At 37.5% G+C, this 112,815-nt stretch overlaps 5 protein-coding genes and 1 pseudogene across 10 annotated transcripts; 5 read left to right on the top strand and 1 right to left on the bottom strand.

Annotated features, from left to right (window-relative positions):
* The first annotated feature begins 25,858 nt into the window (after positions 1–25,858).
* LOC311293763 (baculoviral IAP repeat-containing protein 2-like) lies at positions 25,859–27,145 on the top strand (annotated as a pseudogene). The gene has a single exon. The product of its transcript is annotated as a baculoviral IAP repeat-containing protein 2-like (transcript).
* A 3,737-nt stretch (positions 27,146–30,882) lies between these two features.
* Positions 30,883–35,637, top strand: LOC311293366 (chemerin-like receptor 1). Its single transcript, XM_084413589.1, has 4 exons — positions 30,883–30,930; positions 31,807–31,864; positions 32,316–32,375; positions 33,080–35,637. Exon 4 carries the CDS (start codon positions 33,090–33,092, stop codon positions 34,071–34,073), a length of 984 nt encoding a protein of 327 aa, XP_084269715.1. The 5' UTR covers positions 30,883–30,930; positions 31,807–31,864; positions 32,316–32,375; positions 33,080–33,089; the 3' UTR covers positions 34,074–35,637.
* A 6,393-nt stretch (positions 35,638–42,030) lies between these two features.
* cmklr1 (chemokine-like receptor 1) lies at positions 42,031–44,350 on the top strand. The gene is made up of 2 exons (XM_084413585.1): positions 42,031–42,161; positions 42,575–44,350. The coding sequence occupies exon 2, from the start codon at positions 42,594–42,596 to the stop codon at positions 43,647–43,649; it is 1,056 nt and encodes a 351-aa protein (XP_084269711.1). The 5' UTR covers positions 42,031–42,161; positions 42,575–42,593; the 3' UTR covers positions 43,650–44,350.
* A 1,686-nt stretch (positions 44,351–46,036) lies between these two features.
* LOC311293364 (chemerin-like receptor 1) lies at positions 46,037–48,340 on the top strand. Its single transcript, XM_084413587.1, has 2 exons — positions 46,037–46,318; positions 46,985–48,340. The coding sequence occupies exon 2, from the start codon at positions 47,019–47,021 to the stop codon at positions 48,051–48,053; it is 1,035 nt and encodes a 344-aa protein (XP_084269713.1). The 5' UTR covers positions 46,037–46,318; positions 46,985–47,018; the 3' UTR covers positions 48,054–48,340.
* Positions 48,341–59,618: 11,278 nt separating this feature from the next.
* On the top strand, positions 59,619–62,026 carry LOC311293365 (chemerin-like receptor 1). The gene is made up of 2 exons (XM_084413588.1): positions 59,619–59,782; positions 60,528–62,026. Exon 2 carries the CDS (start codon positions 60,561–60,563, stop codon positions 61,551–61,553), a length of 993 nt encoding a protein of 330 aa, XP_084269714.1. The 5' UTR covers positions 59,619–59,782; positions 60,528–60,560; the 3' UTR covers positions 61,554–62,026.
* Positions 62,027–63,100: 1,074 nt separating this feature from the next.
* On the bottom strand, positions 63,101–111,716 carry wscd2 (WSC domain containing 2). 5 transcript variants are annotated; one of them, XM_084413571.1, is made up of 12 exons: positions 111,138–111,583; positions 102,685–102,777; positions 99,301–99,433; positions 86,700–86,814; positions 84,412–85,292; positions 76,292–76,406; positions 72,160–72,344; positions 70,124–70,245; positions 69,855–70,029; positions 68,198–68,362; positions 67,904–68,104; positions 63,708–65,312 (listed from the first exon to the last, which is right to left on the bottom strand). In XM_084413571.1, exons 5-12 carry the CDS (start codon positions 84,836–84,838, stop codon positions 64,960–64,962), a joined length of 1,743 nt encoding a protein of 580 aa, XP_084269697.1. In that variant the 5' UTR covers positions 84,839–85,292; positions 86,700–86,814; positions 99,301–99,433; positions 102,685–102,777; positions 111,138–111,583; the 3' UTR covers positions 63,708–64,959. The 5 variants fall into 5 exon arrangements, with proteins under 5 accessions (XP_084269695.1, XP_084269697.1, XP_084269698.1 ...); XM_084413569.1 differs by lacking the exon at positions 99,301–99,433 and having other exon boundaries at positions 63,101–65,312; positions 111,138–111,716; XM_084413572.1 differs by lacking the exon at positions 99,301–99,433 and having other exon boundaries at positions 86,719–86,814; positions 111,138–111,686.
* Between the last annotated feature and the right edge of the window lie 1,099 nt (positions 111,717–112,815).

Here is a 112,815-nt window from a genome sequence, read left to right as displayed (position 1 = left end):
CCTCCATAGGCTTCTAAGGGACTGAAACTTGCAGGCCCAGAAAAGTTATTAAAGAGATCGTTAATATAGTCCAAGTGACTACAGTGGCTCAATCTTAAGTTTATCAAGTGACGAGAATACTTTTTGTGCGCAAAAAAACAACAAAAATAACGACTTTATTCCACTATTCATTTCCTTCTCTCTGGGCCTCGAGTTAGTTCACGTAGTGTTTTAGCGCAGCGCTTCTGTGTTGTACGTCACACGCATCACACACGACCAGCATCGGCCAATAGTGAGCCTACGTGGTGACGTGCAACGCTTAGACACTACGTGAACTAACTCGAAGCCCAGAGAGAAGGAAATGAATAGTGGAATAAAGTCGTTATTTTTGTTGTTTTTTGCGCACAAAAAGTATTCTCGTCGCTTGATAAACTTAAGATTGAGCCACTGTTGTCACTTGGACTATATTAACGATGTCTGTAATAACTTTTCTGGGCCAGCAAGTTTCAGTCCCTTAGAAGCCTATAGAGGAGTGATCCAGCTTTCAGATTTAATAAAAAAAAAAATATCTTAATTTGTGTTCCGAAGATGAACGAAGGTCTTACAGGGTTGGAACAACATGAGGGTGAGTAATTACTGACAGAATTTTCATTTTTGGGTAAACTAACCCTTTAAAGCTATTGTTATCCAATTTTGTTGGCCTTCAAACACCTTAAACTGCACATATGTACGCCTGAGAAATCCAAATTTTAGAACCCCCCCTAATACCTCACATTTCAATGTGCGTGTTTGTGTGGTAATGTGGGCTGGTGTGGCTACAGTGCCAGGGCTGAATTTTCTAACCAGTCTGCGTCCTGCATATAGGCCTACAATATTATTCTCTGTATCAAATCATCTTATCTTATAACCCCAGCCCCTGACGTTTCAGGCCCAGCCCCTGATGTTTTTAAAACCTAGAAACACCCCTGCTTTTGATATGAAACTTAGTCTCAGCGTTCAAATTATGTCAATCGTTTTGGCGCTCTTTAATATGACGTGACAGATCGCTGTAGCACCTCGGTTCAAGCGGCACGTGAACTGATCTAAAGCTCTTTAGTTAGTAAATAAATTCGAATGAACTATGTTGGAAGATACAGTATCCTACAACTTGCTGAAATGTATCATGTCTCATGTAATCACTCAATCAGTGCTTCAACCACGGAAATAGGTGAATAAAACAACTGGAGAACAATATGTCACATAACGTAACATTTACCTCAGAAAAGCCATGACCTCAGCATATAGCTAGAAAAATTTACTTGGCCTATAGAGAGGAGTATTTTTGCTAAATATATGCACTATATTACATATCATAATTTTACTCATATCATTAAAAATATTAAAATGTTATTATTATAAAAACCATGTTATATTTGAGTTGTTAAATTCAACCTTTAATAATAATAATAATAATAATAATAATAACAACAACAACTCCCTGTATGTTTACAGCATTAGTGAGAGATTTTTCCTTGAGAAAAATTAACATGTAGCTATATACGGTACCTGATATTTATCCAAATTAATTGATGTTGCCATGAAACTGCTCCGAGACTCGAAGGTGAGATCCAATTGCAGCTTTATTAAGGGGCAATCCAGACACGTAATCCAATAAACAGGCAATGGGTCAAAACACCGGTAGACAGTCCAAACAAACAAAACAAAAACAAGACAGGCAGGGGTCAGAGGCAAGAGAGTAATCCAAGGAACAGGCAGGAAAACCAGGAAAACACTCAGAGTTGCAGTGTGACACTAAACAAAACTTCACAGTGAGTGAAGGGGTGAACCAGACTTATATGGGGTGAACTAAACAAGAAGATGAGATACAGGTGAATGTGATAATGAGTGCTGATGAGTCCAGGCAGAGAATGATGGGAGATGTAGTCTGTGAGTGAACGTGAGAGTCTGGTGTGGAGTGCCCTCTGGTGGCTCTCAAGTGCACTCCAGCTGGTGACTGTTACAGATGTAAACATTGTTACATGTTGTTACTAAACTTAATGAAATTCTGTTTGGTCAGCAAATGGTTTGAGAATAACAATAGCCTACACTTGTGATGCAAGTTTGATTTATATTCATAGGCTGCCTGCTGAACATGGGTTTGAACTCTTATATTTCTGAACTCTCAAAGTTCAGATTAATGCATTAAAATGTAGAAAATATCTTGCCCCCAAATCTAGAAGAACTGAGTTCCACGACTCATAGTCTCACAAAATCCTGTGGATTGTTTTGACGTCATTAGTCTAGTTGTGATAGGTATTACAATCTGATTGGACCAGTCGTTTCGAGTGCTGTGGCTACAAAAATTTGGTTTGACCAGTAAAAAAAGCTGTAATTTCCAATATACACTCTGCTTAATTGCATGCAGATGCATGCCGGTTAGAAATGTGTCTTAGTGTGGTCCGACTTGCTCTAATGTTATGCTGACGTATGTCAAAAAACTCTCGCGATAGCAAGGCGGATGTGTCGAATTCTGCAGTCGAGCGCAGTTGCTCTCCACCGACTGCGCCGATCAAAAGCATGATGGGAAACGACTTGCTGACGACACAGCTTAATGCTCATTGGTTTAAACAACCGTGATGTATTGTTCTCTTTTAAAATGTTTGAATTTAAAACTCTGATATCGTGTTTTTATGTGGATAAATTATGTGTGAGTATTCCCAAACTCTCTGACAGTGTGATCTTTATATGGGTTATTTGATTGTTGTCATATTTATAAAAAAATATTTAACATGTCTGTAATTAAAGTAAAAATGATTGATAAACACGTCTTTGGTATGTAATTAAATAACAAGTAGCCTACTTTGTTGTCTTGTTCATTATATTTATTTTCATATAAAAGCAACAGAACTTAAATTACATCCAGTTTATTAGCAACACCGTGCACGAGCATGAATATCGTGAATCCCGCGATGTCCACCTTTGATCTCACAGGTGTCAGATCCACTGCGAGAAGCAGTGGTGGCGGCAGAGATGTTTTGATGCAGGTGTTGAGGGTGTGTTAGCTCATTGACAGGGGGAGCTGTGCAATTATATATATAGGAGTTATATATTATATATAAATATTATTAATAAATGAGCAAAACTTGGCCACTCAATGTTTAATATTCAATTATTTTAATTATCACAATTAAAGTCTTAATTTTATTAAATTGAACAAGCACAACATTTAGCATTCAATCAAATATTCTTAAAGATTTATTATTATTAATAATGTTATTTCAACATAATATCTCATTATTTCGACATAATATGTGTGCGTGCAACAAGCAAGATGTGCATTTGTAAATCCGGTGACACGCATGCATTGATTTTTATTAATAAACTTGTGACGTGTTTTTGGTGTCAGTGTCGGCTGCAAAGATGAAGTTGACGATCGCCATCTCCGTAGTGAACTGCGATGGATTAGCGCCTATAGAGAGAAATGCACATAATGGATTACATAATCAGAGAGTAGCCTATTTCTTTTCGTTTTGAATTGTTTCGTTTAAAGACATTTCAAGCTTTCTATAGATATATTTCTCATGTTGTGCTGCGGAGTCACGAGGCTCCACCTGAGAGCGACATTTCATTCACTTCACCTACACCTCAAACTCGACAATAAGAAGCCTGTAACTAATAATGCTGCAGATGTGCTTTCTGGTTTACTAAAACATATGACTGTCTAAAAATATTGTTTGAATAAAGAGTTTTCTGTCCATTGCTGCTTCTCTCAAGTCACATGAGAGAGCAGTGACAAGGGTCTGTGTCCACACATACAAAGGAGCTATTGTATCTTCGGAGGGACAGCCACTGACTGGACAGTCAGGCGGGTACAGAAATAGACTACACTAGCTGGGAGCAGCAGTTGTACATGTGATGTTGAAATCATGTGTGCCTTACAGTAAATATGATGAAGACACCTCAATTCGGACTATAAAAGAAGAGACCTGGACATGACTCAGTGCTCTTCCTTGCAATCTCCAGTCCGGAACGCCAGCAGTTTCTGGACGCAAGAAGCTTTAAGCCTAGCTAATATTACTCTGTTAGTTTAGTACTCTTATTATAATCTGTAACAAGTATTCTTTTCATTTTGATTCTTTTAATAAATATTGTTAAATATTTATTACAATCATCTGTCTGGAACTTATATTTTTGAGTACGTGTCACCTTCTTCCACCTGGATCAGGAAAGGTCCTAGCTGGAGGGAAAACTACGAGAGGGTGAGCATTATTTCTGATATAAGAATAATGACTGTGAACTGTTGATTGATTGATAGCCTAGCCAAAGAGGCAGCTTACGACAGGGTTATTGTTGTATAGCGAACACGGTTGAAGAGTACCTAAAAAGGTAGATTTATACTACGAAGGGGAAATTTATTCATATTTATAATCCTAATTATCTTTATAATAAAATACGAATTTGTAGAGACTGTTCACCTAACTCTTAATAGCACGACTAAAGGATAGGCTCTTTAGTTACCGCGGGATTATTTATATGTCCTGGTTAGGATGTAAGATAATTTGGAACGGCATTAATCGTGAAAAAACTATTACAATGTCTGTGAGGCATACACTGAGTTTTGGTTAATTTATGATGAGATGCACTCCAGTTCACGTGCAATGCAAGTGACCGCGCCTGCGCCTCCATATCATGATTACATTGTCTGCTATTTGCCTGTTTTTTATTAAATCCAGGCTATTGGTTGATGAAAAATGTATTAAAATTAAGATACAATTTATATAAAATGAAATTCACTTTAAAGTAAGGCGTTCTACAAAACAAAACTTGATGAAGTGGTCAAAATCATGTCTGACCCACTCCATGTCTCTCGATATATTGCGCATCCTATCTTACTCGTCATGCTGTACAGTTTTCATAATCAAAATAGATGAAAAAAAATAAATAAAATAACATTATAATATTTTAACAAATATGAAACTAAATGTGCTTATTTAATGGCTACAACAGGTATAGTTGGCCTACAGACTCTATTCACAAATTGCTGCACATTGGGTGCTAAAGGGTGTTAAGAGAGTTCCCTTATAATTAGTCGAGAGACTGCAAAGTTTGAACCCGAGAACCCGCCCTAAGAGCTCAAGTACGTCATTACTGAGAGGGAAGAGGGTGCTACATATACGTTCTCAATAATGTGTAATCACTTCAACCAACTAATTAAGTATTCTCGTAAGTGTACAATCTGCCATATAGAATACATACGAGCGAGTCGCTCGAATGGCGGAAGCCATGTTGTGCATCCATCTTGAAAATACATTAGACAAAGAGGGACATACAAGCTTCGCCTTTCACGTTTTTACACGCAGTGGCACCGTGACGAATGCAAGAGGGAGATTTTGCAATTTCACCGCTAAATGGGAGTAAATCCTACACAGTGTAGCTTTAAAATAGTTACAGTTTTTAGACTTTAAAAACATTTATCACCACTTGTGATTCACAAAGTGAAAATGAATTTTAAGAAGTTTGTTTCTATCCAGTTGGCTATTGGCTTTTACTGATAAAACAGACACGTTACTCTTGTTCTGAGGACATAGTTTAACCTGCTGTCTTATTTGAGTTTTATTTTATTTTCCTTTCTGTTATTTGAAACCCCACCACGTTTGCCCTTTATCTGAACTTCCGTCAGTAAAGTAGCACAAATGTGCTGGGTTTATTACGGTCTTCTTCTCCTTCTTAGGAGTTTTTTCATGTCTAAATTCTATCTAATGGTCACAAATTAACTTCGTCCATTTAGACCATGGTAAAAATGTGAATGCGCTTATTTTCATTCACTAAATTTTTAGCTTCTCTGGCTAATAATTCAATTCCTTCGCTTTTAGCAATGACTATTATTAATTTTTCTGCAGCCAACGATTTAATAATCAGCAAATTTCTCACTACAGTAGCTAATATATCTACAGGTGACAAAAATGTTCCTGTCTCCTTTGGTTAGCTGTTTTTTCATGAGAGATAGCCTAAACATTACTGGACTTTTTGAATTACCTTCGTTATATAATATAACTTCCATTTCTTCAGGTGTGTTATAAGGTTTTTATCAGTATCTCTTCTGATAATTCTCACAGAACTTAAAGCCATGTCTATAATTTCACATTTGATTTTTTCTAGGTTTTCATTCCATTTAAAATCCCCTCCGGCTGTGGCTTTATACAGTATTTTTGCTTTAGCGCTGTAACCTGGAATTAGGTCTCTTACGAAGTTTAATCTTCCTAACAGGCTTTGCAATTGTCTTAAGTTTGTTATCTCTTTATTTTTGTTATCTCTTTAAACTCGATGAGTTTCTCTGGCGTTGATTTGGCTATGCCTCTGTCCTTGCCTGAGAACCCCAGAAAATCAACCTTTTATTTTCCTAACTCTAGTTTTTTCAAGTTTAGAAGAAAACCTGCATCTGCTAATCTTTTAATAGTTTCTGTCAATATTTCCATAGTCATGGTAAACACTGGTCATTACTTTCCTGCAATCAGGACAGTTAAGCTTAATTTTCTGATAGTTCGTTTTCAAATTCTGAATATGTAAGCCCATCTGCTGACAATATTTCGGCAACATACGTTGTTGAAGGGTGATTCAGCTTGTCATGTAGCTGTTGCAGTAAGTTCCCTTCGCTCTGTTTAGTAACCGCACGTATACGGATGTATTGGTCAATTTCCTTGTTCCCCAGACCACTCTACAGGTTTTTGGAAGTTTAAGTCCATTTACTAACATTTTTTAAATATATACAATTAAGCCTACAGCCTATGTTACATGATCATATATTCTGACACATAAACAGCATAGAAGGCATAAACTAATTAGACCAACATTTACTCTGTTATTATTTTTATTTCTGTATAGTATTAATATAATTGTTACATTTATTTTATTGCCACACTTTAATATGTGAATTATATTATCAGAAAACTGAACATTTAGCGTTGTCAGGCTTTTATTTGTGCTTACTGGATAAAACAATGGCGCTGTTTTCGACACTCTTGATGCTTCGAATCTTTTCCCGAAACATTCAGGGGAAAGCCTAAGTGCTTCATGAGGCTTCATTTGCCCATCCCTAGTATATACTATCTGCGATTAAAAAGCACTCTTAATCGCAATATCAACTGCCATGTTACGGTGAAAAAAATTTAATAAAGAAAGCATCAAGGTATACTTACTTGACTGATTATTTGCAGTATAACGTCTCATCTGCAAACACCCAAACGTGGCGCTCCTTTTGTTCTCTTCTTGTTTGGGAAGCTTCCGTTTCCTCACGTAACAGCGCATTTTTCAAACTCTAGTGAAGTAGTGTGTCATCATGACGTAGTATTTCTGGTGCATGCGCATTAAAAAACATGTTCGTATATTTCCAGGGGGTCAATCCAGCGCTCGAAAACCTTACCACCCTGGGGGGCCGCCATTGGCTAACAAGCCATCACCTGCTGTTAGCATTCTATTGACTCCCATTCATTTTGGCGTCACTTTGACAGCGAATAACTTTACATCTGAGGCGTTTAAAGACTCCATTTGTCCATTGTTTATTTCTAAAGAAACACGACAATGTATGAAAGGCTCCATTACCTTGTATCTTACGTTATAGCCCCGTAGAAGCAGTTTTTGTAAAAGTAGGCTAACGGTTGCATCATAACCACGCGACTCTCTAGAAATTACCGTATAGACAGGAGGAGAAGCTCGTCAATTGGGGGGACGTGGAGGCATAAAGTCCGATAAAGTCAAGGGAGAAGCCCATAGAGAGTCATAAAGTTGCTCCTGCTCCTAGCTCATGGACAGCTCCTACTCACGCTCTCCGTCTCTGCAAGATTCGGAAGGGAATGATTCAGATTTCGCTTGGCACAGCTACTAGAAGACTTACAACTGTCAGACAGGCTGCTCACGTCACATCCACGTCGTCAAGCTCAGTTTGAGTCTGCGCAGTACGCTCAGCCATCAGGAAGTGAGTGCTTCTAATTTGCTTCACTTTTCTCCATTGAAACCTATGGGGTCGCTGTGTCCAGTTTATATACTGTCTATGTATATTTGGTTAAATATACTATGGTTAAAGGTACAATATGCTACATTTTCTGCTGCTAGAGGGCGCTACATTCAAAACAACAACAACAGCTAGCTTGATGACGATGTGAAGGAGCATGGAATGAATGATTTCAACTCCACCGTGGATGTAAATATCAGTCAGACGGGAATCGAAAAATCATGTTCATGGATGAGGTTAAGTTCTATTTTTATAAATGTTGCGTTTAATGACATGCTTTTTGTGGCGAGGGGGGCGTGGTTCAGCGCGGTCTGTAACGGGAGAGAGAGAAACGAGACGAGCGGGACGTAAGTAGGTCAAGTGCAAATGACGAACACCTGTGTCTTTATTGCAGTATTATTGGCGTGGAGAGACCGTGCTGGAACGAGAGAGAGAGAGAGATGTGCTGAGTCCCAATTCGCATACTATCCGTCCTAAATAGTATGCAAAACTAGAATTAGTACGTCCCAAATCGTAGTATGTTGAAATGAGTATTCCAAAGCTAATATTGCCCAGAACCCATTGGGTGCGGGAGGGAGGAGCTTTGTGGTGATGGTGGTGATGTAAACATAGCAGGGATGTGGCAGCGGAGATGCGCCCTCAGTTTTTAAGTGTAAGAATTCAAATGTTTAACCCTAATTAAATTTATATTTTATTGTCTCGTAATATTAATGGGTTTATGTTGTGCCAAAAAAGTACTGTGTTTATCTTGTAGGGTCCGATGAAGATACTGACGCCTCATTGGGGTTATCAGGCTACAAAACAATAAATAAAAAGGCTCTAGTAGGCTAACGTTACAGTGTCATGCAAGTGTCTTTTTTATGTATTTCTTTTGATGTTTCTGTCTGACTTATTTGTAGTAATACTGTGGCTGTACAGAAGTTAACTTTATCAGTCCAACCAAAGAAACATACTACACTTTTACTATAGTAAAAGCATGGTTCATTTTCATCGGGGTATTTTTAAGTATTATACATAAGTATAAGATTAAGTATAAATACGTTAAACAATAGTTATACTATAAACTTTAAATATTTTAACTCAGAAAATAAGTAGCTTTCGTTACACACATTGCACATGAACGTCAGAACCAGCCGCCTCACAAACGACCTGCGTTTGTTTGATCTACGACGACGCCCTGCTTCACTCCTCAATTTGGTAAAACACATTGTAAATGTATTGTGGAAAAAAGATGGGAATAGTAAAGAAAATTATATTGGATATATAAGAATGAATGAAATGTAAAATGTTTTGTTAACAGTCGCGGTGTGCGTAACTAGGCAACCACGTTCTCGTTTACGTTGCATGACGTCATCGAAGTATGTCCCAGAACGTGCATACTCTTTTGCTACACACTCAAAAGTATGTACTTTTTCCTCACAAAAAAAGTACATACTTTTAGGTCGTAGTATTTAGGCGAATTGGGACTCAGCCATGGACTGAGGACTCGTACGAGAGACTGGAGAGACGCAGAGAAATTTGGACGCAGAGAAAGAAAACCGGTGGATCCGAGCTCTCATTTTTGAACTGTTTTGTGCCGTCGCGGTTGCCACGGTGAAAGCGCCTTCTGCGCGATTTTTGTTTGTTTTGTTTTATTTTAATAAAGTACGAGTCCCAGTCACGCAGACCCCTGTCTTCTTCCTTCCTGACTCTTGAGTCTTGACTTGAACCTTATCACACTTTTATTTCATTAAAATGAATTAACAGCAAGAAAAGTAAGGTTTAATACTAAATTGGTTATCTGTTATACTGTATTTGTCGAATTCATTGTTGTGATACTGCGCAGTTTTACGTGTTCTAAACAATTGTTGTAAAAGTACATTCGAACACACCCACATAATTTGCCAAAATACTGATTAATCTTTATGTATAACACATGCTATATTTATTTGCATGGCCATTAACACCAGACGTGATAAACAATGTCAATAAACTAAACACAAACCTAAAGCAATAATACTTTCCTTACATAAACATAACTATTTGTCATGATTCTGCCCTCTTGTCCTTGTTTTTTCCTTAGTCTGGAGGCAGGATCATGACAGACCCATGTTTTGTGTACAAGCACATGGCCTTTTGTTTGGGCTGTGCACTTGTGTTGTCTGCGCTTGGGTTTGTTTCTGAAAGTCGTAACACTATTACCGAATGCTACATTTGGAAAATATAAACTTAAGCATGCTTTGTCGACAGAACCAGCTGCAATCGGTAAAGAATAATTGTGTTCCGTAACGACAGCACGAAACAAGCTAACGTTTGTTGCTTGATAGACGCTATGCTACAACTTCCGCATTTACGCAGTACGAACCATAGATATCATATTATATGATATCTATGGTACGAGCGGAAACCGAGGGTAACGCGGATATGACGCAATTGACTGGCGACTCCCAGCTCACCCCTGCTCTAACGCCCTGTTTCCTTGGTTAAAATTGCAATTTTCTCAGGATTTAAAAATAGTTGGAAACATTTGGAATATTGTAAGTAATCAACTTAACAAAATATATAACACTGGCCTTGAGATTTTGGGATATTTTAATGCAAAAATCTTACATATTGTACCTTTTAAATGTTATTTACATAGACCGTGTATATAAAAGGGTTATTTCAGCTTTTCTGTTTAAGTTGAAGTTGTTCTAACTCATTGTGTTGTTAGACTCCGTAAGTTCACAAAACATTAAAGTTTAAAAGTCAATATTTTTGTTCAATGTAGTGTAGTCTGATTACAATTAAATGTGTTTAATTGACTTAGAACAACATAATGATATTGCAAGTATTCTGTTCACAGATGTAAAGTACAACACATTACTATTATGCTAAGACTCCTCTCATAAATTACATTTTATTGTCAAATATTGTGTAGAAAACTGACAAAAATGTCAACAATAAGTTGTACTAGATTATACTGTATAAGCAAATAGTCCCCTTGGAATTATAAGGTTTTATCTGACATTTTTGTCAATTTAGTTATTCACATATTCTTATTCTGTGACCACTTCTTTACATTATGTGATGATGTTTTTTAAGTTGTGTACATTTTGGAACTTTTTATTTAGAAAATAAAAAGGTTCTTTCTACACAGTCGAATGGAATGCAAAAACTTTAAAGCTCAATATCTCAAAACTGCTCAGAACGCAGATAGAACCTTATAATTCCAAGGGGATGAAATGTATTGGAAAAATACATTTCAAGTGCATTAATGCACACAGTATATATTATAGACTAAACACATTTAAAATACATTAACAAATTATTTTTGGACAGCACACGAGTTGAAATTAAAATCAATTATTTTCCATGTTTTCCATTAAAATTCTTATTTATCAAAATAAATTTCCTTATAAAAGTTTAAGGTAAATAAAAATAAATAAAATACATTTTACTTATAATAACTTTAACTTTAATAACTTTAAAACACTATAAAATCATACACTGTAAAAAAATTCTAACCTCCATAACTCAAAATTTTCTAGTGACTGATACCATCTAAATTTTTCAATTGGCCCAAGTGAAAATCTGTAAATTTAATTTTATAATTTACAGAATTTCACTTGGGCCAATTGAAAAATTTAGACGTTATCAGTCACTAGAAAATTTTGAGTTAGGGAGGTTAGAATTTTTTTACAGTGTAATTATTTAAAGCAACACCAGGTAACTTTTGCTCTCGGAGTCCCCCTACAGTTGGGAAACAGTATTGTCTTCTACTACTGTCGTAAAATCTGTCATGGTTACACCAGAGGATACACGTGCATTTGTTGACAAGCCGATACCCCCGAAATCTGCAGAAGGAGTTCTCACGTCTTGGGCAGACTGCCTGCGTTGCGTGTGAAATGTCTTCATCCCAGGTACAGTGGCATATATTTCAGCATGTCATATGAATATAATTTCATGGGTTTTATTTTTTTCAAACGCCAAAAGATCGGGTAGCTCACGTTTATAAGCCAGCATCATTATAGTAGCCTATTGGCTACTGTTTTACAGAATGGATATGCTAATTCAATTCAATGTTTGTGTGGTATAATAGCCATATATCGTCAATATTATAATATCAAGCTACCATATCTGCAAAGTTGAAAAATTTGCATTATAGCCTGAGGCAAGACACTTTCACCAGAAAAATAAATAAACAAACATGACTATCAGCCTGCAGTCATTAGGCTACTTAGCCTAAAAGATGATTTTGTCCATCATTATTTACTTGCAAGAATGTAGCTCCTACCAAACTTGTACACGCCGTTTAGACATAGGTGTAACAGTGTTGTCTCTGCGTTGTGTTGTGTTTAACTCATGATGGTCACCAATTGACGCTTTATGATGGATTTTTATTCTGTTGATATTACAGGACAGCGGTGATCAGATTCATAAATCACCCGTGCATATTCGCAGCCATTCACTCTCTCTCAGCTGGCGCGAATCTCAAATAACTCTCGTTTACATAAGCTACATAATAAACAATTATAAATCAACAAATTTGAAACTCGTGGTCTGTACCTGTTGATAACATAGAACAGCGGTGATCAGATTCAGGAATCACCCGAGTCGTGCATATTCTATAATGGAGGTGAACATTAAACTTGATATTACAATACAACAGTGGCACGAACCCAAATCATATAACATACTTCTAAACACGCGTATAACTCAGTATTAACCAATAAAATGGTTACAATTACTACAACATATTTTACTCATGGAGCACTCACCGCAGCCATTCACTCTCTCGGCTGGCGCGAATCTAAAGTGCCCTACCGGAACCAGTTCATCATACTACCAGATCTGGGCGGAGAGTGCAATTAAAGGGGCCATACATTTAAATAAATGTAGCAAGTGGAAGCACATATTCGACCCTTTACATAGGCTTATTTCTGACTTTTTTTTTGTCCATTGCTGCTTTGGCCATGACAAAAACATACGCACGAAAGCTGGGAAAACAAACGCTGGTTGGCCACTCACGTCCGAATTTGAGGAAGTGGTGGGGGAAGTGACGTATGCCGTAAAGCAGTCGAATTTTGTAGAAGTACTTTAAAACAGCCTTTATTAATTATTATTGCAAAGATGGGGTTTGGGTCTGGGTCTGTGGGACTGTTTCTGGGGATTCACTTTTTATTTTACTTACCTTTTGTCTTCTGCATTCTCCTTACCATTGTCTCCTGTTCTTCCCTCAGACTCGTCCCCCAGAAACAGTCCCACGGACCCAGCCCCAAACCCAATCTCTTAAAAATTAATGCTCATGGGTAGCCTAAATGGGTTCCATTCAGACCTTAACATCAAGCATTTTACTGTTATGTGTCAACAAGATTCAACAAGACATTTTCTCCTGGCTATAGCCAGTTTAGATATGTTGTGGTATTTATGCAAATTAGCACATACGTAATTAGATTGTGCACCGTTTGTCCATGTTAACAAACAATTAAAAAAAACTTGTAATACATTTTTTGTTTGTCTTGATGTAAGTAATCAACTCAGTAATTTTCATAGTGATATCTAAAGGTTAAAATTTTTACCCTATTCATGTGAAAAAGAATGAATAGGCATATGAATAGGCTATATTTGTGTCTTTTTCGAAACTTTCTCCTAATGGGATTCTTCGGGACTTTTTTTTCCCTACTCAGGACATATTGAGGATACAAAATCAGTTGAGCTTGCTTCTGTTGCAATTTGTTCAAGGTTGACCCCCATTTTGGCTTAAAATGACTGGACTACCTGCAGGCTGGGTTACATAAACCAACAATAGTCAATCTTACCTGATGGCCCCGATAGGCCATGTGATGTGTTGGGACCACTGAAAGGCCGGGTAATGTGTTGGGCCCCAATAGGCTGTGTGATGTTTTGGTGCCTGATCGGCAAAGAGACAGAAAAGGCTGTGATCGGCCAGTAATAAGAAGAGAAGTATTTGTGAAGACCGAAGCCAATCGATATAGTAGGAAAACAGAATAAAACCACACCAGTAGCTTGCAAAGACTAACGGACCTATTATTATTTGAAAGTGCCTGCTGAGCTTTTGATTTAGTGTTAGAGTTGGGTCTTGCATTGAACTCAAATGGTGAGGTGTATGTATGACCATGTACACAGCAGCTTGATAGAGGAGACTGAAACTTCATGCTCGGCTGCATTTGTAGCAGCACCAGTTCAAAAAGAATGTCCTATGTAGAGATGAGTTGGAAAACCCCAGTTCTCTGCGTCTGCAGTTAGGAGGATTCTAAACCATGGTATTGTGATGGGAACCTCTATAAGGTTAGATAAAATGATACAAGTTATTATTTAGAGAACCCCCAAAATGAAAATAAACCAGAAGGCATGACTCATAAGTAAAAAAAAAGATACTCAAAATACATAAACAAATAACGAAGATTGACAAATAAGCCTCGGTTAAAGGATAACTATGTGAACATCGTCGTGCGATACCTAGTGAAGAGATAAAGCTTAATGCAAGAGAGCCCAGCAAAAGTGGAAAGGGGCTCAAAAAGCTCAAGTGAAATGCTTATGACCAGAGCTGTAGTTGTTGATTTTTAAATTATAATAATAATATGTATAACGCTGGTGCTACGAGGCTGGGTTAAAAATAGCACAGGCTACTCAATTGAAGCACAAGTATAAAACAGTAGGTTACTGTTCTGTTCCCGGTTCTCTCTGCCCTTCTCATATGTGGATTTCGAGCATGAGATGAAAGAACATGTTACCATTTCTGAAAACAAACAAAGTAGAGCAGTTCATCAACAGGTAATTGACAAAGGACATTAATGTTCCACAAGGAACACAAAATCTAAATTTTAACAAGAAATGTTTTCAGACAAACATTTCCTTTATGTGCCAATATGGCAGACTGCAGGAACATAACACCTCTTGCTTAATGCTGGATACACACCACAAGATAATCGGGCTGATTTTGGGCCAATTTCTCCCCTTCCAACAATCCTAGTTAATGTCCCGATTATCTTGATGGTTCTACAGATTATTTTATCAGATTTTCCCTTGGTGTGAGGTGTGTTAAGAGTGACTGAATCTGCTCGGAAGAACATCGGAGCCGCCCCGATCACGAATTGTAAATATTCAACATGTTGAATATTTATGATCAGAAATCCTGATGTGTGGGGGGGAAAGATCATTAGGACCTCTTTACCTACTATAGATGCTTTATTCAACAACCGTTGCATCCGCAAAGCCATTCGTATTGCGAACGACCCCTCTCACCCCTTTCATGGATTGTTCACCCTTCTGCCATTAGGCAGAAGGTATAGGAGCATCTGTCCCACCACCAGCAGACTTTGCAACAGTTTTTCCCTGAGGCAGTCAGATTACTCAACACCCGGCTGTCTCCCAATACTCATTTGGGTTAGTTGAACACCTAACCCAATAAGACTCATACCACCATACCCAGTAGGGTTCATGACTGGGTTAGTCGAACATCTAATCCAGTAAACATTTATATCATTATACATACACTAACCCATTAAGACTCAGTACTACTGCAAACTGTACTTACATAAAGTAGCTGCATCAGTTACTTCACTAGTGTTGCTGCTATTCTGTGCTGCTATGCCAAATATGTTTACATTCATAGTCATACTCAGTGTATCTATTTATTTATTTATTTATTATTATTATTATTATTATTTTATGTATGCATACGTGTGGTATGTGTATGTATGTGGGTATATGTATATATGTATGTATATGTATATGTATGTGTGTGTATGTGGATATGTGCATATATACATGTACATATTTGTGTTTATTTGTTTTTGTTGTTTTAAGTATTTGCACTTATGTGGTTTTGCATAACATATTGCACCATGGGCCTGAAGAAACGCCATCTCGTTCTAATGTATACCTGTTAAGAATGACAATAAATAAGCACTTGACTTGACTTGAATTGACTTGAACCCCGAGGACAAACACGCACACTGGAGATTATTATGTGAAACGAAACAATATCCAATCAGAGAGCAAACTGAGAGAAGACAGAAGCATAACAAACGGCGCAGCACAAAGTTAAATATGGATTTGGACAGCAGAGATGAAGGATCAGCTAGTCGATTTGTGACAACAGCATGAGTGTTTATACAACTTGTCATAAAACAAATGCCACAATAGACTTTACAAGAAGAAGAGCTAACCAAATAGCACCAGAATAGATTTGTGTGTGTGTGTGTGTGTGTGTGTGTGTGTGTGTGTGTGTGTGTGTGTGTGTGTGTGTGTGTGTGTGTGTGTGTGTGTGTGTGTGTGTATCTTGTTTTGATGACCCATTGATGACATTATGATGACCCATATTTATTCAAATGTAAAAATGCAGAAAGTTGGGCAGGTTAGGGAAAGGTTAGCTAGAAAATGTAATTAGCTCAGCATAAAAACCATTACACCTAATATGGGATGTCCACATAAGGATATGTGTACTAGTACACATGTGTATGTGTGTGATAGAGAGAGAGAGACCGAAATTAACTATGGGTTTATTATAGGCGTATTAAAGATTTGTATTACCAAAGAAATACTGTAGGTATTATTTTTTTTATATATATATTTTTTTTTTTACAAGATGACTCTGGTTGAAATTTTTTTTTTGTGTGTGGTGTGCTGTCTTTGTCACATCATGGCACCATGGCACTATAGGAGCAAAACAGTTAAATCTAGGATTTTTTGTCCTCATGTTTGTGGTCTCTCACATTTTTTAAATATTTTAAGATTATAAAAATCTTTTAGTGTGTACCCAGCATAACATTGTCAATATTTTTGTTTACACAGCCCAAAATAACTTAGCGCAATTCAAATAACATCTTGGAGTCCTGAACATGGACAAGTAGGTACCCGATGAGTGGGCCGCTAATACTTAATGAAATGGGTGGAAAATATTTACCTTGTCATTTGTGGTGCGGGTCTGTAATCAATTTGTGTTTACACTCTAAAGAGCGTCAAATGTTTGCATTTACAATGCAGTTTCGCAGTGTTGAACATAGCCAATCACAGACATGTCTGTTGAGTGCATGAATGCAATGGCCAATCGGAGGTATTTAAGTAAGTGCAGTCCACTTAATCAAGACCAAAATGGTTCGCCGCTTGTTATAACCATTCCACTCATTATAACCAACAAAGTGTAGAACATGTAAGAGATTCATGGTGCAGTGCAGTTAGGTTAAACAATAACAGGTGTTCCGCTTCAAAAGGGAACTCGCACTGTGTCGATGACGCTATGGGGAAAACTATTTTCCCATATATTTTTGTTCCGTAAGGGTGCACTTTGCTCGCTTTCTGTATCCATTCACAATTTGAATAAATGTTATGTTTTCTATCTGCAATTTTGGGTGCAGTTCGGGGTGCAGTCTTTGTTAAACTGGTTTGGCTCAAGTATGGAATTAAATTAGTGCTGCTGTCGGATAACGGGTAGCAGGGGCAGGGGCGTGTTTACCAAACAGGACCCGTTCAGGACTCTGATCTATTTTGGTTGAGCACTTGAAAATACTTAATTTTCGTAAGATCACAGGAAAGGTCTAAAGTTTAATTATTCAACATTGAATTATTATGATAAAATCTGTGATGATTTCATAATTTTAGTCAAGAATCTTATGCACCCACTGCAAGAAAAAATAAAACTGCAGCCTAGTATATTACTTGAACCAGAGAAATGTTTGGATTAGCATATGTTTACTTCAAATTTCTTTAGAGTATAAAAAAAAAAAAAAAAGTATATATATATATATAAATACCCAAAATGTGGTGTTGTGAGCATTAGCAAGAGTACACCTGTTTCATTCATAATCATAGCCAGAGGGCGCCATCGAGCAGAAAGTCCATAATTGAGACTCAAGTCATGAAACCTATGGCATTCTAGGAATTCTCTAATTCACTGTAGCAGAATATAAATAAAATAAACTCACGTCTGATGATTAAAAGAGAGTAGGCTGTGTATATATGAATATGTTAGCATTACTGTTATAGTGTGCTCCAAAACAATGACAAAATTCACGTTTAGAAGATATAAGCATTCAAAACTTAAAATCCCTCACTTCCGCCAATTTGGATCACTGATTTTGATGACATCACTCTGCACTCAGATTTATGTCCAATCAAATGCTCTCTAGAATCTAAAGCATCCCGCCCCATACATTATAAATAGACACTGATGCTGCGGGTAAATCATACATTTACTATTTTACTATTTTCTATATGGTGAATGGCTCATAGTGCAATATAGGGGACAGGGAATGATTCAGACAGTGTAAATATGATTTCATTTGGGGCAAATGAAGTCTTGTTTCACGGTATTGTCATGCGAACTGCCGCAACGCGCACACAGTCTGCTCCAGTCCAGAGACACTAATGCATAACACAAAAATTCTGCACAGAATGCTATATTTTAAAGCGATATGGAGCAGATGAGGAGAAACGGATAGAGATTAGGAGGAAACTGCAGCTTTACCGAGTTCAGCAGCTCTGGCCGAGCTGTAATATAAACAAAATGCTATTGGCTATTTAAAAAAAGGGGAGGAGCTGATCGATATGTCCCGCCTTGTTTTCCTGAATCAGAGGAAATTTCTTCAATACACTGAATAATGCTGCACGTTTCAAGGCACTTCAGTGGGTCTTTAACTCGACAGAATGATAGGCTGACATGGACTTAAAATCACCGCTGTAGCATTTTACGTTTTTCATTGTTAAAATTATTAACATTTTTACACAAAAGTAGGACAATCAAATGACTGCTAACATTTCCTGTGTTAATTACATAATCACAATAATATAGCGTGCATCGCGAAAGGGACATAGTTTACGCATGTTCACAGAAGCTTAATTTTAAATAAAAATATGTAGTTAATTTATTATAAGAAAGCTATTTCCCAGACTGGGAAAGGGAACATCAGCATCATCAATTGTGAACGTAAAAGAGAAAGTTCAATACTTATATACTCTAAGTGTGTCAAGCTGTGATTGACCAGACCTAATGACCTAATTGACCAGACCTAAGCTGATGAGGTTCAGAATTATAGACCAATTTCTATTCTTCCTGCAATTTCAAAAATTCTGGAAAAATTGGTAGCTGAACAACTTATCAATTATTTAGAAAAACATGATTTACTTTATTCTAAACAGTTTGGTTTTAGGCCTAAGTATTCAACAGAAATGGCAAACTGCTATCTCACAGAATTTATTAAGGAATCTTTAGATAAAGGTAATGTAGTAGGTGCAGTGTTTTTAGATCTCAAAAAGGCATTTGATACTGTGAATCATGAAATTCTCCTACACAAATTAAATTTATTTAACTTCACTCAGCAGGCAATGAATTGGTTTAGATCATATTTAGAATCCCGAGATCAGTGTGTTAAAATTAATAATTCAAGATCAGCTTTACGAAATAATAATATGGGTCTCCCTCAAGGGTCAATTTTGGGCCCATTGTTGTTTTCCTTATATGTTAATGATTTTCCAAACTGTTGTAAGCAAACAAAATGTCAGTTATATGCAGATGACACAGTCATTTATGTATCTGCAAAGACTCCAAGTTTAGCTGCAGAAATATTAACAAATGAAATGATTGGTGTGTCACAGTGGTTACAGAACAGTTGTTTGACCCTGAATTGTACAAAAACTGTCTCAATGTGTTTTTCAATTAGAAAGAAGGAAATGAGTGGTTTTATAATTAAGATCAATCAAAAGGAAATTGAAACAGTTAATAATTTTACATATTTAGGTGTTATTTTAGACTCTCATTTGAAATTTGATATGCATGTTAAGAAGCTATGTAGAACAATCAAAACAAATCTGAATTGTTTTTACATGATTAGACCTCCTTGAAAGCAGCCAAGTTATACATGCATGCAATGATTTTTTCACACTTATCTTACTGTGTGACTGTCTGGAGTTAGGTTTCTCAACTGACTATTAAACCTGTTAGATCCCTATATAAACAAACACTAAAAGGTTTGGATAAGAAACCAACCAGATGGCATCACTGTAGCATTTTACAAAAATATAGTTTGCTTAGTTTTGACATTTTTATAAATTCATCTCTTATTAAAATGTTTTTTAAATGTTTAAATAATCTTGCACCAAAAGTTATATGCAAATTAATATCAAAACAGAGTAGTAAGGGGATCGCTACAAGAGGTGCAACTACATACAGAACTGTATAGCACCACAGAGAAAAACTAAATTTGCACAAATCTACATTTTCAGTTCAAGGTACGTTGTTATGGAACAGCTTGTCAGCTGAATTGAAAATGCAAACACAGTTGAATATTTTTCAAAGAAAACTGAAAAAGTGGTTCAAACAAAAGCAGATATGTGAACATTGATGGTTGTACATAGTCTTAGTTGTTTATTTTATTTTATTTTATTTTATTTTTTTAGCCCAACCAGGGACTGGGGCTGCAAATTAGCCTCTGGCTAGAAGCCTATATGTAGAGCATCGGCTGCATGAAATTGTAGCAATGTTATACTGCATTGTCCCTGTTAAATAAACGAATAAATAAATAAATAAATGAATGAATTAAGTGGCATTAGAGTCTTGGTTGAACCTATGGTAATGCAATAATTGCTGTGATTAAACCAAATGTTCTCCTTACATATTACATTAATCTTGTGTTTTGAAACAATGTTTATGCTGACTGAAAATTTGTATAACTAATGAAAGAATGAGAAGGTTTTGAAAGAAGAACTAGCTGTGTTACAAGTGTGATCAGTTTGGATTTATGTGAGAGTTTTGAAAATGTACACTTTACTTGTGAAAATATACCATAGCAAATAAAAAACTGTAATTTGATCAATGTGGTAATGAAACCTATTATTAGAAGAGTGATCGTCTCAGGTTACGACTGTAGCTATGTTCCCTGAGAAACAGGGAACGAGACACTGCGTCGAATGAACCTAGGGGAACGCCTCAGGCATGACCGGTGTCTGAAATCACTATCAAATCACGGCAATCACATTGACCGGCGACAGCCCGTGAATCATTAACGTGAATGATTAAAGGAGAACTCCGGTCAATTTTAACATTGAGCTCATTTTTTTGTACATTTGGAGTGCTGTCAATACAGAGAACAACGACAAAAATCGGTGTTGCCTACACCGAGTTATTCTATTTTTTAAATTTGCACCCTGTTGACTTCAATGGGGCAATGTTTAAACCTGCTTTTAGCCTCTTAACATCCTTGATGTGTCATTACAAGTGCACAGAAAATGTGAGTGATTCCTGACTGCAGTAGATGTGAAAGATATTAATAAAAATTAAGTTAATTCAGCCAGCGCTCATACCTGTATTTACTTCCTGTTTTCGGTCAAAGTCCATAGTAGTCGATTGTGAGTTCACGCGCGTGATCATAGGTAACTAAGCAACAGTGGAGAACTCGACAATCGACTACTGTGGGCTTTGACCAAAAACAGGAAGTAAATACAGGTATGAGCGCTGGCTGAATTAACTTAATTTTTATTAATATCTTTCACATCTACTGCAGTCAGATTCACCATGTTCACTCTGAAGGAATCACTCACATTGTCTGTGCACTTGTAATGACACATCAAGGATGTTAAGAGGCTAAAAGCAGGTTTAAACATTGCCCCATTGAAGTCAACAGGGCGCAAATTCGGTGTAGGCAACACTGATTTTTGTCGTTGTTCTATGTATTGACAGCACTCCAAATGTACAAAAAAATGAGCTCAATGTTAAAATTGACCGGAGTTCTCCTTTAACGTGCGACCTGCAAGTATAAAAGGGCGCCTTGCAAACATGACAATCACCTTGTCGTCTGAAGGGACTGTTTGGTAGGCAGGCCCTGAGGCATGGCAAGGAGACGCAGTGTCTCGTTCCCTGTTTCTCAGGGAACATAGGTTACAGTCGTAACCTGAGACGTTCCCTTTCGAAAGGGAACTCGCACTGCGTCGAATGACGCTAGGGGAACGATATACCCACGCCGCCATGCTAAGGGGAGTGCATGCCAGGTGGCAGTGACAACTGTCAGAACCAGCAAATTCAAATGAAACGCTAGAACCACTCACCCTCAGGTCACACTGGGCTGTCAGTGACAGCATTCCCTACGCTCATAGCCCAAGCTATAAGCCTCGCAGGAAAACCTTCATAAACATGGTTAAATGAAATGTCTACATGGGCCTGCTCAGGGCCTAGAACCACAGCTTCCAATTAGAAGTGGTCCCTTCTAGGGAATGTGGCTAGGGAACCCGAAGGAACCCCAGCCAATCACTATTCAGGGGAACGTACTCACCCCGAAATGCCACCAGGACGGCCTGACCTGGCGTTAGTACATAGACACTTAGTCAGATGCTGAACCCTCTTCACTCGAGAAGAGGGTCAGACGAGAGCGGAGTGTTTTTAAAGAAAAACGCTCACAGTTTGCACAGAGGGCTCCCTCGAGAACCTCCCGTGCGTGCTTTTCTCCCAGGCAGAAAACGCACAGTTCATGTGTGTCACCCGGCGTCAAAAACTTTGGGCACGGGACGGCACACTTCCGAAAGCACTTGCTGTACGTTTAATTTTTCTCACCGTTTTTTTCCTTTGAAGTAGCGTTCAAACAGACAGTCCCTGAAGACGAAAAGGAGATTGTCATGTTTGCAAGGCGCCCTTTTATACTTGCAGGTCGCACGTTAATCATTCACGTTAATGATTCACGGGCTGTCGCCGGTCAATGTGATTGCCGTGATTTGATAGTGATTTCAGACACCTGTCACGCTTGAGGCGTTCCCCTAGCGTCATTCAACGCAGTGCGAGTTCCCTTTCGAAAGGGAACAGTGTTTAACGTCCATGCCTTTTCTTTTGTCTCAAACAGGTGCTGAAAAACCAGTGTTGTGAGGTATATTATGATTGTTTGGCACAGGCATAATCATATCTTTAGACAGGAACTTGGCTCCTGACACCATTTTTCAGTATTCAGAACAGGAATGTAAACCGTAACTCTTAAAGTTGAAGCATCATTCCTTGCCCTCATCCGCTTGCTGTCCCAGATGAATGACTTTCTTTCTTCAGTTGAACACAAACAAACATTTTCAGAAAACGTATCCTTCTCTTTTTTTACAAAACGAACACAACTGTAATCCAGATGACCCCAGTGGATGACTCAATGGTGTCTGAAGCAAAACAATGTGTGAACAAGATTTTAAACTTTTAAAACTATAAACCATGGTTGTTACGGCTCGTACCAAGGAAGACGGAGATGAAAGTAGTTCAAACACTTTCTTTAATAATATAAACTCAGGAACAGGTGAGACATGAACAAACAATACTGGACCATGAACAGAATACAGGCAGGAACTTCGACACTTCGACTTTTTGGGACTTTAGCTTATTCACCGTATCCCCCAGAGTTAGATAAGTCCATACATACCTATTTCATCTCCGTGCGTAGTTCAATAAGTAGTTCAATAAGTGACAAAATAACGCCAACATTTTAGTAACATCTAGTAATTTCTGACTCTATTACTCCAACTCTGAGCGAACTCTCTGCTCCTCACCACGGCGCTTCTCGGGTGCTGCGCTAATCACTCCGCCCAAGTAGCAGAGCTTCACCTTCTGAGAAAATAGTTTCCAGTATTTAAACGTTTAAAAAATGGCTGTGTCTCATATGACCTTGTTATTTGTACACACTGTGACTATACAAATCACAACATGTAAATAGGAAAATGTTGGCGTTATTTTGTCACTTATTGGGATTAGTATGCTAGCTGTAGCCATTTACATCCAGTCTTTGTGCTAAGCTAGGCTAGCGGTAGGTGCGTCAAACAGACTTACGGAGATGAAAAAGGTATGTATGGACTTATCTAACTCTGGGGGATACGGTGAATAAGCTAAAGTCCCAAAAAGTCTAAATGTTCCTTTAAATACACTGTGATGATTAACACAAACGACAGGCAGCTGTGAGGAAGTGATCAGTGTCCATGGTAACAGATTAGTGGCGGGAAACAGACAGGGAAACACAAGTGAGGAATGAAAACAACTAAAACTAAGTCTAAGAACAGAACATAATGGTGACAAACGGTAAAATCATCAATTGCTTTTTTTATTTTATTTTTTATTCTTTTTTGCCAGTTGGGACCTGGAATGTGTTTGTTTTTCCCTTCTTTGCACATATTATCATAGACTAAGGGGGGCATCGCCATCCACCCACAGTAGAGTTTTAATTCTCAATCTGTGCTCATTGAAAGGGTTGAAGCAGGAGCAGCTGGAGTTGGAATGTTGCCATTCATCTGAGGCCACACACAATAACAAAGACCTACTTCAGTGTTTTCAGATGCATCAAACAAAGATTTATCTGTATCTTTGCAGGGAGTGTTGGGTTATAGTCTGTTTTGTCTAGAAAATACACTTTAAAACAAAACTAGTATACCAAAGGTTTTACAAAATGTTTAAGGAAGTGTATATAGGGGAGTCACATGGGGAAGTTGTCACAACGGATGTATCTCAGCAACTAGTGTTTTGATCAGTGTTGATGTGGGGATATCACATTACAAGTAACTTTTAAATGTATAACAACATTTTTGAGTTACTTTTTCAAATAAGTAACGCAAGTTTTTATTTGCGTTTTTCTTATTTATTGATAGCTCTCGTGTCCTCATGTTGAGAGAAATCGGGAGTAAGTGCAGAGTGCTGTGTGAACATGATGCTTATTGTAGATTTGGACTAATGTGAACTTTTACTCATCTCGCTGGCACTAAAACAGATTCAATATACCTCAAAAGAAAAACAGTGGAATGCAAACTCAGAATATTATGCAAATATGCAAAATAACACATATATAGGCTACTTTATGCATTTAATCTCATTGTATTAACCAATGTCTTTGCTGCTGTCCTTAGATGATCCAATTCAACCATACGAATAAGCAAAATTACTTTTAGATATCATATTTGTGTTTAATTTTTTTTATTGCTGTGTTTTTGTTATTAAAAAACAAACAAGCAAGCCCAGCCCAGTGAGGTATTCCAGAAAGCTAGGTTATCTTACAGTCAAACATATATTGAACTCTTGGTTGATAAACCCAAACCTTGCTTACTCGGGGTATGCTAGTTCCAAAAACATGTCCGGGAGTAAAATCAGCCAATCCAGAGTAATCCTACCGTAATCCTCAGAAAAGTTCTGGATGTGTTGCGTGCATGTTCTGACCAATTCGGAGTCACCGAGATACTCGCTATTTGTACTTTTGTAACGGATCTCTGTGTGTCACTGGTGTCAAAAAATGCAAAAACTGACATTGGTGAATTAGTTGAACGTCTGGTCAACTATACCCTAGAGCAAGACATAATAGCCTGCAGAGATTTCCTATTCTGGTTAGACCATCTGTAAATGTCGTTATTGTTTTACTTTATGTACGTAATGCCGATCTATCATTTTCTTCACTATTTCAATGTATACTCGAAAGTATAATGTTGAAATAAAACAAAATTACAAAAATTACTATTGTGGTAATGTCTGAGCTCATAAAAATAGTATTATAATAGTGTAATAATAATAATATTTAGAATAATTAAAAAAACTACATGATTTAAAAGATTAAATATTTCAATATTTCAATATTTGTTTTCTGCATTTTAATTACTGTATTCCAGAGGTGGCAACCATTTCCATTCCATGCTTGGATGCGCTGCGCCACGGACCACAGAGGCACATCGCGTCTCTGAAATTGTGTGGTGATTTTTCAAATGATACAACTAATTTGCCCGCTGTGTACAGAACAGAAGAAAGGGCATTTTGTGGTGTTGAACAAAATTTGATTTTTTTCTTAGCATCGGTTCCTGCATCATAGAGGGAGGAAGCACATACCCCCTACGTCGACCTTCTATCTGTTCAGGAGTTCATTCAATTTTTTTATTAAATTAAATGATGTGTTCTGTCATGGGCGACTAGACACTAGTCATGGGATGTCCAGCAGAGAGAAGGGCTTGAGTGGACACGCCCTGTGGTCACATTTTTATGTCTTCATCCAGAGTTTACCCGCCACTGCAAACCTCCTGTCGTCCTCTCACTCTGCCTTTTCCCCGCTTCGCAACGTAGCCATCCTACAGCTTTCCGCCCCTGCGACAGCCGTAACATCGACCACCACGGCATCCGTTTCAGGCCAAACGGAAGAGCAGGTGGATTACTTAAACATGGTATTCAGCAACCTGGCCCTCTCCAGTCCCATTTCCTCCCGTGGAGTTGAGGATATGTCTCACCAGCGACCTCCGGCTTGTCACAATCCTGGCATGCGTCGGGAACAGGAACGCCTTGACACCTTTCAGAATTGGACTCTTGCTACAGTAACTCCAGTCGAGCTTGCCAAAAGTGGTTTCTACTACCTTGGTCAGGGCGACAGAGTGGCTTGCTTCAGTTGTGAAGGCCAGCTTAGCAACTGGGAACCGGGAGATCGGGCAGTATCAGAGCACCAAAGGCATTACCCCAACTGCCGCTTCGTTCGAGGTGACCATGCAGATAATGTACCTTTATCTGGTGGCGGCCTTTCCAATGTATCTAACTCGGCAATGCAACAGCGTGAAGAAAGGTTGCTCACATTTGTCAACTGACCCTCAAGAATAACTGTTCGACCAGACCAATTGGCTAAGGCTGGTTTTTACTATGTTGGTCGTAATGATGACGTGAAGTGCTTTTGTTGTGATGGTGGACTCAGATGTTGGGAGTCTGGTGATGATCCATGGGTAGAACATGCTAAGTGGTTTCCAAGATGTGAATACCTGTTGCAAGAAAAGGGCCAAGAGTTTGTTCATCAGATTCAAGCAAGATTTCCAAGACTATTTGAACAGCTATTGACTAATGGAGACAGCAACTCAAGAGAATTTGTTGATCCACCTGTTGTACACCTGGGTCCTGGAGAAGACCGTTCAGAAGATGAAGTGATGATGAACAATCCTGTGGTGAAGTCTGCTTTAGAGATGGGATTTGAGCGTGGCCTGGGGAAGCAAACCGTTCAAAGCAAAATTCTCGCAAGTGGAGAAAATTACAAAACCGTTCAAGAGTTGGTGTCTGATTGACTAAGTGCAGAAGATGAGAAGAGAGAGGAGGAGCGAGAGCTTCTTGCTGAGGAAATGGCATTAGATGGTTTTACTTTTCTTAAGAAACATCATCTTGCCATGTCACAGCGCCTAAAAAGTGTGCAGAGCTTAAAGGGGTCATATAATGCCATTTTTGTACAAGCTAATATGATTATTTAGGGTCTAAATTAAAAGTTTGTAATATACTTTAATTAAAAATTCTCATTAGTATTGTAAGAAAACACTCATTTTACCTGGTCAAAACCAGCTGTTTTCAGCACGCCATTTAAGTGCATGTGTCTTTAAATGATAATGAGCTTTGCTCACCCCGCCCCTCTGTTCTGTGCATACACTGTTTTTAATAATAACTCAATAACCATAACGCGTTGTTCATTATAAACATGGGATTATGAATTATATTGAGAACGTAGTACATAGAAAACATGCCGTAATGTACCCTGAGTGTAAAACTTAGATGCATTCATCTTGAAGCCTGCAAGCTATTTGCAAAGATTAATATATTAATAAAGGTTAATAAAACGTTACACTTACTTCTTCTGGAGGTTCAGCAGGAACACGTTGGTACCGATAATTTTTTTCAGGAGCAGCTTATTAGCAAAACCAGCTTTACTGACCCTCATTTGCAAAGCTGTCTGGTGTGTGAAATGATTCGCGCAAACATGAAAGCATGGACGTTGATCGTGGGGAATCCCCGCGAGGGAATCCCCGCGTCAATGCTTTGGGCATATTCCCTTCAAAAACAAAATTCAGCCACTGTGTCTTCAGCAGTTCGGATTTAGGAACATCAAAATGACTGCTGTGTTCCTTATTACACCCAAGAACAGAACACCACAATCACTTAGACGACGCCATTCTGCTCCAGCATATACACAATGCACTATGATGAGCTATGATGCAGACAGCTGCTCACGAGCGAGGGCGGGTCTGTGTTAGAAACGCTGCTGTCAATCAACCATCATGGGAGGGGCGTCGATTTTGTGACGTCACAAAATCGAACAGCTTGATTTCAGAGAGGGTAAAACATATAAGGAGATTTAAAAAAAAACACTGGATGGATTTTTATCATTTTATGATGGTTGTGTACAGGCACTGCCAACACACATTTCAGTACAATCAACTTGTAAAAGTGCATGTACCATTACCGTTGAAGATATCTTCCTATTCGGAACCATGATAACAGGTTTTCTGCTGTTTGGATTAGGCATTGCCCTGGTTTATCGAGGACCTAAGACGACGGTGACAGCTGTTCAAAACCCCATAAGGCTGCCTGTCATGATTGAAGCAGTGGGCAGAGCTGTCAGCACTCAGACTGTGACTTTGGTGACTATGAACCAAAATATTGATAACATCTTGGAGAAGCTTACAGCTTTGCAAAGGCAAATGGATCGTGGAGACCAGAATGGACCAGGGGAATGGACCAGGGGAATAGTTGTGTAAATTGAATGCGGCTATTCGTCCCAAGACCAAACAACCCCAATCTTATCTGCTTTTGGCCCCCCTCAACCAGCAATGGCCTTGGCCGAGGCCGCTGCTGCAACAACAACTCCTCCAGAAGAGCACTGCTGTGAGACGCTCTTGTGTTCCTTCCCCCACTCCCCACTGACACCTGCTGATTGTTGACTCTGTCTGGGACCTGATCAAGGTTGACTCCATGGCAACTGCTGTGTATCGCTATGGCATCCTGCGGACTGAGGCTTCTAGATTAGGATGTCAGGCGTAGCGACTCTCCAGGCCTACACATACACGAACTCTTACATATACACAGATATGCAATCACCCTCCCCATCCCCCCATCCCTCGTCTTCGACGCTTTGTACCCCCAGTCTGACAGGCGGGTCTGACCAGCGCCGTAATTTGGCTGCAGGACCGGATGGCTGCTTGCTAATGCTGGGTTACCTCCATTCCCCACTCCCCTCCCCTGTTGCAAGTCTTGTGTGTTAATGTTGTGTACTGATATGTGCTAATGTTGCTGAGGTGTTTTTTACTGTTCCCAAACTGTACTCCTTACAGGAGCATAGTCTGGGGGTTGCCTTTTTTCTCCTCACCTCTCCTAATGTTATGCTGTATTTTTCTCCTCAAACGAATTTCCCCATTGTGGGATCAATAAAGGTTTTCTATTCTATTCTATTATATGACCCCTTTAATGGACCATCTTCTAGAGGAGAACGTCATCTCACAGAAAGAGTATGACATTATTCGTAACTGCACTACAGTCAAGCAGCAGACAGGGCAGCTCATTGAGTTAGTCCTGTCGAAAGGAAATGCAGCAGCAGAGGTCTTCCGCAACTGGATCAAGAAGAATGATGTCTGCCTGCTGAGAGAACTGATGGCTCAGACAAATGAAGCTGCATCACAGAGTCAAGATCTTTCAGACTTGCCTATGGAGGAACAGTTAAGAAGACTTCAAGAGGAGCGTGGATAAGGAAGTGAACATTGTCTTCATCCCCTGTGGTCACCTAGTTGTGTGCAAAGAATGTGCGCCTTCTCTGCGCAAGTGCCCCATATGTAGAGGATTGGTCAAAGGCGCTGTCCGTACTTTCCTATCATAAAGTGAAGATATTCATCATCCAAGTAACAACAGTTTTTGGATTTGCAAATTTATAAAAAAAAAAAAAATGATACAACTAAATCTATCTAAGAGCTAGCTAAATAAGAACAACATGGAGTCCTCGGATTTCTTAAAAACAACGTATCAAATACCACGTATCAACTGTAATTCATTAGCTTAACTGTTGTTTAGCGACACACACACACACACACACACAAAATAACTGTGTATCTATGACTGTGCTGCGAAATTCACCTCTTTAAGTGTAATAGTTAGACGAGTTGGAAGTGTAATAGTTTTATAGGTAACAGAAAAACAGCAATACTCATCTTTGACGTCGATGTTTCGTATAGACATAGCAGAAAGTTCTAAAATAAATATCGAAACAAACAAATCTAGTCTTAAACACTCTCATACTAGAAGGACCGCCATTTAATTCTCTTTATGCAATATTTGACCACGCTCTGAGACTATATACTTTTTGCAAACTGTACAAAAACAAAAAGAAACAAGATATAAAATGTCAATTACAGACATTCAAAGGCTAAAACTGATCACAAGTGGCTTTTCTGTAATTACTTTTCGTGCAATTTTAACTGCAGGTTTTACTGGAGTGTGGAACTTTGTTTAACAGCCTCAAGCTTTGATGAATATGCTTCTGTCAGGGCAATAGTCAGATGTGATTCTGTTGTAATAGTTTAAGCGTGATTCGTAGATAGAGGGAAAGTTGCACTAAATTAAGTATCAATGTAGTTCTCAAACAGAAAGACTATCACTTAAATTCTTAATCGTCATTTATTTCTATAAACATTGAATGTTGACGGCTCTCAAAGAAACGTCTTCACCTAAAACACATAGCCTACAGTCCAACAAGATGACTAAATCTGACATGACTAAAGCATTCATAGTCTATTATGGATAATGGCTCTCGTCTCATGCAAACATTCCTACAAACTTGTCAGAACTCCCACACCCACTTAAATAGGACAGCATCCCTAAGGAAAACAAAGGATATTAACCAAGCCAGTGCATAACCACGATCATCAAAATGACAAAGTAACAAATCATGTAACAAATGATAGAAACAAAAGTGATGGTACTGTGTCCTTATTTTGTTCTATCAACTGTATATCTATCGATATGTAGGCCTAAATATTATTCATTCCATAATTATTCTATTGAAAGTTGCAAAAAGTTTCTATTAAAATTTGTACTCTGAGGCATAAATGATTTTCCACATTTTAAGAATATTTTATGTCTATTATAAAAGTATTTGTTAAGGTGAAGTGAACCATTTCATTCCTGCTGACAAAAGGGCCTATTAAACTTATCATAAAATGTTTCTTCAGACACTTGAGACCGAGTTTACTGTACAAGACTCAGCATGACTCAAACGGTGAGTAATACAACATGTTGCCTTGAAGATAATATTGAGAAATGTTTTCAAGAATTGAAGAAACTGAAAAGTCTTTTAAAAAGAGGTTTACTGCACCCTCTTCAGTGTAGGCTTTATTAGGAGCAAAGTTTTGCAATACCTTTATCAAATCATTACACTACATCAAGACTGTTCAGGGTACACAGCATTAAGATGTTAGTTTGTGAATATTATCATGATGCTTATTTTTTGTTAAAATTTTAGTCTTATTTTATCTCGTTCCCTGCCATTGATTTTACGGCTTTGCATGATTTCACTGTTATATGTAGAAGGCGCTATTACGTAACTTCTGAAAGAGTAGAGAATCTCCAGATCAAAACCCAGAAAAAAAAAGAGAGAGAAGAGGAAGCAGAAACAAGCGATAAAAGTATTGCTAATGCACGTTGTAGTCTTTTTCTCTTTTTTTAAAACGCAATGTTTGTTTTAAAGAAAAAGGCTTTTTTATGAACCTTACACACATTCAAGTGTTGATAAAAAGGCATGAAGCTAAAATAAAACAGGTTTTGTTTAATTGAAGAGGCTCTGTTCTGTTTTTTATGGGCCTATATTGCATGTTCTGATATTCATACAACAAAATATTCTGGGGGCCATTTTGTGAAAATGAACAAAAATGCTGGTGGTGGCTGGCAACCTTTTTAAAAACAATGGCAGGGAAAGATTTAACTATTTATGAAACCAATAAAGCCATTTCCCACGCATAGAATAGTTCCCAAGGTGCTTCCCAAACACTTAATCATTAACTGCACACTCATGTTTGTCATATTTGTACATCCTTCATTCTTATGCAGTTGGCACGAAACCTAAACTAGTTTTTGTAACTAGACATTCGTCCCCCAGGCAATACAGTCAGCTCAGTGCTCACATGAACTGGAAGGGGACAGAGCAAGACATAAAGGTAGGTTGCTTTTAATTCATTATCTTTGAGCTGGACTTTTAAGGCGTCAGCCTCTGGTAAAGTGCTCTTGAAAATGTAACTACTAGAAAGGTTTAACAAAAGATTTTTTTCAACATGTAATCTGGTGGTGCTGTTGCTGTAAACAACATGTGGAAACTTGTAATGTGTAAAGTCCAAGTCTCTCTTTTAAACCACAAACTCAGATGTCAACTTTTAGCATAAATGGCATGACATTTTAAAAATGGTTACATTTAGAAAAATAAAACTTCTTTTTCCACATGCGGTTGTGTAAAAACATGATTCCAACAAGAACTGACTTGTTTGGATTTCTGGACTTTGTCCAAAACCCAGAGAAATCCTGCAGCTCAAATTGCAGCTGACGAAAACAAGCGTGTGCTGCAGCAGTCAAAAAGAAACATATTCAGTGCACTGTTTTTACTCCCGTTTCCAGAGTTCTCTCAGATGGACAACCTCTTCTGATTTTCTTCATTCTGCACTGTTTCTGCCAAAGGTAAGAATATTTTTCAGAAAATATGAAGAAAGCAATGCATTCAAACCAAATAAATAATTTATATATATATATAAATTATAAATTACATGCAGATGTAATTTGATTTCAAAAGTGGTTTGCAATAATGCACAATACGATTTTTTTTTAACATGCATGCCGTGTTGTTTTGAAGATATTGCTGTTTTTGTACTCTAATTGTGGTAATGTTTTTTATGTTTGTTATGGAGATGCTTCGTAAATGTTTTCATTCATAATATTACATTTTGCATTTTTTTTGTGTGTGTGTGTGTGTGATATTTGAATTACTACGGTTTTACAGTTTTTCTGTTCACTTACTAATAAGTATCTAATGTCTTTTCCCTGATTACAATATAAGGCATTTAAATGTGTTCATCACTGATCAAAGTGTAAGGATTGCCATAAGATATTTCTATAATATAAGATGATATTTTATCCTTGAAGGTAGTATGAACAGAAGAGCATTCCATGCTTTCATTGGTGTGTCACTTGGACAGAGAAACATGTTTTACTCCTCCTTAAAGGAACAGTTCACTCAAAAATAAAACTTCTGTCAGTTCATAGTCACCACTTCTGTAAAGCTTTTTTGTCTGCACTATTCTTTTAAGAACACAACAAAACACGAACAGAAACCCGTCTGTTCAGCATATTCACACAGTGAAATAATCCATTTAATTTTGTTTCAGGATTTACAAGATGACAGATCACAGTAACTCGACCAATATGGATTATGATGAAATAATTCGTGACCTTCAAAGCATAGAAAATACAAGCAGTAAGCAGCATCAACATGAGATCAGGATGACCTACTTAATTACATATTGTATTGTTCTCATCCTTGGTGTCACCCTAAACTTCACTGTCATTGTCATCAGCTGCCGGAAATACAAGAGTTTTCAGGAGGTTGCCATTTGGATTATGGCGTTGGCTGTAACACATTTAGTCTCCTGTACATCTGTGGTGTTTCAGCTCCTGTATGCTTACAATAACTTTGAATGGAATTACGGAAGTACAAGCTGCAAGCTGTCATCCTATATCCTCTACGGCAGTATGTTCTTCACGGCAACCATGCTGAGTCTCTGGAGCATTAAATCTACTCTTTTAAAGAGCATGTGCACAAAAAAGATGAAGAATTGTAACATCATTCTGATTTCATTCTCCTGGACTATTGCAGCAGTCTTGGCATGTCCTTCGCTGTTTTCCAGAGAGGTCCGAGATGTTCAGTGCATTGATGACTATGACTTGGACAAATCCAGAACAACTCAAGACGGCACTGCAAGGCTGAAGACTGTCGTTGTCATGCGATTTCTCCTCGGGTTAGTGGTGCCAGCTTTGGTAATGTTTCTCGGCTGCTGTGTGACATCATCTCACAAAAAATGTAAATGTTGCAGGAAACAGGCACAAATAATCTGTGCTATAAAGATTGCCTACTTTGTGTGCTGGGGCCCTCAAATCATCTTAACTATGCTTCAGGCCACCGTAAGCGGCAGCCTGGGTGAAAATGTGCCAAACTATGGACTTCCAGCTGCTACCGCACTGGCCGCAACCCACCTCTTTACCAGCCCACTCATTTATTTGTTCCTGGGACGCAGTTTTAAAATGAAGTGGATGGGGCATGACCCAGATCACAATGATAATCACATTGATAAGAGGGATACGGTGCCCCTTAGACATGTTTAGGCAACAGAAAATTAAATTCTGGAATGTCAAAACCAAGATTCTCTATATGTATACACTTACATAACCATTCTCTTATTTGTCTCATTTATGCAATAAGAATTGCTACGGAACACTATTAACCCAATATATATTTCCTATTGTATATGAATCAAGTTTATATAGCAACCTTTTTGCCATTGGTTTTCTTTGGAGTTTTTTTTATATTGGTGCTGTATTATAATATTGTTGCTGTGTTGTCATAATACCAGAGGTGTCAAGCAATGAAGTACAAATACTTTGTTACCTTACTTAAAGGAGCATTTCACCCATGGGAACATTGATCTTTGTTGAAAGTGGGTCATATATGTAGTCGAAATGTAAAATAAATTTTGAATTTGGTGCCTTCTTGACCGAGGAAAGAAAGAAAGTAACTTCAGGACGCATTTGTATGAAAGACAACAACTCCCACAATGCACCACATTGCACAGCTGCGCAAGCCACTCCCACTAATCCAGAACAGCATATGAATCACTCATCCGTCCATAAGGCTAGCTACCACCGGAGCTTGAAATTCATTTCACACAAAATGTCTAACGTTAGTTAGTTGGCGAACTCATTAATGAATTACTCCTCATTTGTATTTCTTTCGAAGTGGTGAATTATTGCATGGTTACGTTACCGGAATGTTCAGTCAGATGCGGTGCGAAACTAGGATGGTTCACAACACAAACGTCCGTGTCCTCGTCTGATTCAGAGATTTCGTCCAGGAGAAATTGGCATCGTTTAAATGCTTTGCAGCAGACGGACTCTATCTCTGTGTTCGTAGCGGTTCGTAGTTGCATAGTGAGATCACCGGCGCCACCAGTCCGCCCCCAGCTCGAGCCAGTCTGGGCTTCTCGTCCGCGACAGGCAGGTCTTCTGCCTCGGCTGCTCTTCGCTAAAGGTAGCCACAAACACCTGATTCGAGCATCAGACTTCCGAAATCCTCTTCTTCTACATCATATTGAGTAACGTTACCCTCCGCTATTGTCATATCTTCACAGCTTGCTCCACAGTGCCTGTTAGCTTAGCTTCCAAACAAGATGGAGGATATTGCTTTTAGTTTCAGAAAGTGAAGTCCCACCCACTGATCTGTAATAGGCCTGTAGCGTGAGCGGGTCCCGCCCCCTGGAATAATGAGGAGCTAGTGTTTGTAGTCTCTACACTTTTCAATGAAATGTGACTTCCTGCTTATTATGACGCAAAATGATGATTTTTACGTCATAATAAGCAGGAAGTAAAACACTTAAATCCTTATTTCTCCCATCTCAGGGAAAAATTAATGAAAAATCCACGTTTATTATAATATATGACTGGGTTTCTAACAATACAAAGCTTAATGCAAATGGGTGAAGTGTCCCTTTAAGTAGAAATTTGGGGTATCTATACTTTACTGGAGTAGCCTAATTATTTTTTTAGACGACTTTTTACTTCTACTCCTTACATTTTCACGCAATTATCTGTACTTTCTACTCCTTACATTTTAAAAATAGCCTCGTTACTCCTATTTAATTTCAGCTTGTTTTCATTCCGGCTTGTCGTCGTTAAAAAAAAAAAAAATTGGCCAATTACACAAACGGTTTAGATCTGAGTCCCGCCTCCTGAATACACATCGCTAAACTGATTGACGTTGTGGTGTCTTTCTAACTTGTGAGAGTCTGTAGTCAGTTTGGTTGTGCGAAGCGCCAAAACTCCTCCGAAGGAAACCTAGATGCGGTAAGCGAGGGAGAAATCGGGACAAATCGCGTGAAATATTGATTCACAGAGAGAGAGAGAGAGAGAGAGAGAGAATTAATTGCATTTTTTTCCTTACATTACTTTTACTTTTATACTTTAAGTAGTTTTGAAACAAGTACTTTTATACTTTTACTTGAGTAAAAAGCTTGAGTTGATACTTCAACTTCTACAGAAGTCTTTTTAAACCCTAGTATCTATACTTCTACCTGATAATGAATGTGAATACTTTTGACACCTCTGCATAACACTTTAATGTATCTTATATGTATAGCCTATGTATAAACCTGTTTTATGGTGTAATGAATATAATACAAATGAACATATTATTATATGTTTGTTTGTTTTTTTCAAATTAGAAAGAGAGAATATACGGTGATCCAAAGTAATAATGAGAATATATCTGTGTGCATTGGGCCTTATTTATGAAACATGAGCAGACTGATTTTATGTAAGAGTAGATTTAAATATTATTTACAGAGGATTTCATTCTGCAAGCATTACATGAATGAGGTCCATGATGCAAGATGCAGACAGAGCAACTGCCACCATTCAGTAGCTCTAAACATGCATGGAAAAATCTTTCAAAGCATTCAATAGATGGTGACAATTAATCTGTCAATCATTAGAGCACTTCAGAGTGCTAGATTCTTTAAAATATATATTTATTACAAGTCTATTATGTAACATTTACATTATAGCTGGCATTAAATAAAATTGCTTATGCTGAATAATTGCATGAGTAAAGTAATTGCAAAAAATGCATTTCACCTTCAACATGCATGTGTTCTGCGGTGAGCACAACATTTCCTGTCAAGGCTAAACTTTGTCACTGCTATTATTAGCTTGTGGTTTGTGCAAAGTGTAGAATACAAAGCTGAATTTGTATTTTAAAAGGTTAGTTCATCCAACAAACTCAAGCTCCTCCTCTCTTATATCGAATCCTCCAAAAAATTCTCTTTAAAAATTCTCATTTTGGACTTTGTGACCAAGTTTTGTTTTGCTCTATCCTCTGCGCTTCGTCGTTCGTCGTTATGCGTCGGGTCAGAGGTCACTCTTCTGCAGTCTAATACTTAATAGAGTATTTTAGCTCCATCCACTACATATCTATCACTGGCAAAGCCTAGAAACTAGCTTAGAACATGTTAGCAACATGCTAATTCACACTACAAACATGCTAATTCATGCTAACAACATGCTACATAATGCTAGCAATATGCTAATTTATACTAATAACATGTTAAACATGCTAGCAAAATGCTAAAACGTTTTAGCAATGTGCTAAAATCTGTTAATTCATGCTAGCAACATGTTAATTCATGTTAGCAATGTGTCAAAACATTAAATCATGCTAGCGACATGTTAATTAATGTTAACAAAATGTTAAAACATGCTAGCAACATGCTAATTCATGTTAGCAATGTGTCAAAACATTAAATCATGCTAATTCATGCTAGAACATGTTAGTGACATGTTAAGTCATGTTAGCAAAATGCTAATTCATGCTAGCAAAATGTTAAATAATGCTAGCATCATGCTAATTCATGTTAAAACATGCTAGAAACATGTTAATTCAGGATAGCAACATGCTAATTTGTTCTAGAAATGTGTTGAAACATACTAACAACATGCAAATTAATGCTAGCAGCGTGATAAAATGCTAACATGCTAAATCATGCTAGCAACATGCTAATTCTCGTTAACAACATGTTATAACATGCTAATAGGGTAATGTATCCTGGGAGATAGCCTACAACTCATAAAATCCAAACTATATTAAATATATAAATAAATTATTTGGATTTGTTTTATTTAAGTCCAGATGACTTCAAGTGACATGAAATTTTTGCTGATAATTTTTCACTCTTGCCTGTTTTAGGGTTTAATGAAACATCAATACAACTATCCCCATTTATTTCTTGTTTGACATGCTCAGAAATACGTCACAATAGGGAAAAAGTGGTGGTCGCTATTTCTGTTTCATGTCAAGTTTATTTACAGAACAGCCTGAGGAGGATGGGATTTTAGTTCCACCCAAGGTTTCTTCCTGCTTCTGATTTTTTAAGTGGGGTTGCATTTGGCTGGTTTACAGAAAGCATTAAAACACAATTTCTCTGCTTTGGAATGTTATATAAAATAAAACTGAATTTCACAAGTTTACACTAAGTAATCGGACAGCATAAAAAGTACGCGTATTTGACGTGCTGTCCAATGAGAGGGCACCGAGCTCTGTGTACTTCCCCAGTCCCTCTGGCTGGGAAACCAGCCAAGAGTGAGGAGTCGGGGTGGCGGATGAATGCAGAAAGCTGTAGAGGAACACAGGTGAGTAAGCTGCATATATATTCAGCATGTGCACTCACGTGTGAAGAGAAATCCATCAGATCAGGGATGTGAAACTCTGGCCCTCGAGATCCACTTTCCTGCTGAGTTTAGCGCCAACCATAAACAAAAACACCTTATATGTATTTACATATTCCTTACATGAAGCAGACAGGAACAGCAGTGTTTCCAGCAGCGCTTTTTGGCGTTCCTCACTTACTTAACCCCAAAACAAACATACAACATGACCTGTGTAGTCTGATTCATGAACAAATTACTCTTAAAGGGTCATGAAATGCTAAACTATAATTTCAGACAGGGCCGTGCAGAGACCTCTGGAGGGGCAGGTGCTCAAAGTATAAAAGGGGGGCACACGGAACAAGGCTTTAAATGGGGCTGTGTTTTTCCTGGCTTAAAATGAGGCGGAGGTGGTAAAATCCTAATAATGTATTTTAATAATAAGATAATAAAATGTGTATTTTTTTGTAGATCATCATATAGCCTAATGTGTTTCCCACATCATTTTTGTGGGTGGAGCTTGGTACCTCTAGGGGGGTCCGGGGGCATGCCCCCCCGTAAGAAAATTTTGTACATTTTAAAGATAAATTCATTAATCTGGTGCACTTTGAGTCACCCGAATCTGCCCGAATTCACTGTTAAAAATAAATAATCCACCCGCAAACCGCCCATATTCTTTGATTTAGATATCTGCATCTGATCATCACATTACAATTATTCAAATTCTTAGTGTTAAGCATGATAGTATGGTAACATATCACACTGAAGTAGGCTGATTTAAAATGAACATTTATATACAATAAAAGTTCTTCTTTTGGCAAAATTACATTTCCTTAATAGCCTAAACAGAGGCTTTACTCCCTTCAAACTTAAATTGTCAATGTTTCATTACATCACTGTTTGAAATCTCTAATTTTTTGTATCTTTTATAAAGGGCATCTTTCCCCTAATTTTATTAAATGTATGCTCCAACATTCATTTCAAATTCTTAAATTTGATCAATATATTATAGTTATTATATTATAGTTACCAATCACATTAAATAATTTACATTGAAAAATTATAACTGTATTAAATTATTTTATTTTAAATATTTTTGAATATAAAAAAATAAGGAATGTTGAAAAGATGATACTTTATGAAACTAAACCGCCAGTAGGAGGCGGCAGGCGACCGTTTTAATGAGCGAGTCATTGAGTCATTCATTCAAACGATTCGTTCAATCGGCTGATTTATTCAGAATGAGGCAGTTTATGAATGGGTAATTGAATCTTTGACTCAACCGATTCGTTCAAAACGCTGAATCATTTAGTAATGCAACAAGTGTTGCTGTGAGATGCGCGATGATTCTGCGGTGATATTTGTTTGGAACTATTTTCGCTGCTGAAACAGAACAAAAACAGTCATTGCGTCTAAAATGTAAGTGACTTAATTTTAATTATTTGTTTATTGACCTGTTATGAAATCAGTCTCGGTTTTCTTGATGGCATTCAGGAAAACAGTTACTTCTACAGCCTACACACTGCAATATAAACAACATCTCTGCATGCTCTCTTCACGTCGTCCTTGTAAAATAATAATAATAAGTAAACAAACATCAAAATCACTTCGCTGAAAATGAAACGCCACTTACCAGCAGCCGCAGATTTTAAGATATCTTCTGGTAGTGCGTGTAGCCGCGCGAAATTAAAGAATGTGCGTGCAGCGTGAGGAATCGTTCCGGATGAGTTCGTCAGGTGAAAGGTCATCATGTGGATCATTTCATTTACGGCTAAATTATTATTTATTAATTTTACTAATAGTTAGGTTGGGCAGGCATCCACAAAAGGGCCTTTAATTACAAAAAAGGAGAGGAAATTTTGCCTTGACAAAAGGGCACTTTGGGCACCAAGGGGCAAAGGGGCAGGTGCTCGAGCACCCAACGCTCATATTATTTGAAAACTACAGTGTGCTGGAGCAGGGTTGGAACTAAACTCTGCAAATGCAAGGCGCAAATAGATGCTGACTGGTCTGTGTAACGAAGTTATTTGTGGGAAGAAGGAGGCAGGAACCAGTGAGCGTTTCACAAACTTTAATAAATAAACATAAAAAGGAAAGTAAAAGTGGCAGCTACACGGATGACTGCCGTATACACAAACAAAACAACATAATGTCCAGGCCTGGTCCTCTCTTGTCCTTCACTGTCATACGAGACCGGTGAAACGCGCAGGTGGTGCTCATCATCAATCACGCCACTGGCCTCAGTTCTTTCAAGGCTGTGGTAAGCAAAAAAAGGCTGTGGTAAGTTCTTTTGTGGTAAGCAAAAAAATAACAATTCCTGTAACTGATGAACTTCACAGTGAAGTTGAATGGTCCGATTCTAGAATCCACTACCACTTCTATGTATATATGTATATACATCCTATTGCGTGATTTATCATCAAAGTATTTATCAATAATCAATATTTTTCCTTCTACATATTAAATGATTTGAATGACTTGTCTGTGCCTCTCACTGAGAGAAAGAACATGTTATCAGGATGTTTTGGGGAAGTTTCCTGTTTAGAGCAGAGCTCGGCCAATTTCAGCCTTTGACGAGGCTGGATCCTTTGTTAGTATTCTTTATGTCAGAGAAGCGGTATTGGAGGTGGACAACTGGCACTGTGGAGATTGACTGACTTGTTTTTCCAGACAAGCTGGCGTCTAGAAACGCAGTTCTGTGACTTGGAAGGTCCGGGTGTCAGCCTGATAATCAATGTGGATATGCTCCTGCATATCAGCCCATGTGAGGAAATTTACTATGTTTATCTATTTCTTAGCCAATCAGAATCATTCAACCTGAAGTATTTACGTAGCTTAGACCTTGGTGAAGGGTTTAGGAACTCCATGAAAGTCTTGAAACTGGCTTCTGCTGATGAAACTGGAAACAATCCTTCAGTAAACTTTTTCTTTAATTTATTATAATTCTGTCAGGTCTTCATTCATCATATCTGGTTCTTGTGTCTTTAACTGTAAATTCCCCAACAAAGTAATTTCATACTTGGACAGCATGTCTGTATAATGTTGAATCTGCATAGAATGGACTGATTAATGGTGCTTTTGGCTGCTCAGTTATGTCAAATAATTAACATTTTAGTATTTTGTGTTTTTGTGAAATTTACAAATTGAGTCTTTATAAATTTGAAGGTATGTATCTTTGTTTGTATGTATGAGTTTGTGGTCAGAGAAATGGCTCAAAATACCTGTTTTGCATATTCAGAGCAAGAGATTGCATAAACTGAATACATTAAAAAAAACACAACAATGAATATTGAATAGTATGGTTTTGCCATAATTTATGGAAGGATTTCTATAAATAATGGTCATAAATATGCTCTGGTTAAGCTCAGAAACATGTAGGCATGTAAATGAACAGGATGCCAAACAGGTTGAAGCCTAACATGATGTAATTAAAGAGCTAAAGTTAGCCAATCATCAGGGAGAGAAAACCCTATAAAAGAATTGCCTATTAAACAATACTCAAAAGAAAACAAGAATGATTTGAAAAATAAAAATGAAATACCTGGAATTTTTCTATCTAAATTACTTTAAATGATCCTTTAATTATTTTATTGAGATAAAAGAAAACTTCTATTATGACAATAGAGGCATGAGGCTATTTAAATTAAATTATTATTTATGTCTTTACGGGCTGTGACCTTCTCTTACCCAGGCTGATCTCATCTCTGAATTACGTCAGATCACTGTAGACGGCCAAAGCTTTGAGTTTTTTTATTTTGTTTTATGAATCTGTTTCTCCAAAACTAGAAGAACAAAATCAAGAAGTGAAAGTAGGGGATCTTGTTGATGAGGAAAACAAAAACAGTTTGGGAAGTGTTTTGTGGAAGTACAGCATGTGCAGTCATGCACAATGTTGCTCAAGAGAAGGATAGGACTTTATAAATGCAAAAGCGACACAGCTGTCAGATGGCAAGTGGGTGCTGGTGAGGTAATGCTGGAGGACACTGTTACTTGGCTAAGGTGAGAGAATATTGATTATTTAAAAGACTTGTGAACATTTACTCCAAACCACATTGAAGTGTTAACCTTTGAACGTTTCTGTCCACAAAGGTACTTATAATTAGTATAATATTTATATATTATGTAATATTGAATCTATTTGGATTTACATAATGACAAGCTTTTAAAAAAAAACGAATATTTTACTTTATTTATTTAGTTATAATTTTCTCTCAAATTATTTGTTGCTAATCTAACTTATATTTATTTTTAAAAGTTCACAAAATTAATTTTCATTAAATTACATTGAACTTTTAGGTTGAAATGACATTGCTGATCAATAGTAATATGGGAACAGTGACTATGATATTACTGATATTAATACTTGAAGAACAATTTAACTAATTAAAGATCTTTTTGTTGTCTGCTTTCAGGGAATCAACGTAAATTACAATGGATTCAACAGATTTTCAGTTTAACTATGATATTGATTATGACAATTACTTAGATTATAACTCCAGTAATATAACTTACGATGGAGTTTCTTCCCACATGACAGTCCACACCAAATGTTTCACTCAAGTTCTCTGCCTGGTGTTGCTGGTGATCAATGTGATCATCTGTTTGCTGGGCCTTGGAGGAAATGCGGTGGTTATCTGGATTGCAGGGTTTGGCATGAAGAAGTCAGTCAATACTACCTGGTACTTGAGCCTGGCTCTATCTGACTTCATATTCTGTGTCTGTTTGCCTTTTAACATTGCCTACAGTGTCACCGCGGACTGGATTTTTGGCCTCTTCATGTGCAAGTTCACGTCCTTTGTCATGTTCCTCAACATGTTCAGCAGCATCTTCCTCCTCGTCATCATCAGCATGGATCGCTGCATCGCCGTCATGTTTCCTGTTTGGGCACAGAATCATCGCACTATCGGAAAAGCGTCTGTGTTAATTGTACTCGCATGGATCATCTCTGCAGCTTTAAGTATCCCATCTATTGTATTCCGTGATGTCCAGAATCACCTAGGCACAAACCGATGCATGAACAACTACACGTCCAGCCAGTATAGCCACAAAGTCATTGCAACAAGCCGCTTTGTTTTTGGATTCGTGTTTCCTTTCATCCTCATTATCGTTTGTTATACTGTCATCATCCTAAGACTGAGAGCCACCCAGATGGCAAAGTCCAACAAACCGTTTAAGATTATGACGGCTCTCATTCTGACCTTCTTCCTGTGCTGGCTGCCGTACCACACATTTGTGCTAATCGAACAAAACGAAACCTTCAACACTGATGTCATCGCTCTCGGACTGAACATTGGCACCACTGTTGCTGCCGCTAACAGCTTCCTAAACCCTGTTTTGTACGTCTTCATGGGCAATGACTTCAGGAAGAAGTTCAAGAGCTCCATCTTATCAAAGATCGAGAATGCTATTGGAGAAGATGGCCGAACGATCAGTCGCTACCTGTCTCGCTCTAGCTCAGTGGATGCCAGGGCATCTACTCATATCTAAATAATAAACGGGAAGTACGCTATTTTGCATTAGGGATGTCAGTTTAATGCAGGGGTGTCAAACTTCGTTCCTGGAGGGCCTCTGTCATGCAGAGTTTAGTTCCAACCATAATTAAACACACCTGAACCAACTAAGCATGGTCTTTAGGATTACTAGAAACTTTTAATCAGGTGTTCTGGAGCTTGACACATTTGATTTAATGCATTTATTTAGTTTGATTAATTGTAAAAACAAAACAAAAAGAAAACGAAGGGCCAGATTTTCTAACAGCTTGTGTCAGCGTAAGCCCTATACTTTAGTGATAAAAAGGCATGGACACAGTTATTTTTGCTGCTGACCTTATTGCATATGCATTTGTAGGAGTTTCCCCTTCAGACGCAAAATTTATGGAAGGAGAGTTTTTTAAATGAATAATGCAACATGATTTACTAATGTTTGCGGTAGTCAATTTGTTTAGTAAATCTGGTCCTACACTGTAAAAAATTTCTAACCCTCCCAAATCAAAAATTTCAAGTGACCGATAACATCTAAATTTTTCAATTGGCCCAAGTGAAATTCTGTAAATTATAAAATTAAATTTACAGAATTTCACTTGGGCCAATTGAAAAATTTTGATGTTATCGGTCACTTGAAATTTTTGATTTGGGAGGGTTAGAAATTTTTTACAGTGTATATATACTGTATTTAGTTATGCACTGCACAAAAAAAGAAATCGTAATTTTCTGCCATGACATTATCCGTTAAGTTTATGGATATTTCCTTTAATCAGAATCAGAAAGAGCTTTGTTGCCAAGTATGTTTGCACACACAAGGACTTTGTTTTGGTGACAGAAGAAGCTTCCAGTAAACAGAGACAACAACATATAGATATACAGATAGTAAAATAAAAAATAAAGATATTTGTATGTGCTATATACAAATTGAATAGAATTAACAGGGAATGGAAAGAAGATGTAAATACTTGGAATAAGAAATAGATATAAGCGATATTGCACATAGTTATCATTGCACAGTGGGGAGAACATTTAACTGTCCATGAGGTAGAAGAAACTTTTTTTCCCTGGGGAAAATTTTTTTTCTCTTGCCTGGTTGTTCTGGTGCTCGGTGCTCTGTAGCGCTGGCCAGAAGGCAAAGGTTCAAAGAGAATGTGGCTTGGATGTGAGGGATTCAGGGTTATTTTCTAACCCTTTTCGTCACTCTGCATGTATACAGTTTTTGGAGGGTGGGCAGGGGAGCACCAATAATCCTCTCAGCAGTCCGAACCGTCCTCTGTTGTCTTCTTATGTTGGATTTTGTAGCTGAGCTAAACCAGACAGTTAATGAAGTGCAGAGGACAGACACAATAACAGCTGAGTAGAACTGCATCAGCAGTTGTGAACTTCCTGAGCTGGCAAGTACAACCTCTACTGGGCTTTTTTTTTTTCACTTCTGGCCCTAAAGGTGATGATACACAGGGCAACTTTTTGAGCAATGTTGCTGTGCAATGTTGCCGTCAACGGGCAACCAGATGAGACACAGTGCCCACGACCTGTCTAAATTATCCAGATAGAAATTTATTGCACATTTTCAATGGGAAAGTGCCCAAGCAACAATCGCTCGGCAAGATTGCCCAGCAACATTGCTCAAAGAGTTGCCCTGTGTATCATCACCTTAAGAGTTGGTTTAACCCTAAAACCAAAACATAATGCAATGCATAATTTTGAATACAGCTAAAACATCTGTGAAAAATCACCATGGGAAATGAAACAGTACACAAGGATTCCAAGATGCGTTTTTACCAACTGCTTTTAACTTGACACTTCATCTTAAAATGTGCTGCAACCACAACAAATATCTGACCAAACTCATGTGTATAGACGGAAAGTAATAACCCTTCCTGTGTGAACGAAGCATAAGGACAGACCAACATGATTTTAGTCCAGTCATATGCCTATTGTACATTACATGGAAATAAACAATATACTGACTTCTGACGCCACTTTATATATATATAAAGTGGCGTCAGAAGTCAGTATATTGTTTATTTCCATGCAATTACTTTATTGTTTATATATAGATATTTAATGATTTACATGTTTTCTACAATAATGTAATGTCTTTGAATTAGCTTCATATGAGGCTTTGCAGTTAATTTTGTAAGTGATTTACAGTCCTTATTTTCAGTGAATTATAGTAAGTAAATCAAACCATCATCATGCACAATGCAAATTGGATTCCTGATGTAAAAAAGTATTATTTAATCTTTATAACAACTTGTATAATGACTTAACTGAACTTTTCTGTGACTAATAAACATCCTTGTTTGACTGCAATTATTGTGTTGCATGTGAGCTTCACAACATACCCCACTTCAGCATCCTCCCACAATGTTAAAGGCGGCAGAGTTTGTCTCATGTTGGCCTGTTCACTGAAACGGTGTTAGATTCCGGGTTTTAACCTCAAACCAGCCTATCTCTAACTATCAGATGAACAGAGTCACTTTGAATAGGGTACTGGTGTGACCGTCAACAGTCTCAGTTCTCAGAATGTTTTTTGCATCTTACAGAGGAACTAGGTGTTAAGATATTTGGCCAGTAGCTCAGTCTGCACTTATCAGATGAGAAAACAACCCAGCAGCAGAAGTACATATCTAAAGCATTGCAAACGGCATTTTGAGGCATTCTCTTGAGGTAAGTTATTCTTTGTCATATGAGCCAGTGCATCAAAGATAAATAAGATACACTTCCCTTTCTGTATTTGATCATGCGATGAACACTTGTTTTCTGTACCATTCTGAAGACAGAGAGCCGTAAAGGAATTAAGACGCATGTGACTGATTCTGCAGCAGAATCAACTAAGATAGGCTACTTTAAAAATGCGGGATTGCAAACAACTTTACAGGTTGTAGATATCAGATATGATACAAAAAAAACCATTACATTCTCCTCACTTAACAAAGTTACTTGTCAGTCATACTTTTTACATGTTGAATTTCAAAGTGAGTCAGTTGCATTTAAAATTCAAATGCAAATAGCATGCCTCTTGTGTAAATTGTAGTGTTGTGTAGTTTAAACACTGACTGAACTAGCTTTTTAAGTAACAAATTAGGCAATTTCCTTCATACAAATAACCCTTCGGAGGTAATTTAAAGCCACAAGGATAAACAGAAAAGTACAAGAAGTTTACATGAAAAAAAATATCCCACAAGTAACCTGATGGAAATTATGGGAAAGGCAGTTAATTGCAAAAAAAGTGACACTGTGTTTTTGCTCAGCAACTGCATTCATTTTTAGAAATATTCAAAATGGCTTTACTTTAAATATATTTGAATAAATTGCCTATTGTTTTCATTACAGAACTCAACTTCCTATTCAGTTCTAAGGAGACATAATGACTTCAACTCCAGGACAAGATTACCCTGACTACAATAGTCTTTTAGAAGAGTTGGAAAATCACTCAAAAGAAAAGGCTGTGGATTTACATGCTGGATACTGCAGGGAAGCAGCATGTGTAATCACAGTTCTTTTTAATGTGATCATATTCCTGCTTGGCATCACTGGAAATGGTGCTGTGATCTGGATTGCTGGTTTTAAGATGAAGAAGTCTGTGAACACCACCTGGTACCTGAGCCTGGCTTTGTCTGACTTCATTTTCTGCGCTACTCTCCCTTTCCTCATTGTTAATATCGTTAATGCCAGCTGGATTTTTGGGCTCTTCATGTGCAAGTTCACCTCTTTTGTTATGACCCTCAATATGTACAGCAGCATTTTCATCCTGGTCATCATTAGTGTGGATCGCTGCATCACAGTCAAGTTTCCTGTCTGGGCCCAAAATCAACGCACTGCAAAGAAAGCTTTTTTAGTTGTTGTGATGGCTTGGTTCGTGTCTGCTTTGCTTAGCATTCCATCTGCCAAATTCAGAGATATTGCGAATGAATCATCAACAGTCATATGTTATAGCAACTATGAGCATCACCACAGAACCGTCGTGTTCATGCGCTTTACTTTTGGGTTTTTAATTCCGTTCCTGACCATTTCCACCTGTTACTGCATCCTGATCTGTAAACTTAGAGCAAACCATATGTCCAAATCCACCAAGCCATTCAAGATCATGACATTACTGATTACAACTTTTTTTTTCTGTTGGTTGCCATTTCACATTGTTTCTATAATAGAGTTGGGCAAAACTAAAGATTCTCCATACGATCCCGTCTTTCACACGGCCCACCAATTATCTGCTACTCTTGCCACTGCAAACAGCTTTTTAAACCCATTCCTCTATGCATTCATGGCCAAGGATTTGAAGAAGAAATGCTATTCCTTTCTGTCAAAGATCGAGAGTGCCATTGATGAGGAGACCCGAAGCGCTTTCCAAAGAACTTCCATTACCAATTCTGTGGATAACAGACTTTCCACTGCTGTCTGAAATTAAAAAAAAAAAAAAATTATTGGACAAAAGATATTTCTCTTTATTCTCTTCCAAGTGTGACTGTTAAATGCTGGCCGACAGAAAAGACTGAACATTAACAAGTTGTACAATTGTTTGTCTGTTGCATATTGGAGTTCAGAAATGTATAAGTAACGCAGCTGAAAAGTAAAAAATAAATGACTGCAAATAGGTTCTACAAAAGTTTTGTATATTAAAATGCCATTTTGATTAATGATTTTGCAGAATTCTATGATAACTATTAAATTTTTACTGTTTTTATCTTATCATTTGTGCATGTGTCACGTAGCACTCACGAAATTTAAAATAAAAGGCTTTATTAACTATCCAGAAGACTCAAGATCACATGAACACACAGGAAAAAAACGCAAACAAAATCATATATTAACAACAATTCTGCTGCCAGGCCAGTAGTTTGCGATGTCACTTTGTAAAGAAACACGATGTGCCTATAGACTGAACATGTAATAAGCATGCACATGACGTCACCGTATTCACAAATTCATGTTTTGTTGTTTACACAGAGAACAACTGTATCGTTATCAAAAGCTTGCACTTTGAAACCATTTTTCAAAAGTTTGCGGTTTCAGGCTCCCAAAACGCTGTTGTTGTGTAAATGAATGGCCAAAACCATTTTAGTTGAAAAGGGTGTTGTGTAAACAGCCCCTATGGAACAAACTGACACACACTAGAAAACTAGCTCAGCTTACAATGACAGCTGGACACAGTCCAAAAGGAACCAAAACACAATGAAACAAAACAACCCTTACGAAAAAGAAGTTTATTCAAGTTTGCTATTAGTATACTTCTTTTAAACTAAAAATAAGAATACAGTCTACTTTTTATGTACTTCTCAGAAATATACTTCAAATTGCACTTAAGTGTACTTGACTTATGTTATACTGACAGGAAAGTCTAATGGCCTATAGGCTACTTGTTGATCGAGATATACTTAAAAGTATAATTAAGTATTCTAAGTATTCTTGGCTTGTACTTTTGTTTACTATTTTGATTGAGTAACTTTTTTTTAAAACCTAATATTACACACTGTCTTATAAACTAAAATGGTCATGTTTATATAGTAACAAGCTTTCGGGTGGAATAGCTTATAGAGTAAATAAAATAAGCATGGAACTGAACCTGATCTTGTACACAGCGATAATAATAATGAGTTTATTCAAGTGTTCCATTATTTACTGCGGAAGAGGATTAGGGCCAGGCAATAATAATAAAATAAAATAAACACATCTCGAGATTAAAGTCATTATAATGCGAGATTAAACTCGTTAACTTTCGAAAAAAAAAGTCGAAATACAATCTTGAAAATAAACTTTTTCTCGTTGTGTTTCGAGAATAAAGTCGTTGTGTTTCGAGAAAAAAACTCGTTAAATTTCGAGACAAAAAGTCGTTGTGTTTCGAGAAAAAAAAGTCGAAATGAAATGTAGAGAATAACGCATTGGATCAGTGTTCATTATAGCCTACTGATAGAGGACATGGCAGAGTTGGATCACTTAGTCAAGCTATATTTTAGACTTTCTTTCAGTAACAAAGAATAGAACATTCTTAGGTCGGCTAGGTCTTTTTAGAAGAAAAAATCTGTCCAATTTGAGCGATGTACTCGCTTTTGTCCAACATGAAATTCAACGAGGTTTCGTGGTTTCCCAGGATACCATAAGACGCATTATTAAACTTGTTGATCCTCAAGGTGTGGAATTTCGACGATGGAGAGTAGGCTACACTTGCGCTGGCCCAAATGCACTCTGGCATATGGACAGCTATGATAAATTAAAACCGTATGGCATTGCCATTAATGGCTGTATAGATGGTTACAGTCGTTACATTCTGTGGATGGAGGCGTAGGCTACACAACCAACATACAACGATTAATAATGCGTCTTATTGTATCCTGGGAAACCACGAAACCTCGATGAGGTTGATATCAGTAGGCTATGCAATGAACACTGATCGAATGCGTTATTCTCTACATTTAATTTCGACTTTATTTCTCGAAATTGAATGAGTTTATTCTCGAAACACAACGACTTTATTCTCGATATTATTCTACTAAACTAGTAGTTTACTGAGAGTATACTTCAAAGTGTACTTTCATAAACTAAAAATTTGCTACAAGTATGAAAATAGTAAACTTCTAGTATACCCATAATACTTACTGCATAATGTATACTTAAAAATATACTTGAACATTACTTAAGTATACTTCATAAAATGAACTTGAAGTATACTTCTTTTTCGTAAGGGAAAACCAAACCAGGGCATACATGTAACAGCATGTTACTGATCAATGCACATACATAGGCTACATATAGAGTGGGGTATCAAAGAATTCGGTGTTTTGAATTTATTGATGATTGAATGCATTGAGCATTTGGGCAAAATCAAAAAAATCTTGTCATGACCCGCATCTCACTGTAGGATTGAAAATAATCCAAGATAATTTAAATGAACAAAGATATTTGCTTTACTGTTTCCACCCCCTCTTTCTACCACAAGGACCATTTGGAGTTCCTAAAGGCACAGAGGTTGTGATCTAGGCCTGTAGGCCAACATGTTTGTACTTTGGGGGTCGATGAATTGTCACACCTTTAGTACAGTGGGGGAAGTGTAATTATCTGATTGGTCAGTTTGAATGTCTCACATCTGGGTTTTAGTCACATGGTCAGGAAAGGATAAAACAAGATTGAAACTGATGCTCTGGCTCTCTTCTTCTCTGGGTCCCTTTCTTGGGCTCTCTCTCTTTACCTCCTCTTTCCTCTCTCTCTCTCTCTCTCTCTCTCTCTCTCTCTCTCTCTCTCTCTCTCTCTCTCTCTCTCTCTGGTAACATTTACATGCTGGGTAAGATTAATGGTATAAGTTATCATCATCTCATATCTCATCTATTTTGTAACTATTTTAAGTGTAACCATAACCATATTTTGTCATTAAACCGCTTCAATTACAAATAATGTGCTAACTAGTAATTTGGTATTGACTTTGAAGTGCTACAAATTGCAATACAATATTGTCACTCTCTATAGCAACGCTCTCCCACATATTAAGCTATTGTAACTGCGCTTATTTCCGTCGTTGGTATAAGTGGCACTGGGTGGAAGGTTTATACCATCTTGCTAATAACGTTTCTTTAGTCATTCGGCAGCTTGAACCACTGCAGGAAATCCACCCTTACATCACTCTATTTTTTTGCTAAAATATAGGCCTACATAAAAATTTTGTTAATTTAAGTGCTGGTAAATTTCTAGATGACATGATAGGCCGATAAGTAATTCAATACATACACAACACATTCAGAAAGACACCAGCTTTATTTCATTTTTTTTTTTATGGTAAGCATAATGGGATACTTCCTGTCTTTTAATACTTCCTGCTTATAAGCTTTACAAAAATGTATTTGTATCTAGTTAGATGATTTTCTTGGAAACTCTTTAACATGTTGCTATACATTTACCCTTATTATTGTTATGTGGCAAGAGTGGTCAGGTAGGAGTAGTTATAAAGTAAACAAGAATCCTAGTCAACTACACCACCGTGAATACACCGGGAAATATCAGCCCTACACAGATGGGCACAGGTTTGTTACCAAGGTGTGGGTGAGTATAGAGAGACATAGACAAGGGAGTACAAAGATGGGGCAACTTTATTAAACCATACAAAAGGTTAAAAACTATCAATACATTAATATTGCCAGGACTCAATATTCACATGTAACAAGAAAAAAGAAAAGAAACTTATACTACAATATACAAAAATATATAAATAAAGAAAGTTTAAAAGAGCCCTCAATTGCCACCCCACACTTAAATCACACACACAGGTGAGAATCAATCCAACCTATGAGGCACAGCACACAATCTGGACACCATTAAATGACATCAGCCAAACTCCTCCCCTGTTTCCCCAACTCCTCTAGATACAAAGTAGAAAACAAACAACAGCAAAAATTAGCTGCACTAACCAGCCTTAAGTAATCAGTTTGCTGATACTAACCAGCTGTACATAATTATTTAGCTGGTACCAACCAGCCTCAAATAAATCAACAATTTCTAAAACAAAGAAAAATAATCGAAACAATACTCAGTCACACGTTGTGAACTTAAAAACAAAACAAATTTAACCAAAAAATAAATTACATTACATTCAATACATAAAACACACAAACTGAGAAAAAGCAAACTGCTTCAATAATAATTACAAATCAAAGACATACAAAGAACAAGAAAAGAATGGCCTCGCTTAACACTTGTTTTCTCACTTCTCAGTGACTAATTAACTCTGCCCAAAGTAACACAAAACTCCAGTAGGGGTTCAATCTTCAGCTGGCTGGCAGGAGCCGCCACTGGCATGTCACGTGACCTGTCAGTGGCTGGCTAGTTGTCTGGCTGTCTGCCTTTGGCAAGTTTCAGAAACCATTGATTTTTGGCAGTTTTTGTGTTCCTCCCTCTCTAGCTCATTTATTATGCATCTGTTGATATGATTATGTTCTTTTGCATGATTGGCGTTTTAGAGAATTTTATCCCAATTAAAGCAGTCAAATGGCCGTAATCAGACTGGCAGCTTACTGACGCTTTGCTGGACGCTCAATCCATTCAGCCGCGGCTGAACTGCGAGTATAACACGATGCCTGACACTCTCGCTGTAAGGAAATAAATTGTTTTCTTATTATGAATATAATCTTGTGCATCTATTATTTTGTATGATTGATGTTTTGGGACCAGTTATCCCAATTAAACCAGTCAAATGGCCGTGATCACGACTGGCAGCTGCCAGCCAGCCACTGACAGGTCACGTGACATGCCAGTGGCGGCTCCTGCCAGCCAGCTGATGATTGAACCCCCACTCCAAAGTTAAAAACAAAACGAATTTGCCGGAAATGAGACCCTGGCAAGGCAGCATAGCGTTACATCACTAGACGTGCGTTCCACCCCATAACACGGTGAAGAACCTCTTGGTCATGCAATCAACCAGGAGATGTTCACAGCGCTGCACATGCGTGGTCGCTGATCATAACGTGCAGCTAGTTGTTCGGCAACAAACTGAAACTCGGGGGAGCCTGCACACAGAAGCATGACGCGGAAACAGCACACCAAACTATTCCATTCATAAATGACGAACTCCCGCAAAAAGGGGCAGTAAGGATGACATCCCAGTTATGCATCCCAAGGCGCATCCCAGGTAAAGCCGGTAAATGTACAATGTAAAAAGTCTACTACATAATGTATACTTAAAAATACACTTGAACTTTGAAAGTATACTTATTTTTCATAAGGGTTGATTCAACTTTAAATGCACTGTATTAGTGCTTTAGAATGTGCAAATGAGTTCCACAGGAGAAAGAAGGGTGGGCCACACTGTGTGTCCCCTCTGATTTCAGAGGAAATAAGGAAAGAGACATTAACAAACACTACGTTCAGAGTCTTCGTCCAGTGAGACCATAACAATTACAACACGTCCCGAATCTCCATGCCAGAGTGACAAAAACGGATTGATCAAGTTCTGAGTGCCTGGCCTAGAGGCTGAAGACATAGCCTACAGACACATTTGCAACAAGGTTAAGCTCAGGAGAGCAAAGCTTCATTTCAAGGTACATGTCTACATGTTCCAGATTGTTAGGGCCTTCTGAACCTACTTCAGGGCCTCATCTGAGTGTTCCACATTTTAGGACCCTTTTGGTGCTCCAGGAGATCAGCATCCCACAGAGCTTCGTATTCAAGGCTGTTTAAACAGATTTAGGCTCCTTCCCCACTGCATTGTTACCCAGCACAACCAGTAGAAGATGTCACCCCCATCGGACTGCTCACTAAACCACGTGAAACGTAAATATCACTTTACCAAACCTCTTTCCAGAGACCTTTGCATTTTTGTATTACATTAGAAGTATGAATGACTTTTAATTTGCAGCAAGAGAAATTGGGGAGCTTTTTTTGTCAGACATGTGTCACTTTGGTCCAATTTCGGTTTGAGATCTCTTACCTAGAACATAACCTTCCCCAGAGCAGGTTAGCTGTTGAGCACAAGTTACTATGGCGATAAACACCGCTAAAAGCTGAGCCACTTTCATGGTGCCTAAAACCCAGGATTGGCGCAAACTACATTGAAACATACCTGGCTATCCAGCTAAATCGGCTTCAAGGTATAGGCTCCTGCTTAAAGTCCCCATGAAATCAAAATGTATTTTTTTTAGGCTTATTGTATTATTATTTTAGTCTTACTGTTAGCTATAAACAAAATTTGCATTTAGAAGATATCAGCATTTAAAACGAACAGTCTCTCACTTCCGCCAATATGGATAAGTGATTTTGATGACATCACTCTGCACTTCAGCTTCTCATCAGATTTTCTGTCCAATCAAATGCTCTCTAGAATCTACAGCGTCCTGCCCCCAAATTAGACGCTGAAGCTGCGGCTAAAATAGGTCACTTGTTCACACATTTACTATTTTCTGCATGGTGAATGACAGATAGTGCACTACATAGGGGATAGGGAACAATTCAGACAGTGTAAATATGCTTTCCGTTGAAGCCTGGTTTCACGTTAGTGTGACGCGAACTGCCGCAGCGTGCACTGCACACAGTCTGCTCCGGTACATAGACACGATAGCCCAGAGCGAATCATATGCGTGAGTCGGCGAATAACAGATAACAAAAAGCGGTGTGGAGATTAGGAGAAACATTTAGAGATTAGGAGGAATCGGCTTTACTTAGCTCTGGCCGAGCTGTGATATATTACAGAACACTATTGTTTTAGTTTTTTTAAAGGGGATAGCAATTCGGTTTGTCCCACCCTGTATTCCTGTTTAAGTGGAAATTACGTCAACACATTGAATAATGCTGCGTGTTTCAAGGCACTTCAGTGGGCCTTTAACTGCTCTGTAATTTCTCTTGCAGACAGGAGCTAGTGGTAGTGAGCATGCGTCAACCAACTGTGTATACGCGTAGGCTATATGTCAAATGGAGTATACTTTAAAACAGTGGTTTTCAAACTTTTATGGTCACATCCTTTAAACCTTCAAAAAATCTGCCAATGCCAAAATGAATTTGCAGCGATATGGTGGCAAAGTGGTCATGTGCTACAAGTCGGAGCTCTCAGAAAATTCTGAGTTTACAAGTTACAAGTTCTATGAGGACGTGAATGCATTTTACAAGTCAGAATCGCGCAATTATGGTAATTCCGGCATGGAGTGAACGCACCATATTATTACTATTACTAAAAACTACTCTTGTGTTAGATCTGGATGGCCTTTTACTTTACAGAGATTCATGAGTTCACACTTACATATAATTTGAAGGGGTAAAGTTTAATGCGTATTTGGCGTGCTGTCCGGAGGGATCGAGGGCTCCGAGCTCGGAGTTCGGCCCGAACCCAGAGTACTCCCCCAGTATGTAAGTGTTTAGGACTACAGTAGAAGCGTGGAGAAGGGGTGGTGGAGGGATGCTGCAAAACTGTTAATGGAATGAGGTGAGACTGCTGAGTATATATACACCTCTTACCATTGATTGCTGAGTGCTCTCCACTTGTGTTAATTATCTGAATGTGCTCCTCCCGAACCTTGTTAATAAAACATCATTTATGTATTTATCAGGCTACTCGGATTAAAATAACGAGATATAGTAACTGTCCTTTGCAAAGCAATTTGTTATGGTATTTTTTTCTTATAGCTACAGTAAATGTCTATAAACGCCTCTTCTGTTTGGGGCCATTAAAAATAGCCTATTTGCATATGGGCACAGGGCTGACTTGCTACGCCACTGCTTTGTGTTGCTGTTGAAACATTGACAAATATAAAAGGGTCAATATCACCCTAAAGTACCTTTTATCATTGAAAATTTCCCAAATAAAATGCTGAAATTTAGCTGACCAGCGTGTGGGACATGCCAAAATCACATAGCCTACATGTAATTAAAGAAAATGGTATAAAATGAGAAAACAAGATTTCTAGAGATTTTTCATTGTAATATGTTGTGGTGTATTTTTAATAGATAAAATAGTAAAGTGTATATTAAACTAACAATGTTTCTAACATCTAACCTTACTTCATTTTTTTAGGCCTAACATGATAACACTTTGAAACACAATGTACTAAAACGTTCTGTCCTGTGTTTTTGAATGTTGTATGTTGTGTTGCCATACCCCTTTTACTTTGGTTGTGTGAGTGTACAAATAACTAATTTGGGAAATTAAACTAGACAGGTGACTAAATTTGAACCTTGTGATTAACAAAGAAAGAATCATTAAAAGAAAAAAGTTTTACTATTATAATGTATACTTAAAAATACATATGAAGTATACTGAAAGTATACTTATTTTTCATAAGGGTTGACTAAACTTTAAATGCACTGTATTAGTGCTTTAGAATGTGCAAATGAGTTCCACAGGAGAAAGAAGGGTGGGCCACACTGTGTGCCCCCTCTGATGTCAGAGGAAATAAGGAAAGAGACATTAACAAACACTACGTTCAGAGTCTTCGTCCAGTGAGACCATAACAATTACAACACGTCCCGAATCTCCATGCCAGAGTGACAAAAACGGATTGATCAAGTTCTGAGTGCCTGGCCTAGAGGCTGAAGACATAGCCTACAGACACATTTGCAACAAGGTTAAGCTCAGGAGAGCAAAGCTTCATTTCAAGGTACATGTCTACATGTTCCAGATTGTAAGGGCCTTCTGCACCTACTTCAGGGCCTCATCTGAGTGTTCCACATTTTAGGACCCTTTTGGTGCTCCAGGAGATCAGCATCCCACAGAGCTTCGTATTCAAAACAGATTTAGGCTCCTTCCCCACTGCATTGTTACCCAGCACAACCAGTAGAAGATGTCACCCCCATCGGACTGCTCACTAAACCACGTGAAACGTAAATATCACTTTACCAAACCTCTTTCCAGAGACCTTTGCATTTTTGTATATTACATTAGAAGTATGAATGACTTTTAATTTGCAGCAAGAGAAATTGGGGAGTTTTTTTTGTGTCAGACATGTGTCACTTTGGTCCAATTTCGGTTTGAGATCTCTTACCTAGAACATAACCTTCCCCAGAGCAGGTTAGCCGTTGAGTGCAAGTTACTATGGCGATAAAAGCTGAGCCACTTTCATGGTGCCTAAAACCCAGGGTTGGCGCAAGTTACATTGAAACATACCTGGCTATCCAGCTAAACCGGCTTCAAGGTATAGGCTCCTGCTTAAAGTCCCCATGAAATCAAAATGATAACATGATAACACAAACGTTCTGTCCTGTGTTTTTCAATGTTGTATGGTGTGTTGCCATACCCCTTTTACTTTGATTGTGTGAGTGTAAAAATAAATTTGGGAAATGAAACTAGACAGCTGACTAAATTTGACCCTTGTGATTAACAACAAACAAAGTTTGCTTTACCTAGTAACAGAAGGGTTTGTATCCACAACTTTCCTGCGAGTCTTAATGGGCGTCGCCATGACACTCGATACTTCCTGTTGCCGGTATCTCAGTTCCGGTTTAGCGTAACGCTCAATGAAGCTTGCACACAAGGGATACTTGCGTCGCGGTACAAACGGGTGAAACTGATTACTGACAAGTAGTAATGCTGACAGATAAGCAATGGCTCCTTGTGGCTCAACGTGTACCGTTGTCAGGTGCACAAACAACACGCGAAAACTGAAGGATTTTATGAATGGGAGTTGTTTCCAACATAAACACTACGCAGAAAGAGTGTTTCTTGTAACTCTACTTAGAAAAAACTGCAGTACAACTGTATATATTTTTAAGTGGTATGTTTATTGTTTTCAATAATGTGAAAATTAATTCGAGAATTAACTTGAATGTGCAGCAATTTGTACAAATAGAGAGTATGTAGGCCTACTATATTTGTTGTAGCCATTAAATAAGAGCATTTAGTTTTATATTTGTTCAAATATTATAATGTAATTTTTTCCATCTATGTTGATTATGAAAAGTGAACACCATGATCATCTTCATCTTTGACAGAAAACACTAGTTTATTAATAAAAATCAATGCACGCGTGTCACTGGATTTACAAATGCACATCTTGCTTATTGCACGCACACTCGGCACACATTTGATGTCGAAATAACGAGATATTGTGTTGAAATAACATTATTAATAATAAATCTTTAATAATATTTGATTGAATGCCGAATGTTGTGCTTGTTCAATTTAATAAAATTAATACTTTAATTGTGATCATTAAAATAATTGAATATTAAATATTAAGTGGCCAATTTTTGCTCATTTATTAAAAGTATTTATATATATATAATATATATAGCACCCCCTCAGCACACGTTAAAAAATTATCTGGCGCCGCCCCTGGTTATAACGGCCCACGTATTAAAAATGATTGGGTCCAAATTGGGCTCGGCTCATGTGTCGGGCCGGGCTCGGACACAACGGGCTCAGGTAGGGTCGGGCTTGATTTTTTGGGCCCGATCTAAGCTCTACTCCTCATTATCCAAGCAAATTGTTTGGGCTTGTTGAGGCTCTCTGTTAGCGGTATCTTCAGGATAACGTAAACCGGAAGTTCGTTACCGGCTTGTTCTACGTTGCCATAGCGATCACGGGAAAGGTCAGAGTTCGGGAAAGTCGTGGATATGAAGAACCAATCAAATTCATATCATTTTGCCATCCCTATTCTATAAAAACTGTTGTATTCGAGTTAGCTGGTGGGATTCTCAATGGAATTTGTCTGAGATCCTCCGGCCTTGCTTCTTCTTGGGGGAGATTCTCTGAGAACTACTCGAGAGATCCTCCGGCCGTGATAAAAGCATTTAAAGGAAATTTGCTAAAGTCTGTTTGTCGATTATTCCTGTGCAGGAAGAAAGCTATAGGGAAGCAAGTTAGTTAGGTAGACTATACAGTATATTAAACATCGATTGGAGATGTTAGGGAACGTCGATTGGAAACGACCCAGGTAGACTATAGGGAACGTAGATTGGAGACGACCCAGGTAGACTTAGAATAGAAAGGGAACGTCGATTGGAGACGACCCAGTTAGTTAGGTTTAGGGAAAAATATACCACAATGTGTTTACTGTAAGTGTTTGGTTATTTATCAGAAAACCTCAGAATTTCATTATTTTGCATAATGTTCATTATGAGTGATTCTGATGAGGACACCAAAGGCACTTTATTTTTTTTTACCCAAAAATAAGAGAGAATAATAGATCAGATCAGAACATAACATTTAATTCAGGCTACATTATAAAAAAATATTTCAGTGATCCTGCTTTGTATGAACAATATAGCCTAGGTTATCAGTTGCTACAGTGAGCTCTTTCGACCGGATTGTGAAGCCGTCCGCTGAATAGGTGATTTTTGGTGATGAATTTATGTCGGGCTTGTTCCGATGGTGCGAATTAAAAGGTCTGCACTGCGAAAAATGATCAGTTGACTTAACTTAAAAAAAGGTGAAAAAATCAGTTGCCTCAAAATTATTAAGTAAATAAACTTCATGTGCAATTAAAATTTTTTAATTATGTGGCATTGTCAAGTTCACTCAACTGATCTCTTTTTACAGTGTGGAGAAAAATGATCTCGCTTTATGGAGGCACTGGCAGAGAGCCAACCTGTTTTTTTTTTTCCTAGCAGACGCTCCCCAAACTTGAGAACCGCTGCTTATAAAGGCTATGCGTATACAATTGTGCGTACGCGTTAAAGACGTAAAAAAGTATACTTGGGAAACGGCATTGAGGCTTACTTTGTGAGGTAAGTTGTTCTTAAGAAGTCTTCAGAGCCATTGCATCAAATCAGATTACGCTGTGAACATTTGCTTTCTGTAGACTACCATTCAAAACAGAAAGTAGCCTATGTAGGCTAACGGAATTAAGATGCATGCGATTAACAATTCTATGTTGCAGATACTTTATAAAATTAGCATTGTAAACTTTACTGTAGATATAGGAAATATCTCAAAAAAAGAAACTTTACATAATCCTCACTTAATAGGCTATAATTGTTTCATGTCGAAGTTTAAACGTGAGTTGCTTTTAAAATTCAAATGCGAATAAAAAGTCACAAATGTTGGTTCTGCGTGGGTTAAACACTGAAATAGGAAATAGTAACAAGGATAATAATCAGTTTATATTGAAAAAATAAGGGAAGAGATGGGAGAATTATGGTAGTGTTGTGCTTCATATGGGCCTTCCAGTTCTGCCTGTCAGAAAAGGACTTTACAGAAGTAATCTCAGCAATGTGCTAAAAAATAAGCCATGCAGTTAAAACGAATTTTATCTCATTTTCAGTAATATCCCACAAGTAACCTGATGAAATGATGGGAAAGGCAGTTGTAGTTAATTGCACATTATTTTGTTTTTGATATTAGACATCTGCATGCCTTGTGTGGTATAGTGTCATGATGTTTTTGCTCAGCAACTGCATTCATTTTTAGAAATATGCAAAATGGCTTTACTTTAAATATATTTGAATAAATTGCCTATTGTTTTCATTACAGAACTCAACTTCCTATTCACTTCTAGGAGACATAATGACTTCAATTCCAGGACAAGATTACCCTGACTATGACTACAATAGTCTTTTAGAAGAGTTGGAAAATCACTCAAAAAAAAAGGCTGTGGATTTACATGCTGGATACTGCAGGGAAGCAGCATGTGTAATCACAGTTATTTTTAATGTGATCATATTCCTGCTTGGCATCACTGGAAATGGTGCTGTGATCTGGATTGCTGGTTTTAAGATGAAGAAGTATGTGAACACCACCTGGTACCTGAGCCTGGCTTTGTCTGACTTCATTTTCTGCGCTACTCTCCCTTTCCTCATTGTTAGTATCGTTAATGCCAACTGGATTTTTGGGCTCTTCATGTGCAAGTTCACCTCTTTTGTTATGACCCTCAATATGTACAGCAGCATTTTCATCCTGGTCATCATTAGTGTGGATCGCTGCATCACAGTCAAGTTTCCTGTCTGGGCCCAAAATCAACGCACTGCAAAGAAAGCTTCTTTAGTTGTCGTGATGGCTTGGTTCGTGTCTGCTTTGCTTAGCATTCCATCTGCCAAATTCAAAGATATTGCGAATGAATCATCTACAGTCATATGTTATAACAACTATGAGCATCACCACAAAACCGTCGTGTTCATGCGCTTTACTTTGGGGTTTTTAATTCCGTTCCTGACCATTTCCACCTGTTACTGCATCCTGATCTGTAAACTTAGAGCAAACCATATGTCCCAATCCACCAAGCCATTCAAGATCATGACATTACTGATTACAACTTTTTTTATCTGTTGGTTGCCATTTCACATTGTTTCTATTATAGAGTTGGGCAAAACTAAAGATTCTCCATACGATCCCGTCTTTCACACGGCCCACCAATTATCTGCTACTCTTGCCACTGCAAACAGCTTTTTAAACCCATTCCTCTATGCATTCATGGCCAAGGATTTGAAGAAGAAATGCTATTCCTTTCTGTCAAAGATCGAGAGCGCCATTGATGAGGAGACCCGAAGCGCTAGTGGATAACAGACTTTCCACTGCTATCTGAAATAAAATAAAAACAATGTTGAAAATGCTGGCCTATAGAAAAGACTGAACATTTACAAGTTTTACAGTTGTTTGTCTGTTGCATGTTGGAGTTCATACATTTACAAGTAATGCAAAAAGTCTGAAAAGTCAAGAATAAATGAATGCAAACAGGTTCAATAAAGGCAACTTTCTACAAAAGTTTTGTACATTAAAATGCCATTTTGCTTAATGATTTTTCAGAATTATATGATAACTATTAAATCTTTATTGTTATCTTCTTATTTGTGCATGTTACTAATCAACACATATACATTAATATATGGAGAAATTCGAAAAAAATCGAATTTATTGATGATTGAATGCATTGAGCATCATTTTAACAAATCTTGTCATGCTCCACATGTCTTTCTCTCTCTCTGTTTTGCTGAAATATACTTAAAATTTACAATAAAAATCTTGTTCTAACAATTTCCCTTAAGTGTTTGTAATTTTCTTAATTATATGAGAGTCCTAAGTAATACATACTCAATAAATTCAGAAAGACACTTTAGCTTTATTCCATTTTTATATGGTAAGTATGTGTGATACTTTCAATACTTTTAATACTTCCTGCTTATAAGCTTTACAAAAATGTTTGCAAAGATGTTTTTCTTGTAAACTCTTTAACATGTTGCTACATTTACCCTTATTATTGTTACATTTTGTATTTATAGAGCTGATTTGCAGTTTTCATTCCTAACACTAAATTAGACAGGGCTGCTGACTGCAAATCAAATGACCATAATGTAACAAAATATACACATTTATGACAATAATTAAAAATCAAGCTATCATGGTGTCCATATTCTGATTCATCATCATTATTCAAAATTACCAGACAAAACAATTAAAAAATTCACTGTTGAGTTAGCAGCTTGGTTCAGATCGCTCAGTCATTTAGTTGCAGTCCTCAGCCCTGCACTTCTGATCATTTAATATAGCAGCGGTTACAAGTGCTGAGTACAAATGTATGACTAGTGTCTAAATGAAATCCTACCACATATGACATATGAGACAGTACATGTATGTTAGTGAGTCATACTGTATGCTGTGTCAGATCTCAGTTGTAAAGACCGCAGTAACTTTACCACAAAGACACTTAGTCTAACACTAAATGAGCTTTGAGCATTGGCCAATCAAGTGTTGTTCATATCACACTTCCCCTGTAAACACGAGATAAGTAGAACTTAAGATCTCCTGACAGATTTGTGGTACATTGGAAGCCCTGAAACATTGATAGATTAAGTTTGTAAGCGAGTTTGCAATTTCCTGAAAGAGTGATAAAACCTATGAATGCTAACTCTATGAAGTTGCAAAACAACCAGCATTTAAAATACTATGTAAACTGAGCTGCAAAGAGATATTTAAAGGTGAAGCACGCAAGTTTTGCACCATTAGCAACCAACAGAATTCCAAAAAGTATGTTTTAGGGTTCGTTTTCCAGAAGTTCCATACAATTTATATGAACTAAATAAATGTATAAATGAATGTTGGGCTTCTGAGAATTTGGGGCTTTACAGTTTATTGACCAGGACATATGCATTAAGCACTAAACAAGAGCAAAGTCTTTCTTCATTTCAACAGTTCTCTCAGCTTACAATTATAATAAAAATCTTTCATTTCCTTTGCACTGCTGGCAATCACCCTCGGTTTTCTTATTTGGTAGAAATTCCTTACATTCATTCCATACAAAATACATTCAGAAAGACACTTCAGGTTTGTTCCTTTTTGAAATGAAAAGTATGTAATGCTCAAATTTAAAAGCCTTTTCAAAAATAGAGGTGATACTTTTCTGTCTTTTAAAGTAATTCTCCATGTGAGCATTACAAAAATATATATATATATGTGTATTTACATATATTGAATGTTATTTGTTAGGGCTCTAGCTGAAAAGCAGAAATTTACCTGCGAGGTGCTTTCTTTATCTCTTTTTAGCACATCGCTTCATGCTCGCTTTCACCCCTGAATTCTAGATTATTTTATAGATTATAATGTTGATTTTCTGCTGCAATTAAAACACTGAAAACAAAGAACAGTTCTGAACATTTCTACAGGGAACAAGTTTACAACTGCATCCAAAACCTGACTTCATTTGGGAATTATTTGTTTTTTGAGTCTTCTCAGGTGTGTCAAAGAAAATGGGAAGCTATTCAATGCACGGTACATACTGTACTGCAACTATCCTCATAGTCTAAACCGGAACATAAACTGGTGAAGAAAGCGGTTTTGCTTAAAGGGATAGATCATCCAAAAATGAAAAATGTGTCTTCATTTACTCTCCTTCATGTTGTTTCAAATGTTTTAAAAATCAATACACAACTCTTCTCATATAAGAGCTGTGTCCACAGTGACAATGTCTGTCAAAAAAATGACAGAATTTTCATCTTTGGTTGAACAACAGCATCCCTTTAATAGATTACTATAATTGTGTTGGAGAAAAGGAGTAAAGGGTCAGTCAATGTGTTATTTTAAGCAATTTACAAGAAGACACCATTTCTTTTACTTTGTGACCACAAGATGAATAGTTTTTTTGATATCCCACTGCAAATATATTTTAAAACCTCGGTGAAAATCGAAAGGTAAATCATTTCATTTGAAGAAACGATCTCAGCATAAAAGTGCTCTAAACACACAGCAGAAACAGAAGAACTTGGTTGCTTGCATCTAATTCAAAAGCCCTATAAATGACTATATCTGCAATTTGCCTGCAAATCACTGAAGGCAGGTACCAGACAACATGTTTTTTGAGTTGTCCATGCATTTATCTAATACACGTGGTATAGCTTGAGGATTTTTGTTGTCCATATATCAATTCTACTGATCGGTTTTAAGAAGCATCATAATCTGAAGGCAATGTCCACATATTTTTGGGAACAGGGAGCAGGGGTTCCGATGTTAAACATTAAATCGCTGTCCATATATTCCCAATGAGACTGGAGTGCTTAATGTATCATAGTCCAGTAGTGGCAGGAAAAGCTAATTCAATGAAACACAGATGTGATGTGTCCATCTAAATGGTTGACCCGGATGTCTTGGTGACAACAGACACTTTCATCAAAAGCATGAAAAGTCATTTCCCGTGATGACTGAATATGTGGTTGCGGCACACTTAAATTGGACTAAAGAAGATGGATCCATGGTGGTTAAACTTCAAGCCAAGTTAACTGGAGCCAAATTGTTGCACAAGCCCATGTCTTACTAGTGTATTTTTTAGATTCTTCATGATAGGACGAACAGTTTTTCAGCAGTACTTTTGTGCAAACTGAATGTTTGGGAGGATGACGATAAACAATTTTATATTCTAGGGAAATAAAGTGTATAGCCGAAAAAAAGGAAAAAATGAGTGTGAAAAAAAAGATGAGTATCATCTGGGCATGTACTCCTCAGGTACACCAGACAGGTTTCTCTTTCTGAGTGCCGTGTCCACAGTCTTAATAAGCCCGTCAATGGTGGCACGCATTTCAGGCGTGTAAGGGTCATAATCCAGCTTTCTGAGCCCAGAGCGTTTAAAGTTCCCATCTTTCTGTCCTTCCACACACAGCAGGCGGTCCTCTGACACTTCCAGGCCAAGAAAGATGACCATGGCTTTTAAGTGAGAGAAAAGGTCCCGTTTTAAATCCTCAAAGTGCACTACTTGAACTTTCTTCCCATATTTCAGCCAGTCTAGTGTGTGGGATGCCCACCATGGAGCGTAGTTCTTCACAAACTCTGGCCACTCTGATAGAGAGAGAGAGAGAGTTTAACTTCTTGAAATATAACATCTTACAGTAACATGCTGTCCCATGGCGCCTAAGATTCAGTTCATTTAGAATACCTTTACACATTTGTAGACAAGTGACAGCACCACACAAATGTAACAGACATCGACAAACCCAACTTGATGGTTTTGTGAAGGCTGGAATAGAGGAGCGGCATAATTATAGTTTTAATCACTGATAGCACTTTTCTGAAATGAAACATTAAGCGAAAGTCAATCATACTCTGAACTTATTCGTTTTCAAGTAATAGTCATTTTCTGCTGATTATCTTCAGTGGAGAGAAAGAAAAGCAATAGCTAATGTCTTTTTTTCACAAAGTGACTAAAATGATCATAATCATGAGGAGAGAGGATGTAAGCAAAAAAGAAAGGAAGAAGCATTTTTTTTATGCTTCTGCGTTTTGGTTAGTGTGACACATCAGAAAGGCACGTCAACAAGAACAGTGAAACAACAACTGAGGAACGCTTTTATAAATTAAAAAAAGGAGTTTAAAAAAATACGTCATTAAAATTTCTGAAACCTAATCAAAAATGAAACAAAAACAGAATGACAGTCCACATTTCGAAAAAAACAAGACACCAAAATGTCACAAGCTTCTCTCCTGGGAAAAAAAAAATATTGTAAAGAAGCAGAACAAGAAGCAAACGTTGCTTAAAAATGGACTTTGTTGGGGTAAAGGAAACTTTGCACAATCTATTCACTGTACCACTGTTCACACACAAATACAACATCATTTTTGTAAAATAATTTTAATGCAAGAAAAATGTGTCTTCTTGGTTAAATAGTTATAACGATTAACCATTAAAAAAGTAAACACCAGTAACGTATTTGGTGCCTAGTAAAAGACTCATGTACCTCAAAATAAGCATCAGTTTTCAGGAGGTTTCAGAGTTAAAAAGGGAAAAGATTCTCAACTACATTAAACACAGTTATGGCCTTTTGTGTCTGATGAGGCATGCTTCTGACAGCAGATTTACCCTCAAATTGGCATCAACGTCAAGAACAAAGCAGAAGTTCTTTTGGTCATTTACCCCTATGATAATCTTCCAAACTAAACTGAGACACAGATCATTTCACGAGTTCACACTTACATATAATAAATAGAGTAAAGGTTGTGCGTGTTTGCCGTGCTGTCTTAAGGGGAGGGCTCCAAGCTCGGAATTCAACCGAACCCAGAGTGCTCCCCCATCCCAGGTTGAGATAGGAATAGATAGAAGTGAGGAGATGGGTGGTGGAGGGATGCTGGAAAACTGTCATGGAACAGAAGTCTGCTGTGTATATATAACTCTTATCTTGTTCATTGAATTGACCTATCGCAAAGCCCCGCCCCCCTTAGTTACTGTTGCTATCTCAGACAAACAAACAGAGTTGCTAACTGTCTTACAATGACAGCTGTCGGTATGAAAACCTTGTCCCAAGATGTTTTTGATCAATTTTGGACACAGAAGGACCACCTCTCGTCGAGGATCATTCAAGTGGGACTTAAATATGCCATGGAGGATATATAAAATATTTTAAAATAAATATGATAGGTAACAAGATTCATTTGGAAGCGAGGGTTTACAGATCGCAATGCAAGCGGGAGAAGCCTCATGTTACGGTCGTCACGATCGCAGATGGCTGTTTTTGAGCCCTCGGGTGTTTTCGACCTACTGTTCATGATGTGAGAACAGTTAGCTATTTAGGTTTGTACATTAGCATGGACTCACTAACTTTAATTGTAACTTAATGAGAGTATGACAACCAGAAAAACGTTTTCATCTTCATTTGGATTGGGGTTGAATCCTTAGGGAACCAGGTTACTACGCTCACATTATTGATATTATAAATAAACCGGGCTTCTGTCGTATTGCGCAGGTAATTGGTCAGTTTGCGCAAATCTTATCACACTTTTGAATACATGAATACGCATGCCCATCCTCTCAGTACCCCAGGCACATTTTTTACCATTTTTGTAGCATAAACACCATCAAACCGAGGAGAGCTTCGGATCTTCCAATGTTTCTCTATGGCGCTAAAACCTAAAAATGTCAGAGTTCCGGTCCCCGTGCAACTGATACTCAACTGCCATTGGCTCATCTGCGTTCGAGGGGAGGGGCTTACCGATAGGTCAACTGATTGCTGAATTTGCTCCTCTTTTGTTAATTAGGTTAATTATCTGGACGTGCTCCTCCCGAACTTTGTTAATAAAACATCATATAGGGATGAGCTCAGCGATAAGTTGAGAGAAATGTTGACTAAAATATGTTTGTAGTTTCATTCAGTGTGGAAAAATATCTATAAAACAGTTCCATCTAATTAAGATGTTATGTGTGAATATTTGTGAATGTGGTGTATTTTGTATGCTTTTCAGAGAATTGCACCATTCGCACAAATATGTTTACGTCAAACCACAGAGGACATGGACATACTGTAAATGGGAAAATTGTCAATATGGCGGCAGTAGGAAAGAAAGTTAATAACGCCAGTTAACATGGTTATGTGCTTCATGTGAGTAGCGATGTTTGTGTTGCGCACTAAATAGAGCTATCACTAGCTTTCATTTCTCACCTTTCCCCCTCCAGTGAGCTTGAGAGGCAAATCCAATATGGCCGCCATACTTTCGGTTAAATTCAGCCATGAGCGCTTTATAAGGGTTCCGGATCATAAGGATGCTAGCGTCAAAGGTGTCAATCTCCTTCCTGCCACTCTCGTGGGTCTTGATACATATGGTTCTACCGCTGCGCCAGTGATCTCTCTCCCCTTTGAATCCTGCATATTCAAAGAGTTCAACAAGAGAGAAAGACCATGAGCAAGCAAGAGAGAAATAAAATGGCTTTATGGAGAACTAAAAGATAAATGAACCTTTGTTGTACAGTGAGCCATCAAAGTAGTAGCTCCCTGTGTAGTGCCCCGTGGCCAGTTCAATAAGGTGACGGGCCCAGGTATTCCCCGCTCCTGGGAAACTAGCTAGTGCAAATAGGTTCTTGGAACGAGTGGGTAAAAAGCGCCGGTCCATACAGCGATTATCTGTAGAGATAAAGAAACCAAACATGAGATATTGTAGTGAGAAATATCCTTAGTCTCATTAAAGTTTCCTTAAAATTGCTCGACAAGCAAGTATATTAGCATATATATGGTCTTAAAACTAACATATATGGATTAGAACCACAAAAAATATTGTCTTTAATCACAGAATCATTCTGTAAAAGATGTCTCCATCAGGTTTGAGTGGTTTGATGAACAGTGGGCTTATAATGCACACATCGCCATAAACATATGCTGTTAGTTTGATGAAGTGAGACAAGTTGATCTTAGATACTGCTCTAGAAAACAATCTGATTCAGTCTTTTCAAATGTTTTCTTGCTTAGATTTCAATTTCGGTTTGGACCAGTTCGTGATGACCATTCAGAATTTGAACCACAGAGCAGATGACAGTCAGACTGAGGAGGAAATGAGATGAGTTTTTACTTTGAGTGGTAAGCAGGGACAGAGATAATGGGGTGAAAGGTGGGAATGATTCTAGGGGCCCACAATGATTGTAGTATTTAATGTAGTATTTAAGCCAAATCCCTCATACTAAAATAATGTGCTTGTATTCCTTTAACATTATAAATAATATTATATAATATTTTAAATGTAGTTTAAAACTTCATATAATTTGTATTATATTTACAGAAGGAAAATATTTATAGTAATTTATAGTAAATATTTATAGAAAAGGGCCAGTCTATAAATGTCAAAATACACAGTTTCAAAAGTATAGCTACAAAATGCAAACATTATGTGTGATTTTAGTGTGATAATATAGCTTACTAACCTTATCTGTGTAAAGTTATCTATGGAATATCTAATATTACAAGGACAATATTTGTTGCCATTTTGCCTTCGTGGTAATAAACTTAAACAGATAAAGTTGATCAACATTATGCTCCAAATGCTTAACTTTTATTGAACCAGGAACATCTCTTTAAAAACTGGCACCCCCCCCCCAAGACAACCGAGTGTGTGTGTGTGTGTGTGTGTGTGTGTGTTTGTTTTGGCCAAGTGCATGTTGGTGTTTCGGAAGAAGGCTCTGCTTGCATAGCAGAGCAGTTGCATCATTTAAGTGTCGCAAGTGTGCATTTATTGAAATTAGATCATGCATATGCATATATATATGCATGATATAATTTCAATAAATGCACACTTGCGACACTTAAATGATGCAACTGCTTGATAAAGATCACTCTTGAAAAAAAAGCAAACTGTAAAAAAGGAGTCACATTTTTTGTGCTCATTGTGACAGCGAACTTGGAGGAAGTGAAGAAGAAGTGTGAATTTTGCAAACATGAGGGTCAGCTTCTTTCTAAGAGATAAGCAGCCTCAAAAGCAGTACGGGAAGGGTAATTTTTGTGCTTCTGTGACCTGATATGTTTATTCTTGTCCTAAACAGTCAAACCCGTATGGTTATCAAATCTTTATATGCTGCCTGTGCATTGACGTGAGCCCACTGTTTTAGTCCAAACTAGGTCATGTTACCTTGCACTTGGGTCTGGTACACTACAAAGAAGTCTTTGTTCCCGCAGCTCTCAAAGTCTTCCCCTACACATCGCTGGAGACACAGTTCCTCATCCTCACGCTCATGCAGAGTGAAGAGAGGAGTGGGAAACCCACAGTAACATTTTTCACCACCTAAGGCAGCCAGAGAGAATTCCTATACCAGACAAAGGAAGCGATCATTTAAGACAGACTCGCATAAACACAGTAGTATGAGAGACACCAGATGCACATCATGCATACATACTCACTTTCTCTGTGCACAAGTCAACACACTTGTCCACTGACATGTTTTGAATAACAGCACTGGCAGGAAGCGCCAGGGTCACGTTATCTGGCCTCTTGAAACATCCCTTGAAGATGGCACTTCCATCTAAGAGCAAAATAAAGAAGTAAATGATTTTTTTTTATGTAAAAACAACAAAAACAACTACATTTGAATATTTTCTCAAGGAAATATGAGTGTCGCTTGCTCGGGAAAATCTCACCCGCAAGATGCTAGGGTGTTCTGTGTGGTTTCTAGAGCAATGCTATGTGGTTGTTGATGAGGTTTTATAGCAATGCACTTTAATACAACGAGGAACAAATACTTTCTGCCATTATAAATAGTATAAATATATCTAAGGTAAGGTAAGGTAAGGTATCTTTATTTCATACCCGCAGGTAAATTTGTTTTGCAGATAAAAGAAGAATTCGGTCATCCAAAAACACAGAAACACAGAAGACATAAGAAACATAAAAAAACATTCCACATACAGATTTACAGGTTTATAAAAACATCATGACAGGCTGCACCATGACACACACATATCTTCTGTCCAAATTAACTATTAAATACTAAACCATCTCTCTTACTCATATTATTTAAAATTTCAATTGCCGCTGGAACAAAAGTATTCCTGTACCGTCTAGTCTTCCATCTCGAAGCCACAAACCGGCGACCAGAAGGAAGTAACTTAAAATCATTCCTTAAGGGATGCGACCGATCATTCAAGACAGCACTTGCTTTCCGGTACAGCTGATTTGTATAAATATTTCCTAAATTCCGTTGATTTACTCCTATTATCCTACTTGCCCATTTAACAGTTTGGTTTAAGGAGTTCTTATTCTTCACCGACAGGCTTCCATACCACACCACAATGGAAAATGACATAATAGATTCAATAAAAGCAAAGTAAAACAAAGTCAGCATGTGTCTGTCAATATTAAATTGAGCAAGTTTCCTAAGACAACTCAAACGTTGAAGACCCTTTTTACAGGCCATTTCACAATTCAACTCAAATGACAGTTTTGAATCTATGACTGTACCAAGATATTTATAACTCTCCACACGATTCACAACCTGTCCTTTGATAGTCGTAGTGACGTGATCAACAGCGTGTGTTCTAAAATCAATGATCATGTCTTTCGTTTTGATAATATTTGAACTTTAGATAAGAATCATCGCACCAGGTCACAAAATCATCCACAACTGGACCGTGACCAGACTCTTCCCCCTGTAGCAAGCTCACTATCACTGTGTCATCAGCAAACTTAAGAAATATCCTGTTTTCATGCAAGCATTGACACATATTGGTGTACAAAATGTATAGTAATGGTGAAAGAACACAGCCTTGAGGGGATCCAGTGGATCTAACACTATTTGCACTAGTCTTTGCCACTGTGGTCCCAAGAAATTCTTAACTTAATAGATCAAAGTTCCTGCACAACCAGTATTTGTTTATCACATAACCTCTCCTACGCACACACACATCCTGTCACATGAGAAAAGTGCTTAATCAGGACACACAGGATGGAATGTCACAAGTTTCTGCCAGTGTTATTTTTTGATGAAACATGATGCATAAAGGAAAGGGTGAGGATCATGCCATAAAGATCTGGAAATAGATATGAATTAATTTGAATGCCGTGAGAAACAGCTAAACAATACTGGGAAAAGCCTAGTTTTCAAAGCTGTAGTAAACGCACATGCAAATTATTGAGAATGGGAAAACCTCAAATATACACCAGAGAGATAGAATCTTTCCTCGACCACTGAAGGACAAAGAGTAGAAATCATTTACGAAAATCAGTCAACTGAGACAGCAATGGTGGGGAGTCATTTGCCCTTTGTTAATTAATGTTAACAAATGAAACCTTTTTGTAAAGTTTTAGTTGGTCTTATCAATCAAAGCTGTTGTGTGTGCGTGTCGAGCCAAATCTGTCATATCTGTGCGCCTGTCCAAATGTGTGAATGTAAGCTTGCTGATGCACATGTGTAAAAGTATCCGTGTGTCAGAGTGCTCACATCGGCGGGCCGACTCCTGGCTCAGCTCCAGTCTGTATATGGACAGTCGATTAGGTCCTCCACAGAGGTTACTCTTCTCCCCTTTACACTCCATATTACATTCACTCTCTGACACGTTGGGCGCCTGGATCTTATGGCCACAGTAGCACTCAGCTCCAAACTCCAGACCCGCATAGAGATAACCCCTAATAACACAGGATGAAGAAAAAACATCTTTATTATGTATTTAGTTGCTATTATGCATTATTGCTGCTACTGCTGTATATTGTTGCTGTTGTTGTAGATTATGGCTGTGGCTGCTGTATATTATTGCTGATGTTGTAGATTATTGCTGCGGCTGCTGTATATTATTGCTGTTGTTGTAGATTATTGCTGCGGCTGCTGTATATTATTGCTGTTGTTGTAGATTATTGCTGCTGCTGCTATTGATTATTGCTGTTGTTGCATATATATATATATATATATATATATATATATATATATATATATATATATATATATATATATATATATATGCAAACTGCTATAATGAATGCTAACCAGCCATTTAAATTGTTGTGAGCAGCAAGCTCATTGGCTGCAGACGCGACATAAACCAATCAGCTTGTGCCAAGTAGTTAACACTTTGAATATCATCAGGTTGCGTTAAAGGAATAGTTCACTTAAAAATAGAAAATTCTATCAACATTTACTCACCCTCAAGTTGTTTCAAACCTGTATGAATTTCTTTCTTCTACTGAACACAAAGGAAGATATTTTGAAGAATGTCGGTAACCAAACAGTTGATGGACCCCATTGACTTCCATAGTATTTTTTTTGCTACTATTGAAGTCAATGGGGTTACATCAACTGTCTGGTTACCGACATTCTTCAAAATATCTTCCTTTGTCTTCAGCAGAAGAAAGAAATTCATACAGGTTTGAAACAACTTGAGGGTGAGTAAATGTTGACAGAATTTTCATTTGTAAGTGGACTATTCCTTTAAGCACCCATCAGCCTGCAACATATAGTTTCATGACAGAACTAGGCATATCTTTTCTTCTGTATTCTGGCGTACATATGATGGAAATTGATTCTATTTAAAAAAAAGAAAAAAGAAAAAAAAAGAAAGTAGGACAGGACAGGACCTTATGCATCAGTTGTTTACTGGATTTTGAGATGTGGCTGTTGAACTCAAATATGGAGGCAGATGAACGTGAACTGGAGAAGCGGGTTTAAATTATTAAATGATCGGAGAAGTTCTGCATATGTCACCAGAGAGAGGTCTGTTGTTTTCACCAGAAGATCCAATTATGATATTGTGATTAAATATGACATAATATTTCATCATATTTAATCATAATAATATTTTATAGTAGGTCAAAAAATGTCATATTAAAATAAACCCTATGCACGGATGAATTGTTTAAAATAAGATCTATAAAAATTATTTAGAAAATGAATATTAATTTTATGCTGACTTTTTACACTTAAAACAGAGAGAAATTTGATAATTTCACCGTAAAAATGCTGCATATCTTCACTGCTTTATGATGTCGTCTAGTAGATAAATATCTCAAGTGTTAACTGAAAAGGGGTGTTAAAAAGGGGTGTTTCATGATCTACAGAATCACATTTGTGCCTTTGAGCAGGTCACTTAAAAACAGGCTTTTCTAGGGGAAGTGTAAGACGTGCACCACAGTTTCCTTTATACTGAAACAGTCAGTGGTGCACACGGGCATGCATGTACATGTAGCTTTTGAAAACAGCAGAAAGAATGTGGTCTATTGTTCTGACACTTTGACCAACTACCAGCAATGTTCCCCTCCCTTAAATTCAGATCAAACTGTTTTGCAAAAGAAATGGGTTTCGATACAGCTCATGCACTGTGTGGAGAGTATAATTTCCAAGCGCAAGGCTGAGAGAAAAAGTAAGCTGAACAGAAGCATTGACTGTTAAGTTGAAATTCTATGGTTCAAAAGCTCTTTTATTTGAACAATCGCTTCGATGTGCTCTCCACCCTTCAGGCCCCTCTTCAATGCAGCTGTTTGTCCAAAAATTCTTTTTAAAAATGTGAGAACCTCCCTAAGCTGAGCACCCAGTTTAAAAACATAAAAGAATCATTTATATAATCAACAGAGCCCTTCCTTTTAAACAATGGTTCTGGTAAAACTTCAGTCCACGAGACAGCAGTAAACTTCCTCTTGACTCGTGATCAATCAACAATCACTTTCATCAATGTTAAAGCTTGTCTTGAAATTTATTTCCAACAAAAATACATGCAAAACTGACAAAATAAACTTAAAAACAAAGTCCATCCATTCATTTGCTCTTTTGAATGTGATGTTTGTGCATGACGGCAGTTTTATAGCCCCTATTTTGATCTGAGGAGAGAACATAAAGGATCGTCTTTCTCCAAAGTCTGGCTCACGCCTACGCAAGGGAGAACTGAGACCAGATGTGCTGTTTCTGTTGACTCTCACTCTTTCCTGTAAAGCAGCCCTGAGGTCCAAATTCCTTAGTCTTTTTTTTTCTCCCTTTCTCTCTTTCCGTGGCTTTCCAAGGCACAGACTGATGTGATGTTAATGGGTATGCAGTGTTAAGAAACATTGGGAAGCAGAAGGAATAGAGGAACCGAGGAAAGAGGAAGGAAGCAAGAGTGCTAACAAGATGGAAAGCAAAAAAGCAACATTACCAGTTCAACTAAAAATGAAAATTAATTTAATTTTATCATCATTTACTCACCCTAATGTTGTTCCAAATCTGTGTCAAAACTGGAGGAATTTTGAATAAATTTGCTGTTGTTTCTCTCTCTCCACAAAACCTGGATATATGAGCAAGTCTAATTTTAAAAGTGAGATTTCTAGACTTGGAAAAATCATGTAAATTAATACAATATTAAAGTGCCATGGGCATTTTTAATATAAATATATATTTTTCTGCCAGATCTAAAATATTTTATCAGGTAGATTGTAAGAAAAAAAATATGATTTAAAATCCAGTATAACAAAACGACTGAAAATGTAATTAAATAAATTCATGGGTTAAAAAAAGAGTGGGATCACTGAAAACATTCGGCTCTCATAACTTCTTGAGTCATGAAATATAATTATTTTGATTTTAATTATAATGAGTTAAGTTCCTTTTTTTAATTTACAGGAACTAAGAGTGTTCACAGATTAAAATATGCTTTGAAAGCAAAACTAGGGCTAGGGGCTTTCGAATATTGTTCTGGACAATAGGGGTGGGGGGTGGGGGGACTTGGGGTCAAGGTTGAAAACCACTGATCAATCAATTCATTTAATGAAAGTGAATAATGACTTCCTCTGTTCCTCTAATAAAGCTATCATATGGCTACTGAAAAACTGGAATAAAGTGCATGAGTCGTACTGACCACATTTACTCTCATGATGTTTTTCCTTTTTTTTTATCACTGTTGATTCACTGTATTTCCACAGAAAAGAGCGATTAGCAAAGTTCTTCAGTATTTCCACTTTTGTGTTCCACAGAAAAAATAATTCATTCAGGTTTGGAAAGACATCTGGATGAGTGAATGATGACTATTTTCATTTTAGGATGAAAGTTAATTACTGGTGAGCACACATCCTGAAAATGAATGAGAGCAGGCCTACATGATAAAACACAAATCTTTGTGACTATCAGAGGATCATCAGAGGAAACAGCATATCTGATAACTCTCTCTCATCTGAGTTAATTATAAGTCAAGGTAACAAGATAACTCAGGGAATTAGATTAGTGTAATGTGTATTAAATGAGTCATGTTTGTCAGTGAAGGGGCATTAACTAAGAGCAATTACATGTTTATGATAACTCATAATGTGTATGTATGTGTACATGATTGTTTGTGTGGGTTTTGTTTGGGAGTGTACTGTGTAGGTGTGGAAATGTTATCTTAAAAGAATAGTAAAACTTGAAATCACTTGCATTATGGGGGACAGATATCTGCTAATGGTCATCAAGAAAACTGCTTAATAAACATACTATTTAATGTCTTAATTGAGGTCAAAGCACAGAAAATGTAATTACCTGAGCATGTAAACTGTAGAAGTCAAAAGAAATGTGTCATTGTGATGCAAATGTGTGCGCATAGTCTTGTAGATGGAGATAAAAAGTTTCAGTCGGCATACTGTACCTCTCAGCGCAGTTGTCCTGGCAACGGAAGACGGTCATTTTTTTGTAGTCAAAAAAGGACACCCCTCTAAGAGCCCGTTTCTGTGTGTCATCAACATAGCAGCCGGAGTACTTTGCTAAAGAGAAATATATTGAAAACATCAGTAATTCCAGTATCAAGAATAAAAAGAACAAAATTAGTGCTGATTTGAATCCTCTTGATCAGTAAATCCTGTTGATTCATGAAAAAAAATTAATTCAAGAAACATTCCAAGGTTGTAAAGCACATTTCATAATTACTAAAGTTGATACGCGGCACCATCTAGTGGCCGAATATCTGTATGACTGTTTTGGATTAGGGAATTTTGAATATTAATTCAAGGCATTTTCATACATGCTGAAATCGTATTACAACATTTTGATAAATGAGAATAATGTTGCATAAGTTTCTTAATACAAACTTTAGTAGGCCTGTTAATTAAGATTTTGTGAATACGTTATTAAATGGTTTATTATTCACACTAGTTAACACATGCATAATATTTAAGTCTGTGATAATTAAGTAGCTTTAATTTGTGTGTATTTTGACAAGTCAAAGTGGGATAATCAACATTATTTTATAATGAGCTTAATTTGCGTAAAAGATTAAATTATAAATCCTCCGAAATTGAATGTAAAAATACATTTTAACAAGACGCTAACAGTCTGCCATCACATATTGTGATTAGCAACCATATAGAAAATGCCATTCCATATATTAACAGCTTGTGACACAAAACATTAAAACACATCTACAGTTTGGATATGGCCACATTGTTGTGGACGTTTTGTTCTGAAAACATTTACAGTCTGATGCACAGATGCATCATCTGCTCCATCAATCTCATCATTTGTGACACACACACACACACACACACACACACACACGACCGAAAATGCCCTGTTGCATGGCATCCGTTCTTTCTCTGTAATCTCATCTCTCCCCATTAGGATTGAATGTATTTTCTAATAGCAGATATGAGCTGGCGAAGGGGGGTTCTGACATATACACATACGAACCAGTACAACATTATAGTAATTGCAATTGTCTAAAAAGCAGCGAGCATGATGGTGAGTTAATCGTATTGGCAGGCACAGAGGGCAAGCTCGGTAATCTGCTTTATCTACAAGTTAAGCTCCATTCACTCAACACTGTATTGCCATTCTGTGAAGCAACTAAGTGCTTGGATGAAACTCTCACTAGCAGCACGACTACAGAGTTAATGATGCTCTGCTGTACTCGCATGATGAGCTCTCTGCATGAAGCGTTTGCTCTGGATATATGAAGAATAATGAAGACGGGAACGGGGATGAGTTATTATAGTTTCACTTCAATATATTTGAATAAAACTCAATATCATAGCCTATAAAATTAAAACTGTTTTCTGTTTTTACACTTCTAAACTCTTATATTTTAAAAACGTTAATATTTTATATTTAATGTAGAAAGGACATGCCTTTTTCTTTGCTTTTGCGTTTCTGGTATTTGTCTATTGTATTAATAATATCTAATTTATTAGACATTATTATTGTATAAATGTAACTTTTTATTTGTACAGCTTTGAGCTACTAATACAAGTGATCTTTGAATTTAGATTATAATTATTATTAATTGTGAAGGGAAGACCAGTGCTAGTGCTGTCAAAATATTTACTGGATTAAAATTTTGCCCTAATTTCCTCTATATTATATATTAAGGCTTTCCTGTAGCTCAAACAGTAGAGCGTTGGCGCTAGCAACGCCAAGGTCATGGGTTCGATTCCCAGGGAAAGCAAGCATTGATAAAATGTAAAAAAAAATGTGTACTTTGAATGCAATGTAAGTCGCTTTGGATAAAAGCGTCTGCCAAATGCATAAATGTAAATGTAAATGTATTATTATTATTATGAATTTCAGTCACAAACAGTGTAAAAGTGTCCTGAAGGAGGCAGAGTAGAGACAGGGACAACACATGGAAGAGTCAAATGAAACATGACACCAAAATTGACCCCCTCCGCTTTAATAATACATGTCTCTGGTCTCAATGATTCAACGGTGAATGTGAATAAAAAAAATCTAAATATAATGACTACTTTACATAAATATATTATATAAATATTAAACAGATATGACTGAATTTTTTACATTTTACAACTAGTTCCTTTAAATCAAGTTCTGTTTCACCCAAAAAGTCAAATGGGTTGTAAAGGTTACCTTCCACGTGTGTTACATGGTTTAAAAACACTACTTGGTGGAAACCTCACTCTTCCTTTCCCTTTATATTTCTCTTTTTGTGGAAAAGTGACTCTGTAAGACTTAGGAGAAGAGGAAATCAATTGTTGATTTACTTCACTTTTTAAAATGATGCAAGTGTCTGATATAGTTCAGACCACAAGATCACTGATGTACTAACTGAGCTAATATAAGACATTTGCACTTCCTCCTACTGTCACCCCATCTGGTGCCGATATCACAGATATCGTAGACTACAGTGAAGGATGTTGGGGGCCTGAGCTCATGTTTCTGTCCTTGACATCCTTTGTGATTAATTAGTTGGATGTGTGCCTTTACAACCACAAAGATACAATCTCCACAATTACAATAAAGTGGCTTACTTATCAGAGGTTGATTGCTAAAGTCATGCACTGTCAAAAGTGAAACGTGCAGTGTTTTACTAGAGGGTTACAATTTTTACTAGAGGCCCACTTGAGAACCATCTGTTCAAACCTCACCATGGATAAAGGTAATGACCCGAGACTTGCACAATCCTCTAATTGGCTTTCTTTTGCCTTTTTGTGGGGTTCTGTGTGAGCTATAGTGAGTTAGCACAGGTGACTGAGGTGAGACTTTTCTGTATGTAGTCCATATTTCGAAGAGAAATCGAAATTCGAAGGTTTAATTTGAAAGAGGCCCACATTGGCTATTCAATCAAGCTGTTTCTTGGTGTAATGTTCACTATGATTTAAGTAACTTGCTAAATGCATCCTGCAAACTAAACCAATTATGACTAAAGTCTTTCAGATGACTGCACAGCACACCATGAACTATAACTATAACCATAACATTTAAAAAAATAGTTGGAATAATTTTTCCAGTCAATCAAAATCCTTACTTTAAAGCACACAGAGCAATTATGATCACAGAACATAAAGCCCAACATTAAAAATAAACATGAATTAATTGTGCATTGGTGTGGACACTAATATACGCTACCATTTAAAAGATTGAGATTTTAAAAAAAGAAATGAATACTTATATTCAGCAAGAATACATTAAGTTGTTTCCAAAATATGCTTTTTTTTTTGTATTCATCAAAGAATAAAAAAAAAAAAAAAAATTATCACCGTTTCCACACAAATATTAAACAGCACAAATGTTTTCAACACTGATAATAAGAAATGTTTCTTAAGCACCAAATCAGCATATTATAATGATTTCTGAAGGATCATGTGTCACTGAAGACTGGAGTAATGATGCTGAAAATTCAGCTTTGCCATCACAGGAATACATTTCATTTTAAAATATAATAAAATAGATGAATAGTTCCAATATTATTGTTTTTACTATATTTGTATTGTGTTTTAATGCAGCCTTCCCTAGTGAAAAATAAATATTCAAAAATTTATTTGAAATACATTTATTTTATGCTAAGTACTGTAAAAAGTGAACAGTTGGATCAACTTAAAAAAATTACTTCAATTGGTAACACCTAAAGAAATTAAGTTTTCTCAACTTAAATTATCACGTTTTATCGTGAAAAACGTGATAATTTAAGCTGAGAAAACTTAATTTCTTTAGGTGTTACCAATTGAAGTAATTTTTTTTAAGTTGATCCAACTGTTCACTTTTTAATATACATACCCTGCACTTGCACTTTTGGTATACTAAATTGATATACTTAAAGTCTGCTAAATTGGAATTTGGAAATGAGTTATTTTGTACTTAATGCACTTTAGTTATCCAGAAATAGTGCTGAGGTCCAACTAAAGATATACTTAAGTATATTTGATTGTGCTAAAGTGGAACTACTGCAAGTATACTTCAGGTACACTTTAAATATCTTGCATTTAAAGACTGATATTATACAGAGATCATACTATCCTTACTAATAGTGATATTAAAATACATTTAGGCTTAATGCGCAATAAAGAAGTGCTCCAAGTTGAATTATAATATTTATATCAGCAATTCTTAAGCGATATGTCAGTAAATATGTTAATGGATTTGTAGTATACTTAGTATGAAATAAATGTATTTTAAATACATTTTGGTATAGATTTTTTTCACTAGGGTTAGTCAGGCTTCTTTCCAAAAAAAAAACCTGTTACCAACCCCAAACTTTAGAAAAGACCTTCAGCAAACACCATCAAACACACTTTCCAACTAAACCACGATGGAGGTCACATCATGTATATTTAATCACATCACCTCAAAGAAGAAGCTTTTATTTCAAAGATTAATGAACTGACTTTACAATTATTTACAGGAATATTGGGGACTTGAGAAGTCAGAGCTTTCCCAGTTGCACATGGCTAACCCATAAATGAGAATAGTGTTAAACTTCTTTAGGATAACCATAAATGCTTTCATTGGGATCACTCAAATGAGGTTTTATTAAATGTATCAATTACATTTTTGTCTTTATTATAAAAATATATATTTCTGCTTATTCCATTAGTTTAAAAAAATAAAGAATTTATATCATACACTCTCTGATTTTAAGACTTGTGCCTACTGTTAAGCAAAAAGGATTTTTAGGAGAGATGAAGCATCTGCCAAAGGCTATGAACTAACAACAGCTCTCAAATGTGTTACTCTAGCGTTAGAAAAAACACACACACGCATTCATTATTTACTTCAACAGTCACCAAAAGGGCATCTCATTCCTCCAGCTTAGCATTTTAAAGACACAGGCGGTTTGCCATACTCCACTGAGCTTCAACCATGGCCTTCATTCCATGACTGTCTGTGACAACTGACCAGTGACACGCATCTTGAAGGGCCAATCAGCTCGTTCTAATCAATAGCTGCGTTCTGCTTCACAGGGCACACAGTGTTCACTACACCCCGAGCACTTCATCTGACAAAAATAAACTAATCTGGAATGCCATGTACTGTAGCACTTGAGTCACACAGATTAGTACGATGATATAATATATGCATGTAAATAATTATAAATCATAATTAATATTTTATACAAGTGTATATGTGTGTGAGTGTGTAAAAGAATAATTAATACAATTATTTAATAAGAAATAATTCATTATATATTTTAGTACATTTAATTAATCACACTGTGCTTTATAACTGCAAACAGAAGCTCAGAAACTGAAAGCATACCTGAGGTGAATTTAGCTTAATTAAAAAAAGAAAATCATATTTTTGAACTTCTTCATGAAGTTCTGAGGTGGTGTGCAATAACTGATGGGTAAATTTCACTCTCCACTTCCTGTGAAGTGATATCGGCATATACACCTGTTCCCTATGCTATTCGCAGTGCCCTTTCAAATTAAACATAATATGGTATACAAGAAATCTCACCTAGGATGAGCGGATTTCCCTGTAAAGTCATTTTGCAGGGCAACATTGGGCAATTTAAACATACTCAGTGTTTTTATATTACAAAGTTTCTCCTTTAAGACACTGAATTAATTCTTTCTCCAGTGAGAGTGTCTGAGGTTGCTATCATTGCAAGGAGAACTGTGCTTTGTGGTTTGCGTCACGACAGAAGTGCAACATTAATCACTTCCTTTTTTAACACACAACCACATGTGTCATGTCTGTGTGAGAACGTGTATTCTGTTAAATAAGGCAATCCTGTGTATGAGAAGACCAACATTGACAGCAGTATGTAAAATGCTTAAGCAGAAAGACATTTGGCTACATTGGCAGGTGAGTGTCTTGGCTAGACATGTATTTTGTTTATTATTTTATTATGTTCCTTGAGGTTCACTTATAATGTTAAAGTTTTTTTGTGAAAAAATGATTATTTTCAATCCCTGTTCTGCCCCTGTCTGAAATTATCCGTTTTTAAAGGGTCATGAAACATAAAAACACATTTTTTGAGATATGATATGTACAGGCTACACGTCACTGAAAACACTAAAAGCACTCATAAATTGTATCACTAAGTAGAAAATGGTTATTTTTGCGCTTTTCTGAGCAATTTCGTTCTTCTGGGTTTGAAAAGCAAAGTATAAGCAACGTCACGGAATCTGAGGTAGAAGCGTGCTTTCGGAGTGTGTGATTGGCTGAGGGCACGATTCTACGTCAGCCGGTCCTGCATTTATTCATGAGAAAGAGCTCTTTTAACAGAGAATTCAAACAACACGCGGAGCGCTGAGAGCGGTATCTGTGCGGAACACCACAATGAGTTTAACAACGCCACAACGCGGATAATATAGTTCATATACGGACCGGAGCAAGAGTGTTTCAAGTTTATGGACATATTTCATATACTCTAGTGCTCTACACATGAAGCAGCACAGTGTATGAGTAAGTCTTCTTCGAATGAAATATATGTGCTAATAAGGACACTGACACAGCCGTACGTCTGATCATGAACATTGTGATGTAATGTTGTCAGATCCAATACAGCTGACTGCGTCATCCTTCTACAAAAATTTTGTGTATTACACTGTGCCTCGTTTACAAAACAAAATGCTCCGAACAAACATATAATCCTCTGACGCAGACATATAATCCAGGACACCATTAAAATGAGTCATGAACTTGTTTCTCACGCCGAGATCCTTCTGAAGTCTGTACAAAGATGCAAATGAACTTTTTAAACTGGACACGTCTTTCACTCTTCCATTTGTACTGTCGACAGACTTAAGGGCCGTACACACCGGGACGAATATCGGCGCGCGTTATTCGCCAGCGTTTTTCAACGCGTTTTTTGTGTTCACACCCAAACGATTTTCGCTGACGATGAGCCGAGTGAACATGCAAATTCATTCCCTGACATTAGATGGCGCTTAATGTAAAACAGAAATACTCCGCTGTCGCGTTTGTCATATAGTTCTTTAAGTTCCGACACCAACGAGACCAGCAGCTATACATTCATCTTGCCTTGCATCTTCCTCGTCTTATTTCTTCTCAGCAGTGTAGACGCTGCTTGGCGTATATCTTCTTCGCCGTTACGTATGTGTGCTCGGCAAGACCGTTTTGTGTTTGAGCGCCCCCAAGTTGTGTTTTACTGTAACTTCAGAAGCTCCAGACACGTGAGCAAAAGCGCCAATCTCATTGGTCGGATAGTTTTTGACGCGGCGCGTCAAACCAAAAAAACGAACCCGAGGCGTTTTTTTAAAAATGACGCTTTTACGCGTGGCGTTTTTCGCGTCGGTGTGCACACTCACATTGGCGCCCTTTGTTTAGTCACGAGGCGTTAAACGTCGGCGAATATCGCGCGCGAAATTCGTCCCGGTGTGAACAGGCCTTTAAGCGTGTGGAGTATGTCAGAAAGTGAACGCGCTTCTGTATAATGTATCCAGTGTTGACAGCGTCAGTGATTATAATGGGCTCTGTTAGCTTTTGTCGCGACATGACACAACGCTCACATCCAGTGTAGGCACATGTCAGACAGTGACTGAATGCCAGTGGGCGGGGCCTATAGTGCGATGATGTATAACTATTCGTCAATGTCTTGCTCTGGGGGCAGGCATATACAAATGTATTTACCCGTGTGACATCACAGATATTAAAATGTGCCGCTTTTGGAGCTTGATTAAATAAACACTTTGTTTAAAATAAGGAAGATGTTATAAGCTATGAAACTTGCAGGATGTTTTAATGGTACAAAGACCTTTTATATTAGGTATGCAAAAGATTAAGGCAAATTTGATTTCTCATGTCATGACCCCTTTAAGGATGTTGAAATATTTTTACTGAAAACAAGACAAAGATATCGATAGTGAAAATAATTTTTTTGTAGTGTAGAATTAATCAGGTTGAACTAGTATAGAAATACATTGCTACTGGTTTGTCCAAAAGTCTTTCTATACATTGCTCTCTAAGGTCAGGTCATTATCTACCACTATAACTGGTCAGGATGGTCTGTCTATTTCAGAAGTTAAAACAGATGTTACATTTTTGGTGCCATAGTGAGGGAAATGTTCCTACCTCTCCCATCATCCATCTCTTTGGTGGTTCTTCCTTTGGCTCCATGACTCCAACTGCTGGTATGATCGACTCCTCTTCCGGCCCACTCCGGTGCATCCTGTGCTCTATTTTCCTTCATCCATGGTGGTCCAAATCTCCGGGGGGCTCTCTGTGTTTCCTTAAACACCCTCCTCAGGAGCACCAGACCATCAGAGGTAGAGCTCCCACCACCTGTGCCGCCCCCACCTTCCGATATAAGTGGGTCACGGCCGCTTCCAGAGGCGCTAGTGGTGGAAGTATCGCTGGAGAAGCCAGAGTGGAGAAAAACAAGGCTGCCAGCAGTGAGGTAGAGGAGGATGAAGGTGAAAAAGCGTACCGGTTTACGCCGGAAATAGCGGTGGATCTTCAGCAGCGTTCTGGCCATGATGGGCTCTCGAGCCACACGCATTGGCCTTTGAAGTTGCACATAAACATATAAAATCAGAGACAGCACCTTCCTAAAACGTTCATTGTACTGCGAGTCCCTTTGAACCACTAAAACGATTACCTAACTCGGAAACAGTAGTTGTAAAGGTGACGGTACTGATGTTTAACACAGTTTGTCCATCTGTTACGGACCTGAAGACACTTCCCCAGCTTTCCTCTGCGGCAGTATCCAGGAATGCCGTGTGTCCGGTGTCTTTCTATGTCCTCGAAGAGACAGCGATAGAAGAGAACGGTGCTACAGCAGGGGCCATGTTGTGAAAGACGAGTGGCAGTGAAGACTGAAAGATGATATTGCCGTGGCGACGCTTTCACTCCTGTTATCGGACTCTCGCTCTCCAGAGGCCTTGTTTCTCACCAAGCTGTCCGTCAATCAAAAGCAGCGCTGATTCATTCCTGACTCAGTCCTCACTCACAGACTGAAAAACATAACATGACAGATACTGAAAATGAAGTAAATGCTGATGAGGTCTCTGAGCAAAGAAAAGCACTATATCTGAAAGCGATTAAGGGCATAGAGCTAGAATTCAATAACACAATGCAGCAGATTCATGAACACCCAAACCATCAAACACAGAAGCGAGACTCTTTTAAGTGCCCGGCTCTGCAGTGAGCAGAAATGTGCCAACAAGAGCCTGTACACATTTACGCAACAGCTACACTGAAAAAGACAGAGACTGGTCATGTCTTAATTATGCCCAAAAGCTGTTTGGCTTGAGGATGTTTGTCTTTTTACAGATATTTCCAGACGACAAGGCTGATATTTATAATTAAAATGTTCATCTTGTGATTTAAAAGAACATCTTTAGGACATTAAAAGAGTCGATTAAAATGCATTTGTTCTTCTGTCGATCTCTTCTTTTCTCGTAAAACAAAACTACATCACATCACTCAGGGATACACAGTGCCAAAAACTCATTAATTTGCTTCACAGAATGAAACAACCAAAAATGTGTTTTACACAGAGGAAAAGAATTATGTGTCACAATGATGTCACAATCTTACTTCTTAGCACAATATTAAGTAATAAGTAGTTTCCCGAAAAATAATATTTTTCAAATTTTTCTAATAAAAGAAAAAATGCAAATGGTGCGTATTCAGATCTTAATAAGTCAAGTCTATTTTTCATACCCATTAGAAAACCTGAAAACATTTACATTTAAAGCATTTTTTAAATAATGAAAGGCAATTTTTTTGAGAAATTTACAAAATGTATGAAGGGAAAATAAATTGGCATTTTGTTTTAACCATAAACCTCACAAAAACTGTTAGATTTAAAAACAAGACTTCCTGTGTACATTTGTGAATTTTATAAAATATCTACAGTATCTTGTTTAAAGGATTTTTAGATATTTATACTTGAAACAAAACTGGTATTAAGACTTTGTATTTAGAGAATATATATCTTGAATACAAATTTATTTTTCAAATCCATTTGGAAAATTTTTGCACCATAAATCTGAATGTAGTCAAAACACAGTGAGGTAACTGCTATCTAAAAACATGTCTTATTATCTGACACAATTTTTCTTCATTAGTAAAAAAAAAACAAGATATTTTTTACTAGAAAAAAAAAAAAAACATAAATAACTTGTAGAGCAAAACAGGATGGAAGTAGTCCATTCCAGTTCTCTCAAAGACCCCCAGTGTCCACAGTGGGCAAAAATATTCAGGCAGAGTGTTTAAACAAGCAATCATAATCATCCTCATTCCGAGGGTAACGGAAATTCCCATAGCTAACATCTCGCTACAGACTTTGCGTGAATGTGCATGTGTGTGTGTGTGTGTGTGTGTTTGGGCACACAATGACCCAATGTCACCGTTACCTGACCCTTGGGCTCCCACCTGCTGCAGTCAGAGCGGAGTCAGGCTGATGTTATCGTGACAACATTCTAAACCAGCAGCACACAGACTTCATTCAGCGTAGATATAGCTCAGTTCCTACAGAGAGGGGAGGGAAAGAGAGGGAAAATTCATTTAAATTCATGTTGCACACCAGGGTGTCAAGGATTTCACTTAGTGTAAGCTCTTTTTTTTATTTGCCTTAAGCACATGTTTTTTAACTTTGTAGACCCAGGCCTTTAAAAGTGCTTGTAAGTGTGTGTGTGTGTGTGTGTGTGTGTGTGTGTGTGTGTGTGTGTGTGTGTGTGTGTGTGTGTGTGTGTGTGTGTGTGTGTGTGTGTGTGTGTGTGTGTGTGTGTGTGTGTGTGTGTGTGTGTGTGTGTGTGTGTTTTTCTTGTGGTAAAACTCATGACTGCTTGGAGACATATGGGCGTCTGTTAGTGTGACATAGTAAAGAGCGCAGATCAATTAAAATAAAGACACTAATAATAAACTATTAGATCTACAATCAAAAGCATTGAGGCCCCCGATATAAAGTACACTGGCCCACAAAAGTCACAGTTAAAATATATGAATGTTACCGCATTCAGTAACAAAATATCAAAACAAATGCCATTTATTTTATTTTAAAGCAAGGTACTTTAATTCAGAGCAGGCACACTTTTTAAGCAAAACATTTCACAAAAATACATTTGTTAGTTTTACTGTAAATGACAAAACAGATACACTAATAAAAAATGAAGACAAAAATATTAGATTTTCTCACTGTCAAACATTAATGGAACATGTTCGTAGTTAATTCTTTATATTTAACCTTAACACTGATATCTACACACATCATTATTAACTTGGAGGACATTCTCAGGGTAGCAGGATATTTAAAAATGGAAAAAAGTGGTTCGACCTATTCTTTGAAGTTTGACCGGATTGGCGTTCTTTGATGGATATTTTTCACATTCACACCAAATAAGCTGAAAAAGGTTCAGAAGGAGAGACTCGTGGGCAGACCATGTCAGAATTAATCTTGGCTTGCTTGAGTTAAGGGCTATGACCTCAGGTTACAGTCCACAGGCTTTTCCATAAATACCCACTCCATTACTGCTAGAGGAGGCAAGCCACTGCGCATCAGCACACAGAGCGTCACAGTGCCATTACAGGCCCTTCCTGCACATGCCCAACTGTAAATAAAAAATACCACTGCTCCTGTGGGACCACCCACGCTGTCACTGTCACATACAGACTGTAAACCTTCAGCTTAACTCTGAGTCTTTAAACAAGTGCAAAACTCTTTGTTTTCCCATTTGACTGATTGGGCAATAGAAGTAATAAAGTCTCTGGGGTCAGGTGGGGAAAGTCCATGGATGTCTTTTCACACTCTCTATGCACCCAAGCAGTTCACACGATGAGGAATTGTATTTTGGGTTTTGTTTTCACATGCTAAACTGTCAGAAATGTTTTAAATTGTAAAAAATTTAGAACTAACCCAAAATCACAACATTTACCGGAAATTAAAGAAACATTTCCTTGAGGAAAACACATTTTTGATCAAGCAACAACAAATGTTTCCTATCATAAATTATGTAAGTGACTCTCTCCCCGTGTGATTGTGGTTTGGCAGGTTCTGTAAAGAATACAGATGGATGTCAGCAAGTTGCCAAGAGATGTGGTTATCTACCAGTGTTACAGGAGAGTGAATGCTAATAGTAAATGAAAAAGTATAGAGTTTGATTTTCCATTACTAACAATATAGAAGCAAATACTTTTGTATTAATGCCATTTACTTTCTTTGTTTAATAATGTATTAGACAGAACTGTTAAACAGAAATGGTAAACTAATGAAGACGGAGAATGGGAGTGCTGTGCGTTCAGGCGCTGGTGTTCTCAGTGCTGACAAAATAAAAGTCCCCTTTCCGACACATTGGCCAAACTGAAAAACGTATCGGCTAGTGCCGATATATAAAAAATGCCAAATATCAGCTGATATATCTGCCTTGGCAATATATCATTTGTCCACTACATCTTATCAAGTCAACACTCTAGACTCATGGATGAGACTTTTGCAATGCACAACTCACATTCACTTGAAAACATCAACATTTAGTTTAATGTTGTTGCCGTTTTTATTAATTTTAAAATCATTATATTTTCGCCATTAAACCTTTAAATGACAACAGGAAATTGTGATTGCTGAAATAACCATCATGACACACTACAGAAGCTGATTCTTCTGACTGACAGAAGGGACATTTATTTATTTAGGATTTATTTTGTAGTAGAGATTAACATTATTCTGAGCACACATGAAACTATCTTTAGTTGAGTAAAAAGCAGACATTCCCCAATCCCTGCCAATAGTTCAGAGCAGGACCTCATGTAGTGTGTTAAAAATGACAGCATCAGCATTTCCCCATTAAAGTGCCATGACCCCAGAACCACAGGGGCCCTTCTCTCTGTCTCTCTCTCACTCTGCCTCCTCATGTTTTCTTTGTTCAGCAGCTATGGCTTTCACTTCAGATTAAAGGCTGAATTCCACATCTACCGTAATGATGTTTACATTAGAATCTACAGGCCGCAAGATCTTGCCACAGACCAGCATTTTTCAAACTTTGACAAGCACTTACATTTGCAATGAATGCCCAAGTGATCTACTTAATATTGCCTTTGTGTATTTACTGTCACATTTCAACATATCAGACCATATTTTACTTACTATATGTCATTTTATTTGATATACCACAGATGCGCCATGCCTTCGCCTACAGGTGAAATTGTCAGCTCATCAGCAGAAAGAGTGTTTATATAAGCGTGTCTTTTGTGCACAGAATAAAAACATCCAAACAATAAAACATGATTTTATAAAAATGAATCCAGGATCTTGAGCAGCTTGTTTATTTTATACAGCATAAAAATAAATACATTTATAGTATAAAGTGATTTCACCAAGTAATTTAAAATGTGAAAGTCATTTCCATTCATATACCTTAAGGCTAGATATTGGCTTAAGGAGTTTACTTTATGCATATGTTCAACAATTAATAGTTTAAAATGTACATTTTATCAATAGGACAAAGAACTAAAACTAGGGCAAACAGTAAAGTTTGGCAAACTACTTTTTTTCGATGTTTCTGATATTTTCCCTGTACTGTGTCCTTAGGTTACAGAAAACAGTGCACAGAAAATGAGTGAATATGCCACATATAAAACATTGAGGCAGTAGTGTGCAAGACGGCTTCCCTGGTTACAGTTAATTAATTAATTAAAAATACATTTATTTTAATGGAAAGGACTTAACTAGTCTCTTTACTTTGTTAGGAACATGTACCCCAACCTACACCCATGAACTGCACTTGACATCATATCTCTTGACTGGATAAGTTACATGGCTAAAGCCTGTTTTAGGCACACAAAGGATGCCTCACCCTGCTGTTTTCATGCCAGTCATTTTAATTAGAGGGATGTCTGATCTCTTAGCATGTGCCTGTTACTGGCTCTATGCCCAACTGCAATTAATTACTGGTGTGCCTGCTCAAACGACCTGGCAGCCACATAACAATTTCTCAGTGAGAATCTGCAGGGATTTCCACTCCTCCGTTTGATCCTGCTACTAGGGTTTTCACGCCACTTAAGGCCATTTTCCTGGGTGTAGCAGGTGAGAGAAGTGGGTTATCTGAGCGCTCAAGACAACCTCTTTGAGATCTTGACAAGTGTGTCTTTTCCCAATACCGTATACGAACTGCTTGTGTGCACTTGAGTTCAGAAAATGGTTTCATACTCTGATGTCAGACTCCCCAACAAGCAATTTTGCATTTAAAAGACGTCTAATAGCCGTCCAAACACAGCCCAGATGTCTAGGCCAGTGGTTCTCAAAACCTCTTCAGCGGACCGAAACTCCAGCTGCTATTGTGAACTCGCCACTCCGCTGCTCTGCGTGTTCCAGTGAAAAGACGAACAAGAAGGTGAGCTTGTGACGTGAGGCGCTGTCAAAAGCAGTCAAACATTTGCGCTTTCATATATTGGTCATCCAAAGCATCACTGAAATATTTAAATGTTTTTGTTTTATTTAAATTAAAAGTTAAGTTCTATATTATTATTCTCTCTTACTGTTATATGAAATAATGAAGTGAAACTATTGCAGGTTTTTTTCATTGCTCCTTTTTTTTTTATCTTTCCGTTTTTATTTATTTTATAATTTTTTTGGGGGGGGTCAGATTTTTTTATTTAAAAAATTTCAGAACCACTGGGCTAGGCTAAAACAAGGCAAAATTTGGGCTGTCAGTGAAAATTTTATAGACGTCTAACCATAGCTCAAGAATAGACGCACAGGCTACGCATAGAATATGTCAAAGAAATGAAACCAAACACCTTGTAATCACTGTTGACTTTGCTTACATGATGGAATATCATACATCTCGCCAGTTATTTTTGGCAAAAAATTACATGTATCCAAATTCAAGGTTATTTTGGCTAGAATTGGGTTACTAATAGCCGGACAATATCGGGTCTATAAAGGTGCAGTCTGTAAGAATGACAGCTAATGGTCGAAATCGGTACTGCAGTCCAAATTCAAAATATTGGAGATTGTTGTTTCCCTTGCCCCCTCCACTTCAGACGCAACGCTCACGCGGGTTGCCAGTTTGAGGACACGCAACAGGAACGAGCACAATTGACAATGAAAGCCGAGGAGACTAACACACTGTAAGTTGATGAGTTGATTTATTCGCGTTTTAATATGCTCTCGTTCGTAGAGATTTTTAGATGGATACCGAGGCTTTTAAGGTTGGGTAGAATCTACAATCTCTGACCCAGTTTGTTTGCTGGCTGCAATAAGCTGTGTTTCCTGCCAGCTGGCATCCCGGGGTGTCGAAATACTATTGGGTGAACTAATAGTGGGCGAGATCACACAGACAAAAACATAAACAGACATTCCAACACGGAACGCACATTTCAAAGTAAAATAACTGGCTGTAGAAGTGTTTTTCAGAGTAACGAGTATGTGAACTGAAGGATTACAAATTTAAGAATCTATTTCAGATATGCTTCCTTACATAACATCATGGTGAATAATATTGTATTTAGCTTTTAAGGTTAAGATGATGATATCACACGAATGATTCTGCTCAGCAAAGTTGCAATTCCTGTTTTCTCCTTTTGTTCTGCAAATGGCTTTCGGAGCCCAAATGGCTTTCGGAGCCCCTGGCCCAGACGTTGAATCGTTAGGCTAATTGGATTAGCAATGCAATAGAGGGCCCTATTTTAATGATCTGAAACGCAAGTGTCAAAGCGCAAAGCGCAAGTAACTTTGTGGGCGGGTCTTGGAGCTGTTGCTATTTTCCCGGCGGGATAAATGACTCTTGCGCCTGGCGCTAATCTAAAAGGGGTTGGTCTGAAGTAGCTTCATTATTCATAGGTGTGGTTTGGGCGTAACGTGAAATAAACCAATCAGAGCGACATCTCACATTCCCTTTAAGAGCAGACGCGCTTGTTCTAAAGCGGATTCCTATTATAACGGCGGATTTGCCAGGTGCACGACAGGAGCGGTTCAAGGCCGAGGAGACCGACGTTCTCGTCAGGGACGTTGGGGATGGAGAAACACACCCAAATTAACTTCGGTTAAACAGGCGTATGATAATTTGGGTAAATGTGTAAGCTAGATGTATGCTTTTATAATAAAATGTCTATCTATCTATCTATCTATCTATCTATCTATCTATCTATCTATCTATCTATCTATCTATCTATCTATCTATCTATCTATCTATCTATCTATCTATCTATCTATCTATCTATCTATCTATCTATCGTAATAATGTATGATTTGCAAAAATGATAACTGCTGGGTCTGTGTGTAGATGAGAGATGTAGTTGTGCACACTAGTGATGCGCGGGTCGTCTCATAACCCGCGGGCCCCGCGGGTAGCCCGCGGGTCGGGTTGGGGTGGGTAAAGAAATTGTCACTTTATTTGCGGGGCGGGTTGGGGCGGGTCATTAAAAACAAAATAAAATAAAAATCCATATATGTTGCATGCAATGTCCAGCCCATATTAAATATTTGGGAATATCAATCTAATCATATTTTTTAGTAGGTTCTTTGATAACGCCGTAGCAATGCAACTTGCGTGATTTCCCCAAACCTTTGGCGTCACGTGACACAGCTCGCGCAAAGCAGCTCGCGCCAAGCAGCTCCCGCCGCCAGCCACAACAACAAAGACGGAGAAATAAAAGTGAAGATGGAAGATGAGGTGCGGGAGAAATTGAGGTCGGGATTTTACATAATTAAAAGAAAAAAAGGTGAATGATGAATTAGATGAATACAAACGCTGCTTTGTAAATATTGAAAATGTTTAAATCATTATCTTATTAATATGACCTGATTTATGGTTCATATTCAGAATCGTCTGTTATTGCCAGTTGGCGATGTTTCCAAGCACTTTCAGGCTGAAATAAAGGCTGTTTTCATTTACATTACAATGCCTAATATGTCTATTTAATGGTCGCGGGTGCGGGGCGGGGCGGGTTGTAAAAATAGATACAGTGGTGCGGGGCGGGCTGGGGCGGGCCAAATAATTTCATAAAAGCGGGACCCGCGGGTTGGAAAAAAAGCCGACCCGCGCATCACTAGTGCACACGCTACATTGATTAAGGCCAAGCATGCGCCCTTAAAATAGCATATGAATAACATGCGCAACGCGCCACTGACTTTAAACTGGGTTTTTTTCGGTCAGTGGCGCAATTGTTTTCTAAACCTGTAAAATAGCATGAGGGAACATTTGCGCCGGAACACGCCTCCTCTGCGCTGAACCGCCCCGGGGAGCGCAAGTGTATTTCTTACTTAACCGACGTGCATCTGTGGAGGGAAAAGTCCGCTTTGCGCGGGTGCAAAATAGGAATGATACATGCGTCCGTGTACAAAGTCAATTGCGCTGGGTGCAAGATAGGGCCCAGAGTGTTAAGCTGATTGGGTCTGTTTTTCTTATGTAAGCCAGATAACCTGCCAAACTGTTTTTTCACTTGATAGAATCAAATCATCACTACCTTTGTATGCTTTGTTCGGAGTCTCCGCCTCTATGTAATCCCTCCCCCTTGGAATGTATATAACTACAATGCATACTGTATTAGATTTAGATTTTTTGGATGACTGCAGCAACGCTCAGCGAAGTCCTCAATAAAGAATAACTTCTGCTTGAACGATATCCCAACATCTCCTTGTCTTGCTTCGATGAAGGAATAAAGTTTCCAACAGAACTCAGCATGTTTCCTATATCTGCAACCATATTATGGTATTTTTATGCTTTAGTAGAGTGAAAAAGTTACAGTACCTTTAACAGTTAACCTAGGCGGTGAGATGACGGCTATTGCTTGCTGGGTCAGGTCTACACCAAAACTAAAAAATCTAAACAGTTTTTCTATTGCACTTAACAGCCTTCTGAAAATACATAAAGCTCAAAACAAAACCTAAAAATAACAGTGAAATACTGTACATGTCATGAAACCATGGCATTAAAACTGCATGGTAGGAAATGAGATATAGCTGATTAAACCCTAAAAATAGGCATCTAGACAAAAAGAGGAAATATATATGAATGAATGTATTAGACCGCAAAGGTAAGGGAATATCTATGTCTAATTGTATCTCCATTGTGCTGACACTGAGAAGCTATTTCAATCAAAATGTCTAACATCAGCTAATAGTGACTGTAATGCTTCTATGGCCAGCACAATAAGAGCATTGGGTTTTACAGTGAAGCTTAAACTGAGGGATTGGAGAGAAGTGCCTCATTGTAATCTTTATAATATTACATAGTCCATTACCCTCAATCCTCATGCTTTTATTCATCTGGGGAAACAGAAGGAGGTATGGACAGAGTGAAACGGAGCCAACAAAAATAGGTTGAAAGAACAGTAATCCCATCACATATGTGCTGTACAATAGCACTGATCTTGCTCATGATATTCCATACTGTATGAGCATTTGGCAATGCTTGTTTTTCCTCAGATCCGCTCACTTTATGAGTCCTGCATCTTGTATTAAAACGTGTGTAGAGTTCATCAACTGTTGGGAGGCTGTACAGGGTTTTTTTTTTTTTTTTTTTTTTTTTTTAAATGATTCACATTTCTATCTATAGTTTGAGCACTAAAGGATAACAAAAAGAGTTTTGCCACATCTACAAAAAAGATACACTGAACAAACCAATGTGCTAAAGTAACTACATTTGGCTAGCATTATTGACAATTTCTTTGAACTGCTAGAAGAGGACTTTAAGAATCTGAGACATTTTTACTGCAATTGTTTGCGACAATGTCCATTGTGAAAAGCTACATATAATTGTAAACCTAAGGTTATATTTACAGATGAAAAAGGTACTTACTGCACCTTTATATAACAATTAAATGATGATCAGTTTATTATTTCACAATCAACAATGTAATCACATTTGTATCTTAATTTTTTTGTGCTACATATAGCTTTCAAATGTTTGTTTTTATTCAGAAAGGATGCATTAAAAGACATTTAGAATGTTACAAAAAAAATCCATCCTGAAAGAAAATGTATCACAATTTCCAAATAAATATTTAAGAGTATAACTGTTTTTAATGTTGCTAATAAAAAGAATGTTCCTTATGTTTCTTAATTGATGTTTCTTGATTAATGTTTCTTGATCACCAAATCATCATATAAGAATGATTTCTGAAGAATTATATGACACTGAAGACTGGAGTAATGGCTGCTGAAAATTGAGCTTTGTCATCACAGAAATAAATTACTTTTATATATGATCAAATAAAAAAAAAAAAATTTTTTCACGATATAACTGTTTTTACCGTATTTGAGCAGACAAATGCAGCCTTGGTAAGCATAGGAGACTTCTCTTAAAAATATATATTATATATATATTATTATTATTTTATTTATTTTTTATCTTACCGATCCCAAATTTTAAAATGGTATGAAACTGTCTGCGTCATGCTGTCGCGAGTTGTTGTACACCAGTAAGCGCACAAAGACGAATAAATAAGGTCTTTAATTCAAAAGCACTCATGGAAACGAACTTATAATACCACAAACAATACCACAACATTGACGTAGACAGAACAAAGAACAGAACGAACACAGGTTGTAAATACACAAGGACAAGTTAATTAACAACAGCTGATCAGGGGGGTGTTTCCTAAAAGCATTGTTAGCCAACTATGGTCAAGTTTCATTGAATTGTGTTGGTAACGACGGAACTTGCGACCATAGTTGGCTTCGGGAAACCACCCCAGAATGATAATCAAAGCTGAGAAACTGGGTCAAACAGGCAGACAAGGAAGACAGAACCAAAACACAAAGAAACATGACCAAAACAGAACATAACTCTTGACACATGCAAGGTGAACTTTGTCAATCTATCTAAAAGGCCTAGCAAATAGAGCTTTTAATGCTTTTTATTTCTTAGACGTCTGCAGGCAGAAAAGTAAGCGAATAAATCTAGAAATATCTGACTCATTGAATGATTGCTATGCATCCAAGTAATAGCTGTATTTCAAAAATGACTGACCTGAAACTTTCAAGCTATTCCAATCAAGATAATGAGCACTGAACTGATTAGATGTTTTGCTGTTATTCTCATTAAACCCTAGCCTAGAAATCTAGACGCACCCTAGCGGCAGCAAAATTTATTTTGCAGCCAGTGTAGTCTAGCAACTCTCCGTTGACTTTCGAGCTGGAAAAACCAAACTCTAGTCAGGCCAATCAAATCGTGTATAGAGTCGGTGGGCGGGCTTAACATAATGACGACAGAGTTGTGACGGTTCCGTGTGAATTCCCTGCTACTTGAAAACAAAGAATGGCTGCTGCTGGCGAACAGCGGTCTTTCGAATCGGCTTTGGCCGCGACTCTGGAGGACTTGGGAGTTAAGCTTTTCTTTGAGAAAAGAACAAAGAACGGCACTTAAGTCATTCTTAAAAAAGATGTGTTCGTAGTTTTGCTGACCAGATACGGCAAAAGTTTAATCTACTAGCTCCGCTGGTGGGAAAACGCTCTGGTTGGTTGTAGCGCTATCCTATTTATGGGAATATGAAAGACAACCGTTTATCCCGCCCCTCGGATTGAGCCGTGGTGAGTTGCCAGACCTAACATCTTGATGAATTAAACCCCATATATTCAATGATGCCTCACATAAGCAGTTGCTTGCGCGGCAAGTTCAAACTAGACGGACATTTAAGGGATACGGTATACAGTCATACCACTTATTACACAGAATTTCGCCACATAAATAATTATGGGGATAAGAGATACTGATTTCAGATTAAACTGTTTTAAAATTGTACCTGTTAGTTATGAAACAAGAGATAGCGAGGCCATGATACTGGATGGCATAATTAAATAACTGTACACAAAATATTGATTCGACTGAGTTTTAATGTTATTAGCTCACAAAAAGCAAAACTTCCACGAGGAAAAAACGTTCCTAGCCAGCACTGCTGACTTCAGTAACCCGGATGAGCCTGTGTTATCTGTTTTCAGCGGTTGTTATCGAGGAATAACATACCACTGGATGGCGCGATAGACCAATCAGAATCAAGCATTCCACAGAGCCGTGTAATAACAAAGGTTAATAAATGCAGTAAGAATGTTGCTCAGTGTTAGTTGATGTTAGTTAATTCATTCACTTCTGTTAACGAATGAGACCTTATTGCAAAGTGTTCACAATGTATTATTAAATGTTGAAATTAACATTAACAAAGATTATTAAATACTGTAATGTTCATTGTTAATTCATTAACTAATGTAGTTAACTACTTTTAACAAAATGAAACATTATTGTAAAGTATTACCGCCTTAAACATTTTATAACGACTGTTTTTTTTACCATACTTATTACTGCAATTCATATCAGTCAAACACCACATTTAGCTCCTAGAACAAACATTGTTTTTATTACAGAGACTGATGCAAGCTGATTCGATGTACAGGAAAACATCAAGAGATAAGCTGAATAAGGCAACTCAAGCATTAACAGTCACATGCACACACTCACAGCAGAGTTCACTATGGCAGTGTTTCCTGTGTCACCTTTGGTCAACAGCGTCATTAATTAACTTAGAGGAACAGTCTGTTTTTCCACACTATAGCCAAGCCGGAAAAAACGCTTCACTGATCTTTCCTCAGGAGTGTGGCTCTCCCTTCCTGGACGCTGTTCCCAACCCCCGGCGATTTCCCGCTTTATTTACAACACATCACATACAAAATTACTGTATTCTTTTTTTAATGGGTTAACAAAGGCTCACTTGGTTGTAATTTAGACCTCATATTCTTATATAGGGATCATAAACCCTTGGCCCACAGTAATATCACAAAATCAAATACAAACACACAAGCCTGCCCATCTACTTCAATCTGCCACACGCTGACCTCAGCATATCTGAGCAAAAGAGGGAGAGGGATCAACAGGCCAGTAATATAAAAATATTTTTGAGCCTGGCCAGGATGGATTTTGTTATCTGACTAATGTCAGTCAAACACCCACACCCACTCAACACAGACCACCAGATCAGAGCCAAGAACCTTCTGCCTTGATACAGATCAATTCACAGCATAACGCCAGTGCAATCTTCTGCTAAACAAAAACAAATCAATGTACAAATCCCAAGTCAAATTCAACTCAGATCAACTAAGATCTAAATTACTTAAAAAACATACTTCTATTTTTATATTCAATTTGTCCCACACATACATGCTGCATAGGACATTTTAATACAGAAAAAAAAGAAGGAAAAAAAAACCAGCTGTCAACATGATTCCGATAAAAAAAGTATTTTCTATGCATATAATAAAAATATCTATGAATTATTATTTAAAATTATATACAAATATTATAAATAGATAATATACAAATATTGCTAAATTAACATTAGTAAAAACTAAATAAAGTTGAGACATTAGGTCTGATAACAACTAAGCATGTAAATAATTTTTACATTATGTAATTGGTTAATAAAAAAAAAACTCCTAAAATTATTTAAATGGTACTGTAAATGAGCCTAAGACACAAAGTAAAATGTGACATCTAAACTTTACAGTAAACTGACTGTGAGACACTATAATCCTGTCTGTCTTTTGCTCCTAAAGCCTCTTAGTCTAGACTGACTCCTCTCAAAAGGTGACTCAGACTCAACCCTGATAAATAACAAAATGAGCAATAAGCAAATGATGAAGATAGTAAAGTGTTTTCTTATAAAAATTGTAAGATTTCATTACATTTTAGGGGGGAAAATACATTGGTACACCAATTGCTGATTTCAGGTATGCAGCTGAATTTTCACACAAAAACTTGCTATATTAGTCATTATTTTCTCACCTCCCACCCAAATGATTTCCTTGCCAGAAGAGAAGAGAAGAGAAGAGAAGAGAAGAGAAGAGAAGAGAAGAGAAGAGAAGAGAAGAGAAGAGAAGAGAAGAGAAGAGAAGAGAAGAGAAGAGAAGAGAAGAGAAGAGAAGAGAAGAGAAGAGAAGAGAAGAGAAGAGAAGAGAAGAGAAGAGAAGAGAAGAGAAGAGAAGAGAAGAGAAGAGAGGCTTGCTGGGTGAGTATTTAAGTGCAATACCGTTCATTTCAGCTAGAGCTCTAGTTGGGTTAGTCTCATTAGAGCAATGGAACAGCAGGAGGAACACGTAATTCGGCTCTTGATGTGTGTCAGGAGAGCACTGTGTCTTTCAAATCCTTCCTGAGTTGAGAGACTAGGAGAGAGAGAGAGACAGAGAACCAAGAAACCAATAAAGAAGGTTCTACTGAGTCTTTCCATGTTAAAGGGAAAGTTCACCCAAAAATGTCATCATTCACTCACTTTCATGTCTTTCCAAACCTGTATGACTTTTTCTTTTGTGCAATACAAAAGGAGAAATTCTGTACTGGTCTTTTTTCCATGCAGTTACAATGAACAGGAACTGAAGCTGTCAAACTTCAAAAGGACACAAAAGCACTATAAAGATATCATAAAAGTGGTCTATATGAAAGCCATATGATTTTCACTGAAAAAAATCTGATGACATTGCTCTACCTCTCCTTGACCATTGAGAGAAGTAGCCATTTCCAATAGCCATCTCCAATTCATGGACAAATTATTCTTTTGAGTCTGATCTGATTCTTTTGATTGATTCAGACTGAACAAGCCATTTCTAGCCTTTCATCAGTTCTTACTGAGTGTCTGAGTCATTCTCAAGCTGCACATGTAATAAAGAGCTGCTTCATCGCTGACAAACGATAGAAGACATTTGCACTGTCTTTTTTCTACAAATATCCACCTTGAGTGCTCTTTTTGTTTTCTGTATTATAAAACATCCTGTTACTATTATGGTGTGAGAAACCGCTCTAAACGATTAATCAATTTGAATCGTTGATTCAAAAAAATGTTTACCTTAAAACCGTTTGACAGATTAGATCAAAAGCTTGATTCATTCACAATCTGGCATCATTAGTTCTAAAAAGCTGATAAATGTTGAAATATTATCAAGGGGGGGGGATTACAGGATTTTTCAGCAATATTTTACCAGGGCATAGCGTCCTTTCATAGCAAAATATTCCAAGCTGGGCAATGACACTATTTTCTTCTAGAGCTGCTGTACTCAATGTAAATCTGGTTTGAAACAATCTGTATTGTAAAAAGTGACTTGACTTGAAATAATTTTGTCAGATAAATACCTCCTTATGAATAAGAGTAAAATGATGTAATTCTTAGAACTTTGACAGACTTAAGACTAAAATTTTATATATAGAATAAAAAAAATATATAGAACCCAAACTATGGTACTTTTATGATGCTATTGCAACCTATTTTGAAACTTGAAAGCACCCAATTCATTTTAACTGCATGGGAAAGAGGGACCAGCACATTCTTTAGAATATCCATGTTTGGATTCCACGGAAAAAAGGACATCAAACAGATTTGAAATGACATGAGGGTGATATAATTATTTTGTCAATTATCCCTTTAATTGATGAAGAGTCAGGGACAACAAAAATGTGTGCTTGAAGGCTACACATGGCTTGCGTACATGCACACAAAAAGACGCCTGTCAGCGCCTGTGAGTGGGTGTGTGCTGCAAATGTCCTTGTTGCTGAGCGCCCGCATGCAGCACTGAAGTTTCCGTTCTTCCTTTCAGAAACCATTCTGAATATGAATAAAAAATGAGCTGAGAGTGCAAAAGAAAAAGAGACTACGAAAGAGAGCGAGAGCAAGACAAAGAGCTGGCGAGTCTTGAGAGAGTGGGCGGAAGATAAATTGCAGAAGTAGGGTGAACTACGAGATGAACGGAAGAACACAAACGGGAGGGGCGAACAAGAAGAAAGGTGCCTGCATGAGAAAGAAAAGACTGCGTGTTTATAATAATCTGCTGCAGAAATATATTAATACATTAGCTGGGGGGGGAAGAAAACCTCCATCATCATGAAGTCCGGTTGTCAGATCCGACCTGCGTGAAGCAGACTTTGGCCATTTTGACTGATTACACGGTCTCTATCCTGACCTGTGTTTATTCAGCAGGTTTATTCAACAATGGTGAAATGATAAGATTCCTCTGTTGACAGAATAATTGCACATCACAATTGTTCGTACCCATTACGTCACTAAAAGTCAGACCCCCCACCACCACCATGGAATAGATGTTAACATTCCTAATGTGCCTGACAGCATTGTTTAAGCTCTCCTCTTTGGCAGGAGCAAAGTGTTTGATGATTTGTCCAAAGTAAACACATTCTACAGAGATATGGGAAATGCCTCATGCCAGTGTAAGTGAAGACTGACTCATTAGACCACAGACACACTGCCACCACAGAGGTTTACATTTTTTGTAGTCTCAATAGAGTAAATCTAAAATCCTGTTTATAAAACACTGTGTTAATGCTGTTACACAGAGTGCTACTGACTGTTATTTGCATGGTGACAAGGGATGAAACAAGTCCCGACTGAAGGATGAGCTGTGCAGGATGAGTTTAATATTTACCCTCAATCTTAACGTAGCCCTTATTTATGAATAAGGACTGTTAATGGCAAGGGCAAATTTGGGGGGCTTAAAGGGATAGTTCACCCAAATATTTAAATTCTGTCATTATTTACTCATCCTCATGTCGTTCCAAACCTGTTCCTTTCCATAGACAGCTGCGCAACTTTGACACCTTGATGTTTTAAAAAGTTAAAAAAGAGATCATAAAACTAATCCATATGAATTGAGCGGGTTTAGTCCAAATTTTCTAAAGAGACACAATCGCTTTATATGATGAACAGATTGAATTTAGGCTTTTATTCACATATTAACATTCATCAACTCACACATCAGATCTGGTAAACGGAAGCTCAAGCATGTTTGTTTGACATGTGAGAACCAGTAAGGTTCATTCTCGTGTGTTACCGCAGAACGTTTGAGCTTCTGCAAGAACCAATGAGGTTTGTTCTGGCGTGTCAGGCATGTTAGGTTGAGCTTCTGTTTATGTTCGCTGATCAATGTTTATATGTGAATAAAGGACAAAATGTCTGCTAAAAAATGTTGCTGTCATCATAGTAATAAATTAAGTAATCATTATTTTAAACAGAAATAATTACAGTTTTTATTGTATTTTGATTAAATAAATGCAGCATCTGTGATATTTCAAAAACATTAAAAAAATCTTACCGACCCCAAACTTTTAAAAGGTATAACTTGACTTAAGTGTGAGAAGTCCAACTTTGTAAATAAACCAATCAAATGACAGGTGTCAGTATGGTCTCATTAACTGTGGTGTATTTGGTTGCCAGGCTTGGCAAAATTCAGACCTTAATTAAGAATTAGTGCCCACAATCCAAGTAGAATTTGAATGACATAAAGAATTTACTGAATTTAGTTATATGAATTACGTTACATTTCAATTCATTTTAATTTTACTTCCTTACATTCAAATTCAAACTGCAAATCTATAACCTCAATTCAATTTCAGCAATTCTAAATGGCACACAAACCTTGTTTGATTTCAAGGGAATGGAGAGCATTCGCATGAGAGATGTGGAGGACTCGTCTGGGACAGCTAGGTGTGCATTGGACTCCTTTAGTGACTAAAGGGAAAGAAAAAGCTTGTTACAAACTTTTAAGTTTATTAACGACTTACAGCCACTGCTTTTAGTAAACCTGAAGAGAAATCACATAATCACAGATCTTTAGGGAGGCTGAGATGAATGATAAACCAACTAACAAAAGTGAATATGTACAAAAGCATTATTTGTGTCAAGTCAATAAAACAAGTCAAAGCATTCTTGCTTATGTATGCACATTACTGTAACATTTGTAAAAGCAAAAATGCCCTTAAAGACATTGTGAACAGTTTACATTATCCAAATCACTCAATGTTTTGTGCTACCCCCCATTTAAAGCGACCCACAACCTCACAATAATGCTCTTACTCTCAGTCTAAATTACATTCAGTTAACAGGGTTAATTATTTTCAGTGTTTTTGGTTGTTTTAGTTCGGATTTGATCCTGCACCATTAGCATGTAATTACCAGGTGTATAATGACTGCATTAATAAAACAAACACAGCATACGGGTGAAAAAAAGACAGAGGAAAGCCTAAAACAGCAGCAGTCTGTTTATCTTTCCCGTTCACTCTCACTGATCATCTCCATCAGAGTGCATTAATTACTCCAGAATAGGAATTAATTTCAAGGAATTAAGCATAATACGGCTAAATTCCATGGATCGGGAGAGCTGTGTGTGCATTACAGAGCAAGCGGATATCACAGTCCTTCCTGTCTCTTTTATTTCCTTCTATTCCATCCATTGCATTCTATTGTTACACATAATGTGTTCCACACTATTCTATTTCATTCCATTATTCAGAGTGCCATTCCAAGCCATTTACTTCCATTCATTTTCATTCTGTTCTATTCCATTCCATTGGTGAAAGTTGATCTCACATTGCCACCATTGTGTCTGGTAATTTCATCCAACATCCTGATTGGATTGAAAGTGGGAGTGAACATTGGCAGGACCCCAGAGTGTGGTGGCCCTGTGTACGGCCACCCTCTCAGGTTCACACACACCCACAAAGGCCGTCCTTTGAGCCGACTGAAGAGTTCAGTGTTGAACAAGCATAGGTCTGCCATTCTCAGTGGGTAATTATTGCTTGCTGCAAGCCTACTGACAAGGTGAATGTTATCTCAAGACCACTTTCAAGTCCCTATTATTCTCGTTCTCTCTCCCTTTCAGGAGCGTCTTTCTCAGGGTCCTCTGTGTCTCTCTCGCACACACAATCAGCTCTTCATTATCGCGGGTCACATTCAGTAACCAGTCTACCCTTCAATAAAGAGACTGAGATGGCTGCCTTACAGCTGTGAAGCATATCTGATGAAATGAAACAATGGTTTGAATTAGTTAATGAATCTACAGATTTCAATTCATCAAATTCATTAATTCACAATGATTCAGTTATTGATTAATATCAGCCACTAGTTTCTCAAACTAAACAGAATGCCTCCATCTTCATATAGACTTCTTTATAACTGTCTCTTTGGATAAGTACTTTATTTCCTTCTCCTACAGTCCTTGAAACTCTTTGCTGGAAAAAAAAAATCACACTTTCTCCTCCATCTGCTAAACCACATGAACCATTCAAGATCATTACCAAATGTTCAAGCCAGGCCCCTGTGGAAGCTGCCTTATAGTCAGGTCTCCATCATTAAAAGTAGACCAACAGACTTGAATAATGTCACCATTAGTTCACCATTATAAATCTCTCTAACTGTCAGCAGCCGGCCTCTTTATCTTGGTTATGTGCGATAAAGTCAAAAAGCCTATAATTAGCCTGGCCATGTTCCCATTAATTCCCCTTTGACCTTTATGAACCACTATGCATAGCTTGTTTTGTCTTCTGCAATTCCTTATATTAACTATATTGTGATGTATACCATTACATTAACATAAAATGACTGAGAATGTGATGTTTTGGTCACACTGATAGATATTTAAAGGGTCCCATTAATTCCACTATACATAGCTCATTTTGTCTTCTGCAAGTCCCTAACTAGGCTACATGGTGATACACCTCTTAGATTTATATAAAAATGACTAAGGATTAGATACTTTACTCATATGGTATCATGCCCTATACATTCCCTATCTTTATATGGCATTTCTACTTTTGGTCTCACTTCTATACTACCTCCAGTGTGACAATCCATTCTCTATTTTGATCTAAAACAGCAAGATTCTTGCTTTAACATGGTCATTAATCAAACCGACCTAAGGTCCATCATCCATGCAGTAAATAAATTAGTCATGGCTTAGCTGTAAAAGGTTGACAAAACAGTAGCATCTGGAGGCCAGCTTTCAAACACCCCCTGCTCACACCTTCATAATAACTCACACAAACCTCTCCAGACTGCATCCAGCTCATTCCAGTGGGCATGTGAAGGTTCGTACAGTATATATCAGTCACAGAGGATTTAAAACATCTGGCCAGACTTTTTATTTTTTACATTTCATTTTTTGAAACAGAAGCTAATTAAGAAGCAAATCATTAGACCAACTGGCCAGACTGCCAACTGATTGATTCATAAAAAGTTTTGCATGAGGTATGTGTAAATTATGTAAGATATAACATTCATAACATACATGTAACAAACAGTCAAGCCCATCATTATCGCAAAAAATAAACCTTAATGAATGGTAAGTGATCAGGACCTGACTCACTTACCAAATTTAATTTAATATGTGGCCAATGAGCCCTATGAGAGATATGAAAGATAAAAGATTTCCATGCAAGAAATTGGTTAGCAGGGACAACTGTCAATTATATATTAATTTAATGAATTATTATAAATTTACAAAGCTGCATAGGAAACCAAGAGAAAAAAAGAAGAAAATTTTGCTCTGTTCTCTCATATCCCACCACCTGTCCAAACCGCGTTTACTTGAGTATTATTTACTGAAAAAGCTCAGTGTTGGTGATAATCCGGGACTAATCTTAAAATCTGGATGAGATCTATACGGCTGCTCTGCACTCAACCCATTCTTCAGGCTTTCCTTGTAACAGATCAAAAAGCTCAGTAGATTATCTTTTCTCCATTGATGAAGAGAAATAGAGGAAACACCATCAAAAAGTCTTATTTTGAGCCCTAATTGTTTGTTGATAATGCTGTCAGAAATGAGTGAGCATGTTTAGTGTGGTGAATAACATCTATTGTTAATAGCGAAGTGAGCCATATTCGTATCACTAGCATCAACTGCAAGAAAGTGATTGTTTTCAAACAGGTTTCCCAAAAAACTCCTGCTGTCCTACTACTGTATGAGCAAACCGTTGCCCTGCCCCAAACTCAAACAATTTGCTGAGTCGATTTTGCTATGCTGGGATGGTCGGGATTCTCAAACAAACAAAGCAAGCCAGTGTGTACACTAATGGTTTACTTAGATTTGTCTCTGCATATTAAGCTGGAATAGGAAAAAGTATTTTACCATCTGAAAAATAACACACTTTCTTGAGTTTCTGAACGGCCAGTAAACTCAATCAGTGCTAAAAGTGCCAGTAAGTTAAAGCTGTTGAATTTTAAAATGAAACCATTTTCTGAGCCAAGCATTAACAACAGATTTATGTTTATGCTGGCATGACTTCACATCCTCTGACAGCTCAGGCATCTTAAATGCAAACATCACTTACTGCGACTCAAGAGTTCAACTCAAAGAGCTTAGTGTGATCTTCCTCAGGATGATTTCATCTCGCACTGATGCTGTGCCTCAGCGATTGGTCAAGCAGAGGACAGGGATGATTAAAGAAAGATAATACGCACAAACCTTTCATTCAACTGAAAATAAAAGACTTAAACACATCCACCACCCCTCTCTTGAACTTTGATGATACAATAAATGCAATATCTGAAGTTAAGTGAGTGAGGTCGTACGAATTCATATGAATTAGCCACCTTTTTATCACTCGTACGAATTCGTACGAATTGGTCGAGAGATAGTGTTGGAACTTTCCAAAACTGTGTCCGAAACCGCATACTGTATAGTACAGGTATGTACTACATTTGGTTTGAAACTTGCTTCACGACCGTTAAAAAAGTATGTTCTATAGAGCTGGTAAGTCCCGCCCCTTCCGTAAAACCCCGCTGGACCTCAAAGTTGAAAAACCGTCAATGCAAGTGAATGGGAGAAAATAATTATTTTCTGGTCCCGTTTGAATTGTGCCATGAATGTGAACATATGTTGTCTGTGAATTGTTTATATAATCTTTCATGTTACGAGTTTGACAGTATATGGTATGATTCTTCGGCTAGCAGTTGTGGAAAAGACATAACGAGAAAGACTACATGTCGCCTATGTGACGTCACCCCATAAAGTTGACTTACCCGTGGTTTTCACCAACCTCAACGATTTTGTCCTCTCCCTGAAAGAAGGCGGTGAAGTGCACCAAAGACACAGTCATGTTTAGCGGGATCCGTGAGCTAGAGCCGTGTGCTAGTGGTGGTGACGTTTCAAACGCGTCGAAAGCAGCGAAGAGTTGTAGTCCACAAAGTGCTTTCACACAAAGTCTAACCGTATCAAACTTCTACCCGCTAAATTGTAGCATTCTTTACACGAAAAGTTCTATAAAAAATTCACGGACAACATATGTTCACATTCATGGCAAAATTCAAACGGGACCAGAAAATAATTATTTTCTCCCATTCACTTGCATTGACGGTTTTTCAACTTTGAGGTCCAGGGGGATTAGCGGAAGGGGCGGGACTTACCAGCTCTATAGTATGACGCACTATATCCGCCATGTTGTCATTGTCATGTGACCTACGCCGTCAGTTGTGTCACTTCACTGCCTTTCACAAATCCTCTCCTATGGCCTCATGGAATAGTAAAGTGTCCATTGAAAGCACACTTCAGAATCTTGCCAGAAGTAGTAGGTCACCCGATCAATTTCACCTACTATTTAATTAATACTGTGAATTCTGACATAATACTCAGCTCGGATCCTGTTTTTCCACCTATTATGTGGAAGTATGCATATTTGGACGCAGGGCATTTGTTTTTCCATCTTAAGCAATAATCTCATGATGAAACATCTTTAAGACATGCACATTTGTATGCAGGCCAAGACACACATCTGCAGCAATGCAATCAACTTAAACTCTGCCAAGGTCAAGAAGAGAGTTCAGCGATAGACAGTAAGTCTTCAACTCATACAGTACACTCAGCACACAGGATAACAGGAAATTAAGAGTAAAGTGATGAATACATACAGTACAACCAAAGCCATAAAGGATAAATCAAGGAGAAACACTTGGAAGAACCACAGAGTTCCGGGGACAATTGTTAAAAACAAGATATATGATATTTTATTACTTTTTTTGTCCAGAGACTTGCTGTTGTTGGAAAAAAAAATATATGTTAGGAACTGAATGGCAGTGTAGCCCTTGTTAATATCTGCTATTAACATCAGTCTCGAATGGCACGATTAGCTAGTGGTCAGCACTAAATTACAGGTGTAAACAGCCTCCCAAACTCTTTGTCAGTCCTGAAGATTTATTATTTGAATTACTTTTTTTTAATGGATGGCAACTAGTTGAAATCCCAATGTTAGACGAAACACTGAAAACTCAGATGTGACATGTCTACCTGTAAAATATTGATTATAATCTGTGCAGTTGGTAAACAATGTAAAATGATGGTAAATAAATTCGGTTTCTCTCAAATCTTGCAGAGACACATCATGATGGTATAGCCCTGTCTTTTCCACATTTGGCTTCAGACACATGGATAAAGTTCAATATGACATTCAATGTGCACTCAGCAATTACAACCCCCCAGGAAAAAGCAGATTGATTTCCTCCACCGGATTGCTAAATTCTAGTTTAGTTCCCTATCTAACTGAGCAACAGCAGAGATTTGACACATTCAGGCCAGATTTACCAGTTGATTTCCGAGTAATAGAGCAGAACTGAATAATTCATTTTCTGAATAGCAGTTCAGTTCTGATTAGGCAAAGAACTGCAATACGAGCAACAGCAGTTGATCACAAATTAAAATAAAATGTTGCAGTGTCATATTTAACATCATGACTGGTGATTAAAGTCATTAATTGACTGCTTTAAAATTAATTAAATGCCCTTGATTAATTAAAGAGTACCTGATGCTGGGACAAAACCTGAAATATTAAAACATTACATGAGATTGCATGTCTATGTACTATTTTACCAACTAAATGTCCAAGTATGAAGTAAAGATAACAGACAAATCTTTAGATGTTGGAATACAATTCTGAAATCCTGAGGGAGAAAGTTTGAAGTATTGATCATTTTTTAACTGTTTTACATTCGTTGTGTGCAGTTTCTGAATGGAAGGAATATTAGATAAAAATGTAGTGCTCTACTTTGAAAATAGAGCACCCAGTTTATGACAGAAGGTTTTGCAGTCTCACTGATCTGGTGATTGACATGGCATCAAATATGTCCTAAAGACTCTGGTAAATCTGGCGCTTTGTGTCCGATAGCAAGTCACATGGAACACAGCCTCCGATCAGAGGAGTTTCATAACTCTCAGATATACAGACTAATTAATCTCACACACCACTGAACGCATAAATAACAGCCCAGAGCACTGAATGTATGATGAACACAACCGATTAACACGACACAGCCTTGCAGCTGGTCAGTTATGTAAAAAATAATAATAACATATACTAAACTGTAATCTACTTATCTAATAAGGAAATTCTAAAATTCCAGAATTGAAATGCATAGGAAACAAGCTCATGTAAAGCGCCACCAACGTGTTTGTTCTCTTATGCAAACTAAAATACCCCCCAGCTGTTTGAAGGGTCATGTCGGCTTCATTACTTCTCTTCGTTTTATCTTTGCTGGTTTGGTTTGGCACTCCTTTAGAGCATGAACAAGTTATCTTAAACAATATTCTGAATAGAAAATGCTTTTCAGAAATGACATATTAACAGGGAGAGATTGATTAAATTATAGATGAGGTTTAGCACTCAAAGGGTATAAGGTAGGCAGAGAGGCTGAAAGAGAGGAGAACCATCTTACATTTCAGTAAAAGATTTCAAAAAAATTAATAAAAAACCCCCTCAATATTCTAGCAGAATGTGGGAATATGTGGATGATTAGAGACTATGAAGAGGCCAACTCACTATAGCAACTGCATCTCAGTGACTAAGAATGAACAGAATCATAAAACACACACTGTGCTGCTAATTTGCAGAGAAGCATTTCAGACAGTAGTGAGTTATTAAACCTTGTTACAAGTCAAGCTCTACACAACCGCTCCCAAATTAGTTACAGACACACGCAAGACATCCAGACGATTGTAAATGTGAAAGGGCCCACTTGCTTTTGTAGTTGAGAACTCTCTATGATATGTATTTCGTTTGGAAGTTCTGTTTGATGTGCAAAACTGGCTCTTGAGAATATTTAACACCAATACACAAGACACAAAGAGATCAACTCCTTTTGAACATTCCACAGCTTTAGAGTACCTGATGATAAAGGCATTTCTTCAACATAAGCACCAAACATCATTCAAATCAGCACTGATATCAAACCTGATCCTGTTATAAAGATTAATGAATTATGTCATTATGAATAAACACATTTATGTCACTACAATGGTGCATCTGCATAATGAGTGTCAGTTCAAAGGATGTGTAAAAAAATTCCTTTGAAACATTAGCATACAAGCAACTGAGAAATCTGTTTAAGCTCAGATATATGCTGATAGAAGGTGAAAATGGTCGGAATTAACCCAAATATGCCATATTTTAAAGATAAATAATCTGATATGCTAGATCTACAGTATACTGGGACCCTGTTTTTACATCAAAAAATATTTTTGTATAATATACTGGGGCTTTTAGAGATTATTTTCAGATGTTTTGGCAGTGCCCTTATATATTTCGAATCTTTGGAACTACAGCTAAAAAAAAAATCACTTAATTTACAGGAAAAAATGTTTTAATGGCTTGACACTGCTTTAAAAAATATTATTTTAATGCACTGCATGCATCTATTTAAAAAAGTTTCTATGGAATAGGCTATTTCATGCCATTAGCGTTGTAAAAAAAATAAAAAATAAAAATCACAAGCACTAAAAGTCTAACATGTTAAATGAATATAACATCATGTCAGCCAGTCAGAGGGGTGTCCTGCAGTGTGACTTTTATCTAATTCATCTAAAACTATTTTATGCAACGTTTTCTAATATTATTGTATCACTCTGTGCATACATGTTTCATATGTTAAAATGAAGAAAATTAAGATTTTCTCCACTAATCAAAAAACAGAAGACTAAGTTGACTGTGCAACATAGCATACGGAGTGTAGATGCGGACTCCAATTCACTTTGCTCCTAAAACGTCACTCTCAACCTTGCACTATCTTGTCGTCTGGCGGCTTGATAAACTTGTATATTGACTGCTTACCTGACTGTAAGGTCTTTCCGGCAGCTTTGAATTGAGCAGGGTAGAAACTATGGAATCACTTGCACCGAACCCCTTGAGTATAAATTCGCATTCAAATGCACTGTGTGTCTGTTCCACTGTAGTGATCGATCGAAGAACGGTGCGCCTAAAGGCGCACACAATGAATACGTCTGCAAATGATTGTCTGGTTGATTATTTGCTCAGTGATCAGCGTGGTTTTCCATGCCCCGCTGAGTTGAGTTTTCCAATCCCAGTTATTCCCGATCACAACTGCCGCAGAATCCGTAGCGCTGCCTTTTACATCGTCGCGCGTTCAGAGCCGCACGCAAGCACCCACAACGCGGCCACATAGTACCTGCTCCTCGCCTCCTGTTTTTCACTGAATCAGGTCAGAGAGGTGTCCTGTCCTTTTGATGCTGTCAGGAGACCTGTCTGTCTCTTCTCTCGTACACGGCGCGTTTCTCACATCCCTGCGGTTCACAGCAACAGCGGCAGCCGCGCGTCAGCTTGTGCTCCACGCCGCCCGACAGCACTGCCTAGAGTTCTCACACAGACACAGCATGACACACATTATTAAATAATACATCGAGATGATATGAATAAAACGCGACTGCTCGAACAGTACATTCTGCTCTTTTGTAAAAACACTGTGACAGGAAATCAAAAAAGCCTACTTTTGACTGATTCAATTCACATGGCAGTAGTCTAGGATGTGAACTCGAAGAGGCAATTAACTGATTTATAAACTTAATGTTAAGTTTACTTTAAATTTGTATTAGGCTACTTATGTTTTTCATATATGCAAATAGCTACCCCAGCTGTAGTTTTGTGCATGTAGGCTATATGGCCAGTTCTGAGTAGATTACTTATTGTTGTCCATTACTGAATACAAATAACATGATACAAATTGTAGTTACATAGGCCTACGTAATGTATTAGCCTACATTAGGCTACACCTTTTATGCAATATTATATGACTACTTTTTGATTAGCTACTTTTAGATTATAGGCTACTTGTGACCTAATTTGTTTATATATTCAATTGAATAGTAGAATCTAGTACCATATTGATGAAAATACAAAGAGAATGAGAAAGAAAATATCATCAACACCATTAAGTCCGTTAAACATTAGCCTACATTAGCATTAGCTGATCTGACACATAGTGTACGTGCTCTCCACTGTGTCTTCACTCCCATTGGTACTGAAACATCAAGTCGATCCGCTTTTACATAAAGTTAAACTTTTCTCAGCTTCGTCGACTTGCTGAACACACAGGTGTTCTTGCTGAGCGTTGCTGTCGCTCATGTTGTCAGTTCATTGAAAATGAATGAGCACAGACGGTTTGAGCTGGCGGTGAACAAGGCTTGCACGGCCTTGTGATGTCAGATTCGTAGTTGAAACTTTTCAAGGTATCACTTCTGAATCACTTGAACCAGTTTGATATTCCGCCAAAATCTGAGTCGGTTCCAGCGGAGCTCATTAAACCCCAACTCATTTAAGGTTATTCATTTATCAGATGCTTTTACAAATCAGCAGGCATCATCTACTCCCAGTGTCACTGAACAGTTTGTTTATTTGTTTATACACAAAATGATTTACATAGGCCTGCCGCCTATTTATTATTGCGTGAATATGTGGAATTAGGCCTGTGTATGATATTCCTTATCATTTTAAC

The sequence above is a fragment of the Rutilus rutilus genome, assembly GCF_951802725.1.
Source record: "Rutilus rutilus genome assembly, chromosome: 7".
Taxonomy (NCBI): domain Eukaryota; kingdom Metazoa; phylum Chordata; class Actinopteri; order Cypriniformes; family Leuciscidae; genus Rutilus; species Rutilus rutilus.
This window is presented reverse-complemented; position numbering and strand designations above follow the sequence as displayed.

Excerpts from the sequence above, each read along its gene's own strand:
- LOC311293366 (XM_084413589.1), top strand. The coding sequence starts at position 33,090 with ATGACAGATCACAGTAACTCGACCAATATGGATTATGATGAAATAATT.
- cmklr1 (XM_084413585.1), top strand. The coding sequence starts at position 42,594 with ATGGATTCAACAGATTTTCAGTTTAACTATGATATTGATTATGACAAT.
- LOC311293364 (XM_084413587.1), top strand. The coding sequence starts at position 47,019 with ATGACTTCAACTCCAGGACAAGATTACCCTGACTACAATAGTCTTTTA.
- LOC311293365 (XM_084413588.1), top strand. The coding sequence starts at position 60,561 with ATGACTTCAATTCCAGGACAAGATTACCCTGACTATGACTACAATAGT.
- wscd2 (XM_084413569.1), bottom strand. The coding sequence starts at position 84,838 with ATGCGTGTGGCTCGAGAGCCCATCATGGCCAGAACGCTGCTGAAGATC. Across the intron at positions 76,407-84,411 it reads AGAGATGGATGATGGGAGAG|CAAAGTACTCCGGCTGCTAT; the intron begins GTAGGAACATTT and ends ATTTCTCTTTAG. Across the intron at positions 70,030-70,123 it reads TTGACTTGTGCACAGAGAAA|GAATTCTCTCTGGCTGCCTT; the intron begins GTGAGTATGTAT and ends TGTCTGGTATAG.